Source organism: Neomonachus schauinslandi, chromosome 9 (genome assembly GCF_002201575.2).
Source record: "Neomonachus schauinslandi chromosome 9, ASM220157v2, whole genome shotgun sequence".
Classification (NCBI taxonomy): Eukaryota; Metazoa; Chordata; class Mammalia; order Carnivora; family Phocidae; genus Neomonachus; species Neomonachus schauinslandi.
The window spans coordinates 32,923,823-33,068,001 of NC_058411.1; the positions used below are offsets into that span (position 1 = coordinate 32,923,823).

At 39.4% G+C, this 144,179-nt stretch overlaps 4 protein-coding genes across 6 annotated transcripts; 2 read left to right on the forward strand and 2 right to left on the reverse strand.

Annotated features, from left to right (window-relative positions):
- Positions 1-1,988: 1,988 nt before the first annotated feature.
- On the forward strand, positions 1,989-21,043 carry PLEK2 (pleckstrin 2). Its single transcript, XM_021679514.1, has 9 exons — positions 1,989-2,103; positions 11,251-11,415; positions 15,278-15,459; positions 16,635-16,726; positions 17,004-17,191; positions 17,425-17,526; positions 18,671-18,754; positions 19,739-19,817; positions 20,511-21,043. The coding sequence occupies exons 1-9, from the start codon at positions 2,062-2,064 to the stop codon at positions 20,636-20,638; spliced, it is 1,062 nt and encodes a 353-aa protein (XP_021535189.1). The 5' UTR covers positions 1,989-2,061; the 3' UTR covers positions 20,639-21,043.
- A 2,836-nt stretch (positions 21,044-23,879) lies between these two features.
- On the reverse strand, positions 23,880-40,119 carry EIF2S1 (eukaryotic translation initiation factor 2 subunit alpha). Of its 2 annotated transcripts, XM_021679730.1 has the most exons (8): positions 39,918-40,119; positions 35,528-35,769; positions 33,351-33,430; positions 31,413-31,564; positions 27,701-27,807; positions 26,128-26,225; positions 25,307-25,450; positions 23,880-24,426 (listed from the first exon to the last, which is right to left on the reverse strand). In XM_021679730.1, exons 2-8 carry the CDS (start codon positions 35,766-35,768, stop codon positions 24,301-24,303), a joined length of 948 nt encoding a protein of 315 aa, XP_021535405.1. In that variant the 5' UTR covers position 35,769; positions 39,918-40,119; the 3' UTR covers positions 23,880-24,300. The 2 variants fall into 2 exon arrangements, with proteins under 2 accessions (XP_021535405.1, XP_044774162.1); XM_044918227.1 differs by lacking the exon at positions 39,918-40,119 and having other exon boundaries at positions 35,528-36,137.
- Positions 40,120-40,532: 413 nt separating this feature from the next.
- ATP6V1D (ATPase H+ transporting V1 subunit D) lies at positions 40,533-61,161 on the forward strand. The gene is made up of 9 exons (XM_021679729.2): positions 40,533-40,725; positions 45,329-45,446; positions 53,519-53,598; positions 55,105-55,172; positions 55,882-55,926; positions 57,045-57,148; positions 57,682-57,748; positions 59,319-59,397; positions 60,479-61,161. The coding sequence occupies exons 1-9, from the start codon at positions 40,685-40,687 to the stop codon at positions 60,618-60,620; spliced, it is 744 nt and encodes a 247-aa protein (XP_021535404.1). The 5' UTR covers positions 40,533-40,684; the 3' UTR covers positions 60,621-61,161.
- Positions 61,162-62,959: 1,798 nt separating this feature from the next.
- Positions 62,960-115,514, reverse strand: PALS1 (protein associated with LIN7 1, MAGUK p55 family member). Of its 2 annotated transcripts, none has more exons than XM_021679726.1 (14): positions 115,483-115,514; positions 108,953-109,483; positions 95,568-95,776; positions 87,033-87,110; positions 86,296-86,442; positions 84,881-85,042; positions 83,102-83,179; positions 78,996-79,179; positions 77,196-77,267; positions 76,548-76,619; positions 73,940-74,107; positions 73,047-73,249; positions 72,149-72,259; positions 62,960-65,811 (listed from the first exon to the last, which is right to left on the reverse strand). In XM_021679726.1, the coding sequence occupies exons 2-14, from the start codon at positions 109,317-109,319 to the stop codon at positions 65,635-65,637; spliced, it is 2,028 nt and encodes a 675-aa protein (XP_021535401.1). In that variant the 5' UTR covers positions 109,320-109,483; positions 115,483-115,514; the 3' UTR covers positions 62,960-65,634. The 2 variants fall into 2 exon arrangements, with proteins under 2 accessions (XP_021535401.1, XP_021535402.1); XM_021679727.1 differs by lacking the exon at positions 115,483-115,514 and adding an exon at positions 109,909-109,978.
- Positions 115,515-144,179: the final 28,665 nt, after the last annotated feature.

Genomic DNA, 144,179 nt, shown 5'->3' on the forward strand with positions numbered 1-144,179 from the left:
CTCTGGGCTTTGGGAGTCCTCATTTATAAAATGAAGTGTCTAGATTGGATGATTTAACGGTTAGATTCTGATTCTGTGATTCTGATACATTCATTAAGTCAATGTATTCATTGTGAGTAAGACTCCATGATTTACCTTTCTCCGCTGTATCTTAAACAGTGGATTGTTATTTATAGCTAAAGGAATGACTCTCTAATGGTGGAATTTCACATTGGGCCACCCAAACACTGACCATATAGCTTTCTACAACTCACACATTCTAGATATTATCTGACCTTCGAGAGAGTCAGGATCCTTCCACATTAGCCTAAGCCTTGAGAGGGAGGGGAGTGGTGTCTGCCTGGAAGAGCAAGATAAGCTCTTGTGTTCTGAGCTTCCTTCCCTTTCCTTCTCCCTTCCCCAAGTCTCAGCTGTTCACCAGTGTCTGCTTCCTCTGTCTTCCTCCTCTTCCCAATGGTTATATCGGGCTTATGTCAGTGTGGTTCCCTGGTGGGCTAGACAGCTAGCTGGGTGAGGAAGGAGTGTGACTCATGCTCTGAGTCTAGTGAGTCAGACTTGGGGTGGGCTGGACCAGGGGCTTCCCCAGGACAGGAAGCAGGTTATGTATGCAGGAGATGAACAGACCATACCTGGAGCCAAAGAGGATTGGAATTTCCTATTCTATCCTCACATGTCCTAGGTTTGAGCCCAGCAAGATTTCAGAGCTCATGGGATTCTTTCCTCTTCCCAGCTCAAGAACTGAGAAGCAAGTGCATCATAATTAAACTCCTACCTTGTGTGACCTTGGCCAAGTTATTTAACTGCTTTTAAGTTTCAGTTTCTTTTGCTGGGGGACAAAAAAAAAGGATAATAAACTCACTTAATGGAGTTGCTGTGCATTAAATAAAACCTAGCACCCGCTACAGACCTGGCTTCAGAAGGTGAGTCTGTGTTCATTCTGAAATGGAGTGGAAGCCCCATTCCTTTTGGACTCACTGGGAGATGTGAAGTCAGTCAGTGAGAAGGCTGAAGCGGGGCCATTTCCAGGGCAGGAGTGCCCTTTTGTGGTTTGGGAATTGGCCCCAGGCTGGTTCTGAAAGGCAGCCTGGGGTACTTTCTCCTGACAGAAACTTTTCTTCCGTTCTAGGTCTCTGGGGCCTTTCCCCATCCTGGTGAACAGTCCTAAGGGGGCCCTTCACACACAGTGCAAACAATGAACAAGCTGAATATGGATTACTAAACAGAATCAGTATTACTATGTTTCCTTTTGTTTCATGCTCCAATTGTTTGTCCTCATTTAAAATTTTGGTATTTTGTTCATCCCGGATTTTTTGCATTTTTTATTTTAAAAAATATTGAGTTAAAATATAATTTATCTAGATTACTGAGTTCCTTGCGTTCCCTTAAATTTTGCCTCTAATGATGGAATCTCTCCATCTCTAGCTTTTTTAGGGGGGCTGGAGGGTGGGAGGGTGTATTTTGGAGGCAATCTGTGCCTGCTTCTTTAAACCTGTGACCTTTTTTTGCGAATGGGAACTTTGCTCTGTATCCCCACCAGAGGCCAGGATAAAGTTCCTAGCCTGGTTCCACTGCATCCAGTCTCCCACCCGCATTTCCACTGAGCTCGGGGATGACTCCGAATTCTTGAAAATCCTCAGCTCCGTTTAATTCCGTAAATATTACTCAAGGGCCAGGCAGGCAGCTGGTTAAGGCTGGGGGCGGGCGAAGATGGGCGCCGAGCGCGCTGGGGGCACCTGGATGGGGCACCCCGCCCGGTCGGAGAGCGCGGGGCCGGGAAGGCTCCCGGAGGCTCCGCCAGGGCGGGACGCTGAGAGCTGGCACACTCTGTACCCGGAGGCCTAGCCGCGGACCCTAGCGCACCTTCGCGGGGGCAACCGCGTCAGAAACCCCGACCTGGCGTGACTTCCTGCCCGGGAGGCCCCGCGGCCTCGGGCTCTGGACGCGGGCCAGGGAGGCGCCGCTTCGGAGGCGCTTCCTGGGCGCAGCGGGCGCGGGAGGCGCGGGAGCAGCGCGGTCAGCGCACCTGGAGCGCCCGCAGGCCCGGCGGGCGCGCGCGGCGACATGGAGGACGGCGTGCTCAAGGAGGGCTTCCTCGTCAAGAGGGTGAGCGCGCCGGAGCCTCTCCGGACACTGGCCCGGCGGCCAGCGGCGGGCGGCGGCTCCCGGAGCCGGGTCCCCAGCCCGCGCCCGACAGCGGGCTCGGCGGGCCGGGGGCGGCCGGGGGCGGCCGGGGGCCGGGGGCGGCTTCGGGTGAACGGAGCGGCCGGGGCACAGGCAAGGAGGAGATCCCGCTTGGCCGGTGGTACGGGGTCGGGGGCGGCTCCTGAGGCGGACATCTTAGTTAAAACAACTTACTAGGATGTGGAGAGGACCATCTGTCAATTTGCTCACGTAGGTGTGCTCTGGGGCTCGCAGCGCCCATCTGTGCACCATCTCCCGCACTCTCCACGGTAACCCCCGGGCAAGGAGGCAGCCCAGGCTGCTAGGCACTTACGGTGTTCCGCAGTCCCCCAGCCGCCCCGCACGTGGAGCACCGCATTCTTCCCTCTCCCCAAAGGAGAAACAAAGTTCAAGGAGGTGAATTAAGCAGTTTGCTCAGGATCTGGGAGCTCGTGGGTGATGGAGCAGGTGCAGACCCACTAAGGTTGACTCCAAGCCTTGATCTGTCCACCGCAGGGTGGTGGTTGTTATCACTGAATGACAGATGAGATGGCTTGCCCCGAGCCCCAGGACTAGTAACAACTGGGACCCAACCTCCATCCTCAGTCCTTGCCCACGGCCCACGTGGCCTTTCCCTCAGCTAGCAAGAGTCCAGACAGACACAGAACACACAGATCAAGGTGGAAAATGAACCAAAGAGCAGCAGCAAGAGGAGGTTCGGTTTTTTATAGTTCTTTCAACATTGATGTTGACCCTAAGGGTTTGTACTAACATAACAGCAGAGCATAAAATCTGGGGATGAGCCTTTTGGCTCTTCTACTGAGATTATAGCTTTGGGAGGGAGACGGATGAACAGGGATGAAGGGGCTCCCCCTGGCATTACCTCCCGTGGAGGCCAGAGTAGCCCCGAAGTCTCCAATCGCTTTCGGGTGAGTAGGTAATGTAGCCATGTTGTGTTGCACATTATTTGATATAGGAGGGCGGGTGTGTTTGCTCAAAACTGTAAGCAGGAAGGCATAGTGGGAGGCTGATGCCGGATCAAGGGTCAGGGAGCAGGTACCAAATTCCAAGCCACGGTGGTTAGAGCGATAGCCTGTCCCTCCCGGTTTGTCTCAGAGAGACAACCTGTGGGAGGGCTTCTGTAGCCTCCCACTTTCCTGCAGCTCCTGAGGTGAGAGGGAGAGTGTGACCTGGGCAGGGGGGTTGGTGGGCATTGTTGATTGTCCAGACAGCTGGGGCTATCTGGTAGGGGCCTCCCCCTGTCGCTGGGGTTACCTCACAAGATTCCCGCCACCGCCTCCATGAGAGTCAGGGAAGGCCACAGGGAAGGAAGGACATGAGTTCTCTTCAGGATGGCTGCCCAGTCCTGGGTGGCTGGTTTAGGGAGTCCGGGGTACAGGGAAGTGAGGACAGTCAACAGGGCTAGCCCCCAAAGCCCACAGCACGGGCCTGGCTGACATGGGGAAAGCTCATTCCAAAGACGGGAGTATGGAGGCTGACCCCGAGGCCAGGGAAAGCTGTACCCTTTCCTTCCAGGTGAGGGACCTGGCTCTGGGGGGGGGCGGGGGGGACCCTGCTCACTGTTCCCGCCTACGGATCCATCTCAGCTTTCTCTCCCCCTTAACCCCTTTCCTCCTGGGTGGCAACAGCAGCTCTGTGTCCCCTGGAGAAGTTGCAGGGCTATGGCCGTAGGATTCCGTACATTTAGGAGGCTTTACAGCCCCGGGGGTGGGGCAGGACCTGAGCTGGAAGCCCAGAGTACAGTCATCACCGGTGAGGGTGAAGCAGGAGACGGGCAGGGGCATGATGGATTTGGCTCTCACTCCCGCCCAGACACGAAAGAAGCAAAGCTCCAGGCAAATGCAGGGCACTCACTTGGCCTGGCTTTAAAGGAGGGTGAGGGGGAAGGAAGTGGGATCAGCACAGGCAAGATTGCTCTTCCTTTAAGAAGACGCTGAGGCCCTTCAGGCATTGCTGCAGGCTCAAACCTCCGATGACACTCTTAGAAAATGACATGGCAATATTAACACGCTTTGGCCTAAAAATTTCCTTTGTCGGACTCAAACCCAAGGAAATACCGTTAAAGCTTTATGAACAAAGTGTTTTTTTTTTTTTTTTAAGATTATTTATTTATTTGACAGAGACACAGCGAGAGAGGGAACATAAGTGAGGGAGAGGGAGAAGCAGGCTTCCCGCCAAGCAGGGAGCCCCATGCAGGGCTCAATCCCAGGACCCCGGGATCATGACCTGAGCCGAAGGCAGACGCCTAACGACTGAGCCATCCAGCACCCTCAAAGTGTTATTTTTATAGTGAAAAAACTGGAAACTACCTATATGTCTCCACAAATAAATGACTAAGTATGCTTATGCAGATGTTTTAAATGCTTATAATATGATAACCCAAAGAGTAAAAATATACAAGGCATTAGGAAAAAATAGGCATAGAAGAAAAAAATCTAGAAGGAGTTCTGCAGGCTAGAAGTCTGAAATCAAGGTGTTGGCAGGGCCATCCTTCCTCTGAAGCCTATGGGGAGAGTCCTCCCTTGCCTCTTTTGCTTTGGTATTTACAGGCTGTAAAAGAAAAACCCAGATTTTTCCTCTCCCTATAGGGAAAAACTTTGTTCCTCCCTATTATTGTTTCTTTATCCTGTGAGTCTCCTTTACTTTTACCGAATGTGTGGAGGTTTTTCCCCACACCAAGCAGTTCTCTGTGGCACCAGCGGCATGTCTTTAACTCAGTTCTGACACTATCTACCTGGAGATGGCGTCACATCCCACAGGTCAAGGGATCAGTCCCCCAGGACTGCCCCCCACCACCCCCACCCCACTGTACCCATACTTCAGACACTAGTCACAAGCCTGGGTTATCACTTGTGCTTCTGACAAATGGACTAATTGTTTGGATAATTGTTTGGATATTCCAATGACCATTTCAATTAGTTTGCAGCAGTGGCTCACAGAACTCAGGGAAACACTTACTTACATTTGCCAGTTTACTAAAGGCTTCGATAAATGATACAGATGAACAGGCAGTTGGAAAAGCTGTGTAGGGCAAGGTATGCGGGAAGGAGCATGGAGCTTCTGTGTGCTCTCCGGGCATGCCAGTCTCAGTACCTCCATGTATGCACCAACCCAGAAGGTCTCTGAACCCCATACTTTTGGGATTTTATGGAGTCTTCATCACAGAGGTGTGATTGATCATTAACTCCATTTTCAGCCCTTCTCCCCTCTCAAGAGAATCAAGCTTCTAATTGTGGCGTGTTCTTTATGGTGACCAGCCTTCATCCAGGAGCCTACCCAGAGTCACCTCATGAGAACAAAAAATGCTCCTAGCACCCAGGAAATTGCAAGGGTTTCAGGAGCTCTGTGCCAGGAATGGGGGGCAGAGACCTATATATATATATATATATATAGCCATCATCTGACACAGGCAATCCACGGCATTCCCTGGCTTGTGGATGCACCACACCAATGTCTGCCTCCATGGTCACATGATGATCTTCTCCCTGTGTGTCTCAGTGTCCAAATTCTCCTCTTCATATAAGGACACCGTTAGTATTAGGGCCACCCTAATCCAGGATGACTTCATCTTATCCTGATCACATCTGCAAAGACCCCATTTCCAAATGAGATCACATTTGTAGGTACCAGGGGTTAAGAATTCAACATACCTTTTGGGGGCACATAATTCAATCCATAATAAGTACCATGTCTGCTTCTTTGGGGTTGTAGGGTCTTGGGCAAGAACTTTCTGGACCTTAGTTTCCTCATCATTAAAGTTAGGGAGTACTATGGACTTTTTCTTTTTTTAAAGATTTTTATTTATTTATTTATTTGAGACAACGAGAGAGAGAGAGCACATGAGAGGGGGGAGGGTCAGAGGCAGAAGCAGGCTCCCCACTGAGCAGGGAGCCCGATGCGGGACTCGATCCCGGGACTCCAGGATCATGACCTGAGCCGAAGGCAGTCGCTTAACCAACTGAGCCACCCAGGCGCCCACTATGGACTTTTTCAAAGGGTCCCTCCAGCTGTAACATTCCATGACTCTTAAGCCCAACTGTGGAGGTGCTGTCCTACCTTATGGACTCTCCTCCTTCCCCCTAAAGAGGTTCTGGGAACCCTAAGCCGCTTGTGGTCCAGCGGGCCTCTGGCCCCGGCCAGCTACTTGCAGACAAGGAGCCTGGAGAGGGAGGAAACTGCCCGGTTAGAGGAGGCCTGGCATATTTTTCAGCTGTACCACTGTGGTTTTGGCCTCTGACCCCCTTTACTTGCTGACTTTGAACCAGTTCCTTATTTCCTCTGAGCATGACGTGTTTATCTGTAGCCCAGGGGTAATCGTGCTCTCCTTCCCATTTGGTGGATGTTACTGCAGCCTCCAGCTGAGGTGCCTGCTGCAGTCTGGCCCGCTTCATTCAGCCCTTCTGCCACAGTGTGGTCAGGGTGATCTTCTAAACATGAGAACCCAAGCTTTTCGTCATCCTTCTAGTTAAAAGTCTTCAGGGACTCCCCTCTGGCCACAGTATAAAGATTGAACTTTGCAGCATGGAACCTGAAGCCCACTGGACCCGCGTCACTTCCCCTGTCCTTTGCCCACAGGCCTCTGAGCCAAAGCCAGATAGAACCACTTGGAGTTTCTCACAAGTGGAAGTGGCTCAAGCTCTCCCTTCCCTGCCTTCCTGACCTGGCCAACTCCACTCAGCCTTCCAGACTCAGCCCTAACATCAGCCCTTCCGGGAGCCTTCCTCAGCCCACTCAGCCTCCTTGGAGCTTCCTCCATCAGCAGAGCTGCTTCTTGGGGTTTGCATCGTGACCTGTTTTACTTCTCTGTTGTTCTGTAATAATCAACCCAAAGCTTAACATCTTAAGACAATAAACACTTATTATCTCACGTGGTTTCTGAGGGGCACGTATTCAGGAACATCTTAGCTGCAAGATTCAAGTCTCTCATGAGGTTCCAGCCAAAACGTTGCCCAGTGTGGCAGTCTCCTGGAGGCTTGGCTGACTGGAGGATCCAACTGCAAACTCACTCACACGGCTGCTGATTGGTGGCCTGGGTTCCTCTCCTCTCTGTAGGGGCTGGTCATGTGTGGCAGCTAGCTTTCCCCGGAATACATGGTCAGAGAGAGAGAGAGTCCCCAAAACTGAAGCTACAGGGTCTTTTATAACCTAATGTCAACTGACAAATCATCCCTCTGCCATATTCTCTTGGTCACACAGAGCGACCCTTGTACACTGTGGGAAGAAACTATACAAGGGTGTAGTATCAGGAGGTGGGGATCCTGGGGGACCCCACCAATCGTCTGTCCTAGAACTTACCACACTGGCTGGCATCACTGTCTGTCTCTTCCACTGTCTCAGGTCAGAATCTTGTTCATCTTTGTCTCCCTGCTGCTAGCACAGTGCTTGCTGAAGTAGTCATTAGCCATTGATTGTTGAATGAATTGATAATGATTTCCCTAGTCATCTCATCAGGATTTTTGTCTATTTGTTTTTTTTTTTTTTTTTTTTAAAGATTTTATTTATTTATTCATGAGAGATAGAGAGAGAGAGGCAGAGGCAGAGGGAGAAGCAGGCTCCCCGCGGAGCAGGGAGCCTGATGCGGGACTCGATCCCAGGACCCTGGGATCATGACCTGAGCTGAAGGCAGACGCTTAACCGACTGAGCCACCCAGGCGTCCCGATTTTTGTCTATTTGAATTTCAATTCATTTTCCATTACAAAAATAATACATGCTTATTATTTAAAAAAAACTGGAAAAGTACTCAAGGCTGTAAATTGAAAAATAAGTTTTCATTCTTGTTGCCCTGTATCCAGTCTTAGTCCTTAGAGATGATAACCATCAACTTTCCTGAGGTATCCCTTCAGAAATTTTCTAAAATAACTACTAGAATTATTTTTAGGTATCATATGAAAAAATGTAAGTAAAAGTGCTTTGCCTATGTCAAAGACCATGGGCGCTGTGATTCTTGGTAGGCTCAGGCTGCTGCGTTTGACCTTGAGGGTTCCACCAGTGACCTTTCCTGCCGTCTGTTAGGATTGGAATCCCTCCTCTACGGCCACAGTGGGCACAGTGTTGTTACACAGTTAGAATATTTTGCATTATTTTATCATAAGCAATGATTCAAAGTGTCTCAACACATAAAACCTCTTCCATATCCTAGACAATTTACTCAGCACACATCCTCGGAAGTGGAATTATTGGGTCAAAGAACTTGAACATTTTTATGAGGGTTGCCAGCTGCTTCAGGATTTCTACTTACACAGTCAGTCCTTTCTCATCAGCCTTTCTCTGCAGACCTTTCTCCCTTGCTGTCAGGATCCGCAGTTGCTCATAAACACATTCCACTCTAGTGAGTCTGAACAGAAGGGGATTTCATGGAGGAATATTAATTATTAAGTAACTCAGGAATATTTGGGAGGGCCAGTGAACCTGGCTGGGATGCTATATAGCTAGGGACGATGTACCCAGACAAAAATACCCAACAGCACCACCAGACATTTCTAGTGGAAACATCACTGCTGACATTATTTGCCATTTGTCCCTGATAGCTCTGGGGACTGGTGTCAGAAGAACCTGTTCTTCCAACACTGTTCTTGCCCAAAATTCCGGTTTCCCCCTGTTGCTGCCAGATATGTATCAGTTCCACGTGCCAGAGAGTGGCAACGACCTGGTCACCCACCTGTTGCCTTCGTGCCAGGGATTCTGGGAGATGTAGCATTTTGTCCAGGAAAGTACAGAATCTCCATATTGGTTTGTCCTGTTCAACATCTGTTGGTGACAGTTTTCTCTGTGATATCTCTAAGCCCCATTTCTCCTCTCCCTGTTGTTTTAGTTTGCTAGAGCTGCCGGAACAAAAATACCACAGACAAGACAGCTTCAACAGAGATTTGTTTTCTCACAGTTTTGGAGGCTAGGGTACGAGTCCAGCTGTCAGCAGGTTTGGCTTCTTCTGAGGCCTCTGTCCTCCCCTCACAGATGGGCGACTTCGTGCTGGGTGCTCGCACGGTCTTTCCTCTGTGCATAGGCCTCCCCGCTGTCTCTCTGTGTGTCTAAGGGTCCTTTTCTTATAAGGACCCCAGGCAGATTGGGTTAGGGCCCCCTTAATGGCCTCATTTCAACCTAATCACCTCTTTAAAGCCCTATCTCCACATACAGTCAATACTGGGAGTTAGGGCTTTAATATATGAATGTGTGTGCGTGAGGGCGGATGTAATTTAGCCCGTAACACCTATGTTTTAAGGTTTAAGATTATTTTGCCCTCGTGCCTTCTCCACCTCACACCTGCCCCCATTCCATCCACTAGGATTGCCTTCTCCCCATACACAAGCTTTTGAGCCAGCAATTTACTGCTAATGCTGCTCCAGGAGCCCCTCAGTAGGGGTCATCTAGAAAGAGGACCCGAGTCTGGGCCACGTGGAGAGCAGTAGAGAACCCCCGCCGCTGAGCAGCCAGAGCCAAATCTTTTTTTGTTTCTTTAAACATGTCTACCCACGTCAAGGACCTCTGTTAACCGTCATGTTACATGTCGATCCTAAGTACGGGACAGTGGGAAGAGCAAAACGTAAAATTCACAGCCCAGTGCTCGCTCTGTCAACTCCTTCTACACCTTTTGGTTCCCTAACAGCACTCAGTACACACTGAGCTATTCCAATACCACAGGTGTGAGAACTCAGGGAGACTCTGAAATAAGTAAATGCTAGGAAATGTAAGGAAAGGCATGAATGGGGGCAATGGTCTCTGATTCAGATAAAGTGCATCTCTCTTAGTTAGAATCCAGTCCTTATTGGGCTCTGCTCTGGGAAATATGCCAGGAAAGTGGCTTTAATGAGTATGTACTAAACCCATTCCTTTCTAATTCCTCAGTAGACATTCCCTCATCTGTTGCTCTGTTTTAGAAAAAGGCTCTTTAGGGGCACCTGGGTGTCTCAGTCGGCTAAGCATCTGCCTTTGGCTCAGGTCATGATCCCCGGGTCCTGGGATCGAGCCCCACATCGGGCTCCCTGCTCCGCGGGAAGCCTGCTTCTCCCTCTCCTGCTCCCCCTACTTGTGTTCCCTCTTTTGCTGTGTCTCTCTCTGTCAAATAAATAAAATCTTAAAAAATAAATAAATAAAATGTTTTAAAGAAACATATTGGTGTGAGAAGATGCTCAGCAAAGCTAAACAAAACAAAAACTAGATAATAAAACTATAGGTAACATGGTCCTGGTTTTTTTAAAAACCAGAAAGTAAAAACGAAGAGGAAAAAAAGACTATAAGAAAACACAAAGTGTTAGCAATGACTGTCTCCTAGTGGTAGGACTCTCTCTTCTGGGACTTCACAATTTCTTTCAAGGTTTATAATCACAAAAAAGGCCAACTGGGAACTAGAAGGTCAATGCCAAAGGTCTTTGTTACATACTCAAAAGAGATGACAAGGAGATCCAGACAGATAACACTTTTTTCATGAAAATGAAAATAAAAGGTATGATTTTTGAACTGGATCCTTTGGCTATTAAGGACATTATTGGGGCAATTGGTGAAACTTGGATGGGGGTTGTGGAATTGATGAAAATAACATATTAATGGAAATTTCCTGATGTTGATGGTTGCATCGTGGTTATGTTGGAAATATTTCCCCTCCCCTTTTTTGTAGGAGATACACAATAAAATATTCAGAAGTGATGGAACATCATGTTAAAAGTTTACTCTTAAATGATTCTGTAAAAAAGTTCTTTAATACTATTCTTCAGCTTTTCTCTGAATTGAAATTATTTTATTTTTTTAAAGATTTTATTTATTTATTAGAGAGAGAGAGAGAGAGAGAGAAATAGAGACAGAGCATGAGCAGGGTGGGGAGGAGGCAGAGGGAGAGGGAGAAGCAGACTCTCCACTGAGTAGGGAGCACGATGCAGGTCTCAATCCCAGGACCCTGAGATCATGACCTGAGCCGAAGGCAGACGCTTAACTGCCTGAGCCACCCAGGTGCCTCTGAATTGAAATTATTTTAAAATTAAAAAAATAAAATGAGGTTTTTTTAAAAACAGATAATGCTGTCCCCCTCTTTGGTCCCCTCAGCCACCTCACTGCTGGGCTCTCCTGTCCGTCCTCAGGGTCACATTGTCCACAACTGGAAGGCACGATGGTTCATCCTTCGGCAAAACACGTTGCTGTACTACAAGCTTGAGGGGGGTCGGAAGGTGACCCCTCCCAAGGGCCGGATCCTCCTGGATGGCTGCACTATCACCTGCCCCTGCCTGGAGTATGAAAACCGACCGGTAAGTGAAGGCCCCTGCTTCCCGGCTCCCCCTGCCTCAGACCCTCCCAGCTCTGGCCTCTTTGGTGAGAGTAATGTGGGTGAAGAGCTGAGTTATCATTGAAAAACTTAAATTCAAGTCCTGCTGCACTATGTACCAGGTGTGTGACCTTGGGCAAGTAGTTGAACCTCTCTGAGCCTTAGTTCCTCATCTATGAAATGGGGTGGAATAATGACACCTCGCTATCTCCTGTGATTATGTTGGGGATCATGAGAGATAGCTGTGTTGAGGATCATGACAGAAGGTGATGGTCTGTCAAAGCACTTTGTTGACTAGGAGGCGTGCTACATATATGGACGCAATTATTGCTACCTTGAAATTTAATATGGTGGCTTTTATCCCCTGAGGGGGTGCATGTTCCAAAAGTCAGGTGCAGTTTCAACCCCACCGTCAAAAAGGTATCTGAATCAATCGTTTTTGAGGGCCCATTATGTGCCAAGAAATTTGCTAGGCTTGGAGGAGTCAAGGAAGAAAATGGTTAGACTGTTTCTCCTTGAATTATTAATCTTATTATGAAAGCAAGTGGTTAAATGAAAAACATTCAGAATTCCAAATGTTGGCACAAACATGATTAGCTGTAGAGAACACTGTATTCCCGAAGAGGAGGAAGATGTAATTAGAGGCTGAGTCAGGTACAGCATTGGGAGGAATAGAGATTTGGCAAAGATCTGAAAGAGGAGAAAGGCAGACGTTATGGGCAGGTGGAAAAGTGTAAGTGAGGGGAGAGATTGATTTGGAGATAACAATGGCCCGTGTGGCCAGAGGGGAATGTTCACCCAGGGAGCAATGGGAGATTGGCTGGGGCCAGATGGAGGAAATGGGGAGCCATCGAAGGTTCTGAGTGAGAGAATGGATGGGTAAAAATGCTCTTAGGAGGACTAAAGTGAAGAACTGCGTTCTGTTCCTAATAAGTTACTAGATCCATAAAGAAGGGATCTTACATTTTCTTCTTTTTCTTTTTTATTTTTTTAAGTATTCTCTATGTGGGGCTCGAAATCACAACCCCGAGATCAAGAGTTACATGCTCCAGCAACTGAGCCAGCCAGGCGCCCCACCATTTTCTTCTTTATTACCATGTTTTTTTTTTTTTTAAGATTTTATTTTATTTATTTGTCGGAGAGAGAGCACGAGCAGGAGGGAGCAGAGGCAGAGGGAGAAGCAGACTCCCCGCTGAGCAGGGAGCCTGATGCGGGACTCAATCCCAGGACCCTGGGATCATGACCTGAGCCAAAGGCAGCCACTTAAACAACTGAGCCACCCAGGCGTCCCTACCATGTTTTTCTTCTTTGACTCTTTTAGACTGATTGACAAGCCTCCCAAGTATAAGAAAATATTCATGACCATCCTTTCTGGGTGGTGGGTTTCCTGGTATTTGTTATGTTAACCACTGTACTCTTTTGTAGTTTTGAATCTTTCTCAAGAAAAAAAAGGGAGCTATTAAAATAATGAGGCATGAAATAAGGCAAAAAGTAGGGGGAACACAAGAAAACATTATGAATGAAATGTCCATAAGACATGGTTGACTGGATGTTGAGGGCAAAGGAGAGGGAGGTGGTGAGGGTCATTCCAGCCTAGGAGGCTGCAAAAAGGAAATGCCCTTTTACAGTTACCCACTGCCAACCTGCACGGGCTGATGATGAAGAAGGACAAGTAGTGTTCTGCTGGGTGGAGGTAGGGCTGCCAGAGAATGCCCAGCCTGGGCAGACTGGGGCTGCACCTTCCTCCTTATTGCATCGGAAGACCAAACACGGTGTCTGGACACATAGCAGACGATTAGCAAATGTTTGCTGAATTAATGTTTGTTTGTTTGTTTCTTTTTAAGATTTTATTTATCTATCCGACAGAGACAGAGAGAGAGGGAACACAAGCAGGGGGAGTGGGAGAGGGAGAAGCAGGCTCCCCGCCGAGCAGGGAATCCGATGCGGGGCTCGATCCCAGGACCCCAGGATCACGACCCGAGCCAAAGGCAGATGCTCAACAACTGAGCCACTGAATTAATGTTTAAGAAAGAAAACAAATTTACAGATAAGTGAGATGATTTTAAGAGAAAACAACCCTAATTTTCTAAGTGAATTTAAGGCTCTAGTTCTCCATAAATTACACCCCAGAACTTGTAGGTTAACTTGTTGACCCAATGCCCCTTAATACTCTTTAAGGAACAGTAGACAGCAAAAGTGCTGGTTGAATTGGCTAGATATGGAAAAACTTCCAAAAAAGGACACAAGTTAAATTTGCTAACTGGAGTTGTGAGCTTCATGTTAATTCCCAGATTGTCATCTGCCTGGTTCATGAGTCCTTGAGCTGGAAGAGGTCAAGAGGAGCCCATAGGTTCACTAAGAACAAGTTATAAAGCATATATATGTGTATATGTGTGTGTGTGTATATATATATATTTTAAATTAGGGAAGCTATAGAAGAGTATGCCTGGATTTCACATGGAATTTTATAGTCTCTCCTGAAATTCTTTCATTAAAATGTTGACTGCCCACTGATAGTGCAGGTACGGGGAGCTGGTTGAATTTGTTCTCCCACAATGCTGATGAGCGAGTCAGTGTTAACTCAGAGGAACAGATTCATGGTATTCTTTGGGACTGTGAGCCAGCCTTGTCTTAGCACCGCTTTTGCTGTTAGTTGAGAGGAGGGATGTTAAGTTTGCAAGCAAAGCAAGTTGGGAGCTAATACATTGGAAACCAGAATGGGAATGAAAGAATGCCTCTGGGCTGCCCCAGTGGCTCAGTTGGTTAAGTGTCTGCCTTCAGCTCAGGTCATGATCCCGGGGTCCTGGGATCGAGCCCTGCATCGGGCTCCCTGCTCAGCGGGAAGTTTGCTTCTCCCTCTGCCTGCCGCTCTCCCTGCTTGTGTGCACGTGCTCTCTCTGTCAAATAAATAAATAAAATCTTTAAAAAAAAAAAAAAAAAAAGAATGCCTCTGTTTTACAACAGAAGTGGTAGGCCCAGTCCACTCAGATGACATTTAATAGGGTCAGCATCCAAATCCCACAATGGTCAAAAAAACCTCCTCAATGCACATTTAGGGAATGGAGGAGATGCGGCCTACCTCAGAAGGACTCGGCTGACTGCACGGAGCTAGTCTACCGGGCCGCCAGTGTGAGCTCGGGCTGCAGGCCCCGTGCACCCTGCATCCCTCAGAGCTTTCCCGGAGCAGCTGGTTCCGTTCCATGGGTCAGAGCTTCTGAGAATGTTGACCAACTGCAGAACGTGTAGCAGAGCATGAGCTGGTTAAGAGTTTAAACCGTACCCTATGAGAAGTGTGTGAAAGACTGGGGATGCTTAGACTAAAGACGAGCACGGAAGGGAGCGTAAGGAACAGTGCCTCCGAGGTAGGGGTTCATATCCCCATTTGACAGATGAAGAAAGGCCCCGTGGGGTCCCTTACTGTGCCCAAGCGTCCACAGCTAAGTGGCAGAGCTGGGATTTGCATTCAGATCGGTCTGACTTGAAAGCCAGTGCATTTCCCACTTCAGCCCAGGGGCTGTCGTGGGAGGTAAGGTTAGTCTGTGTGGTTCTCGAAGGCAGAGTCAGAAGCAGGGACGCAAAGTGCCCAGGAAGCAGTCCCTACGCTATATAGTCTGTGCAGGAGGGAAAGCTTACCTTAGGAGGCCAAGAGCTCCCTGTGGCTTGAGGTGTGCAAGGGGATCTTTGAAGACCACACACTGGGATGTGGCTGAGGGGCTGGGCATTCGGCAGCTGCTGGACCTGTGTGTCCCAGGTTGCTGTGGCCCTGTCATCTTTGCTGCCCCACCACCATTCTCTTGCCCGCTAGGCCTCTGAGTGCTGGTCTGACCGGCTGTCTCTTCCTGCAGCTCCTCATTAAGCTGAAGACTCAAACATCCACCGAGTACTTCCTGGAGGCCTGTTCCCGAGAAGAGAGGGACGCCTGGGCCTTTGAGATAACAGGGGCTATTCATGCCGGGCAGCCGGGGAAGGTCCAGCAGCTCCACATCCTGAAAAACTCCTTCAAGCTGCCCCCTCACATCAGCCTGCAGTGAGTGCCTAGCCCCCCCGCCCCTCGCCCTGCACGTCTGTGCGACACGGGGAGGGGGCCCCGGGGTCGCCGCACAGGCCTGTCCAGTACAGCACGGTGCTTCAGGGCCTTTAGGCCCTACCCACCTGCCCCGCTCCTCTCTGACATCTTGGGACCTCTGCTGCTTTTGCCCCCCTCAGTGTCTTGAGACCCTCCCTCAGTTTCAGCCAGGGTGCCCAGGGCTCCGTCACAGCCCCCCAGGGATCTCCACTCGCCACGTCCCCGGGCTTGTTTGCAGCCTGCTGGCAAGAGCGATGTGTTCAGGTAGCAGCTGTATTCTTGCTCTGTGAGGTTCCTCGTCCAGCCATTCCTTCAGGCAGCAGTTAGAGAGTGCCGACTGCATGTGCTTCGCTGCACAAGGTGCTCAGGAGATGCAACTGGGAATACCTCAGATCTCATCTCGGGGGCTTTCCAACTCAAGGACGAAGCTAGGAAATGAGAAGAGATCCTCCATGGGTGGCAGGAATCCTCTTCACAGAACAGAAAGCGGGTCATTGGTGGAGGCAGCCCTCTGAAGTAGGGAAGTATGAAAGGAATTCCATCCCGGAGAGGGTTACCTCTGCAGGCAAGGCCCCCGAAACTCCCAGGTAGCAGAACTGTTGTGCCCATCAAAGACACATGACCAGTCCTTTTCTGGGCTTGCAGAGAGCTCCATGCTGCGCTGAAATCTTGATTGTGCAGCAAGGGTGCTGTTAGACCATGGTGAGCCGCGGGGGGTGGGGGAGCAGCGCGGGGGGCAGGAGCAGTGGGGGGGGGGGCAGGAGCGGGGCGGGGGCAGGAGCAGGTGGGCAGGAGTGGGCTCAAGTGACAGGTGACTCTGAGAAGTAGCTGGAGGTCACATTTTATGTAGATCATAGGGAATCATTATTGTATGTTCTTTTGCTCTAAAATTAAAAGTCACAGCTGTTAAATTTTGCTACAAAAGTAATACCTGTCTCATATAGGACCATTAGAGCCTTTAGACAAGCAGAAGAAATGAAACATCTGAAAATCCTACCTCTCCAGTTCCAATGCATCACGGAATACCCCGCCACCTTTGTGACGTGTATCACACCGGTTGCCCTTGCTTTATACCCTTGACCCCTCCCTCATGGTGTTGCTGCGATGAGGGTCCCCTCTCCTTTGCCTTCCTGTAGTCGCATCGTGGACAAGATGCACGACAGCAGCAGTGGAATCCGGCCAAGCCCCAACATGGAGCAGGGAAGCACCTACAAAAAGACCTTCATAGGTGAGCCTCCCCTCTTGGGGGCTGGGGCAGGCGGTGGAAACTGGACCACAGTGACCCGTGACTCGGCCATGCTTGCCCTCCTGTGTTGAGGGTAGAGCAGCCTACGGCCATCGGGCTGGTCTGAGATGGCCACGTGTGGGTGTGGCCCTGGGTCTGCTCTTGGGTAGAGCCCAAGGCTGCCCAGAAGGTTAAGGTCAATGAGGTCACAGCCAAATACCCCCAGGGAGGCTAGTCTGTAGCTTGTCGTCTGACTGGTGCTGCCCTTGCCCCAATGCAGGCTCCTCCCTGGTGGACTGGCTCATCTCCAACAGCTTTTCTGCCAACCGTCTGGAGGCCGTGACCCTGGCCTCCATGCTCATGGAGGAGAACTTCCTGAGGCCGGTAGGTGTCCGAAGCATGGGAGCCATTCGCTCTGGAGACCTGGCCGAGCAGTTCCTGGATGACTCCACAGCCCTGTACACTTTTGTAAGTTAGGGAGGGAGTTCCTCTTGCCACTGGGGCAGAGGAAGGAGGAGGTAACAGAGTGAGGGCTGGGGGTGCACAGTCATGGGCGAGAGGCCTAGGGTTGGGGGACCTCTTTCCCCCCAGGTGGAGTGAGGTTTCTGTATCGAGGATTTTCCTTTCCCCTGTGGTAGCCCCCAGAGCCTGGAATGGGGACTTTTTTGGTAACAGAATCCTCGTTCTTTCCTTCCCACTAGGCTGAGAGCTACAAGAAGAAGATAAGCTCCAAGGAAGACATTAGTCTCAGCACTGTGGAGTTAAGTGGCACAGTGGTGAAACAAGGCTATCTGGCCAAGCAGGTACGCCTGCCTCGGAGGGGGGGAGATGGACAGAGGCCCCCAGAGCGGGGGAAGGGCCCAGAGTGCCAGAGGCGGGCGCTCGATACCAGCAGAACCTGCTAAAGCGGCAGCCGCAGAGAGCAGATCAAGAGGCACGGACATGCCCCCCCCCCCTCTCTCTCTCTCTCTCACACACACACACACACACAGCGTCCCACACACACAGTCCCAGGGCTCAGGGGAGACACGCACACGAGTCACCATCCCAGTCCCGAGAAACCGTGTCCGCGGCGCTAGCCGCCGCATGCACCCGTCCCCGAGAGCGTGGCTTGCCGGCTGGCGTTCTGCACGTGCCGGCCTTCGGCTCCCTGATGCTTCCTGGGCTCTCGGCCTTCTGTGGACGCTGCACGCCTCCCTCGTACACTTGCTGAACAAAATATAAGTCTTTTGTCCATTCACTTCAGTAGGTTGAAGGTGACGTTCTGTGGTGTCATGTCAGTGTTTAAAAACTGACTGTGGTCACTGCTGCTGACTCTCCCCCGGGGGCTCCGCCTCCCAGGCCCGGGAGTCTAGTGAGCAGGGGTAGCCGGTGCCTGGCAGACCGCGAGGATGGTGTGGGAGGGACTCCGGAGGCTCCAGGCTGGAGGGCCAAGGAAGCGTTGTGATCTTGGGGGTGAAGCCAAAGACAGTCATACACATTAATATCTCACACATTTAGATTTTAACATAGACGCGGTCATTCCCTCTTTCTGAGGCAGAACGTTAAAGTGGTTTTACTGCCGACGTGTGCGCATATATCCATATGCAGCTGCAGGGTTGCTTTTGATACTTAAAAGCTGGTGCCCTCGGGTTCCAGTTTGCCTGTGAGCTCTTGGTCCAGTGGACACCTGCTGCCTCCCTGTCCTCTTTACACCCTGACCAGGGTCTGGGTGATGCTCCCCTTTCCCTTCAGTGCTGACCCTCTTTGGTTCTGTCAACTCAACTAACTGTGACAAGTGTTTTTGCTCAAGTGTCTCTGAGCAGGGAGGTCGGCGTCACTGCAATCCTTGGGTCTCCAGCAGACTCCTTCCAGAAAGTAGTCCACTGTAGCAAGCTTTGATGCACGGAAGTGGGAGGAAGGGACAGAGCTGTCACAGATGAGCCTTGAACCCTTTCTTTGCCTTAGGGGCACAAGAGGAAAAACTGGAAGGTGCGGCGCTTTGTTCTGAGGAAGGATCCGGCTTTCCTGCATTACTATGACCCTTCCAAAGTGAGTGCCGCACGTCCACTTGGCACCCGGGTGTGAGGCTTCAGACACTTGGCTCCCAAGTCCAGCGGGCAGCTGGCACTTGCTTCCTTCCTCCCAGCGTCCCTGCCCTCACTTCCGCTGTGCTCTATGCCTTTCCTCCCACAATCCAAGCCACACTCAGCAGTCTGATCATTTCTTTCTCTCAGCACACTGTTGCCTGTGTGGAGGGTTACCATTATTCTGAGAGGAAAGCATCTTTTAGTTTCTCCAAAGCTCTTTGTGGGGCTGGGGAAGGTGGGGTGGGCTAAAGGAGACTCCTAACTGGTGCTCCCCAGGCCTCTTCACCCCTTTCTGTGCGGAGATCCCATGAATTCTGCCCCTCAACCCGTTGTCCCCACTGATGTTGTGGAAAGTTTCTTTTATCATGTACTGTTTAAGCCATAATTTACTAATTGTGATTAGTAATGATTTGATTCTATGATTGATTGATTTGATTCTAACTGATCAAAGAATTGCTACTCTGAGTTTCAGAAAATAAGTATTATTGCATGATGAGTTAATTGAATTCCAGTCAAAACCAAAGATAAATGGTCTTTGAGCTGGCCTGTCCAGCCTTGTCTTGGTAGATGTATGATTTTCATTCAGTTTTTGAAATATTGAAGAGTGGGCAGTTCCTCCCTCACCAAGCTTGTCAAGAATCCCCGCCCTAAGGGGAGCGCCTGAAGGAGTGAGAAGGAGCCCTCTGGGACCCTGGCAGACGACAGGGAGGGCCGTGGGGCCAGGGAGGAGTGTGGCCCTGCAGGCTGTTGGCAGTGAAACGAAGCGCAGACTTCCTTATGGTGCATGTAACGTGGCCATGTGATGTCCAAATTCGGCCTCATCTATTACAGATGACTCTCACCGACTTCGTCAGCTGGCCTCAGGGTGGTTTCAGGCAACAGGGCAACTCCTTTCTCCCTTTTGTGCATTAACACTATGCCTCATCAGGAATTCTTTCTGCTGCAGGAGGAGAACCGGCCAGTAGGTGGGTTTTCTCTTCGTGGCTCACTCGTGTCTGCTCTGGAGGATAACGGCGTTCCCACTGGTAAGGTGCAGCTCCGGGCCGGCCTGCAGGCCTCGGGGTGCTCCCCGCCGGTCGCTCTCTCAGTGGCACTCTGCCGATGGACTGAGCGACGGGGGCTCAGTGAGACGGTCTCAGTGAGACGATGAATAGCCCGAGTTTTAGAGCCAATTTCAGAATGAGGAAAAAGGGCGTGTGGGGTCTTCTCAGTGTTTTAACAATGCAACGAAATAATCCTTGTCTCTGGTATCCTTTCCCCTCAGTTTCTGTGCTTACTGGCAGATAAGCTTCCACCTAAGAATAGCAGCCTACACAGTGTTTAAGGGTTAGCAACACACGTTAGTATCTATTAGCACACTAATTTCACAATAGCCAGCTAAGACAGTATTCCCATTTTATGGATGTGGAAACTGAGGTTCAAAGAAGCTAAACAAGTTAAAGTCAAGTCCCAAATCTGTGCCTACTTTTAACATAAACATTCTGGGTTCTTGGACGTGAATGGAACTGTAGATCTGTGGTTAGTGTAGGCAGCAGGCCAAGAGGGCACAGCAGAGGGATGGGGAGTGGAAAGGAGGAAAAGAGGAAAGTGGGCATCTGGTGGGATTCCCTAACCACATACATTGGTATTTAAGAAATACTTTGTATTTTTGTTTGTAGCTCAGTTTGACTTCTAGCTGAAAGCAGACACAGATACTCACAAATTTTTCTTCTGTCTAGGGGTTAAAGGGAATGTCCAGGGGAATCTCTTCAAAGTGATTACCAAGGATGACACACACTATTATATCCAGGCCAGCAGCAAGGCTGAGCGAACGGAGTGGATTGAAGCTATCAAAAAGCTAACGTGACAAGGAAATGTGTTCCCAAAGGAACAAGATAGGATTCCTCCCTCCTACCAGATGGTACAGACAGGATTTCCTGCAGAATGAGAGTGTCTTAAGACTTTTAGCTTCTTTGGATATTTTGTACGGCTTTGCAGTGAGACTGGAGTTCCTTCGCTCACGATCGGCAGTGGTGCTATTTCCTTCCCCACCTTCCTGTTAACAGCCTGGAAATGCTAGGACCGCCGTTAGGCGTCAGCATCTTGACTTTCACCCATCCTCACAGCTAGCCATTCCTCCGGCACCAAAGTAGGTTTCCCTGTTGTAACACTAACTAGCCATATTGTAATACTAAATAAAACACTAGTCTCATGTTGGCTTTCTCTGAAATGCTGTCAAAAACTAACTCCTTCTCTGGAATTAATAAAAACTGACACATTTCTAGCTATTAGAATTCCTGTGTGAAGTTTTTATAGTTTTCAAAGGTTTTTCATGCTTGAGGCTATTCAAATTATTATGGAAGATTATGAAAACATCTCAAGTGATCTGTCACTAAGACATGCTTCATATTAAAATGGGGATAGTGGCAAAATTGTGAACATTGTTTTGCTTTGAAAAATAAGCCTGCATAAGTATACACTACCGAAATCATGGACTCAGTTGGAGATTAGTCACACATACAACAAAGAGTAAAACTACAGCATTTCTATGAAAAATGGCAATTCAGAAAGAGACGCACAGCAGGAGTGGCTAAAGGACAGAGAAAGATGTAAACGGTAAAATAATTAGGGAATGAGATTTTGGTTTTAAAGTGAACATTAACTGAGACATAGGTACCAAGAAGCTTCACCAGTTGGGAGGTTAATCTGAAGTAGTGAAAAGTCTGTATCATACAATATCTTTAAAAACATTTTTATTACTTTCAAGTTTATACAGTAATCTGGCACAAGCTACTGCCAGCATTCTTGCCAAGTACAAGTGCTTTGACTTCCTTTAATGAATAGATATGTAACTTACATTTATGGGGAGTAGATACTTCCAAAGTGCTTAAGGAAAAAATTTTCCTTTTAAATAGTGTGAACTGTCTCCTCTTAATCTTGTCTAGAATACCTGACCTGCACGATCAGGAATTCCAAGCTAATGAGGTTTTATTTTATTCCTTACATTGTAAGAGACTGCCTTTTAAAGCACCATTTTCCATTTGGCATTTCACCAAGGTCTAATGTCCCTGGAATTACTTCTTTATTGCTCTTTGAATATCAACAGGTGTTTATCTAAATTAAACTGCATTTGGTGTGATGGCTTGACTCCCAAATTGGCACAACTGCACCCTGTTCTGTATAGGGCTATCAGAATCTTTGTGTGTTGAAAAAGTAGATGGCCATCACCTTGAGGCAACTCTTGCCAAAGTACTAGTACTTGGATTTTTAAAAAATCCCAAACCATTTTAATTTAATGGTTCTTCACACAAAAGTACTAGGTCAAGAGTGTTTGAAAGGATGGCAGCTGAGTAATAACCGCAATGCCTAGCGTGTCTCTGTAGGTTCTCACTAAATGAGTATTACCCATGTACATACTGGTTGTCTTGTTTTGCTATAAAACACAGCAAATGAAAATGTTCCCATTTTTTTCTCAGCTACTTTTGACTTTCAGTTACGATTAAACGAGACCTGAACTATTGCTGATTTTCAACTGTATGAGTTGATAACCGCTTTAACGCACAGGCAGAATGGGGAGATGAAATTGTCAATTTTTAATGAAAAGTCTTTGTATGGTGATCCGAGATTTGGATAAACTGGTCAGTTGTCTTTGTCAATCTGTTCCTCAGGTTACTTGGAGCTGGGTGTGTAGCCTGTCCTCATATTTGAAAGTGATATTTTTAGGTCAGCAGGTATGTATGCTTTAAGTTTAATTAGGTCTCTCCTTCATAGTGTCAGTGAGGTATTAATCTTTTCTCTGGGAAGGGTCATAAATTTTGCAAAACTGTTGTGGAACTGAGCAAAAGGCTTGCATGGGATAAAAATCACTCACCATGGAGGTCACCAGTATTTCTCAACAGTTATGCCTTGAAGTGTAAAAAATTCAGGAAACAAAGTGGAAGTTCAATTCAATTCCCCTGCCTACAACAAACATTTAAGGAGCACCTGTTATATATTGAGGACATTCTTGATGCCACAAGCTTTATAGACTTGTTTTCTGACTCCTCAGAAAGACCAAAATGAAAATCATGTGCCAATTTTGAGTACACCTAAATCCTCGTCTAAATATTCCCAGTATGGCATGTACTAGCAATCATGGCTACCTCGTGGCAATAGTCACATGAGGTTATACTTGTGGATTTAAAAAGCTAGTAGAGGCTGCTTAAAGAGGGGCAAACCAAATATGGCATAAACTGTCTCACCCACACACTTCTATTTTCCAGTCCCTTTAATACTGAATTAAGTCTAGTACTCAATCAATTAAGGTGGGTTAGTTTTAATCTTTTAAGTATTTAAATAGCTATTCTTAGGAATAATTAATAAAATAAATCTAGTACCTCAAGTATCCTAAGAGATTAAATCTATGAAAAAGACCAAAGTAACTCAACACTTTCTACACCCTGGCTAATGTAGCTGTAACTTCAAACCATATGTTATCTATGAAATCTATTTACTTTTATTATTTATTTACCTTTAGATTCATATACCTTTTAAACAATTCTCTTAAACACAAAAATGATGGAAATGTCAAAAAATTATTTCAATTGTGTTTAATCAGATCCCTATTCGTTATAAAGAGCTGAAGCTCTAGGTGGCACCTAGTGAATATGTTAATGGGGGACAAAAAAAAATCAAAAGTTGGGCAACGATACTCTAAATAACTAAAGCAGCAGCATCTTTAAAAACGAAAGAAAATAAAAAACTTTACCACCCTGAATTACAAACTCAGGGAAAGCAGCTTAGTACAACAAGGACCAGTGTGATAAATTCTCCCTCATACCATATATTGTTCTCATACCATATACTGTTCAATATTTACCATATATTGGTAAAAGGCACACATCCTATGTAATTTTAAAATTCGCATTTTAAGGCTTTTTTCCCCTAAGAGTCAACTTTAACTATGGTTAAAATTATTTTCTCTACACCCTCCTTTTGAAAGGATCCGCTATATAGATCTTTTGGTCACCTGCCCCTATATTTCTACATCTAGACTAAAATGAAAGTAATAGAATTAGGGTCTTAGTAATCATAATGCTTTTAACTGGTGACAAGAAGGAAGAAGCCTATAGTTAAATATCCCAGAAATTTATTTAATGTTTGCTTGATACATTTTATATAGAAAGGTTGAGGCTATTTGCTTTGGGTGCCCCTGGTAAATCTCAGGGAGGCACTGAACTACAAAGGGGTGCCAATCTGGAGACATGAGAAATGGAAACCACAAGCCCAATTTTATGACTGTTCTTAAAGATTTGTCTCTAGTGAAGTTAGGCCCACTCCCTTAAAAACTGCTGAATGGTGGAGCTCTTGTGTGAAAACAGCTGACTTTTAGGAGGGCATGTCACGTTTTGGTCTGTTGGAACATTTAAATACTTGGAAATAAAAAATATTCAGCTTTGAAGTTTTCAATACTGGAAAACTTTCAAGTCTAGGGTTTACAGCCAGGAAGGGCTGCTTTGTGTTCCTTAAACTGGACTGTTTCCCACAAAGTTAATCTTCGGCTTTGGCTTCCATTTCTTCTGCATCATCATCTCCATCCACTTCTGCATTCTCTCTTTCAAGCCTCTCAAGCTGCCTTGCAAGTTCGGTCTCATCTGTATCTGTGACCACTTTAGGCTGCGGAAGCAGAGGCATCATTTCAAAGTGAGGTAGTTCAACAGTATGCAAATTCCACTTCAACACTATTACTGCCTAGTATTTTAACTCTTTTTAAAGAACCACCTGTCCTAACAACTCTGCTCTGTTCATTTTTGAGTGCTACATCATTAATAAATTCCATTAGATAAATATTGGGAGAAATGGATGAGAGTAACACAATCTAGGAAAAAGAAATGTGTGTGTAGTAAAACAGAATATTCCTGTTATCTCTATAAGCCAAAACTGAAAAAAATATGAAAATAATCTCAGTGGCTTTATCTTTAAAACCCAAAAAGATGTCTTGTAAAAATGCATCTTCTGGATTCCAAATAAACTAGTTTCTTTCTAAATAGGTTTCATTTTTGTTGAGATGAGGAAAATACACTAATGCTGTTTCTAATCCTCAGATCATATTTTAAGCCTTCCATATTAAATTCTGACAATAATCAATCACTCGTTTTTGTTGCCTAATTTTATCCTTTGGTGGGGGCATAAACCTAACACCATCAGTGACCTCAGTCATGAATAACCATCACACGACAGTTCTCATTTACTCATAAAAAGCCCTTTTAGAACCCTCTGAGTCAATGATTATTTTAGGCTTAGCAGTGTTATAATCCTACATGTATCTCATGTTTTGAAAAGCTGTGATTAAGGATTTTAGAATGCAAATCATTTAGATGACTTAAATATCTGTATCTATCTACTGATCGATCGATCGTAATCTCTAACCCCAACATGGGGTTTGAACTCACAACCCTGAGATCAAGAGTTGCATGCTCCTACCGACTAAGCCAGGCAGGCGCCCCTAAATTTCTTACATATTTTAAGAAAAAGGCAGAATCACTATAGATCTTACCTCCATTTGAACATTGAAGACACCCCTCTTTTCCTCAATCTTTTCTTTAATAACAGCCATAGCTTGATTGAGAACAGAGAGGCCTTCTGTTCTCTCCAGGGTTGTTGTAGTCATCACATACCGAGGAGGAGCTATTAGATTAATCTAAGGAACAAGACAGATATTCAATTATGAACATACCTATACAACACAAAACTATTAGGATGTTTAAGAACTCTTCCTTTCTGATGCCTTAACAAATCACCCAAAACTTAATTTCCAATCCTGTAAGTCAGCAATTTGGGGGTGGTCTGTTAGCAAAAGCGAATTGATACAAGTGATATAATCCAGTATAAACAGTCTACTGCAATACCAAATATGTTGAATTATGACTTTCAGGTGTCTTTGGTAGCTAAACTAACTGTAGCCATCATCAGAATGGATAATTTGTCTCGAAAACAAAAATTCTTACTTGGTTTTAAACTAAACTGATGGAAGAAAACCTGAGATTGTGAATAACAACCATCTGGTTAATTTTATGGCTTAAAAGATTCAGACCAAACTCCTAAAAGATGTGTGTGAATACGAGAGAATATGTTACCCTTTTCAAGGTCCTAGGAGCATTATGGACTCAGGAACTCCTTAAGTTTCGCACAGCTGGCCCTCTGGCACTAAATACGAATCAGAATCTTTATCCACTGTGACACTAGCAGTAGCATCCCTTAGACAACATCACCGAGAACCATTTTTCCTTAACACTTGTTATGAAATATGATCATAAAAAGAATCTCATTTGGTTTAGGTTGGTATTTTAGCAGGGAGAGAGAAAATGGACTACTCACCTTGATGGGCATGGTTTCTGTAGAACAATTCAAACCTGCTCTCAGGGCTTCTTTTACGGCATCAATGCCTTCATAACCGTAACAAGCCACTTCAATATCTAAAATTACAGAAATTCAAAAACTTATACCAAAAAATGCAAAAAAGTATTTAAAGGTGGGACACCTGGGTGGCTCAGTCGGTTAAGCGTCTGCCTTCGGCTCAGGTCTAGATCCTGGGGTCCTGGGATCGAGTCCCGCATCGGGCTCCCTGCTCCACGGGGAGCCTGCTTCTCCCTCTGCCTTTGTCTCTCTCTCTGTCTCTCATGAATAAATAAATAAAATCTTTAAAAAAAAAAAAAAGTATTTAAAGGTTTAAAAGAAATCAGAGATATGGCAGACACACTAGGATTCAAAAACTTATATTATCACCCTTTCACAATTAGAAATCTACCCCAACTATTAACTTTCTTAATTATAAATTATCTGAGTAGGCAGTGAAAATATATCTTCTCTTCCACATCGAGCCCCTGAATGACAAAATGATAAAAAACAGAAATTCAACAAACACCCTATGCTTGGATTAATATGGTGGTTCCAATCTCTCCATGCCTCAGTTCCTTATTTGTAAAGTGGAGAGGAGTGTGATAAAGACCGAGTGAAATAATGACTGCAAACTGTTTAGAACGGTTTAGAAATTGCACACCCTCTGCCCAGCGGTTCCACTTTTAGGAGCCTGCCTGACAGAACACTTATACAACTGGGTTAAGTGTCTATGTTATAAGGCTGCTAATCTGTAGTGTTTTTTGTAATAGTGAAAAACATGGTAAAACCGAAATGTTCACCAAGAGACAACTGGTTTATTATTCTATGAAATATTGTACCTTGCCATTAAAGAGATTGAGGAAAACGTCCCATGTTCTGAATGGAAGGGCTGCCATGACAAACCAAGTGGAAAAAGCTAGTTGAGGAAAATTTTGCATAGTATGATCCAATCTTTATAAAAGCAATTTATGTCTGAATGTAAACAGCATATATTCCTATACAGTATATGTGTGTAAGAAAAATGTTTGAAATATACTCCAAACTGTATTAACAGTGGTTAATCCAGGGAGGCATAAAAAGGACAATACTCTACTTTTAAAATATTTTAAAGTATTTACTAAAACAAAATACCACCCCCTTAAAAAAAAAAGGGCTGGAGCGCCTGGGTGGCTCAGTCAGTTAAGAGTCTGCCTTCGGCTCAGGTCATGATCTCAGGGTCCTGGGATCGAGCCCTGCGTTAGGCTCTCTGCTCCGTGGAGAGTCTGCTTCTCCCTCTCAAATAAATACAATCTTTAAAAAAAAAAGAAGAAGAAAAAAAAGGACTAACTTAAGGTTAGCTGAATGCATATATGACAGTTTTCACTTGTGTCAACATATACATTTTAGGATGGTTCAGTAGAAGCAAAAATAATTTCCTAAGCTTTTCTTGTTATAAGAAATAGAAAAACGTGCAGATGCTGATGTAGCAACATATTCTTTGGTAACGCTCATTATTTAACAGCTTTTTGGTTCATGCAAAATATTTTAAACATTATTTAAAAAAATCACTTACCTGCTCGAATTTTGACAGCTTGTGGTGTCAAACGCCTATTAATATTGTTAATAAGTACTCCCCGTTCATCTTCATTCAGATCTAAACTATCCAAAATAGATGGGTCTCTAATTAAAGCAAACAAAACACACACAGACACAGAAACAACAAAGGCCAGGTTACATTACAGGTAACTGTGATACCAAACACAACACCACAGAATGATGTTTAAGAGCACAGGCTTTAGTGTCAGAATTGAGTTCAAATCTTAGCTTTACACTTCATTAACTATGTGTTTTGGGACCTTTCCAGACCTTAGTTTCCAAATTGTAAAATGAGGATGAAAACTGTACATCTCACTGGGTGTGGTATTAAATGAGATCATGCAAGTAAAGCACTTAGCACTACTATGACAAAAAGAAAACCCCCAGCTGATTATTTGAAGAAAAATTTTAGAGATCTGGCTAAAGCAAGGAACTTAAAAATGTCTCCTAATATACTGGACATCCCACTATAATTAAACATTTCCACGTAATTAGCAGTCCCTGCCTCAAGGAGCTTGAAAAGGACAAAAACATACAAGCAATTTTAAAATGAAAGTACATCCTTGCAAGTCGGGACAGTAAGGTATTACTTTCAGTTATGGGCTCAGGAAGGGATGCATGGACTGAAGTGGCATTTCATCTGGCCCTTCTGAGTGCCAGGAGACAGGGAACAGGGTCACCACTTAGTCACCACCGTTTATGGAACATGAACAAATGAAAAAATTGAAATAATGACTAAAAGAATGGTAGGACTTTAAAAAGCAAAGGCAGAACTGTTTTAAGAAAGTTGTAAAGTATTAAAACAGAAATGGCACATCAGGCCTAAAAAAGCAGGGGTTAGAGAATGAAAGGCGAAAGAATCTGGGTGGAGGGAACTTTCATTCGGCTAATACTGCTTACAAAATATAACAAGACAAACCACCAGAAAATGAGCAAAAGAGATGAACAGATGTTTCACAGAAGAAACAGTAAACATATGAAAAGCTGTTAACTTCACCAACAACCAGTAAAATGCAAACAAAAAACAAGGTACTATTAGGTACCACGGTACAAACCCATCAGTTTGGCGAAAGGGAAAATAATCTGAGATATATACCAAATGTTGGTGAGGATGAAGAGAAACAGGAATGCTCATACAACTGCTATTGGAAATATAAATTGTAGAACCAATCTGGAGAGTATTTTGGCAAAACTGAGTAAATTTAAAGATGCATATAATCAATCCTATGACCCAACAACTCTATTGCTATGTATATACCTTAGAAACTCCCAAATGTACATGGAGACATGTACGTGGATAGTCATAATAGCATGGTTTAAAAAAATGGGAAAAAAGGGGGGAGGATGACCTAATATCTCTTAATAGAGAAACAAATAAAGCATATTCTTACAATGAAGTACTACACAGAAATTAGTATGAAGTAGGTACACATCTATCACTTTGGAGAATCCTATTAACAGCCTTATAAGTAAAACTGTAAGGTACAGAAAACTACAACAACAGAATAAATTCCTTTTTTTTAAAGTTTAAATAAACTGAGTAAGAAAATTTTTAAAATACAAAAATGTGCTATATGTACTTTATAGATACGTATATGTAATAAATCCACAGAAATGTAAATAATAATGGTGAATACTAATGACAGAATAGTAGTTCCTGCTGATGAGTGAGTGGAATGGGTTGGGAGGGATAAAACATTGTTTCCACCTATCTCAAAAACTTTTTCTTAAAGAACATGTGGCACAGAATTATCATTAATTAAACGTGGACAGTCACTACATGGCTGATGAAGCAAAGAACATTAAGGAAAAGGGAAAAGATGTATGCCACTGCTGAGCGGTCATGGAGGGGGAGCTGGAGGTGAAGTGAGGGACGGCTGGACGATGACAGCACGCTGAGGGATGAAAGGCATGCAGGACTGAAGTCAGGGAGGACGGAAATATAAAGCAGTGCTTAATGGTTAGCAGCATAAACTCCAGATGGGAGCCAGCGTCTAGGTCTGAATCGGGACTCTTCCATTTGCTAGCTCTGTGCACGTGGACAAATTATTTAATCTCTGCCTCAATTTTCTCATCTCTAAGACATGGATAATAACAGCACTTATGCCATGTGTTGCTGTGAGAAATCTATAAATGTTTGCTGTTGTAATTATTATTATTTTTACAACTTTCCCAAAATGTGGTATGAAAAAAAAGTCACATGGTGGGGGAGGGGGGAACTGGAAAGCATTTGGACCCCAGATGAGCCGGCCTGCTGGAGGCTCTATGGGTCCCAAGTCCACTCGGCCATTCTGAGAGCTGAGGTGACCAATACCCTTCGGCAGCACAAAGGTTGGAAAGTAACCTCAGTGTAATGGAGAGGCTGCTTGTGGAGCGTTAACACTTGGGCAAGAGTAGGATGTGCAGAAGGAGATAGACTTAAGTACAGAGAACCAAAGGGGTCCAGCTATTTTAAAAAGAGAGGATACAGTGCTTGCTGCAGGAGGAAGTAGAGGGGAGATAAAGTTTGCTTTTAGTATAAATGGGAGATTAGAGTGTATTTTTATGCCAATGGAGCAAAACCAACAAAGAGAAAGGCTGAAGACAAAAGAGGGAATAACAGATAAAACGATCCCTGAGCAGTAGCTGCGCACAGGTGGTAAGATTAGTTTGAGAGCAGGAAGGATACGAATTCAGCGTGACAGGAGCGCAGGAGGTAATGACGGATGGGAGAGAAGGTTGCTGAGACCATGGAAGGAGTAGAGGAGATCCTGGGCAATGGCTTCTATTCTCTTTATAAAACAGGTAGTAGGCACACCAGTTGAGAGTGAGGGAAGGGGGGAGTGGGTATCTGACAGAGAGTGTATAAAAGCTCTAAAATAGCCACTCTACGAATGGGAGGAAGAACTGACAAAGAGCAGAGAGAATGTGAGGAAGCAGTGAAGGTGCAGCTGAGGTTGGAGACCATGATGAAAATGCAGTGGCACCAACCTGCAAGACTGTGGTTTTTCCTAGCAGCACCCAGCATTCTACAAGTGCAGAGAAGGCAGGAACATCGATCCAAGGCTGGATGTAACAGATGGAAAAACAGGGCAAAAGCTCATGATATTGGCAAGAAGTTGTTGAAATGATGTACCATGGTATGTCTATGCTGAGTAAGAAAGAGAAGGCAGGAAAGGGTAAAAAGACATGGAGGAAGAAAAAGGTGTGGAATTATAGTCTGGCATAAGAATTAAGAAGACACAGAGTAGGACTAACTATGGGGGAGCTGGAAGGACAGGAGGCTGTCTGTGGTAAAAGAATAGAATGTATGAATTAAAGGTTTTGGAAGCACACCAAATTCTGGTGGTAAGACCCAGGGTGAGGCCATATGGAAACTGGCTAAAGTGGCATGGCCTGCAGGTGTAAGGAACTGAGGTAAAGAAAACAAGGTACAGTTGTAGATGAGACATCTACATTGACGAGGAGGGGAAAACGTGAGACGAAACCATACGGTTTACGAAAACTAAGGTGTACACAATTATATATGCTTGGCTACATAGGACTGGCCCGCATTATGGGCCTTTTACATGGAAATATTTTAATCTAAATTTGGCAAGGACTTATTATGTGGGTGTAGTGCTATTATTACATGTCAGGCTCTCAACTTGTGTGCTAGACCCATCAGCTGTGTTATCAAGGTAGAATCAGAGCCAAGAAGGTGTTCTTACGAGACTGCATGCTTAAATGCATCATAGGCACCGTATCCAGGTCTCTTGTATTTGTCATCAAAGACCCAGGCAGTCCTCTGGAACAGGCTCTCCAGTTGCTCATCCTTGGTGTACTCTAACACCTCAGCAACATGACGAAGAATGCTGTACACCTAGAAACAAAATGAAGAGTTCAACAATTCAAAGATAAGAGATCTTAAAAAAAAAGAAAAGGTATTTTTACATTTCAGTAGACAGCATATAAAACAAACCTTTGGTTACACTACAATAATTCCTCAACAACAAAGGGTTAACATACAGCAAGTTCTTTTTTCATAGAGAAATATTCTCTTTCCTATAATACTTAACTCAAGTGGGTCTATAACAAGTAGAAACAGTACAAAACTTAGTGTCCTAAAACCCAGATCAAGTTCACTTAGGAACCAATTAACCTCTCTAAATTTGTTTCCTCTTCTAGAAAAGGGAAATACCAGTATCTCTCCTTTTTACCGCAGAGAGATCAAATCTATCCAAATTATAACTGGAAAACATTATACAAATATATAGAATTTGTATATTACACAAAACTTGTTATACAAGTGTAAGCTATTACTATTACTCCATATGACAGCATGGAACAGGACTGAGATTTTAGTATTTCTTTTGCTCTTTTATCAGTTAGCAGTTATCCTTCAATGCACCTATCTCCTACTCACTGCTGTCAAACTCTTTTTCTAATTTCCTAAAAATAAAAGGGCTTAAAGAAGAGAAAGGATATAAGAAAAGAGGTTTTTCACATTACACGTGAAAGTTGAGTGAGGAAAGGTACTAACATTGGTTATTTCATTCTATCACCTTATTGTCCTGATAAGATCTACTAAAATACTCATTTTACAATATCCTAAAGGGACAAAACAAAGTTAAAGTTTCCTAGAGCAGAGCTTCTCAAACTTGGTGGAACTTGAGGATCCTGCATTAAGCAGTCAGTGATGTCAATGCTGTTCGTCCAGAGACTACATTCTGAGTGGCAAGGTCCCCGCCTGGTTTATGAAGATGGGATTTCACTGACAGTGTTTTCTAATGTGTAAGCTACACTGCAGTAATAGTAAACACATCAGTAAAACAAAGAGGAAGATTTGGGTAATGGCCTTTTGGCTTTTAGATTTTTATTCTCTTATTTACTGGGGTTAATTAAGCAAGATTTCAAAAATCTTCTCTTCATTTAAACACTGTTTTCTTGGCATTTTTATCCTGAGGACAGAAACACACATGAGAAAAGAACAAAAAATAAAGAAAAACACAATGGAAACAATGCCATTAGGAACTAAGGATCTAGAGAATGAAAGATAATCTAAATAGAACCAGAGAAGAAAAAACTATAGACAGAACATAAAGAATGAAAAAACAGTTGTTCTTGCTTCATTAATACTTATTGTACAGAAGTAGGAGATTACAGCCAAAATAAGAAAGTGAAACAGAATGGACTTAACAAACTAGGGGGGGAAAAAACTACTAACAGGCTCCTGCCTTGCTTTCCTGGATTCACATTTTACAAAACCTTGCTTATTCTTAACATACAACAGCTGGTTGTCTCTGTGACTCTTATCCCAGAATGCGGTTTAAAGTCAAGAACTACATGTTATGAGAAGTCAAACCAACTGATATCACCCATAGTTAATTTAACCTAAAATAACTTAGAAACACTAATGCAGTATACTCATTTTAGAATATTAGATGATAAGCAATGCCTTAAGGTAGTACCACCATAAGGTAAAAACACTATACAGTCGTAACTCTTTTGAAATTAAGTCTTCGAATTATCCTATGTAACTCCTAATTGTAAATGGAAATACAGGTACAGAAAATCCAGGTTTTCATTTTCTGCCAAGAATATTACATGCTGATTATTTATTAAATACATTAAATAGTGGACTAATTTCACTCAAAAATCAAACTTACAGTTTTGGATTTGGTGAATTTATCTTCACATTTGATTGCTTCCTCTGGAGAAACTCTTCTTTTTGACAAATCAATATATCCTGTATGAAAAAATTTGGGGGAAAAAAAAATCATCTCTGCCCAGGTGCTAGCTTATCACTCTGATAAATTTTTACACCAGATTGTTTAGTTGGCATACCTATACTTATTCCCTACTAAAATCCTATCAATAAAACACTGCATAAGATTAGAGATTTTTGTTTTCAGACATGCATTTGTATCATCATGTAATTGTATATTTTCTATCACTTCAGTGAAAGGAACTAATACTTTCAATTACCCAAATGAAAGCTAGTCAAAGGATTCGTACTTGTCTTTTTGGCATCCACTCATCAAAGGGTCAATTGTGTTCTATGTATTTTCTATATTCTTGATGCTCCTTCTGCCTCCTGACCAAAACTGGTGCTTCCTCCTCCTGGTGGCCCTGCATTGGCATGGTGTGGCCATGGCATTGGCCTAATCATGTTGTCCATCACCTCCATAAATTAAAATCCCATGGGTACAAAATGAGACAAGCACTTAAATGTATTTTAAAGAATTTAAGAGGGAAAAATGATCTTTTACATTTACTTACATATTTCCCATGTCAGGCATCACACCTCATGGGCCTGCATAATTTCCTTTACCATTTCTTATAATGCAGATTAAGTAATAAATCCTCTTAGTTTCTATTTACCTGAAAATGTCTTCATTTCTGATTTTCATTGTTGAATATTTTCTTTAAATATTCTAGAATTCTGGGCTGACAATTTTTCTTTCAGTGCTTTAAAGATGTCATTCAATGCTCAGCCATTATTTTCAGTAAGAATACCATACTAACAGTAATTTATATTACTGTTCCCCTGTAAATCATGAATCATTTTCCTCTATCTTCAAGATTTTCTCGATCTCTGTTTTTCAATAGTTTAATGTGCCTAGATGTGGTCTTATCAGTATCTATCCTGCTTGAGGTCTGTCAAGCTTCTCCAGTTTGTACATTTGTTTTTTCGGCAAATATGGGAAACTTTGGTCAGAATTTCCTCAAATATATGTTCTGCCCTTTCTCTCTCTTCTCTTGGAATAGAGCTTTTAATATTTGACAGGTTGCTTTTTCCTTGCTCTGTTCTTCACACTGGTTCTTTTAATGAACTACCTGCAAGTCTGACTTGAGACTTCTGCCATCTTTACCCTGCTGTTACATTTGGTGAGTTTTTTCGATATTATACTTTTAATTTTAGAATTTATATTTAGTTCTTTATGAAAGTTTCTAATGTCTTTACTGAGACTTCATTTTGTTCATTACAAGCTTATTTTCCTAATATCCTTCAGCAGTTGCAACGTCTGCTTTAAAATTCTTATCTGCTAACTCCAATATTAAGGTCACCTCTAGGTCAATCTCCACTGGTTCCTTTTTCTCTTCTGTATGGGTCATATTTTCCTGTTTCCTCAAGTGTTTAGCAATTCTGAACACTGTGAATGAACATTCAGAGAACACAAACATTCTAATAATCAAAGAGATACAGAATACTGGGTCTTGGGTATGTGTCTGCATATTCCTTTTTCAGAACCTACATAAAATATTCCTAAAGTCCATTTACCTTTGCCCCATTTCCATGTTCCTCCAATAATCTGATTACAAATTTAGCTTTAAATCAAGAAAAAAGTATCTTTTTTTTTTTTTAAAGTAGGGCTCCACGCCTAACATGGAGCCCAACGTGGGGCTTGAATTCACAACTGTGAGAACAAGACCTGAGCTGAGATCAAGAGTCAGACACTTAACCGACTGAGCCACCCAGGCGCCCCTGAATAAAAAAGCATCTTAACAAATATATGAACTAATACTCTAGTTTACTTATTTGTCTCTTCTGAGTTTAGCCACAATGAGTCAACTATCAATTTCTGGTAACCTCTGGGAATAAAAGTCAAGTTATTTGACACAAACTAGCCCTGGGATGTGCTAATTAAACCACTACTAACAAGAGGTCTTGCCTAGATGGGTAATTGGCATTCTTATCTAACAACTTTGTATGTAAAAAAAGTTTAAGTATAAAAGGAGATGTTTTTGTTTTCTTTTTAAACAGTCAGCAATTTACAAAAATAAAATTTTAAATAAACCATTTTAAATCTGAAATTTTATTTTAGATATTTTTATCACTTACCTTTTTCTTTGTCCACTCTAATGACAACCACACACTCATTCCTGCCAATTCTGATGAGTTTATTTATAGAACGGATACGCCTTCTGGACAACTCACTAAGAAGAATCATGCCTTCAATATTGTTGTATTCCAGCAAGCTGACATAAGCCCCCATTTCAGCAATGGACCTTACATTCACCATCACTACATCTTCCACCTCAGGAAATTTGTGTTGATAAAATCTACAACTTAGACCCGGCATTCTGCATTTTAAACAAAAGAATCAAATGAGTATTAAGGTCAAAATAAAGAAATGTCAATCAATTTTCCACATTTTGCCACTGGAAGAAATGATTAGTCTTATCTCTTTAAACTTCTTAAATGGTACCAGAAAACAGACGGATGTTTGCGAATCAAGCTTTGTTACTTTGCTCCACATTTTTATAAGGCTTGGGTGATTCTCTGACCTTGGTTTTAGAGGAATCATAAAAAATAATGACCATCTATAAAATACTTTGAGACCTAAGGATTAAAAGTACACCTCAAGAGTAAAATACTATTTTAATACAACCACTTTAAGAAATAACAAATGATGGTAAGCATCACTACTACTATAAACCTATCAGCAAAACTAAAGCTACTCAGTTCTCCAAGTCAGCTAAGACTATATGCTACCACCCACTATATAAAGGGAAGACTCTTCCATCTACTTAAACCATAGTCCTAATCATATATCAAGTAATATAGCCTATCCTTTTAGCCAAAATTACAGTATCATATGTTAAGACAAAACCTAAAAATTTACTCATCACAAAAATATTAAATATAATTAAATACAACTAAATAAATTCGTTTATTGAACAGATATACCCAATCTTGAGAATAGCTTTATAGAACTCCATTACTGTAAAGTTCAAGAGGCTCTTAAAAACTACTCTCTTTGATCTAACCAACCTACTTTCAGCACCACTCCTTTTATGATCCATAAGACTGAAATCATACCATGCACAGAAGTGTATTTTTAAAAGAAAGCTGTAAAACTAATCACAGCTGATGACTTTCATGTTTTTCTACTAACCTGAATTTACTATTGTCAAGGTTCAGAAAATAGGCAGTAACAGGACCTAAACACCTATGAAAAATGTGCGAAAATTCATTTATTTTTTTAGAGAGAGAAAGACAACGAGCAAGTAGGGCAGAGGGAGAGGGAACCTTAAGCAGGCTCCACGCCTAGCCAGAGTCTGGTGTGGGGTTCCATCTCCCAATGCTGAGATCATGACATAAGCCAAAAATCGAGAGCCGGATGCTTAACTGACTGAGCCACCCAGGCGCCCCAATTTTTTTCTTATTAATTGGGAATTAAGGCTGCCATTACTTGATCTTAAAGACAGGATATCCACATCCAGCTTACAGAACCCGAGAGTTCTGGGGCAGTACTGTTTGAGAACTGTTAACTGCACCCACAAATAACTTCACAGTGGCTTCCCACTGACTTTTACATCTTTCTACTACCTACAGGGTCCTACATGATCTGGCCACTGCCTCTCTCCCTAGTTCTCTCCATTTTATAGTCGAGGAAATAGAAACACAGGCCAAGTAACTTGTTCGGTCATATACTGCTAACAAGTGATAGTCAGAATCTGAACCTCTGAAGCTTGGATCCATAGTCTGTGCTCTTATTCACCATGCTGTATTTTCACTCAATATTACCAATAAATATATTAGTTAGAAACATCTTTTTAAAAAAAGTAACATTAATATACATACTCAGTGTTATAGCATATACCGTAGATTAATGCAAGCTTTTAGTACTAATCTATCCTGTTTAACAAAAAGAAATAAAGCAGCATATTAATAATAATGGCAGAAATGCATTTCTCTTGTACCTTGACAAAATAGGGATTTAGGAAATAAAGGGAAGTAGACATTCAATGGCCAGAATTACCCAAGAAACTGCTGAGCTGGTTGGTTCATTCTAAACAGAGCCCCCCCCCACCCTCCCTTTGGACAACTGTTGTCAAATATCTGTATGTAAAGCACTAAAGTTTGAGAGCTAGAAGTTTCAAACTGGGTATCAAAGTAAATGATGTCAGAGAAATGTGTGAAACAGTTTTAAAAGATTTAACAGGGGCTAACCACATTTACTTACCAGGTTTATTCAAACAGTAAAGCTGATTAATTCTGGGGAAGCAAGACTTATTTGATGATTAAAGAACACAGGCAATACTGTAAAAGAATCCTGATGAGAGCTATGAATACTACTGCTTTAAGAGGTACCAATCTCTTCACATTATACAGGGTACAAAAAGAACACAGCCGAAGGTATGTTATTCAACACAGAAAGTAACTATTAAGTACAAAATAGCTCCAGACATGGGTTCCAGCCCTTACTCTTGTATTTACTAGCTGTGGTTGCTTGGGAAATGCATTCCCATTAAACTGTAGTTTCTAGCCTGTGTCATGGACCTCGAAGGTTTGTGGAGTGTATCAAATGAGATTAAAATATATGTAAAAATTTGGAAAGTGTAATATGCTATACAAATATGACATTAAAAGGCAAAAGAGGTACTATTTCCATTTTGTAACTTAGTTTGTTAAACAATTATTTTTGCAGTATCTATGTACTAAACACTACCGGCACTTAAAAGATTCTTACCTAAGGAAGTTAAGTAGGGAGTGGGAAACAAACTAGTGAGTAAGTAACAATATAAAGTACTATGAAAGGAGTAGAGTGAAGTAATCAATTAAAAGGGAACCAAGAGGGGCGCCTGGGTGGCTCAGATGGTTAAGCATCTGCCTTCGGCTCAGGTCATGATCCCAGGGTCCTGGGATTGAGCCCCACATCAGGCTCCTGGCTCGGCAGGGAGTCTGCTTCTCCCTCTCCCCCTGCTCATGCTCTCTATCTCTGTGTCTCAAATGAATAAATAAAATTAAAAACAAACAAACAAAAAACCAGAACCAAAGAACAGAAATATTAAATGACTTTCTCAAGGATAAATGCTTAATAAGTACTAGAAAAGGAACTAAAACCAAGTCTTCTGATATCAAATCCAGAATACCTTTAACCCACAGAGCCTCAGTATGTCAGAGTACTACAATATGGTATGTGTTCTTCAGTAAAAAAAGATCTTTCAAAATATACTAACTGAACTCCAAGCTAATTTCAAATACCCTGCATTGTCAGTAATTTTGCATGGTCAAATGGTAGGTAGGACTTCTTTCTTAAACCAGTGCATGGTCAAGTAACCGTAACAGATCCAGGAAGTCCACATTCCTTTCCAAAGTTAAGTGTATTATGTGATAGAGACAACTTGTGAGAATTCTAATTTGGCTCTAATGCTTACCCATAAGGTTCTCTGAATGCTAGTTTTTAGTATAGGAGTGCTACGCAAATAAGCTTTTAAACTATTTCGCTGTAGTTGAAATAGCACCAATCTCTACAAATATTACTGTGTCTTTTCGAGATCTTAGGATAATCATTAACCGTCACTTGGCATCAGAATAGGCAATAAAGCTCTATATAATTCACGAACTATTGAAAGACACATAATCACAAGTTTTTTTCCTTGGTAACTTCAACTGGGAGACAAACCAAGACTTCTCTGCTACACCTTTTCTCCAAGAAACAATGTTTCTTGCTTAATGATAAAGTAGCCTAAGTTTGGGGGATAACAGGGGCCTCAGGCTGAATACGTATTTAACCCCCAAATTCCCTTATCTCTTTAGTTATGCTTAACTGTGAGGCCACAGCGTGTAAGTCTATTTTCTCGGTGCTGAAATACGGAAAACCGATACTAAGAGTAGTGAACTCTTCAACAGTATGTTTTAGTATCGATGCAAGAGATGGCTCGTTCTATAAAAATGCGCAACTCGATACGGTAATATGAACGCCAGTTAGAAAAAAATAAATTATCGGACAAATAAACCATTCTTGATCCTTTTAACTCAGCTCTTGGCAAAACTGCAGCCCACCCCAATGGTCCCTTCAAGTGTCTGGTCTGGTGTCCACTGAGAGGTAGTATATTTGGTGGGGCGGAAGGAACAAAAAAAAACCCTGGTGGCGGTGGGATTCTCAAGCCCAGAAAGAGCAAAGTGCTCAGCGTCCTGGGGCGGGGGTGTCACAGTGTTTTCCCGAGGCCGCCCCCATCTCAAAGTATCCTCACTTTCAGCATATCGAAGAGGCTGTATGGTCACTCGGCCCACTTTGCTTCACGAGAATCCTCCGCTCGTACCATGACACCGCTGTAACACGGAAGACCCACCCGGCGCCGGCGGGTGGTGTCGGACACTTCCCGCGCAGGAACGGGAAAGGGAGGGGTGTTAGCCCGGGGCCTACCCTCTCCCGACCACCCAAGTCACTGGACACAACTACAGAGAGTTCTTGAAGAAACCGATCTGGGGGACCAGTCACCTGAGGTATGTGTCTGAATCCCGCGCCGGATCCCGTGCCGAACTCTTTAATCGCAGAGACCCGACAGTCCACCCGCACCAGCGGCCGATCCTCCTCGGCGTGCGCTTGGTTCTACCCCACCGCGCATGCGGAACCACCTCGCATCACGCAAGCGCCAAGAGAATAGCGGTCCCTCTTCCTCACTGACCATAGAGTCTAGGTCCTCCGAAAAAAAGGAAGAATGTAGATCAAAGGAGAACCTGAAAAGTACGCTTTCTCGATACCTGTCGTTTTCGCTAAGTAACTTTCAAGGCGCAGGGAAGCGGTAATACTCTGAGTCCTTGTCCTTGAAGAATTAATCCTCTCTCGAAATTTCAGTCAACCATGAGGTGGCGCTGTGAACAAAGATGAAAAGTGGAAGAAGAGAAGGAGTGTACTCTTCTCTCCTGTTTTTTTTCCACCCCGCGCGTGCAGAGTCTTGCGCAGCCTCCTGGGAGCTGGAGGGGGAGGGGCTAGGAGGAGAACCGGAAGTGAGAGGCGGTTCAGTGCCGGGTTCGAGGCCTTAACATCCGGGCATCGCCTCATTCTTGTCCTCCCCCCACCCTCCCCCCGGGCCAACAGGAAGCGGAAGTGAAGAATGCGTATATACGTAGCCCAGCTGCCACTTAGCAACGCGAGGAGGTCAGGTGACACAACCAGCTGACTCCCTTAGAGGAAGACCCTGTGGTTGGGGCAGTTGCAGCCTCGATTGCCCGGCCGGGGATCCGAGCCAAACTGTCATCGTCAGAATGTCGGGCAAAGACCGAATTGAAATCTTTCCTTCGCGCATGTGAGTAAAAGAACGGGTCTAGCAGCATTTCTAGGTTCTTGAACGCCTGTCCCGAGCAGCAGTCCCTGCATACCCTGGACAAGCAGCGAGGTTCCTTGTTTGCTGGGATCTTGAGCTCTCCCCCGTCCCTTTTCGTGAGTCTGGGGCGATGCTCCCTGACGGCTCCCTCACACATTGCTCTGAGGGAACCATACTGGACAGAGTAATCCCAACCCGTAGGAACAGGCCACCCGGCCTGCTGGTTTTTACGGAGGACCGCTGACTTTATTCGTCAATCGAGTCATTCATCCTGTATTCCCTTATTGAGCTGGGTAGTGGTTTTATAGAACTGTGAATCATCGCCAGTTTTGCCTAAGAGCTCACAGTTTAACGGAGAGATGGACCAGCTAGCGAGGTCTGATAAATGCTTTGAGAGGGGAAGTTTACTATGGTGAGAAGCACACAGAGAGGCTTCTAGGCCAAATTGGGGGTTGAATCGAATTGCCCTAGCGTGGACGTCAGATTTGATCTTGGATCCCCTTTCTCCTTTTCCAAGATCCCATGAAATGTTACCTGCGGTGGGAAGATACCCCTGAGTTTTCGAGGCAGTCCATTTGCTCCATCACCATTGCGCCTCATTCAGACAGACCTCGGTTAATACCACCCAGCAGATTGTAAAGTGGATATTTGTTTACATATCTTTCCCACCGAAATGTGAGCTGTCTCCAGGAGGAGAGAGTGTCTTGAGAATTAATCCATAGAAGGTCTACAAAAAAAAGCATAGCGCCTTAAGCGTTGGGCCAGTTTTTATTGTTGTTGTTATTATTTTAAGATTTTATTAATCTGACAGAGAGAGAGGGAGAGAGCACAAGCAAGGGAGTGGCAGACAGAGGCAGAGGGAGAAGCAGGCTCCCTGCTGATCAGGGAGTCCGATGCGGGGCTCAATCCCAGGACTCTGGGATCATGACCTGAACTGAACTGAAGGCAGGTGCTTAACGGATTGAGCCACCCAGGTACCTCTGTTTGGCCAGTTTTTAAAGGTTTTGTAGTTTTCTCAAATTTGCCTAACAATGTGTGGAAAGTAAAGATTAGTTATTTGCCCTCTCCTCTTCTACTTCCTCTCTCTCTCTTTTTTTTTTCCCAGTGAGGAGTAGAAAATCAGGTTTGGCTTTGACATTTAGATATTTGATTGTGGTCCTATTTCTTTGGGGATGTTCTGGGTTTTTTTTCCTTCATCCTGACTTTTTTCTCAGAGAATCTGAGAATGCCTAAAATAAAAGAATTATTTTTCAAACCCCAGACTTACATTTCTGTCTCTTCCAGGTTGGCTGCAGCTCTTAATGAAATGAAAGGGTTTGGGGTTTTGTTTGCTTATTTTTTACCTTCACCTACTAATTGTTTAGCAGGTGGTTCTATTATATGGGAAGCAAGTCAGTTGTGGAGAAAGGCACTGTCTGTAAAATAGATAAGGATTAAGGCTACCAGAACTCCCAGCACTTGACCCAGACTCTAACCAATGTCTGCACTGAAAGACCACCAAACTAGGATGGCCTAAGGCTGTGTTCTTTGAATGACCCTGGCACCCATTAAAATGCCTGCCTGAGAAAGCCCAGTGCTTCCAGGAGAATTTATTGTTTGTTCTATCCAATACCTGATGATTAGGCCCCTTACCTCCCTTTCTTAGGGCATTCACTAAAAATGGCTTACAATTATGAATCCTTTCTTTTCCTTTTGAAATATATATATCTCTCCTACAACTTAGAATTGTCATTCTCAAGGATCAGAAAGCCATTTCTTTGAAATGTAGTTATTAGGAAGGATGGACGTCTCCCAGTCTCTGGGAGGATAGAATCCTAACTTCCATGATTGCCAGCTAGCAGACACAGCTGGCCAAGTGTCATTTTCAGTGACCAGCCCTTTGTAATTTTTTGCTTCTGTGACTCTTCTTGAGTCAGCTTTTGCTCCTCTCCCTATTCTTCCTTTAGAATGCCCAACCACTTCTGCACAAGTCAGAATGGAGCTCAGCTTTTTCTGCTACTGTCAGTGGTTACTGAACAAAATGTTTTCACCACTTTAATGTCTGGCTGTGTGTTTTTTTTTTAAAAGATTTTATTTATTTATTTGACAAAGACACAGCGAGAGAGGGAACACAAGCAGGGGGAGTGGGAGAGGGAGAAGCAGGCTTCCTGCTGAGCAGGGAGCTCGATGTGGGGCTCGATCCCAGGACCCTGGGATCATGACCTGAGCCGAAGGCAGACGCTTAACAACTGAGCCACCCAGGCGCCCCGTGGCTGTGTTTATTTTTGATAGTAGTCAGAATGTTAACATTTTTTTGTTTTTACTTTGAGACTAAGAAGTGAAAATGGACTTCTTTGGGCTTAGACAAGAAGACTAATAGGTTTGTAAATTGAAAATTGCTATTTGAGAGCACTCAGCTTGCTGATTGAGAGGAAAATAAGGTGCAGGAAGTTACTGCTTCTCTAAATATCTTCCCCAAGGCTTAGCAGCAGGTATTTTGTCATGTAGTCAGATGTCTTTGATTCAGCTGAAAACAAAGTCATCGTTCTAGCTGAAGGTCGAACTTTTTTCCTAGTGCTGAGCAGCACTAAAACTTATAAAGGAGTCGGTTTTTTAAGAGCTAGGATAGAAAATACTTTAGTGACTTCTGTGTCAGTTCCACCTTACAGTGTTATTCTGTGAAGTGGGGCTGTCTCCCACTTAGGCAGCAGAGAGAACAAAACAAGTTTAGAGTGAAAGCAAAAGAAGCATGAAGGATTTGCAAACAGGAGTCCGTCAAATCCAGGTTCTATGACATACTGGCTGTAAGCCCTTAGGCAAGTCACTCTTCACGTCTCAAGAATTAAAATGTGTTTATTTCACAGAGGTGCCATTAGCTAGGAGGAAATTAAAATTAGCATGGTAAATTCAATTTTATCAACCAGCTCACCTTTTTTACTATATTGAATCTGCAATACTGGGATTTGACTTAAATTTGATCCAAGTCTTTGAGCCCAGATTCTGGTCATTAGTGTCAACAAGATAATATGCTAAATGTACACATTGGAGTGGATAGCTCCAGCTAAGGCTGGAAACTGAACCAGCTTCACTTGGTTAGACCTCCAATGAGGCCAGTCAGTGCAAATTCAACTAGTAATAGTAGTTTTCAAAGAGAGGACTGTTCATCTGATGCTCTTTCTAGTAGGCAGTGTGGCATGTGGTTGGGATACAGTGGGCCTAGGTTTGAGTTTAGTTTGAGCCTTGGGCAAGGAACTGGAGTCAGAAATGTGTTTCAATCAGTTTTTTTTTTCCCCCTAGAGTGACTGGGAGAAAGTGTTTCATTTTTCTAAGTCTCATTTTCAAGATAATGTTCAAAGTTTATTCCAGCTATAGAATCGTCTCAGTAACCTTTCCCCTATGGTAAAAGATTTCAGTAAGATCTAAGAATTTACCCAAAGGTCCATTAATACATGCTATTTTGCAGTTGGTTATAACACCAGTCATATGAAATTATATCCCCTTATACAAATCACCTTAAGTATCTACATTATACAATCTATTGTTAAATCATATTTCCTACTTTTTTCTTATTAAATTTTATCTGGCATATGGTAGCAAGAACAGAAATGTCAGTTTCTGCTGTTATTTTCTTGACTTTGGTATTGGGGTTTCTGATGGGAAAAGATTGGAATAAGAGGTAAGAGTTCTGTAGTTTGTCACTTTTCAGAAATATGTGTCATTGGTTCCTTGAGTCATTTACAAGTTAATGAAAGTATTGGTAGGATTTTGTCTGATGAAATGAAAATACTTTAATGCCACACTTTTAGTAGAAAAGTAATTACTGGTTGTGGTATATATTAGAGAAGGTCCAAAAGAGTATTATAAATACAGTAAAAAGTAAATCCATTTTTTCCACTCAGTCCCATTTCCCAAAGGAAACTGTTAGCAGTTTCTGTGAATCTTTTCTCGAAGTATTCTCTGTATCAATATAAGCATATTTATCCCTTACTTTGCATGAGTAAGAGAATATAATATAGATTATTCTTCTTTTACCTTCCTCTTTTTTATGACTGCATATTGTTCCATTTTATGTGAACCATGATTTATGGAACATTTAGCTGGTTTCCACCCTTTTGCTATTACACACAAGGCTGGAGTACCCATCCTTAACCTTGTATATATTTTTGTGTACATGTGGGAGTAAATCTTTAGGATAAATTCCTCACAGTGGAATTGTTGGTCCTGAAGATTTTTTAAAAATGCTTAATACACCTATAATGGAAACACAGACATTATCTTAACTTGCAAATCAAATAAATATTTTAGCTATGGTGGCATCATAAAGTAGGACTCCTGATAAATTTTATTATGATTTAATAAATAACTTTTCCCAGATATTGGTCAAAGAATTATTTCTGTTTTAAATAAATGAACTTATTTATGGAACACTGAAAATGGAAATCTACAGTATTGAGAAACCAATTAATTATAACTGTCAGCACAGATGCTATATATTCTTATTCTCATGACATCAAAGAGTAAAGCATAATTTTAGTACTATATTGGAGGAAGTATTCTTATGTTTTTTAAACAGTGGGAATAAATATTTTTAATTTTGTTTATATAGGGCACAGACCATCATGAAGGCTCGATTAAAAGGAGCACAGACAGGTCGAAACCTCCTGAAGAAAAAATCTGATGCCTTAACTCTTCGATTTCGACAGATCCTAAAGAAGATAATAGAGGTAGAATGAACTGTGCTTAGAACAGTTATTTTAGAGATATTTAAGGAAAATCCACCATGGCTATTGGCATTTTAATTTTTAAGTTAATTAAATTTCTTTCGGAAGTAGAAATACCATTATGACTGTAACAAGTTTCAGATAATTTAATATAAAATATGGGGCTCATTACTCTTGCCTGCCAAGCCCCACTTGATCCGATCTGGCCCCTGCCTGCCACTCTGACCTCATTTGGAGCATTCTCCCTGCCATTTTCCTCCAGGACCTTTTCATTACCTTCATTAGCTGTTTCTTCTGCTTGAAATGTTCTTTCCCAGAACTTATGATTTACTCCTCTGATCATTCTGGTCTCTTCAGAGAAGCCATCCCTGATCACCCAATCTGAAGTGACCACTATATTTACCTCTGTCTTGTTTCCTTATTTTTTTTTTTTTTAAAGATTTATTTATTTGAGAGAGAGAGGGGAGAAAGAGAGCAGGAGCACGGGGAGGGGCAGAGGGAGAGGGTGGAGAGAGAGTCTTAAGCAGATTCCACACTTAGTGTAGAGCCATACGCGGGGTTCGATCTCACAACGGTGAGATCATGACCTGAGGTGAAACCAAGAGTCTGACGCTTAACTAGTTGCATCACTCAGGCACCCCACGTTTCCTTATTTTTGTCATAGCATGTACTACTGCATATTTTCTTGTTTGATTGGTTGCCCCCACTAGAGAGTGTTAGTTCTGTGAAAGCAGGGACTTAATCCTTTCAGCACTTATTTCCTGTGCCTAGAACAGTGCTGGCACATAGTATGTTTCAATTCAGTGCTTTTTAGGTAAATGGAATGTGAATATGGAAATATATTTTTAAAAATGAAGATTATTCCCCTCCCAACTACCTTTCTCATTTCCCAGAGTTCTCTGTGACACTTTGATTTATAGTCTTTCTGTCTGTCTTTCATCATGGATGTTTTTAGTAACATGCAGCTGTTATACATTATATAATTCAATTCCTGCCTATTCCCCCTGGCAGAGTATAGACCACTTTCTACATCGATACATAGATCTGCCTCTTTCTTTATTTTTATTTATTTATTTTTTTTAAAGATTTTATTTATTTATTTGAGAGAGAGAATGAGAGACAGAGAGCATGAGAGGGAAGAGGGCCAGAGGGAGAAGCAGACTCCCCGCTGAGCAGGGAGCCCGACGCGGGACTCGATCCCGGGACTCCGGGATCATGACCTGACCCGAAGGCAGTCGCTTAACCAACTGAGCCACCCAGGCACCCCTCTTTATAACAGCTGCATGGAATGCCATCGAATGGATAATGGAATTTAACCATTTTTCTGTTGATGAATGCATAGTTTTACTATTTAGTGAGGGAGAGTACTCTTCAGTCCTTATGTGTATGTGTAAGAGTACTGACAACACTGACTCCATCTTTGGCCCTCCCTCTTGTTCATGGCTGCACTGTCACCTTCCTCGGGGCTATGTGTTGTGGGCTCCATGGAGGTTAATGTTTGCCCTGACCAGAATGTGGGAAGGCTTTGTTCTGACCCTCCCTAGAGTGGCGCGCAGGAGGCATCGTTTGAGCTAACTATCCCGTGACCGCCCCCCCAAGCCCCTCGCTCTATGAAAGCAGGGCGTTAGAAGGCCTGCCTGAGAGGAGAAGGGAGAGCCGCCGCCCAGCGGTTGCAGCATGGCTGGGCCTCCGTGTGTGCTTGGTGAAGTGCCGGGGAGGGGAGTCGGGAATAGGGCGGGAATCGGAGCAGACTGCAGACCGGAGAAGTGTTGGCTTTGGAAGGGGATGTGTGAGCCACACGTTCCTCCTCTCGGGATGCTATGTCTGGAGGAACCCCAACAGCAGGAGGGACACTTGGGAATTACGGGCTTGGGAGGGTGGAGAGGGTGAGTGCCAGCCGCTGCACACTGAAGGGAGAACTGTGATGTCTCAGGAGAGTGGGGACCCAGAGGCCTGGGATCCCTGGGGTGATGACTCTGATGAGGAGGTTGTCCTAGAGGAGGAACATGATATATAGATGCGCCCTCTGATTCAAACAGAGCCCCAGGCTACCTGCTTGCCTGAGGATGAGGGAGAAAAAATTCCCGCTAGTCAGGGTATGACAGTGAGGGAATGAATATTCTGCCACTGACTCAGTGGAGCAGGTCAGCTGCTTTAGGCAGGGCGGCCGACAAGGGGTGGCAGTGTGGGCGTTGCCACGGTGGGATACCGGGAAGAGGGTATCCTCTTGGAGGTTTGGGATGTCAAAAATGGCCCCAGTCAGTGCTCATTCTGCCTTGCAACAAATATATGCCACAATCCTGGGACAGAATCTCAGGCACTTAGTTAACTTGATTGGATAAATGCTAGAATTAAGATAACTTGGCCTAAAAGGGGTATGTTCCTTGATCTCCAGGGAAGAACTACAAGAAATTCTGTGTGAACTGGGAATGAAACCTGCCATTTACACCTAGCATTTTAGAGATCTAGACAAAGAATTACTTTTCTCTTTTGAAGACCTTATATTACAGTCAGCCACGGGGGCATGGTGTGGGACTTAGTATGTCCTTGCCCCTATGGTTAATCGGTCCATTGCTACCATGGTGGCTGATGTAAGGGAAACCAAAAGAATCCGCCATAAGGGAAATAGGTTGAAAAACGGGAAAAACAAAGGATTCTCCCAGTGATAAAATTGCAGAAATGGGGCCCATCGAGGTCTCTCAAACAATTATGACAAGATCTAATTTTATACAGGATCCTGAAAGAAAATTCAGACAACCCAATTTGGTCTTGCTAAGCATTATGGAAGGTAAATACCGACAAGATCCAAGGGCTGGGTTAATCGGTAAAGTTCATGGGCATCATCTGGTCAAGTAAGACAAGTGATGCCAGAGACTGTCATTAGTAAAATGCAAGCCTTCCCAATCCCTAAAATGGTAGAGGAATTACAGGCTTTTGGTTTATTGGGTTACTGGAGACTTTTTGTTCCCTATCTAGCAATAGAGTAGATATTAAGACTTTTTAAATGCCTTGGTTAGGAGGGTAAGCCGATGGGATTGGGGTGCAAACTGATAAGAGGCTATATATATATATATATATTTTTTTTTAAAGATTTTATTTATTAGAGAGCATGAGAAGGGAGAAGAGGAGCAGAGGGAGAGGGAGAAGCAGACTCCCAGCTGAGCAGGAAGCCCGAGGTCATGGGGCTCCACCCCAGGACCCCAAGATCACAGCCTGAACCAAAGGCAGACGCTTAACTAACTGAGGTGCTCCGATAAGAGGCTATCTTAAGGGCAAAAATGGCAGTAAAACAAGTATGGACCTTGGGGGTATTAATGCCAGGTGTGAGTTGTGAATTAGATGTAAATTCATATCTAGAAGGGCTTGGCTGGGGCTTGTGGGATCCTGTTAGGATTCTGGTCTCATTTATGGAAGGGAATAGAAACCAGGTGTAGTCTCATGGAAGAACAACTATTAGCTGTGTATCTTGCACTGCAACAGACAGAAGGAATGAGTGCTGATTTGCCTATGATGGCATGAATTAAGGACTTGTTCAGCAAACCTAAGTGTGCCTGTGCCCAGGGAAGCACCTTCTAGAAATAACATGCTTACCTACAGCGGAGGAGCGCTTGTAAATAACCAACCCACTATCTCATGAGCTATACTCATTAATAGGGCCGGTCACCTAAGTCGACCCAACCCAACTTCCAGGAGTCGCTGACATTGTGCCTCCCTTCCCCTAAGTAAAGGAAGGGAAAGCCTCGCCTCTGGTGGATGCATAGTATACTGATGGCAGTTGCAGGGGAAACCTGCCTATTTGGCATTCCTCTGCCATTCGGCTGGATTCTGATGTACTTTGGTTTGAAGAAAAAACTAAACAAAGTAGTCAGTGGGCAGAATTGAGAGTGGTATGGATTATGTTGACCTACGAGCCAGTGCGCATTGATTTGGCTACTGCAGCTGGGCAGCGTTGTAAGGGTGACAGCATGGATGCTTTGATGGCACAGAGAAGGGTGGGGTATGTTATTTATTTATTTATTTATTTTTTAAAGATTTTATTTATTTATTTGACAGAGACACAGTGAGAGAGGGAACACAAGCAGGGGAAGTGGGAGAGGGAGAAGCAGGCCTCCCGCGGAGCAGGGAGCCCGATGTGGGGCTTGATCCCAGGACCCTGAGATCATGACCTGAGCCGAAGGCAGACGCTTAACGACTGAGCCATCCAGGCGCCCCAGTTGGGGTATACTAAATAGAGCTCTGTGGGGAGTAGAGCCGTGGGAAGGTATTTGGGAAGTATGCCCTGAGCCTGACGCAGCTGTGCAAGTATGACCTGTGTCCCTGCTCACTCCCCATCCACACTACCAGGCAGTTATGAGGCAAACGCTCTAGGCCACGCACAAGTTCTCCTGGAGGAACTGCTGACTCTGTCTGATGTAGCAGAGTGGGTTCATCGTAAATCGGGACACCGACTGAGGTCCCAGAACTACTCGGCAAATAGTAAAAAGATTATGTTTGCCTTTAAAATATTTCAATCTACAGGGGCGCCTGGGTGGCTCAGTCGGTTAAGCGTCTGCCTTCGGCTCAGGTCATGATCCCGGGGTCCTGGGATCGAGTTCTACGTCAGGCTCCCTGCATGGTGGGAGCCTGCTTCTCCCTCTCCTCCCCACTTGCGCTCTCTGTCACTATCTCTGTCACTGTCTCTCTCTCTCAAATAAACAAAATCTTTAAAAGAAAATAAAATATTTCAGTCTGCAAGCTGCTGACAAGGACTGCCTCCAGTACCGCCTCCGGTGATGGTCACCGTGCCATACCCTGGGGTGTATTCGGCGGACTACAAGCCTTGTTTCTCGCTGGCAGGTAGATAACATAGGCCCTTTGCCAGTGTTGGAAGGGCTCAAACGTGCATTGACCCACGTGTGGACACTTGCACAGGACTTGTATAAGCCTTTGCCTGTGAAAGCTAATCAGGCTGCAACCAGAACAGGTTAACAGAACTGGAGAGCATGTACAAACGGACTCAGATAGTGAGCCAGGGACGTTTTACTGGTCATGATGTCCAAGAATGGGCAGAGGCCTGGGCTATATTGTGGACTTCCCACCTGCCATACAGTCTCACTGCTGCAGGTCTAACTGGAAGGATGAATGGACTACTAGGAAACACATTAAAGACTTTGTCACCAGGTGGCTCCCTCAAAGGATGGTCTCCAGTACTAACTGGCAATTCAGCTTTTTAAGGCTGTGCCCATAGCAGGACAGACCTCTGCATATGAGCACCCAAGCAGCGACACTGCTCTTGGGTGCAGGTGTTGTCAGGAGCTCTGAGGCCTATGGGCGGGGGAGGGACTGCTTCTGTGATTGCTACAAGACTTCCCATCTGGGAAGGCTCTAGTTCCTTGGAAATTGACTTGGAATGCCTCCTCCAGGTGGCTTGGTGTCCTAATCCCTTGGGGCCAAGGCCTCACATCCGGTATCCTTAACCCTTCATTATATTGGTCAGGGCCCAGCACATGCAAAGAACTGCTTCTGAACCTCTGACTCTTGGTGTGGAGGTAGGGTTGTCAGTATGGTTGTGTATGTACAACGTAGATACATCCTCTGATGATCTTAAGGAGCAAAATAAATGGTTTCATCTCCCAGGGAAAAAACCAAAGCCAGGGATGGTATGTATTACCTCATGGGGACGAAACCACTACCCTGTTGTTGCTAACTGAAGATTTGCCATATCTATTGCTTGTAAGACCTTTCTTACAGCCCATAACCTTGCATTGTTAATGTTTCTGTTGTGTCTGGAAACATCTTGTTACAGGCCACGCTTACACCGAAGTTTACAGTCACTCCAACTGCTGCGTCTGTGGAAAGGACCTCTTTACTGGGTTGTTGGGGAACCACAGTTCTAAGTATTCTCTCTGGTCTTAGAAGTATAATCATATTGCTGCTGTGGTACAGGGATGTGGGTCACCTCCCAGTACCTGGCTGTATGGTCCTTGCAGAAGAATGGCGTGAGAAGATGATCCGGGCCGGAAGGATGTCGAGGGTAGCGTGTAGGAGTGCTGACAACACTGCCTCCCGTTTCAGCTCCTCCATCTTGTTCATGCCACACAGGAACTCCGTGGGGCTGTGTGTTCCGGGCCCCGTGGAGGTTAATGTTAGCCCTGATTGAAAGGTGGGAAGGGTTGTTCTCATCTTTTCTAAGTGGTGTACCAAGGGTGCCGCTGACGCAGCTAGTAGAGATGGCTGGCGCACAGAGGGTACCACCACGTTACGTGACTACCCTTTGACCTCCCCACCACGCCCCCTCGCTCTATAAAAGTGGTTATGATGCAGACTTGGCAGGGAACGGGGTGGGGAGAGCAGCTGTATAGCTGCCTGGGTTGTTTGTCTTCCCGATCCCTCCCTGTCGGTAGGTTACCTGGAGTAAAACTCTGTGTAAGTAGTGTGGAGTGGCTTGTACTGTTTTACCGTCTCAGAGTGCCTTCTCCCTCTGGAGGATACTATACTGTCCTTCCTCCACCTTCTAACAGTGTGTGTGCTAGCATTTCTCTGGAAAGTCTTAGAATCTTCAGGATCTGTCATTTGCATTTTTTTAAAGGTTTTTAAAAAATTTAGTTGAGAGTGAGAGAGCGCATGAGTGGGAGTGGGGGGTTTGGGGCAGAGAAGCAGACTCCCCGCTGAGCAGAGAGCCTGATGTGGGACTCGAGCCCAGGACCCTGAGATCGTGACCTGAACCAAAGGCAGATGCTTAACCAAGTGAGCCACCCAGGTGCCCCTATTCATTTAAATTTTGATGGATAATTGCCACATTGTTCTCCAACTTGTAATACTAATTTACATTCCCACCAAATGATTAGTGAGAGGATCTATTCTTTCAGATTCTTCCTAATTGGGTGTCAATCTTTTTTATTTGTTGCCAATCTATTGAGCTAAAATGGTGTCTTTTATTTTTATTCATTTTTTTTTAAAAAGATGTATTTATTTCAGAGAGAGAGTGAGCGAGTGAGCCAAGGGAGGGGTAAAGGGAGAGCGTGAATCTCAAGCAGACTCCATGATGAGCACGGAGCTTGACGCAGGGCTCGATCTCACGACCCTGAAATCATGCCCTGAGCCAAAATCAAGAGTTGGACGCTCAACTGACTGAGCCACCCAGATGCCCCTAAAATTAGTATCTTTAATTTGTATTACTTTTGATTGTGAGGTTGAGCATCTTTTCATGTTTATGGGTAATTTGATTTTCTTGGTGAATTTCTTTCTTTTTGTAGGAGTTCTACAAATATTCTAGTTAGTGTGTAAAATACTAAAAATATTTCCCTCTGGCCTTTAACTTTTTAAAAAAAATACTTGGTCAAATCTGTTAGTCTTTTTTTTTTTTTTTTTAATGTGGCTTTTGGGTTATATATAGTGCTTAGGAAGGCCTAAAAAGATTAAGAAAATATTCTGTGTTTTATAGTTTTTTGTTTTTTTTTAAGTTTTATCTTTAAGAATTTCTGGAGTGTGTGATGTAAGGAGATAGGGACAAGCTCATTTTGTAAGTGGGTGGCCATTTGAATGGTCTCTTTATGTTACTAAATTTCCATAGAGACCTGCGGCTCTTTCTGAACTCTATTACATTTCACTGACTTATTTGTCCCCATATTGGATATATTTCCTTATTTTTAATACTTGGCAATTCTGCCTACCTGCCCCAGCTTTTTTTCTTTCAAAAAGATTGTTGGATTTTTTCAAACATTAAATATTCCAGGTTTATATTAGAATCACTATGCCATTAAGATTTTCACTGCACTGCAGTGAATTTGAGAGATTAATTTGAGCACATTAGTATGGACCCATGCAGGAATAAGATAGGTCCTTTAGTAAAGATCATTTTCTATTTCTTAATGTCTTTATTCTGATGTTTTAATTATAAAACATATGGTGTTGCAACACTGTTAGTGACCATAACCAAAACTGTTCAAGCAAAATTGGATATCCATTTTTGTTATCAAGTCAATATTTTAGACACACACCTGGTATAAAATACTGGTTATTAAAGGAACATGATATTGATATTTTTTTCCTTGTACAAAACGAGTTGAATCAGCTGTTGGTTTATGCTTTTCCAGACTAAAATGTTGATGGGTGAAGTGATGAGAGAAGCTGCCTTTTCACTTGCTGAGGCCAAGTTCACAGCAGGGGATTTCAGGTAAGAAGAACTTAATGGGGTGTTTTAAAAAAATCAAAGTGCTTTCATGTTCATAATTTCCCTTAAAAGTTACTGTTAATGATAAAACATCTAAGCACTGAAGACAAATGATAGGGTTATTTGACCCTAACACCAGTGTCTTTATTATCATACACACGTGTCTGGTACAGAGTTGCGGGCACAGTATACTTAACATTCTGTAGTCTGTTTTCATTTAACATTGTGTCCTAAACATCTTATTTTCACATAGCTGTATAACCTTTCTCTAGATGTACATAATTTATTAACTGTTTCTCCTAATGGTGAACTTTTGGGTTGATTTTCAGAGTTTTAGAATATTAGAAAAGATGCCATGAACATTTTCATGCATATATATTTTTGTTTCTGTAGAATTATTTCCTTAGGATAAGTTTGAGAATGGAATTGGTTTAAAGGGCATGAATTCTAAGAGTTTTGTCATATCAAATATGTTTTATATACAAAGCATGTAAAATGGTTTAGTTTTTGCTTTACAGGGGGGGTTTTGCCAGTCATGTTGTGTAGTTCTCCCCAGATAAGCTTGTGTGGTAAACCAGGCAAACATTGTTATTTTCCCTTTTTTTTTTTTTTTTTTAATGATTTATTTATTTGAGAGAGAGAGAGAGCGCACATGAGAGGGGGGAGGGTCAGAGGGAGAAGCAGACTCCCTGCCGAGCAGGGAGCCCGATGCCGGACTTGATCCAGGGACTCCAGGATCATGACCTGAGATGAAGGCAGTCGCTTAACCATCTGAGCCACCCAGGCGCCCCTGTTATTTTCCCTTTAAATTCAGTGCCTTCCTGAGGTCAGATGGCTATTTGGGGACAGAGGTGGAAACTGTTTTCAGGATTTTTTATTTTAGTTGTCTTTACCCAGTGATACGATGTCTCCATTCCTAGTTTGTGTTATTCAGGAGCATTAGCTGACAGGTCTTACAACCACAGGGGCTTAAGGCCTCTTGAAGAGATGGACTTTAATTTTTGCCAGTGTTCTAGCAGCAGGAGGGAATCAACAGTATGTAAGTGGTATGTGAATGCGTTTACTTATTTGACAGCAAGAGACAGCGAGAGAGGGAGAAGCAGGCCTCCCGCAGAGCAGGGAGCCCGATGCGGGGCTTGATCCCAGGACCCTGGGACCATGACCTGAGCCGAAGGCAGACGCTTAACGACTGAGCCACCCAGGCGCCCCAGGAGTTTTCTCTAAATTACATTGGCTGAATAAAAATCCTTAAAGTCACATTTGTGGCACCACATGCCTGACTGAAAACTCAAGCAGTCTGTGTACTTTAAAATCATTCGTTTTCCTACGGTTCATTCTTTGCTCTCTGAGACCTTCCTCTGGCAGCAGTGATTTTCCTTTTTCTGGAAAGACAATTATCAAAACATACTTGAGCTATCTCACCCTTGTTGAAATTACCTGATGGGTCCCTGTAGTTTTATTTCTCACTCTAAAATCTCAACTAAATCAAGGCCTTTTCTTTTTCTGCAGCACCACAGTTATCCAAAATGTAAATAAAGCCCAAGTGAAGATCCGAGCTAAGAAAGATAACGTAGCAGGTAACTTTTCAACCCTTCAGAATCCTTAGGAAGATAAGATGACCTTTAAAAATTAACCTGTTTATACGGCAAGATCTTCATGTCCTAATTAATCTCTTCTACTTAGAACAAATTGATTTGCTTTACATGTTAAAATCTTTGTAACTGGTGGTTGCCAGAGGATGGGGGTGGGGGAAATGGGGATAAAGTTACAGTTATACATGAAGAATACTTTATAGAGATTGGCTGTACAATGTAGTGCCTATAGTTAACAATGCAGTGTTGTGTATTTAAAAACTTAGGGTAGATCTTGTGTTGAGTATTAACGTACACACAAGAAAAGGGACACAAATCTTTGGAGGTGATAATGTTTATTACCTTGATTGTGGTGATGGTATCATGGGTGTATGCATATATCTAAATTCATCAAAATGTATACATTAAGTATGTGCAATTTTTTTTTTTTTTTTTGCATTTTACATATACCTCAAAGCTGAATGGAAAATAATTGTAACAGCTTGATCTCTTATTACTCAGGATAATTTGATTATTAAATAGGAATGGACACTTAAGGTACCAGCTTCCTAAATTCATTCATTGAAACCAGTTAAATTCCAGACAGTCTCTTGACTTTTGAGTATTTGCTGAAAAAGAAACACAGGGAACAAGGGTGATCAAGAAACAGTACTTCATGGACATGCTTGTGAATCCACATGTTTGTGTTTAACAGGTGTTACTTTGCCAGTGTTTGAACATTACCATGAAGGAACTGACAGTAAGTGTGACACTTTGGTAGTGTATGTTTCTGCGTTCTCCAGATTCCTCTTTAAATGAACCTTTTCCTGGAAAATTGGTGCTGCATGGACTTTCTTAGAGTTTAGTGGTTCCAGTGTTAGCATCCTTCTTATACGGTACAGTTGGGACAAGAGTTAATCAGTTAATAAAAACATTATAATGTCTTAAAATATTTTATTTCAACCTAGAAATACATAAACAGTCATTTGCCATTAAAAAAATGTGCAAGCCCATGGCCTTTGAGTATGAATCCACTAATTAGACATCTGTGTTGTCTTTCTGCATAAACTACACCCATAATGCATTGTTTATAATTTCCAGTTTGAGCTTCTATAAAGTAAAATAAGGTCTTAGACTCTGTGATGCAATCTGAATGCTAAATCTTCCTAGATTTTATAGCTCATTCTCAATTTTTTACAATTGTCTTAGCGTTTCCTAATTTGATAGCATTTGGGTAGTAACACATCTTTATGGAGTCTTTCCAAAGTAATCAACTTTTTTTCATAGAAACAATAGTTTTTGGTGCTCGTCTTCCACTGGTTCACAGAGAGTGTTTACTGTAGCTCAGATGAAGAAGTGGAGCAAGCTAGGGAGCCCCCTCTAGGGAACAGTACTGTACTGTGGGCGTCAGGCTGTGTCATGCCCAAGGCAGTGGGGCCCAGTGGTTAAAAGCTTCTCCTATAGTTATATTTAGAATAGTTTCCTTGGGAAGAAAAACATGATCACTGTTACTCTTAACTGTAGAGAACAAACTGATGGTTACGGGAGGGGGTGGGGGGCAGGGGTGAACTAGGCGATAGGGAGTGAGGAGCGCGCTTGTGAGAGCACCAGGTATTGCGTGGAAGTGTTAAATCACTATTCCGAACACCTAAAACTAATATTACACTGTATTTTAGCTGGACTTTCAATAAAAACTAAAAAAACCCAAATGCTTAAAACCTCACATTGGAAAAACCAAACATACTGACTGTGCAGCCTAGCCTGGTGTCAGTGAATTTGTTTCTCCTTGTTTGGTATTAGTCTGACTTCTTTTGGGGAAATTTGTGGGGAAGATTATTTACCCGGTAATGACAGATGTTGCCTGACTGGTTCTTTCAGGTTATGAACTGACTGGGTTAGCCCGAGGTGGCGAGCAGTTGGCGAAATTAAAGAGGAACTACGCCAAAGCAGTGGAGTTACTGGTGGAACTAGCTTCGCTTCAGGTAAGCACAGCAGCCGGAGAGCCCCTGCCGCGCGTGGGTACCTGAGGGTCCTTTCTCTGAGAGGGTCCCGCGCTTAGGGCTTTAGGCTGTTCCCGGGATTTTATGGGACATGAACCAGAGACATTGTGATTTCTGAAATGGTGGTTTCCGCACCAGCGTCCCTACGGATGACTAACGAAATGTGTGTGCATCAGTAGACTTGCACTCTTTGGTAGGTGAGAACGGCAGCAGTCAATACCAGATTTAACTGCAAATATAACAGTTTATGCGTGAAAGCTATTTTTTCCCCTTTGTGGCCAGTTCATATATATAATATGTCATCGTGCCTGATTCTCTCCCCTTGCCATTTTTATAACTTTAGGCGAATCTGAAGTAAACTCATTATAATAGCCTGGAAATAGTGTTCTATGGAAATTGTTGAAATGTAGCCTTGGTTTCCAAATGTTCTCTATAAGTGCAGTCTGCTTAAAGCCAGAAAGGACACGATTAGGAAAACTTCATGCTTAAATTATTCATTTGTCCTCTTATTTTAGACTTCCTTTGTTACTTTGGATGAAGCCATTAAGATAACCAACAGGCGTGTCAATGCCATTGAACACGGTGAGTGTGTGCTGTTGTGAGGCTCTTTGTTTGTCCACTTGTCCATAGCTCCATGTTTGCATGGGATCCAGGCACCGACCGCAAGGGGAGTAAGACCTTGCCCCATCCCCAGTGGGCAGGGCAGCGTGGGTCAGCCGCACAGGAAGGGGTTAGTAGTAAGTGCTTTAAAAGAGTTGTGTAACCACCCCCCAAGTCCATATACATAAGGGAATGGTTAAGTTAAAAATTCTGAAGTGTTTAATTCATTTCTGGTCACGAATAAAGGACAAAACTATTTTTTAAAAGCCCTAGTGTTTTCTTTAGTTCTTTCCAGTGATTCAGTGATCTTTTTGAACACATTAAATATTTAACTTTAAATCCCTTTCCTGTAGGCTTTATGTCCTGCTCTTCTCCTTGATTCCTAAACATTTTCCCATTTGATGCATTTATTTTCCATCTCTTATTATTCTGTAACTGTGCTTAGTGTTGGCATGGTACTTTCCGTTAAAGAAACTCTATTTTCATTAAAGAAATACTCAATTTTGAGGTAAGAAAGGAACAGATTTTGAACAGCAAAGAAGGTATTTTGCACTCTCAGTGTTAAAGAGGAAATTATCTCATTTTTAAAAACTCAACACACACTTCCTGACCAGTAGCTAGTGCCAGACCTTGTAAGTGGAACTGCAAGCAAAACAGAGTGGATAAGGTGATATTTCCAGCACTCAACGAGTTCACATTTTATTTAATTTCTTTCTTTTTAAAGATTTTATTTATTTGATAGAGAGCGAGAGAGAGAGAGCACAAGCAGGGGGACTGGGAGAGGGAGAAGCAGGTTCCCTGCTGAGCAGGGAGCCCGATGCGGGGCTCAATCCCAGGACCCTGGGATCATGACCTAAGCCGAAGACAGACACTTAACGACTGAGCCACCCAGGCGCCCCCTACGAGTTCACATTTTAGAAGCAGACAGGCAAATTCTCTGTAAAGCAGCACCTTATGACTAACCTAAAATTCAACTTAGTGCATTCTCTCTGCTTGATCTGTTTTTTTTTTTTTTTTTTTTTAAAGATTTTATTTATTTATTCATGAGAGACAGAGAGCGAGACAGAGGCAGAGGGAGAAGCAGGCTCCCCACGGAGCAGGGAGCCCGATGTGGGACTCGATCCCAGGACTCCAGGATCATGACCTGAGCCGAAGGCAGTCGCTTAACCAACTGAGCCACCCAGGCGCCCCTGCTTGATCTGCTTTTTAAGAGGGATTGTGATTATATTTAAAATAACATCTGTGGTTCAGTGTTGTATATTCATATAAATTCAGTATGTTCAGTGTTATGTGTATTGTGGTCCATAGAATTGTGTTGTATATATTGTGTATATTATCTGTCCATAGAAAGGACACTAGAAGGGCATATACCGAAATATTTACAGTAGTTATTTTAGGGTAGTTGGATTATACTTAATTTTTTGTTTTTGTTTCCTAAGGTTTCTGCATTAAATGTAGATTAATTTTACAATTAGAAAATGTTACACAAATGAACACTGGCAATTTGAAAAAATGTCTGAAGTTCTCATATGTATATTTTTTTAAACCCTAGTCATCATTCCCCGGATTGAACGTACCCTTGCTTATATCATCACAGAGCTGGATGAGAGAGAGCGAGAAGAGTTCTATAGGTTTGTTGGAATTGGCAATTATTGATCCTTTTTTGTTTTTCCTATTCCAAAGGCTCAGTTTGCTGAGAGACTGTTGGCTTACGTTCTTTAGAATCAGCACAGCCTTCATTTTATTCTGATAAATGAGAAGCAAGACGTAATATGGGCGAAGGCTCTGGAGACCAATCTATGCCAAGTTTTGCATATATTTAAAATATGGCATCTCCAAAAAGTTAGGCCCTTAGGAGAAACTATTCATAGACTTGATGATTCTTTAAAATGAAATAATAATTTAGATCAGGTGTCTGCCTCATAAAAAGAAACTGGAATTAATCAACAACTATGTATTACATGGTGAACATGTTCCAGGAGAAAGTATAAAGTACTTGGGGGCATTATGTAATAATACAAATCATACCATTCGAGAATTAGCACAGTACTCAGAGAAGTGAGGCGTGTACATGAATTGGTTATGAACAACTGGAGCTGGTAGGGACAACAGATACTAAAAATGTAGTATACAGAGGTCAGTGTGTCAGGTTCAGAGATGGTGGGAGACAGGTGAAGGCCCGTGTTCAGGGAAGACGTGGCCATCTATGATTTATAATCTTAATTATAAAAGGTTATTGTGTTTCTGTCCTTCAGTGACATTCAGGATTGTGGTGATCCAAACTGATTCAAAATTTTAATAAATGTCTGATGCTTAGAAGGTATTCCATTATCAAGGGATGGATTTCAAGGTTTGAGTCTGGGATAGGAACTTTTTAAAAAAAAATTTACTGCTAAGAGTATCAGTCACATTCTTATGCTCAGATTGGCACATGGGATTGTCTTCTAAAAAGAGCTTTCTCTGCAGACATGTAGGACGTGGATAGTCTCCCTTCCCCCCACCCCTTCAAAGTCCATTATCAGCTTAAAATGTGTATATCCTACCTCAAATCTTTATTTTAAAAATGGATTACATAGATCACTGAAATTGAAATAAAAGTAAAATTTTGTTCTAGTTTGTAGGTGTTTATGATCCTTGTTACAAAACTAGCAGAGGTCAGATATACTTAGAACTGAAACAGTGTTCAGAAAATTCCCTCCTTTTGTTTTATAGATTAAAGAAAATACAGGAGAAGAAAAAGATTCTTAAGGAAAAATCTGAGAAGGACTTGGAGCAACGGAGGGCAGCTGGTGAGGTGATGGAGCCTGCTAATCTTTTGGCTGAAGAGAAGGATGAGGATCTTCTGTTTGAATAATCTTTCCTGCTCTGGTTCTTTCATAAGCTCTAACATGGCACCATTTTAATTCACGGTGTGTAGGTTTGGTATGTGTGGCTATTTATTTTTTGGCCTAAGAATTTCACTGGTGGTAAAATTTCCCTGGGTGTTGGTTATGGGACTACCTTTGCACAATCCTAATTCAACAACCATTTATCACATGAGATTTGTAGGCCCTACCCAGGAACCTGTAGAATTTATTCAGCAGAAGCAGTACCCTGCTCCTTGTACATTTGTTCAAGTGATCTGCTTACCAAGCATATTAGGAAATCCCCCTTAGGAAGCAGCAGTGGCCTCAGGCCAGCTATGGCTGTGGCCGCCTGTGTTCCCACCTACACCGACACTGTGGCACTGCTTTCTGAGATCGCTGCGGCCATCCTTGGGACCCTGGTACTTCTCTCCAGCTTTATGAAACCTTCACTGTTTGCCTTGCATGACAGGTCTCTGTCCTGTCTGTCATGAGAGTTCTGCCAATTTTAATGTGATTATGGTATAAACAGTAAAATGATTTAAAAGTGAATTGTTCCTTTTTTTTTTAATTTACTATCAGTCACGTTCTTATCCTCAGATTGGCACATGGTTTAGAGCTTCCTTCCCCCTGCCCCTTCATAGTACGTGTTTTCCTGATAAGCTTACTGGGATGATTGTTGAATTTTGGGGTGTTCATAAACATGCCAGTGAGTTAAGAGGGGTTATTAATACTTTCTTTCCTAATCTAAGAAAAAATAATTCTCATTTGAGATTAAGTAATAAGGTAACTTTTTATAAGCAGGAACACTTGCTGTCTTCCATTAAATAGGAAGGTGAGGCATTTGAGTGGCCATATCAGGAGCTGACTGAGGTTTTTTCGTGCTGTTTGATTTGGTGAGCCATCCATGTTTACTCAGGCTTTCTTGTACCCAGTCCTGGGCATTTCTGAGGTGACTGGCTATGGAACAGTTTTGGGTAAAATTGTTAACACTTGGCTTATGAGTATTGTATTTAAGTCAATTGATATCGTAAGCCTAGGCTTTTTAAAGTACCAAGTAATTTTGCGAACATTTAATACCTGCTGCAGAATAATCTTAGTTATGTGCCAGGCCCTGCTTCAAGTGTTTTATTTATATTATCACAACAACCATAAGATACACATGTTATTTTAATCCCACATTTCACAGAAGAAAACTTTAAGGCCCAAGGAGCTGGAGTAATTGGTCCTAGGTCAAAAAGCTAGAAAGTGGTGAATCTGGGATTTAAATCCAGACAGTCTACCTTCAGTGTTTTTATACCCTTCTAACCTTTCTTGCCTCCCCTATATTTAAAACTTTGGGTAAAGGTAAGATCTAAGGCCTGTCCTGGAGGAGCTGAGTTTTGGCAAACCCTGTTTTGAATCGGAGGTTTTATTCTGTAAGTAACTTCAGGAGTGATTGGAAAACCAACAGGTGAGTTCCTAAGCAGTTCAATGTTACCTATTCTCAAGGCTTAACATTTAATCCTCCCAACACCGGAGTGAGTGTAAGTACTATTCTCTCCATTTTACAGATGAGGAAACTGAGGCTTTGTCAGGTCAGACAGCAGAGCTAGGATGCAGGCCTTGGTTCTTAAGCAGTATGTTCTGCCTCTCTAGGAGGCAAAAAATAGCTCGAAGGGTATGAGAACCCAGATTACTTAATGGTTTTTCACTTAGGTAAATTCAGTGTTCACCTTCACCTGCCGAGGCCAGAGAAGCATCTAGATTTCTCCTGTGGCTGCTTAAAGCTCTTTTTTATTGGCCTTGGCTAAACTCCCTACAAAACTGTGATGAATTTATGGTTTTAGCATATCGTTAACTTAGAAATCAGAAGAAAATTGTGAACCAAATTTGTTGCGTGGGGTGATGTGATCCATAGGGGAAGGGAATGATCATGAATAGAAAGCCAGATGTGTGTGTACGTGTGACCCTTTCTGTTGGTATGATTGCCTCCTTTGGGAGATCTAGAGTGGTACAGTAGAAAAGTGAATGTTATGTATTTGTCAACTCACATCCCTAGCCTTTGTCCCCGCAAATCCTTGGCTGCATATAAGTGGAATTTGCCCGAGTATTACATACGTTTTTTCCTAGAAGATGTTTAAGTTCCCAGTGTTACGCTATCTTTAATAAAATGTTTTTAAAACAAGGAAACTGAACCTATGTCTGTGCCAATAGGGGGCACTCCCCCACCATGAAGAATAAATTAAAAGGTACTTTATGTTTCACGCAGAGGTTCCAGTGGACTTATTTCTGGCAAAAACTTGCAGACCGAGTGGTTAGGTGAGTTGAAACCTTGACTAGCAGAGGATGTAAACACAGAACGTACTCAATGGTTTTATTTGAAATATAATTTTACTTTGTTTTTACAATACAGTGTGCAGTATGACAACTCAAAATAGAGTGCAGATACAAGATAAGAGTACAAAGGAGGATTAACAATAGATGTCAGAAAGGTTACCTTTTATTAAGGCTAAATCCCTGGTTTATAGTTTCCATACACATTCACAAATCTACATTCAAATTATTCCTTATCAATACTTATTCCTTAGGCCATGAGAAAAGGAGAAAGAAAATCCAGATACTACATTTCTCACACAAAGCAAATCTGGATTAGTCTAAATACTATTCTTTTCCATTTGTTCTGACTTAGGAAAATTTAGCAAAGGAAGGTATTTCCTTATTTGAACTACCCGTGCATTTTATTAGCTATTGCTATCATTCCTGTAAGTGGTTAAGACCTCCCCCACACTGGGGTCTCCAGTCAGAGCCGCAAAGGACCGGAAATGCAACTGGCCAGAGCGGCTGGACAACTGGGTGTATAGCAAGGCTTTTTTTTTTTTTTTAAGGAGGTCAACAACTAAGTTTTCACTTTGTTTAGGGACTGTGTTGAATATCAACACATCCATGTCACTGAGACGGAGAAAAGTTTGGGACATAAACATTTCTGTCCCTCTCCCATTGCTGATAAGGAGAGAACTGTAGGATTTCACTGACCCCCCAAATCTCTTGTCAGCTAAGAGTATACTATGACATGGCATGTGCCTGTGAAAGCACATGGCCCTCGTTTGGCTCTACGGTCTGCAGGGTAACTCAGGAACCAGCACAACAGCTACTTCAACTGCCAACCTTTTAGATCTTAGGGCCAAAAACAGTTGTCCGTTATGAAAAGCAGCTCATAAAACTCCATTGTCTACCATAGACTACCTTTCATTCCTTAAGAGAAAGTAAACTGGAAAACTGAAAAGATTAAGTGCTAATATTCCTTGGTTTTCTGTCCTAAACTGGAGTGTTTCAGATCTGAAAAGATAGTATGGCATTCCTTCCCCTGACCCAGGAATGTTACTTTCTTCCTAAGGAACGGTTATCTTGAAAGTACTTCCATATAAGACACATTGCAGCCAACTTCAAGGCCATGCAGATTTGAACAGAAAAGGCAACGTAACTATCTACATTTGTTCAAGTAAAATTACATAGAAATCAAATATATACACAACAACGAGACAAACTACTCATTTACAACCATTGCTTATGTTAAATTAAGTGACAACTCCATGTTATTCCAGTGTTTAGCTTTGGGAACAGGTAATGCTGTAGCTAAAGTCATAAAAATAAAATCAAGACATTCACATTTGAGGTCGTTTGACACACATCACACCATCCCTAAAGACTTGAAAAGACTACAAATTAACTTTCCATGCCAATTGCAGAAGCTGAATTTTATAGCTACAGCTGTAGAGACAGTATGAAAATCCCATTAGCTTAGACATTTATGATTTAGCAAGCCATTGCATTCTGGTTGCTAAGAGGCAGAACTCGATAGGATAAAAACCTGCTTCTGTATGCTTAACTCCCCCCTCACCCCCATGTTCTTTTCCTATAATGTTCAAATGACTTTCAGGTCATCCTTTCCTTGTGATCTCAAAGTCAGTTGTTACAGTATTTCCCCTTGGATATAATTTTATTCCAATGCTGAATGAGTGTTACCGATGACCATTTGTCACCTATTAAATATCAGTATACAGTACAGCAGCTATATTTATCCCAGAATTCCAGTTTATTACTTATATATGGCACAGTCATCAAATTATACTGTGCTCACATATAAAAATGCAAAACTGTCAAATGTGCTATGTCCTCTCATGTATATGAAAAACGATTTGCATCATGAGGAAAAAAGTTTATATGACCATCTGCCATTCATGAAAGTGTGACTTATACATTCTATTGTACTATGCAGATCAGAGAAGGAAGCAAGGTTATAGAATCACTTGTGATAATTTAAGCAAAAACTTCAGAAAATCATTAAAAAAATCAGCATATGCCATATACATTTAACTAGATCAGAATCTGTTGTGTGTGCAGTAAAGCAGTAAAATCTGATCCACAAAGTCTGAGCTAAAAAAACTGGTGTTTCTGACGGAATGTTTTAGAATTAAAAGACACACAAATGAATTCAAGCCTAACAGAGGAGCTTGAGACCAAAGTGGTGCCATTTTTTTTTTACATTTTAGGAAAATATTTCTGATGACAAAACCAGCCTTCTAACCAAATACTGTCCTGCCCAGTACACAGAAGCACAGCTCCCCCCCACCCGGCCCCGCCATGAAGTCCTTTAACTGTTCAACAGCATCAATATTTATAACTATGTGAGACATGGACCATTGTGTATATATAGACAAGGTTTTTCATGGAAATAAGACCAGGCAGAAAAGATTTAGGTGAAAACAATGAAAAGGTTTTTACATGGATAAAATGGAACTGGTCTGTTGAAAGCTTCCATTTAGAATCCCCAGAGGAGGCAAGAACCTCTAAAGCCACGTACAGAGAATAAAGACTGCTATGCACAAATTGCCTAAGGGAATTTTCTCACTAGTTTGAGATCAAAGAACAGGTCTACAGCTTATTTGGCCTGCCACCTCAGGGTCTTGCTGAGGTATCAGGGCTCTCTTCCTAGTGGCAGTTTGCCAGATCAAGTCCAATCATATCATAGAATGGATGTTTCCCTCACCTCAGCCAAGTGGATGGCACCCACTGAGGTTCAGTATCAAGTTTGTTAATTAACCTAAGCAGTTCCTGATAGGCTTTATCAAGATCTGAATTCACAATTGCTGTGTCAAAGTAGTGGCCATTGTTCTGTTCCATCTCTCTAGTCTTCTCAATGATCTCTCTCAACTCTTCAGGCTGGAAAAAGACAAAAACTGAGGTAATTCCATTCCTTACCAAAATACACAATGAGTCAGAGATGACTGAAGAACAAAAAAATGGCCTATTGTTTGCTGTCTCTCAAAATATGCCACTTCAGGAGCTCCTCTTCAACCCGGTGATGGCCTCAGTGATTATCATCCTTTGCTCTGGTGTCTTCAGGACTCATACTGAATCATTTGGGACTCAATATAACCTGTTTATACTGCTACTCAGGTTTTCATGTATTTCTGTTTTACTCACTAGAGGCTTCAAGGCAAAGACTGTTACTTAGAATTCCCTACAAACATTTGTTTTCAAGCATTTTAGAACATCATAACCTTTCCCTAAAAAATAACATCTTTTGTAATACAGAGTGAAACTTTCAGGTTGAAGCAAGGTTGGTAGGACCCAAAATGCCACCTACTCTTGGCTTTATAAAGATCTGCTGTCCTTTAGATCTATTACAGAGTTAAGCAGGGTAAACATTATGGGAAAAGAAAAGGATCAATAGAATGGGTATCTTTATGAAAACACTGCCGGTCAACCCAAGATTTAATAATCTAATGTTCTGGGGGAATTAACTTGGCTTTAAACTGCTCTGTTTTCAGTACACCAAGTAGGTTTTAGAGATGCAAAAAAAGTATTCTAAGAAGAGTTTGGGAAATGATACAGAGCAGGCTACTTTAAAACACTGGGTAAAGGAAACAGCTGTTTCACATAGATGAACAAGTAGTAAGGTAGGGTGTGAAACTTACACAGAATCCTCTGATTACCAGGCACATGTGTTCAAGAAAGTAAAACTGCCCCCAAATCACCCATCAATGAAGAGGACTAACTCAAGTCCAAATGTCTCCGATATAAAAGTCACACACCAATACTATATTGGACCCACAATACAAAACAACTTATTCAGCTGGTTGAACTTCTTTAACAGTAGGAAAACATCAAAAATACGACAGCTCCGGCCTGTCCTGAGGCAGTTTCTTGTGTGGCTCTCTAATTTTCATTCTGGAATGTTGTGCATCTGGCTGTGGTACACAGAATCCTTTGTTTCCTAGGGGACTCTCCTACACCATTATAACTGAACACACTGTAACATTCTTGCTAAAACTTAGGTCTACTCATATCTCAAGACTATTGAAAGAACATTCCAGAAGTCAAAACAATCTAAACTTTGTGGTGCTAGAGTTGAAATGTAAAGCCCTACATCTCATATAGATTCACATAAAGAACCAATCCACCTAGTTTTTATCAAATTTAAGGCATTATTTTGTCTTTGGCCAAAACGGCTTATACCATTTATTTTAATTTAGGTTTTAATTTCATCCTATTTTTCAAATTACAATTCATGACTAAGATGAAACAAAATGTTTTTGCTCAAAAAGTTCTGGACTGAAAAAACTGGCCTGTAGGCAAAATTGACTGTAACAGTTCATACTACCAGTTTACCACTCTCAGGCCCCCATTCTAGCAGAGAGATTCAGAGTACAATTAAACTGATTATTTACATTCTGCATCCAGTGAGAACACCATCACTTTCCTAATTAGCACAGAGTTACAATTGAGGACTTGTTTTTATTCAACACTTCTAGGTATGATAAAAAGCACTACTGGAAATACCAAAGGAGAGGAAACATAAGTGGAATAAAAAGGCAGTAAGATACACCAGCCTCTACACATTCTCACCGGTGTGCATGGAACATGCACCCAGACAGAACTGACGTTGGGTCATAAAATAAGGCTGAAAACATTTCTGAAAGATTCACATCTTTATAGGCTATGTTGTCTGACCACAGTGGAATTATAAATCAGTAAAATATTTTTTAATCTCCCAATATGTGGAAATTACATACTTCTAAATAACCCATCTGTTCAAGAAGAAAATGACAAACATGAGAAGAGACATGAGAAAAATGAGAAAAAACAATGTCAAAATTTGTAGGATGCAACTAAGGAACTGCTTAGACGGAAATTTATAACTTCGTTTTAGAAAAGAAGAGGGGCGCCTGGGCGGCTCACAGTCGTTTAAGTGTCTGCCTTCGGCTCAGGTCATGATCCCAGAGTCCTGGGATCGAGCACCCCATTGGGCTCCCTGCTCAGTGGGGGGCCTGCTTCTCCCTCTCCCTGCTGCCCCTCTGCTCTGCTGTCAAATAAAATCTTAAAAAAAAAAAAGACTTAGGGCGCCTGGGTGGCTCAGTTGGTTAAGCGACTGCTTTCGGCTCAGGTCATGATCCTGGAGTCCCTGGATCGAGTCCCGCGTCGGGCTCTCTGCTCGGCAGGGAGCCTGCTTCTCCCTCTGACCCTCCCCCCTCTCATGTGCTCTCTCTCTCTCATTCTCTCTGTCTCCAATAAATAAATAAAATCTTTAAAAAAAAAAAAAAAGACTTAAAGATCTAAGTTTTCTTCATAAACTAGAGCAAGTGCAAATTAAAGCCAAAGTATAAGTCAATTAAATAGAAAGACAAATAATAAAATTAACAAAGACAAAAGGCCTCCAACTTTTTTTTTTTAAGACTTATTTATTTGAGGGCCCTTGGATGGCTCAGTCGGTTAAGCAGCTGCCTTCAGCTCGGGTCATGATCTCAAGGTCCTGGGATTGAGCCCCACATTGGGCTCCTTGCTCAGCAGGGAGCCTGCTTCTCCCCTGCCTGCCACTCCCCCTGCTTGTGCTTAGCTCTCTCCTTCTCTCTCTCTGTGTCAAATGAATAAATAAAATCTTAAAAAATTTAAAAAATTTATTTGAGAGAGGGAGAGAGCACATGTGAGAGTGGGGCAGGTGGGGGGGAGGGGCAGAGGGAGAAAGAGAATCTCAAGCAGATTCCTGCTGTGTGTGGAGCCTGACACGGGGCTCCACTCCATGACCTGAGATCATGACCTGAGCCAAACCAAGAGTTGGACACTTAACTGAGTCACCCAGGCGCCACTGACTTAATTCGTTTTCTAAAGTGTTTTAGTTATTCCTTTTAATTTCCATATAAATTTTAAAAATCATCTTTTAACTTTCTATAGAAACACCTGCTGGGATTTTTCTTTTTTAGTAATGGCTTTTTCTTGAGATAGAATTCATTTACAATTCACCTATTTTAAAGTGAATGATTTCAACTGTTTTTACTATAGTCACAGAGCTGTGCAATCAACACCACAATTTGAGTGTTTTCATCTCCCTCTCCCCAGCCAACACCCCCATATCTATAGAAAGCCACTCCCCATTCTCTCCCAACCCCAGCCCTAGGCAACCACTAATCTACTTTAGGTCCCTGTAGTTTTGCCTGTTCTGGACATCCCATAAAACGGAATGATACAATATATGGTATTTTGTGACTGGTTTCTTTCACTTACAGTGTTTGCAAGGTTCGTCCATGTGGTACCATGTATAAGTATTTCAAACAACTGTTTTTGAGACTTATAATAAAGCTGCAGTAATCAAGACTGTGATATTAGCATAAATACAGAATAGAGTCCAGAAATAATCCCCACTCTGCTTCCTGCTACATATTTGGCCAGGTCATTTTTAAAAAAGGTATCAATGTAATTCAGTGGGAAAAAGGATAGTCTTTTTCAAGAAATGATGCTAGAGCAATGGAATATCCTCCATATGTGTTAAAAAAACAAAAACACCAAACCAACCACCACCCTTACTTCACACTGGAAAAGATTAGTTTGAGAGATTATAGACCTAAAAGTAAAAGCTAACACAAGAAAGGTTTTACAAGAAAACATGGGATAAAATCTTTATAATCTTGGGGCAGGCAAGTTTTTTTAGACAGTACACAAAAATCATTAACCGTAAGAAAAATAAAAAAGTGTGCTTCTCTAAAACACTTCTGATCTTTCAAAACACAAAACATTATCATTAAAAAAGATAAAGATTTTGAGAAAATATTTATATCCAGAATATATGTAAGAATTTTTACAGTTCTGTAAGAAAACAACCCAATTAAAAAAAAAGACATTTCACAAAAGAATATGCCTAAATAACTACATGAAAAGATACTAGCATTAGTCATCAGGCAAATGCAAATGAAAACCTTAATGATAACACTTCACACTTACTAGAATGGCAAAAATTCTTAACAAACCAACAAAAGCAAAATCTGGTAAGGATGTGGAACAAATGGAACCAAACTGGGAACAAATGGAATCAAACGGATTTAAAACAGTTTGGCAGCTTTATATAGTTAAAATATACACTTACCCTTTGATCCAGCAATTCAAGAGAAACGAAAACATAGATGTCCACCAAAAGACTATGAATGTTTAGAGCTGCTTTAATCACCAGCTCAAAATTGGAAACCCAAATAATTTTTAACTGATGAATATATTTGTGATATACTTAGCTCACGGTATACCACTCAGCAATACGAAGGTATGAACTACTACTGTTAGACGCAACGTTGATGAATCTCAAAAACATTATGCTGATCAAAAGCCAGATGCAAACTTAAACTCTATGGTTCCATTTATATGAACTTCTAGAACAGACAAAATAAATCTATGGTGACAGAAAACAAATTAGTGGTTGCCTAGGGAAGAATGGAAGGGTATTAACTTCAAAGAAGCACGAGAGAATTTTCTAGAGTGATGAAAATGTTCTAAATCTCAACTGGCATGGCAGTGACACAGGTATACATTTTGCCAAAACTCACTGAATAAAACGCATGCATTTTATTGTATATAAAATAATTTCATGAAGTTAATTTTTAAAAATTAGAGAATTCTCATTAGAAAATCAAGCATACTGTAAAGTGTTAAAACATTTTGGTACTGATTAAGTTCTTCCTTTAAAAATATGTATAATTGGTATCTTTCTAGACCTTACTCAATTGGGGATAGCTAATTCAAAATAAATAATAGGATAAATAATCCCATAAGAACACTATCTGAGACTACCAACCCAAAGAAAGTTGCCTAACCTGTTTTGGAATGGTATATAGCCTTCCCATGATACTGAATCCTTGGAGAAGAAAAACATAACAAAATAAGTGTGCATATTAGAAAACAGAAAAATTAGGCTGAACAAATAGGAAGAAGTCCACTCTAGTCCATCCTTTTCCTTAAACAACCATGGTATTTGTGGTCTACCAAAGTAGTTACTGGGCACTTAGTTTCATAGTTTTGTTTTCTTTATTGTGATCCCCCTCAAGAACAGCCAGTGACCATGTCTCTCTTTTTTTTTTTTTTTTTGGTATCATCCCAAGTGCTAAGAACAGCAGATACTCTGACTCCACTAATTTATGAACTTATGATTGTGTTGCAAACATGGAAAGGGTGTTGTGAACACTACTTTAGCCAGCCGACCTATTTAGCCTAAACAAAGCAACCAGAATTATGCTCATCATGTAGGATGGGAAAATCCTTGACTGTCTATTGCCTAAGACATTGAAAAATACAACCTTCACATATAGACTGAATAAGAAATACTAAGTAGGTTGAGAATGGAAAAAGATCTATCTTGGGGAAGAAGAAAGATGGTTGGTGGCTATGGTGTACAGCCAAGAATCATGGGAAAGGAGTGATATGCTTTTACTGACTTTTAAGGATCTTATAAAGAAGTGTGTTATGATGTGTGCTTATGGCTTTTAAGGAGATTTAGAGAGAGCAGATGAAATGAGGAGAACTGAATGATTCCTCTGTAAAACAAAAATATTCAAGAAATCAGCAAAAAACAAGGAAAAGTATTTGTTACTTCAATATAGTAAGTCACTTGACAGTTTTCATTTCACATTTAAATAAAGTCAATGCTTTCGGATTAACACATTAATATAATTTTATTATTAATAATGTTTAGTAAAATGTGAACGACCCTCAACCATGTCCTGCATCTAAAATAATTTTTAAAAAATTTACCGTTTCAGATCATGTGAGAAGACCAAAGGGAGAAGACAAACAGAACATAAATTTCAATCAGAGAAAAGCAAGATTTGGCTCCCCACATATACAGAGTATCTGCAGAAAAAAGTGGGTAATTCCTAAGAATCTGCAGAGAACTTTCTTCTTGGGAGTAGAGGGCAGGGGGTTACGGTAATCCCTACTGGAAATAACATAGACCCATGTGAAGAAGATTAAGGATGTTTCAAGGAATATCAAAGGTAACCGTACATTTGGGGTAGCTATGGGGAATGTGTGGGCAACAACAAGAGAAGGCCCCTGCTTTGGAGAGCTGCCACAGTCCAGCCAGAGGCAACAACAGCAATTTTGGGAAAAGTGATAGGGCAGAAAGAATAATCAGTTTGAAAGCTAAAGCTGATATAGCTTTTAAGCACTGTGACATGTTACATCATGACTGTTTCATGTTTATTTTCAATGGAACAGTACAACACTATAATAACTTTACCTTTGGATTCTTGCCCTCCTTGGCCAATAATGCCCGAAGTCTTTCTTGTGAAGGGGGTGCAATGAAGATAATATATGGTTTCAAGTCTGAATTCCGGAGAGTCTTCAAGGACTATTTAAACAAAAGATATTTTGGATATTTACAATAATTTTCATTATTTAACTACTTCCCAATAATATACTTGGAATAATAATGTCATTAAAAAAAACCAAACATCGCCTATGAGTGTTTCCAAACATCTTTGTAACAAACAATTCACAGTATTTCCAGATCCTACCATTCACTGTAAGAATATATTGTGTACCTGGAACACACAAACACACACAAAATTAGCTTACCCTGTTTATATAATGAAATAAAAATGAATGACATTGAAGGTCTACAACTGTGATGCTAAAATATCCTCTAATAAGATCACATAAAGATTATAAATAACCATATTCAAAATCCATTTTGGAGGAAGGAGAAATAAGCAGTAATGTTACCATGTGCCAGGGTCTAAACGCAAGCAGAATAGAAAGAGAAACTCCACACACACACACAAAAGAAGTTCTGGAAAAGTACACCCAAAAGAAAGCAGACTGTTTGAATTACGAGAGACTGGTTTTGATCCTGCCTTTGCCATTGCATGACCATGTGTTCCTAAAGTGAAGCACTCTACCAAAACAGGGATTACAGGAACATGCCCTTTTCTATCTAAAAACATCATTAATTAAGACAACGTGCTTTGATAAATATGTTAGCCCAAGTAATATAAAGGAATTCTGAAGGCATTTAGTAATTTATATTTTTCTTAAATCAAATGTTTATAACTGAAATAGTAGAGACTAAGCTCTTTTGTCCATTAAAAAACATAGAGGATCAGTGGGGGAAAAAAATGTATGAGAACTTTAATTACCTGTGTACGAAGACTTAAGAGACATATTTTGCCAGAGTTGATCACTTGCCGTACTGAATCTATGCTGGTTCCATACAAATTTTTCTCAAATTCACCATGTTCGATGAACTTTCCAGCTGCTATGTCTGCCTCAAATGCTTGCCGTGATACGAAGTGGTAATCTCTACCAGCTACTTCGTGGTCTCGCCTACTCCGAGTTGTATCTAGGCAAACAAAATCAGGTAAAAATAATGGGCATGGATCAGAGGAAGGTTGGGGGATAATTCTGCTAGTCAGGGAAAATTTCAATTTTGTAATACAGATGAAATGTAAAAAGATGAACTGAGGAAATCTTAAGAGCCCATGTATTTAACACTGATTCATTTTATTTCTAGACTGAGAAATGAACAAAAATGTGGTTTTAGTATCTTAATAATAGTTATATTTAATTGCCTTAACACATTTTATGCTTACACTTTAAACTACTTCTGACATTTAAAACACTGCCACTCATCTTTTCCTAAAGTTTATTTCCACTAAGATTTTTTTTTTTTAACCCTCCCACCCCCCAGATATTATATAATCTAAACAGAACTTCTGTGTTCAGAGATTAGGTCTAAATTTTTGTCTTCTGCATCAGTTTAAAAAACCAGGAGCTGATTCCATATTGAACAGGGAATTGCAAGAAGCCCAAATTGAAATTCATTTAGAAAATAATTAGTACCATAGGAAAAACTGAAGTGTCTCAATAATGACTATCTTGAATTACAAATTCTCAAAAGATTTTATTAAAACAAAGTTCCTCTTTCCTGGGCAAAACTGTTTCAATGAATTGGATGAAAAATTTCCCTCCAGTTAGGTTCTAAGGTGGTCAACTGAAAAGCACAGGAAAATGAGAATGCATCCAAACTTACGAGGAACTGCAGATGCAAAACGGTCTTTTTCTTTGTTCATGAGCCTCTGACGCAATTCATTCTGGCCACAGTTCTGTGGACCAATCAAAATGATAGGTCTTTTCCTATTTGCTGGCTGATGATAAAGTGACATTTCCTCATAAGTTAAGATTTCTTCATTGTCATAATCTTTGAAAAAGAAAAAGTTAAGCCCTTCAGACAGAATGATTGCCATGTTATAAAGATATAGATCTTCCAAAACAATTGGAAAAAAGCACAATTTATTAATAAAAACGCTTAACTTTTTGAATCAAGATAAGTAATAACTGGGTAGGATTATATGAATGTTTTCCAGTATCAATATATACTTCCCAATACTATGAAAATAAATCAGACAATATATTAATCCTTCTAGAAGCGTTTATTGCTTCTCTTTCTTCGTAGTTTGAATGTTTTAATATAATAAAACTACTTGTACTGCTTGTACTGTAAAATAGCTAGTTGGCAGCCCATACTTTGACAGAGGGTGGGGCACCAGGGGATGAACTAATGAGAATATGGTCTGTCATTTTTGTAAAACGGGGATACTAATACTACACTTAGAGGGTTGGTTTAAGGATCAGACACAATATATATGCTAAGCACAATTCCTGGCATAGACAAATATTTAAAATAGTAGCTACAAACTAGTGTTATCAGAGAAAGTAGTTCTGATTACAGAACTTGCAATCAGTTTGTGCTATCCAAACTTGGAATAGTAACCTGAGGTCATGATTCAAGAAGAGGTATAAATTGTGACAGGTGGGATAACATTCCTAAAGCCCATAATCCAGATGAAATAAGAGCTGTCAAGTGGTAAGAAACAAAGGCAGACAACGAGCAGCCTGCCATCTTCCCACTCATATTACTTCCCCTGACCAGGAAAGAGCATCAGATGTATAGTCACACTCAGCTGTAAATTCCATGGGGGCAGGCAATCATCTTAGTCTTGCCAGCGCTTAGCACAGAGTGCAGAGTAGGAACTCAAACTGTATTTGTCTAAATTCTAGCTCTATATTAGCTTTAAGAATTTAAGCAGATCTTTAATATCTGAACTTCAATTTATTAATCTATAATCTCAAGGAATTTATTGTGAGACCTAAGATGAGGGTATCTAAAGCATATAGTTACTACCCCTGGAAGAGAATGGTTATTATAAATGATAGTTATTATTAATAAAAATATTCATTATGATGACACCATTATGAATAGCAATGTAATTCCTGCCCTTCCCAAAATGCTGTGCCCTCTGAAAACTCAGAGTTCTTTCTTGTAACATGTCCAATCAGATTGTGGCAGCATTTTTATTTATAAAGACTTAGTTATACATCTGTAAGCTTCAGATTTGCAGGTTTTCTGTAGCATAATAGCTATTAGAGCAGAACCAATTTAGTGTGTTTCAAAGAATGAAGAAACAGATTATTAATCACTTACCCAAATACAGAGGAAAGGATTAAAAATTCAGTAAATCTTAGCTATACAATGTTTCGATTAGTATTAAGGATGTTTATTTTGGAAAAAAAGTAGATTGAATCTCAGATTTAGTTTTAAATGGGATTTTTCAATAATCTGTAACATTTTATTTTCGTGTTTAATTTATGCTGCCTAAAAAAAAATATCTGAAGGTATTGAGAGAATAAGCCTTATAAATTGTTAGGAGTGCCCTTGCTTTATTTATCTGGCTTCTTTCTGACAAGAACCAAAGCAGGGGTAGCAAATTCTAATGCACAAAAGGACCAACCAAGAAGGTAATGAAAAGCAGTAAAATCAGGTTGAGTTTATAATAACTGGATGTGGTGGAAACTGTTGAACTAAGATAGAGAGACAACAGCCATCACTCAGGTCCAGCAGACTGCTGTCACTTGGGAATACAAGCCCTGTGTTATTAGAGTCTTTGATAAGAAGAGACGCTACACTTAAAATTTTTTTTAATTTTAGTAATAAAACAAAAAACTGTATGTGCCTGACTCAGCCAGCAGGTAGCAGGTTCTGTGGAATGGGTTGCCTCAGTGACATGAGTTATTGTAGACAAAATACTCATTTTTACTAAAATACAACCATATTGTTAGATTTTGTTAGAGGTATGTATTAATTTCACAAAGAATTTAAGTAGGAAAAACAAAACTATCAATATAACACTATATAATGCCACACTGTACTTTAATTTTTATGCCAGTTTTTCTCTAAGTTCAAAATGCTGCACTACTCATAGGATTCCAAAAGAAAATACTTTCTGCGAAATGAATTTCTTAAGCATATGTTACATTAAGAAGCAAAACAGGACTAGAAATATAACTCCCTGAAAACAGCAGTTTAATTTCTTTCAAGTGTTAGATATGGACCTCTTTCAGATATAAATCCAGCTATATCTAAGAGTAGAACTCACCATCATTTTTTTGGGCGGGGGAAGAGCAGGAGTGGGGGGGGGGAGAGGGGCAGAGGGAGAGGGAGAGAGAGAATCTTAAGCAGGCTCCACACCCAGTGCGGAGGCCAACTCAGGGCTCGATCTCACAACCCTGAGATCATGACTTGAGCGGAAATCAAGAGTTGGACACCCAACTGACTGAGCCATCCTGGTGCCCGAACTCACCATCATTTTTATTGGCATTATATAAAACCTTTTTCCTCTTCTTTTTATTCTTCTTTGCACACCACAGTTTTCCTGTTGAACAATTAAAAGCATAACTGTAAACGTGATACTTGTTTCCCTGAACAGAGCTACGTATTTCAAATTGAAGAACTCAGTTTTCCATTTAAATTTTTAACACATATTGTTGTATAGAACTATTTTTCAGTGAAACAGTTGTAATTTTCCATTAGTCTCACACTGTAGATGATCTTTAATTCTTATATCTTGTCCTTTCTTTAGAGTTCTAAGATAATTAGTATTGCCTCTCATATCACTCTTACCATGAATACATCTTTTTTGACAGTTCTGATATGTAAATTTTTAAAAAAGATTTATTTGAGAGAGAGAGAGAGAGAGAAGAAGTGAACTAGCACGACCAGGGGGAGGGGCAGAAGGAGAGAGGGAATCCTCAAGCAGACTCCCCAGTAAGTGAGGCGCCCAATGTGGGGCTCGATCCCAGGACCCTGAGATCATGACCTGAGTTGAAATCAAGAGTTGGCTGCCTAACCGACTGATCCACCCAGGCGCCTCCTGATATGTAAATTTAAACATAGTTCCAGATGGAGACCCAAGAAACCTTTCATTAATGTCAAATATTAAGTGTCCAACCTGATTTTTCTGGCTCCTTGTCTTCTTCTATGGTTTGCTTCATGGCTTCCCTTTGCTGCTGAAAGCTTTTCCCTTAATAGCAGGAAGAAAAGACAGTAAAATTTAAGACAAAAGAATGTAAGTTTGTTTTTTAATCAAGGGGAAAATACCAGAAGTAACTTTTCATTTATATTTCCTTTTAAATCTTTCTGCCACCATCTGAGAGTATGTCAGCTATGATTATAAGCCTCCAAATGTTTAAAGTATTAAGTTTCAACCTCACTATCAACCAATCCTAGGACATGTATTACTAGAATATAGACATATCATCTATTAGAAAAGATAAGTAATAAACCAGTGTTAGAAAAATTAATAGTTCAATTTTTACAAAGATTTCACTGTGCACTTACTAAGTGGAAAGTACTATGCTGGATCCTGGTTCTGGATCATTTAGAATTATCTCAAATCAAACAAATTAATTCCAGGAGTTAACTTTACAAAATATGTGAACATTCATCACTTTTTGATTTTAAGATACCACTCAATATATTCCCTTGCATTTATTATTCTCAATCCCTTTTTCTTCATATGTACGTGTATGTTTTAACGATTTTTTTTATTTCCACCTTTAAGGTACCAGTGATATAAATATATGAAAAACATACAATGTTTTTCCTGTCAGAATTAAGATCTTAATATAGGAGGCTCTCAAGGTTTTTGATTTTCATCTTCTTTTCAGATATCTACCTTAAAATCAAATGTATTTTTTCTGGAGGATAAAAGTGGTTTTACTTAGAAAATTTGGATTAGAGTTCTACTACTTTTAAAATTTTTATATCTTCTTTTTGTTTCAAGCCAAGGATTTCTTGAAATCAATAAGCAAATTCCATCTATGTTGGGATAATCTGTAGAATTTAGTGCATTTCATAAGAACACAAGCAAAAACATTAATACTGAGTTTGGTATACATAAGAAGTATTAAAGATAACCAGGTTATCTTTAGGAGCTATACAGATTGCATTCCTAGTAAAAACAAGTAACTATGATGACAGGGGAAATTTTAAGAGCATTAAAATTTAAAAATAAGTAAAAAAAATTTTTCTTTAAATAAGTATCTGATTTTGACAGATTCAGAAAAAAATAGGGAACAAAATAATTTTGATCAGTTACACTTTAAAATGTTTAAAAACATTAAGTCATGTACTTCTATGGCACATTTTTATAGTACATACGTATGTAGACTGTTGTAATGGCAGCAGACATTAATGGGAGGTGGACAATATGACCTCTTTAATCTTCTAATTCTAACACTTTATTTGTCCTATAAAAAGACTTACAAATGATATCACCCAAATCCCCTTGATGCATCTTTCAGAAACTCAATGTAATCAGTCAATATACTCTAGTTATAAATATTTATGGGCTAAGGCTGGCATGATGAGAAGATACCAGATTGATATCTGGCACAAGCACTAAGCAGAACATGATGGCTACTCAGTACTCCAGGGATTTTAGAGGAATGTCCCATGTCTGTTACTGTGAAGAATCAAGGGTATAGCATCATCCTCTAAAGTTAATAAAAGAAGCCCATTCCTCATTCTCTGAAATATGACTGAGTATAGACAAAACTTGTTTTTAGCTTTTGGATTTTAAAACAGAGGATGTGTAGCTTTCTGTGACCTTATTAATACACATAAAGACCCAACTGCATGAAAAAGTAATTACATCCTTTTTTAAAAGACATGAAAAAGTGAGTTTTTCTCTGTGAAGGCTTGTATTTTAAATGTTCTTTTAAATATGTTCTACTGTATTGTCTTTTACCTGGAATGAGCCCAGCTAGAGGTTGATTATCTTCATCCCCTTCCCTGTAGGCTTGCCACCAATTTGGATCTTCTTGACTGATGACATGAAGTATATCCCCTTTTTGGAAAGACAGACCTAATTCTCGACATGGAACATAAGGGTCATCTGAGGGGTCATAATCAAAATGAGCTTTCACATGGATCTAAAAGATAAAAAAGGTAAAAATCAAAATAAGAGTAATGATAAAATAACAAAATATTTAGCGTAAACATTAAAATGTTACAATTTTTCATTAGTGTAAAGCAATTATGAGTTGAAAGCAGGGAGGTTTAGTTAAGTAACAGCAGTATTTTCTCAGGCTTCTGTTTTCTTCAATTAAGTTCATCTCTCTGTTGACTGCAAACATGTACAAGAGTAAAAAACAAACAAAACCATATAAGAGTACGCAGAGCATTGCACTGTTAGCTACTAACAAACCTGACATGCTCAGGGGCCTCAAAGGCTTGAGAGAAGCAGGAGGGAATGTAACTGAGACCCCTTCACCCTCCATTCCTGACCGGTGAAAACAATGACTCTGCAATAAGGTATGTAATTTCTAAACTACAACCACCTGGAAAGGCAGACTAAACCTCACCACATCTGTCCCCTTCATAGAAGAGTGTCTGTTTCCCAGGTGCTGTCATCCCTTCCTGAATACACGGTCAATGTAACTGTGTCTTCGACTTCTCTCAGTGTTTCTTTCAAAGGGATGTGTTTAGATTCATAAACAATCACACCCCAAACTGCTAAACTTATCTAAATCAAATTAATTTTTTTTTAAAGATTTATTTATTTGACAGAGAGAGACACAGCAAGAGAGGGAACACAAGCAGGGGGAGTGGGAGAGGGAGAAGCAAGCTTCCCGCCAAGCAGGAGCCCAATGCGGGGCTCGATCCCAGGACCCGAGCTGAAGGCAGATGCCTAACAACTGAGCCACCCAGGCACCCCTAAATGAAATTGATAATAAATTCCTGTTGTGTTCTATTTGTAGGCTTTGAAATTTAACTAGCGGTACTAGTTATAATTTTTGCTAACAATGTATTTTTGCATATCAAAAAATGTGTTAGACTTACAGCATTAAAGGTAGGTAAGATTCACATGAATCTTCTTGAAAGCTAAGTTATTGCCTATATTCTTTCCTCCAGTATACCTCCATAAGATATAACAAAGTCATCTTAATTCTAAGAAGTTATAAAGGAATTAATATTAATATTCTTTTGAACTTCTCCATCTGTAATTTTCATACCATCTGGTTAAGTGGCATGTGGCCATTTCCAAAACCTCTTAAGTAGTCCATTTTTTGTCTAATGAAATCCAACACCTGTACGCAATGAGTATTTCTGCTCCATATAGGTTAAACTGCAGCTCAATGAGCCAAGCAACTGATTGACATCCTAAGAATCTTCTAATTCAGAGTCCTTTTCTATCCAATTGTTACTTGTCTTTCCTTAACTAAGAAGCCTTTTACCCTTGCCAAAACTGAGGCCACCTATCATAAAGATAATACTGGTCTACCTCAAAAACTGTTTTATGAGAAGACAGGATCTTTTTGCAGCTCCTAAAACACAAAATTGACTATTCTCAATCGATGATAGATGAAATTTGATAAAATACTTTCTAAGTGATAAAGATATATATATATATATATATATCTCTTCATAATAAGGCATAACCAAGAATTCTCATGAAAGAAGCAGCGTCTTTCAGAAATTATGCTTGAGGGTGTCATTAAATACTTTTATAATTTCAGAAAAGTATATTACTACTGTAAAGAGGAAATGAGGAAATCTAAGTCCCAATATATACAATAACAACAATGAGGTAAAGCAATCAAATGATCCAGTTAAAAATGTAGAATTTACATACTAGTCTTTTGGGGGGGTAGCTTCTCATGGATATACTCCATAAGTTCAATAATACACAAAATCATAAGTGTATGGCTCAATGAATTTTCACAAATGAAACATACCTGTATAACCAGCACCCAAATCAAGAACCAGACTATGACCAGCACCCCAGGAGCCCTGCCCCTCATGCCCCTTTCAGTCACCAACCACCCTACCTCCTCCAGGGTAAACATCATCCTGATTCCTGGAAGCACAGATTACCTTCCCTGGTATTTTACTTCATACAAATAGAATCACATAGTATTCACTCTTCGGTTAAATACGGTTAAGAGAACTCATTCATTTAGACCGTGTTCTGCTGCATTCCAACTATAGAGTGCCCTAACAAGCCTTTTTCTTGATGTGAAAACAGAGTTTTGATAAAAATCTTGAAAACTCTGCCAGGTAAAACCAAAAGTGAATTTTAGAAAGTTATACAAAGCTAGCAGAGAGTCAAAACACAGTTGAGAGACTGGTTAAAGAGAGATACATACAATTTTATTATCTTGGCATAAGATGTAGGATAATCTAGAAGTACCTAATATGTAGGATTATCAAAAAACTGCTTATCATCTCTGTCAATCAATGCTTCCAAAATCTGCTTAAATTGTTGCTTTTTAGCCAAAAAGTCTTGGAAATCTAAATATGGAATTACAGGGATTATTTAAGGTGGTGAAGAGATCATTTTTGTTAGCAGGCTTTTAGAGATCTGTGAAATCAGACTAACTTGGTCACCTGATTGATGATTTTATCAAATAACTTTCTGAAGGCAATACTCAGCACATTTTCAAAGTGTTCTCCTCAGATCACCTGCTTGGAATGTTTATCAAAATACTAAATTCTTTTTTTTTTTTCCAAGATTTTATTTATTTATTTGACAGAGAGAGACACAGCGAGAGAGGGAACAGAAGCAGGGGGAGTGGGAAAGGGAGAAGCAGACTCTCCGCTGAGCAGGGAGCCCGATGCGGGGCTCGATCCCAGGATCCTGGGATCATGACCCAAGCCGAAGGCAGCCACTTAACCAACTGAGCCACCCAGGCGCCCCAAAAATACTAAATTCTTTTGCCGTATCTCAGACTTCAGGATTCTTCATTTTAACTAGCTTCCTTGGATAACTGTTATATAAATGCCATTTAAAATGTACCCATCTTTATGTTAAACATTTTTTCAACTAGCTGTAGTAACAGACAGACTTAATTATTATACGACCTAACAGTTCCACTCCTAGGTATATATCCAAGAGAATTGAAAACATACATCCTCACAAAAAATCATACATGAATGTGCATAGCAGCATTATTTTATTAACCAGAAAGTAGAAACAGCCCAAATGTCTGCTAGATGATGAATGGAAAGTGAAATGTGGTATATCCATAGAAAGGAATATTATTTGGCAATCAAAAGGAATAAAGTACTGATTCATGCTACAACATGGATGAAACCTTGAAAAAATTAGGCTAAGTGAAAGAAGCCAGTCACAAATGGCCATATATTGGTCATTTATATGAAATGTCCAGAGTTGGTAAATCCGTAGAGATAGAAAGTAGAGATGAAAACATGTCCACACAAAAAAACCTGCACAGGGATGTTTATAGTAGCTTTATCGGTAACTACCAAAACTTGGAAGCAACTAAGATATTCTTCGGTAGGTAAGTGGATAAACTATTATATTACCAGATAATGGAATATTATTTGGTGCTAAAAAAAATGAGCTACCAAAAGCTAAGAAAAGACATGGAGGAAACTTAAATGCTTATCATTCATGTAAAAAGCCAATCTGAAAAGGCTACATACTGTATGATTCCAACTATATGACATTATGGAAAAGGCAAAATTATGGGGATCAGTGGTTGCCGTGGGTTGGGGAGGGGAGGAAGTGATGAATAGGCAGAGCACAGAGGATTTTTAGGGCAGTCAAACTATTCTGTATGATACAATGGTGGATACATATAAATTATACATTTGTCAAAACCCAAAGGATGTACAACAAAAGTGAATCCTAATGAGAAATAATGAAAGCACTGATTCATCAGTGTAACAAATGATACAAGATGCTGATAATGGAGGTATGCATATGTGGTAACTTTGTTCAATTTTGCTGTGAATCTAAAACTACTCTAAAAAAATAAAGTTTATTAATTAAATAAAATAAACAGTAGACATCAGACAATAAATAATGAACATAAAAAAATCACTTACTACTGTTTCCTTGGCAGGAGGAGGCTTGATCTGTTGACTAGGAATCAGAACAAATGTCAGAGTACCATGCATATCAGACTGCAATAGAAAGATCAGGTTATTTTAAAAATCTATCTTTATGAAAATTGTTCTATGATGTTATGATGTTATGATCAATATTCCCTAAACTGGACTATTCTGGATCCCCTAGAAGACCTTTTAAATAGTTGGTAAAGATGAATGCCATTTCATCAGGAAGCATAAATTAGACCTTTCATGGACTCCATTATAGTAGAGCTACCCAGGAATGTAGCATTCTGTATTCTGGTCCACTGGAAAAAGCCACTTATCCCAGAAGTCTTTGGTTTTTGTCTTCCATTTTGTGTAAGCTTAGGAAGATCCCACAGTGGGGGTGCCTGGGTGGCTCAGTCGTTAAGCGTCTGCCTTCTGCTCAGGTCATGATCCAGGGTCCCGGGATTGAGCCGCGCACTGGGCTCTCTGCTCCGCAGGAAGCCTGCTTCTCCCTCTCCCGCTCCCCCTTGCTTGTGTTCCCTCTCTCACTGTGTCTCTCTCTGTCAAATAAATAAATAAATAAAATATTTAAAAAAAAAAAAAAGGAAGATCCCACAGCGAAGGTTTGGAAAATACCACAGTGCTATAACAGTTCTGGGTTATCTACTCTGGCAAACATCAATTTTAACACAGTAGAATTTGAAATAGTAATTGTGACCAGGATTAGAAAAGTGATGCAAATATACAAATATATTCCCACTTCCCAGATACCCAGTCTCTGTCACCCATTCTGTTTTTTAACTGTATAGTGTTACTGTTAGCTATTATTTCCCAGTACACCACTGACTACCTTGTTCAGATACCTCCAACCTAAACAGTAATCACAACTTCTGGTCCTGACATAGCAGGGAGCAGTGCTCAACAGAGACAACAGCCAATAAAATAAGGCCTAAAAATGATGACTACTAACACTGCTTTACCAAAGCAATGAATGAGGGCAGGTGAAAATAAGGATGTTTTCTAGATTCTTCAACAAATGTCAGAAGATAGGAGAGATTCTACTATAACTACTGATGCTGTAAATAAGACTATGAATCTGGTTTGTGGATATATACAAAGTGATAATAAATTGCCCTCAAAGACTAACTATAAAATGGCTTCCTAATTATACTGGCACTGTCCAATAGAACGTTCTACAATGATGGAAATGTTCTATATCTACATCTTAATATGGAAGCCATTTGCTATATACTGCTCTTGAACACCTGAAATGCAGCCAGTATGAATGGGGAACGGAATTTTAAATCTAAATAACTAGCACATGTAGCTATTGGCTATTATGTTGGACAGTGTACATTAATACCATGCTATTACCTAATATTATTAAGGAAACAGCAATCAGTTGAAGAAAATTAAAAAAAAAAAATGAACTTAAAAAATGATTACAGCATGGACTTTGTTTTGTCACTATTTTCCTAGTGGCTAGCACATAATAGGCACTCAATATATATATATCGAAGAATTAATTAGTTATATTAGTGATTTCAGAGGCAAATAAAATATACCTAGTAGTAATAAAGCTCAAAATAAAAAAATAACAGTGGTAATCATACCAAAATAAAATAAAAATAAAATAATTACATTATGTGAAATTTAGTCTAGAAATTGCCTAGTGTTCTTAATAATTATTTTTAAAATACTGCATTTTTAAGTCTTTTAAAAAGTCTGTCTTTTAACAAAGAAAACAGCTTTTAAGAACCTATCAGTTACTCTTCTGTATCAACTTACCAACAAGTCAAAAACCTCATTGACATCTTTCCCTCGAATTTCAATGCCATTAATTTCCAGAACCTCATCTCCTTCATGTAATAGACCACTTTTCTCTGCAGCACCTCCTTTTACTATCCGACTAATGATGACAGAATCCATTTCATTACGAACCGTAGCACCCTAAAAAAAGGCAGTATCTAATTTAAAATAAAAATGTACTTTTTTATTAAACATTTCTTCATTTAAAACTTTTCTATTCAACAATATTAGCCTTCAGTTATCTTGAGAAAAAAACTAACTTACACAACTAGAGTAAGCATGGTAATTAGCTTTGAAAGTTGACCATTTTCCTTACAACATTTTCTGCTTCTGACATGCTGTATGCATCTGAATTCTAAAATCAAGCAGACTTTTGAAGTCTACAACAACAGAAAAATGCACTTACTTTTAAAAACAATGTGAAGACCTAAAATCAAATTTGTCCTCTATATGCTGGATGCTATTCAAATGGTTATACTATATTTAGATTTGTAATTAGTGTATACAACTTATAACTATAAAAGTCCTTTTTAAAATTCAAAATATGATTAAGGACTGAATAGTCTGGTTTATTATTCAAATATGAAATATAGCTGCACCAATTCAAATTAAAGTATATTTAAACATTAGTATTTATTACATAAATTGGAAGCACAACTGAAATATATGCATTCAAAAAATGGAAATATGTAGTACAGAATAAAGCTTAAAAGTAGACAGAGTATGTAGTAACATTTTTCTCCTAAATTTTTATTTTAAAATTTGTTTTTTCTGGTGGGGAAAAAACCTAGTTACATTAACTGCCCATAAAATACAGTACTTATTTTATGTACCACACTATTCAAGACATAATTTGAGACATGAAGATTCGAGACTATTTCTCTGAAAATAAAGAAAATTAAGGCAACTACAGCAGACTTAGAAAAGAGACTGAAAAAAGTTTTACATACAAAACATTAAAAATGCTGGCTAACTGAACATAATAAAAAAAAAATTAAACAAAAACAAAAAATTTAAAAAATATTAACATTAAGGAATACATACTTCTAAGTATATGTGAACCATATAAGTAATTATATTTCAACAGAATTAATGGAAGGCAAAGATCAGAATTTCTAATTACTGTTTTTTTTAAAAGCTGGGAGAATAATGAAGCAGATAACTTGTCCCTTCTTTGTTCCTCAATAATTATTTTACAAGCTATTATTTTCATCAAATTATAGGTAAGAAAAGATGAACAAATTTTTCTCAACTGAATAAGAACATAAAAGAACTCCAGCAAATGAACCTCAACAAAGAAAAACTACTAGAAATTCAAAGGGGTCTTCAACTACCTGCCAAACATAAGATCCCTGTGTAGAAAGGATCTCAGATCAGAGATGTGGAACACTTACCAGTGGAATATCTCGAGCCTTTTCTATACGAACTATTTTTACAGTTTCTCCTCCATACTGGCCAATGCTTTCATAAACTCTCTCATCTATAAAGGGTTCTAGCTGCATTTCCTGCTCAGCAACCTTATCATGGGCCAGTAACAGTGCCTGTTTCAAAGAAATCCACAGCATTTAAAGTAGCAGCATTATTTCTGTAGACAGATTTTAATCTAATCATGTTGACTAATATTCTAATCATTAAACCTTTAGAAGAAGTGCTATAATTATTTATATATTCAGATCTGTTCCCAAATTTTCTAATGAAGTACAGATGCAACCCTGTATCTTTTATAGCTAATAAAAAAGATGTGTTACATATAACAGGGTAACTCTGGGATGGGTTATGAAAGTCTAAAATGCTTATTAAACTTCATAATAACAAAATCAATTTAAAGGCCCAACACCACAGATAATTAAAATTTATGGAAAATATAACCAAAAAAGGGAAGAATTTTTGTGTAGAATACAAAGTTGTTTCAAAACTAATGTGGTTAATTTTAAATATAAAAATATATAATCAAAAAATAAAGTAACGTGTGTGTGTGTGTATTCCAACATAGTTAATTATTTTGCAGTGTGAGTTATAAACCAAACAGGCTACACAGATAATGTCTGAGGTCTCTTCTAGCCCTAAGAGACTTATCAGAGACTTTGAATGCTGGAAAAATCACTTATATATCATTTTGTTCATTTTCTACCTGAATATGTGGAGCACTCAGCAAAGCAGTTAATTCTTGTCCTTCCTTCTGGTGGACTGGCTTCAAAACAGTTTGTACCTAAGAAACATAAGATTATTTTTCCTAGGTTATAGGAAGTATCACCAACATCTATACAGGTATATTAAAAAAAGATACAATTTAAACTTGTAAGAAACTACCTGTAAGAACGAAAAGCACTACAAAGTAGAATTGTAAGAGAAAAAAGGAATATGTTTCTTCTCACACAGTTTTCAACCTTGTTATCATTGTTAAGAGCATTCTTTAAAAAAATACACTAGATAAGATTTTGGTATTTACAACTATGAATGACCTATTTGCTTCTTGAAAGTTTCTCCCAACATACCATAAAATAGACTAATAATGATTACATAAGGGAAGAAAAACTATTCTAACCGTTACTAGTTATTTTTTTCCCTTTGTACTGATTTTTTGTTATGTTATAATCACTATACATCATTAGTTTCTGATGCAGTGCTCCATGATTCATTGTTTGCGTATAACACCCAGTGCTCCATGCAGTATACGTGCCCTCCTTAATACCCATCACCAGGCTAACACATCCCCCCATCCCCCTCCCCTCTAGAACCCTCAGTTTGACTAGTTATAGTTTTAAAATGTTTATATAACTACATTTTAAATCAGAGATGACACTTTAAAGAGTCACAGACTAACAAGACACACTTACGTGAGAGTAATGGAACAACTACCAGGCCACAGGCACAGGTAATTACATTAAAAAATCTCCTGAGGTTGAGCAATTCTTGTATTCCTAGGATAAACTCCATTTGATAATGATGAATTTCTTTTAGCCTTTATTTCCTTATCTGTAGAATGGCACCTACCATTCAAGGTTCTTAAAAGATTGAGATAATCCATATAAACTGCTTAGCACAGTACCTAGGCACATAATAAATTACTACTTTAATATATTTCTAGATGTGAGTTATTCATATTTTAAGATTTCTACATCAATGTTCCTAAATTGGATTGGCCTCTACTCGTTGAATGCAAGTCAAGTACACTGGTTTGCAAAACTACTGTCTGGTTTTAGTATCTAGGTTATACTATTCTAGTACACTGAGGTGGGAAATAGTCTATATTTATGTATTAAAACAGCTTATTTAACACCAGAATTGTATGGTGACCAAATTCATTTGGGCATGGTAGAGTTTTTAAGGGTAGATTTCCTAATGTTACTGGAATTTTTTTCCTTTATGTAACTTGTCAAAGGTTTCTCTATTTTCTTGTACTTTTCAAAAACCCAGCTTCTAAGTTTAAATCTGTCGTTCTTTCCATTTAAATAATCCCAACTCCTTTCCTCTGCTTTAGTTTATTCCCCTTTTCAATTTCTAATCATTTAGGCTGTATGCTCTGTTCATTTTTTAAGAGTTTATTTACTTAGTAATTTAGAAAGAGTGCTAGTGGGGGGAGGGGCAGAGGGAGAGGGAGAGAGAAAATCTCAAGCAGATGCCCCACTGAGCTTGGAGCCCAACGTAAGGTCAGATCCAGGTCAGATCACGACCTGAGCCGAAATCAAGAGTTGGATGCTTAACCAACTGAGCCACCCAGGTGCCCCCAGTTCATTTATTTTCAATCTTCTTCTACCACAAGTATTTAAAGGTATAAATTTTGCTTTGTGGACTATTTTTCCCCAAAGATGATTCTATATATGTTCTCAGTGTCAATACCTCTGATTTTCTTCCCTTTTCTATTTCCAAACTCAATTACCCACCAAAAAGAGTGCTTTGCAATAATTCCGATAACAAAACCAAAATTATCACCATTTATGAAAACATATAAATTCTTATATACAATTTTTTATAAAAGTAACTCATGATTAAAACAGTAATTCTCTAATACTTCCGGCTATTTTAAATCATTTTATTTATTTATTTATTTTAAAGATTTTCTTTATTGACAGAGAGAGAGAGACAGCGAGAGCAGGAACTTATTCCAGGGGGAGCAGGAGAAGCAGGCTCAGGGGGCCCGATGCGGGGCTTGATCCCAGGACCCTGGGATCATGACCTGAGCCGAAGGTAGACGCTTAACGACTGAGCCACCCAGGCGCCCCGATTTTAAATCATTTTATTAGTAATTCCCCTGTCAAACCTAAGAGATGATTATTTGGGGATTAACTAATTTGACCACAAGTGTATCAAAGCAACGACAGTTCCCAAACCAGCCTGTTCTCTTGTTTTGGTTCCTAGACAAACATGTTTCTAATTGTAGAGTTCTGTATGTATGAACAGGATAGCTAACATAGCAATTATTATCTTCTTCAAGAATTCTATTAAAGCCTTACTAATGGGCAAGTGCAGTAACTCAAAGCTGGAGGCAATTAAATGTTGATTTTTTAAAATAACGTGCCTTTCTTTTTAAAATACATCAAATCTAGGCTAATTTAACATGAAATTTATGGTCCCTGATCCTGACCTTTTGATAGCTGGAAAAAGTAATTCTGAGGGGAAAAGAAAAATCTGGATTACAAATGCTAAGGGTATACAGTGTGTACCAAATCAACTCAATAATAATTTTGTATACATACATTTTTTTCCTTTTACTTTTATATCCTTTCCTAAACATCTCTGAGATCTTCCCTTCTATAGAAATGTAGAGCTCCTCTTAAGTGTTTATTTCCTTTCCCTATTAGTCCATATGTTACCTATTTTAGTGTCCTCACACATCATCAACTATTTCTACAAAGGACTAAGGAATTAAAAGGCTATTCTTACATTGTACTGCTTCCTTTCCACTGGCCTATAAAAATGCTCTAATCTCTTATCTTTAAAAAGAAAATACTCTCTCCTGATCTAATACTCTTTTCTAGCTACACTATTTTTCTCTATTTTCTTTCAGAGCCAAAATCCTTTTTCTTTTTTTAAATTTAATTTTATTTAAATTCAATTAATTAAAATATAGTATATTATTAGTTTCAGGGGTAGAATTCAGTGATTCATCAGTTGTATATAACACGAGTGCTCATTACATCACGTGCCCTCCTTAATGCCCACCACCCAGTTACCCCATCCCCCACCCTCCTTTTCGTTTTTAAACTAATTTTTTAAATTATAGAAATGGTATATGTTAAATGTAAATAATTGGAAAATAGTTAACCAAAAAGAAGGAAATAAAAGTCATAACCTTCAAACCCAGAGATATTAATCTGGTATATATCCTCCTGTATTATCCTTATCCTTGTTTTTACCAAAATTCACCATGAGATAGATATATGACAAAAGAACCTGTAACTAAAATATATTAAGAACTCTTAGAACTCATTAAGACCAACAATCTGACCTTTTAAATGGGAAAAAAATCTGACAAAAGAAGACAGGGAAACAGCCTATGAAAAATGCTCAATATATGTAAATACAAACCAAAATGATATACCATTACACACTGCTAGAATAATAAATAGGAAACAACTCAAATATCCATCAATAGGTGAGTGGTTAAACAAATTATGGGATACTTATACAATGGAATACTACTTACTCAGCAAGAAGTTACAAAATCTGATACATGCAACACATGGATGAATTTGAAAAATAAGTCAGACACAAAAGACTACATATTATCTTATTCCGTTTATATGAAATGCCCAGAAAAGGCAAATTTGTAAAAACAGAAAACATATCAGTGAAGGCCTAGGGCCTGGGGAGTGGGAGGGAGGTGGTTATTGTTTGTAAAGGGCCATGAGGAAGCTTAGTGGAATCATGAATGCTTCTATAACCTGACTGTGGTGGTAGATTACACAGGTGTATAATATGTCAAAACATACTGAACTATACAATAAATGTACCCATTTTAAGCATATGTAAATTATATCAATAAAGTTGGTTACCAAAAAAAATATGCCCATAACCCCAAAACTATGGGAAAATCTGTGTTTATCCATTACACTTACTTTTATCGAAATGAGGTCATGCTATTTATACAATTCTATAACTGCTTTGATTTGATATTAATTTTTAAAATATTTTATTTTTCAATGTCATTAAATATCCTTTTCAATTCTAGAACAGAAATATAAACATTTTAGTTCTGGTTGGCTGTCATTTACAGGATCAAGTCCAAGTTCCTTAGCATCATCTGACTTCTGCTTCTTTTCCAGCCCTATCACCTGGCATTCCTCATGCCTTAACCTTTTTGGTCCAGCCCTAAACTGCTTGTTGTTCTCTGCATGCATCATGATGATTATGAATGTTCCCTATGATGCTAGCTCTCCCAGCTACCTGAATTGTCAAAGTAATTCAGCCTATTCAAATTAGAAACAATTCCACAGTTTTGCTGTTCTCCCACAACTTTCTATTTCATTACTTCTTCCTGTTTCATTGCACTAGCTAATACCTCCAGAAAAGTGTTGAATATTAGAGGTGAGAGTCTGTAGACTGTCTTATTCCAGGCTTACAAAGCAATGTGCTGGGTATTTCAGCATTACACAGGATGCTCCCTATTGATACCTGATATTATTTTTTTATTAAGTTAACAAAATGTGCCTGGCTTTCTAAGAATTTTCATCATCAAGGGTAGGAACTAAATTTTTTTCAGGTATCTTTTCCGCATCATCAAGTTGATCATATGGTTTCCTCCTTTTATCTATTCATGTAAGTTAATTATTTTAAAATATTTACCACACAGATCCATCGTAAGTTAAATTTAAACTTATTAATATGGCTTATCTGGCTTTCGGGATCTGGACTCTTAACTTTTAAGATTGTATCCTACCCTTTACTCATTGTTGAAGAAATAGGCCAGACTTCCTCAGTCACTACAGTCTTTGTACCCTTTGCCAATGGAATGGCTTTTCCTCTTTCCTGGATTTCCTGGCAAATTCCCAATCATCCTTCAAGACTCAGCAAATTAAATTTTAATCTATATTTCTTCCTTTCTCCCATCCTCTCCCCTTGAATCAGACACATCTATCTCATGCTCTTGGTACCTTACAAATACTGCCATCACAGTACTTTTCATTAGACTGTAATTGTTTATTCATTGTTCTTCCTCAGTGATAGCCTAACAACTTTCACTGATCAATGGACACCTGGGTTAATCCCAGTTATTATCTGAATGCTATAAACAGTATTTGTACTTAAGTCTTTGTGCGGATATGTTTTCATTTCTCTCGGGTACATACCCAGAAATGGAACTGCTGGGTCATAACATATAGGTACATTAAGCTTTAGCTTGCCAAACACTTTCCAAAGTGGTAGTAGCAATTTATACTCCACCAGTAATGTGTGAGAGTTTCTTTTCTTTTCTTTTTCTTTTTTTTTTTTTTTTTTACAGATTATTTATTTGACAGAGAGACAGACAGCAAGAGAGGGAACACAAGCAGGCGGAGTGGTAGAGGGAGAAGCAGACTCCCCGCTGAGCAGGGAGCCCCACATGGGGCTGGAGCCCAGGACTTTGGGATCATGACCTGAGCTGAAGGCAGACACTTAACTACTGAGCCACCCAGGCGCCCCTAATGTGTGAGAGTTTCAATTGCTTCATAAGTTCACTAACATTTGATATTGCCAGTCTTTTTTTTTTTTTTTTAATTTTAGTCATTTTGGTGTCTATGTAGTGGTATCTTATTTTGTTTTAATTTGCATTTCTGTTAGCTAATGATCTGAACACCTTTTCATACTTATTGGCCATTTGGATTTTGTCTTCTTGTGAGTGTCTCTTCAAGTCCTTTGCCTATTAAAAAAAAAAAAAAAACTGAATAGTCTTTTTCTATTAATTTGTGAGAGTTCTTTTGGATTCAAGTTTTTGTTATATATATATTTATACATGTATGCACATGTATATATATATCTCAATATCTCAAAAATCAAATAATAAAATACTATTTCCTAGTCTGCTGGCTCACATTTTTACTGGATAAGCAGAAGTTCATTAAATGAAACCCAAGTTTTCAACCTTTTCTTGATAAAAGCACTTTAGTGACCAAAAAAACCTTGATTTGTGGTTATTAATAAATACTCTAGATTGTCAAAGATTTAATCTGGATCTCAATATATGAAGTTTTCATAGCCTTTATTATCTATTATATAATATCTAATGTTTAACATAAAAAACTATAAAAATACTATTTAAAAAAGCTATAAAAACAAAGAACACTTCCTAATGTTTTAAGACATTCTTTTGCTAAATTTCTTGTATTTTTTTACTTTAATTTTCATGTAAAAATGATACAACTGAAGCATGAGGTAATTTCTTCACTGCATATTAAAATGACTGGAATTATGAATGCTATAAAAGCAAAACAGTAGGCACTGAGCAGATGAGCAGCCTAGTTAGTCTTAAGCTAGTCACAAAATATCACCTGACCTCACTATCAATATTCAGAAGAATTGAATTAGGTGATTGGTAGCATTTTTCCAGCTGTAAAATAAAGGCAACGTGTCCATTTAAACTTTTAGCATTTTGTCATCAGATTTAACACTCTGCTATGATGAGCTAAGTATATACTTTTCTTAAGTGTAATGCACTGTAAGTTAGGGCTGCCGCAGAGTTGTGCAGACACAGCTCTGGGGGAAGTTATTCACACAGCAGTACAACCACTTAACACTGTGGCCCTGACTAGGTCCCTCAGTTTGTACTCATTTAAGACTAGTCTCAGCCCAAGGTGACTATCAGCCACGTATCCTACCATCATCAAAGCAACACAATTCTTGAGTATTACTGAAGATATTTTAAGGATGTGATAGCAAATATTCAGAAAGTCTCCTTGCTATGGTACTTTTAAAATTGTGAACCATGTAAATATGTTCACTATCCTAAAACTAATTTTCAAATTAATTTTTTAAAGTTCTTTTCAACACTTTCCTTCTCTCCCAAAGCATTTACTCTTTAAGCCTTCTGTAGGTTCTTTGCCTCACTCAATCCGGGTGCCTCTTGATACGCAGTCAACTCCTAAAACTTTTTAAGCTATGTTGCCTCTTTTATCCTTTTTCTTTTCACCCTTTCTGTTGTCTGTGCCACTTTCTTTAACTGGAGCAATTTTGGTCTCTGTTGCTTATCTCATTCTCTTTCCCACCCATTGTTCTATTCAACAAAACAAAGGCCCAGGAGGTAGTTAGACAAAGACAGGGAAGAGAATGATTATTATTATGCATTCCTCCCAACCCTACACAATAAAAGTTACCTGGATTTGTGAGTAAATAAAATCAAAGTATGTCGATTATTTTGATCTCTTTAAGGAAAGCAATTTTCAGAAAAATCATTTGGGGGTGCCTGGGTGGCTCAGTCGTTAAGCGTCTGCCTTCGGCTCAGGTCATGATCCCAGATTCCTGGGATCGAGCCCCGCATCCCCTGCTCAGCAGGAAGGCTGCTTCTCCCTCTCCCGCTCCCCCTGCTTGTGTTCCTGCTCTCACTCTCTCTCTGTGAAATAAATAAATAAAATCTTAAAAAAAAAAAAAAAAAAAGAAAAATCATTTAAGCTATGATAAGTAAAACTGCAGGAATTTTTTTATTTAAAATTTTTGCATATTTAATTTCAATAATGAAAGATGAGCACAAAGAATGGGTTTCAACTAGCTCTTTTAAATTCTAGTGGACAGAAAATCTCCTCTCTAGAATATGTCCTTAGGTCACACTCTCCTATTCTGGGTGATACAAGACTTCTCTCAGTCACTCTTGCACATAGGATTTTTATCCATTGTATGCACCTAAATAAAGAAAATATATTCTGTGCTCATCTGAAAAAATGCCTCCTAAGATATTTTAAAGGCCTGTAGATCTCAAAGTCCTACCCTTCCCCAGGGGCCATTTACTGTCTTGTGTCTGGGTTCAATGAAATAGATTTACTTAATGAGCTTCCAGAATTTTTAGTTTTTATAATATTAAAGTAACTTAAAATCCTATAATAATGACAGAATTCCATCCCAAAAAACAGGAGATGGCTTATTTATAACTTTTTAAAACCTTCAATTTAAAAGACGTTTGCAGAATACATTAGACACCGAATATCAACATCCACAAGCAGCAGAAACTAGAACTTCAAAGTCAGCATGTTAACGAGAGAAACTCTCACCATACATTAAAATTTAATTTTTTTGGACCTTCTATAGAGTTTTTATACAGGAAAAACTTCAAAATATCTACAAACAACACATTTTAGAAGTTGTATATTTACGACACCTGGTTATCAGATATGACTTTATCTCATCAGTACTCATCTCAGTTTATAATGTATAATGCTTAAAATAAAACTATACACTTATAAAAGCACTAAAAAAACTTCACTTTAGTTAGACAAATATTTATCTCACTATGCAAATATATAATTTTATATATAAAACTAACACTTCTTTTCATGAAACAGAGCTCTGATTTTGAAGTATATATTTTTTCAGGATAAAATGCATGTAGCAAATTTTTCCTAACACAATAAATTATTAACATGTGATCAATAGTAATTAATTCAAACAAGGCTTATAGTCACATCAGTATTTTCCAATAATACTGCCTTACTATCACCAACAATTAGCCTGTATATTTCAAGCAGATGTTCAGAATACATACCTCTTGGGCAAGATCTTGTGCACTGGAGATAAGAGGAAAAGGAGGACTGGCCTTGTTCATGTGTACTGTGACAGCGTTGTGTATCTTAAATGCATTCTGGAAATCTTTATTTTGTACAAGTTGTAAAAGCAGTGAGATATCCTCCTGGCTCTGAGAATCTACCAAAGTATGCTGGATATGTTTAAGTGAAGAAAACAAGTCTTCCACTTCTAGTAGGAGAAGGAAAAGGTATCCAAAAATTAATTGTTTGTCTTAATTCAACATGTGTTTTAAGATAAACTTTCTTGAACCAGTCGATTTAAGTTTTCCCAAAAAAAACCTTGCATATATTTTTGAGAGTTAAATCACTATAATTTTACCTATTTTTAAGTAAAACTCTAAAAACTATACAAAATAGAATAACATTTTTTCCAAGCATTTGAAATATAAAATACATACTCACTATAAAAATGAATGAGGAGGAATACAGAAATAAATTTAAAATCAACAATAGTCCCATCACCTAGAAACTTTTTTTTTAAATATCTCTGAGTATTTGCTTTTTTCATTTAACAGTACATTTTAATTATTTTCCCACATCGCCAAGTACTCTTTTAAAAACATTATATATAATGGCTCCATGATACTCGGTTGCATGGCTAAACCATAATTTAAATTACCATTACATTAAAGTTGAGCATTCAGGTTACTTCCCTCCCAATTTTTTGCTACTATAAATAATAAGCATTTCAATACATAATGATCATAGCTGAATAAAATTTGTCTGAGAGTCTGTTTTCTTAAAATAACTCCTCGAAATAGAATTTTTAAATAAGATTCTGACATTTTAAAAACCAAAAAGCTTTCCAGAGAAGTTTTGCTAATTTAATTTACATCCCATTAGCAATATTTTCACTAATATTCAACTTTACAGTTCTATAAAACCAATTTATTTAATGGGGAAGGTGAGATTTAGTCATATTTACCAGGCACTTCTTTGTGGTCCATAAAACTCTTGTGAACATGTTAGTCTCCTAAAATTATACTGAAAATTGTGGGCATGTGTATGTGTGTACATGCCTGTTAGTGTGCATATGCAGTGCACGCATTTTTCTGGGAGAGTGTTATCCCAAAATGGTTAAGAGCCACCAGTTGTTTCTTCCCTGCCCCGCGACAGGTAGATGTGTGCATGTGTGTGTTTTTGTTACATTTGTCAGAAACAATTTTTTCATTCATCTGTTAACTGTGTCTATGGTAGCTTTTATTATAGAAGTTTTCAACTCTTATATGTTAAGAATGATCCACCTTTTCCTGTGTGATTTCTTTCACTGTTTCTGTGCTTATAAACTCCTTCTGCTAGGTCATTAAATATTTGCCTACATTTCTTTTGGCTTCTTACAGCTTCTACTTCATAATTAACTTTAATCCATGTAGAATTTACTTTGGTATAGATTTGAGGGGAAATTTTAACTTCATTTCTTTTCTTCCAAGTGGTTAACAATTATTCTAACACCATTTATTGAATAATCTTTACTGTTCCACTGATTCATGATACCACCAAAATCTTACATATAATAGGGTCTGTTTCTAGTCCATTGGTCTATCAGAGCCACAATGTTTTATTATAGTAGCATTTCAGTCTTTCCTCATATTGATATGTCAAGTACTTGCTAATTACATTTTCAAAAATGTCTTGACCATTCAAAATGAGTTACAGAATAATTTTTTCAAGGTACTACCCACTCTCTCTCATTCCTCTAAAAAGAGAAGTCTATTGAGATTCTGACTGAAATTAAGCCTGTATGAGTCTGGGAAAAACTTACAGTGGACACTACTGTCTTATACACAGTCACATGGAAAAAACCCTCTCAGCTTAAGTCTTTTTATTAGTTTTCTTCATATACAGCCTGCAGAAAAGCTACTGATTCTTATACATGTATCTTATAATTACTACTATACAGCAGTTAAATTCTTTCATAGATTTGAATAGTTCTTCACAGTTGATTCTTGAGGTTCCTTATCCTTTCCCCCCAAATCAAAACAGATTTAGTCCCTATAAAATATACAGATACACTCTTCAGTAATTTAAAATGCAGCAAATAACTAGGGGAAAAAACTGGAAAGTCAAAACTTGTCAATCGTGTGCCCCAGAGCTAAATAAAACTTGAGAAATAGCTAGAATTTAACCATAAGCTAAGCTAATATCTAGAACACTAGAAAAAAAGAATATAGATAGGGGAAACTGGGAGATGTTCGTCAGAGTACAAACTGTTGCTTTTAAGGTGAATAAGTTCTGAGGAGCTACATGATGACTATAGTCAAGAACTACTCTCTCATACTATACACACATAGTAAGTGAAGTTATGGATGTGTTAATTAATTGTGCTAAATATCTCACAATGTATACATCAAATCATCATATTGTACACTTTAAATACATACAATTTTACTTGTCAAATACACTTTGGTAAACCTGGGAGGAAAAAAAGAATATGGAATGTCAGATTCCATCAAATTCAAAGAGGTTACCACAGAATTACCTAAGTATATAAAGAATTCCTAAGAGTATAAAGAATTCAACAGGCTTAAAGTATCTTTAGAGCAAAACAGGAAAACATTTAAATATCTTAAAAGGAAAAAGAATTATAAAACCAACAAAGTAGTTAAAGCAGTAATTGTCTACAATCCTAGGAGGACTATCTTAGACTTCACTGGGTGGATAATGAGATTCCTATTTAAAAGTTTAGTAATTATTTAAAAGAGCTCAGACTGGTTGTCAGGGCAATGAGAAAAATCAAGGGCTTCAGATATCACCACTGACTGTAATCAATAAGCAACTTTAGTCAGCACAAAAGATAACCATCTCTCTTTTGTCTGTTCAACACCAAGAATATTTAAACTTTTAAAGGCAAAGGAACTTCTGCATTAATGTCTCCTGGTACCAAAGCCACCCATAAGGACACTGCAATACTGACATTATTAAAAAAAATAAAATAAAAATTGTTGTTTTATATTCCAGCTATAATTACTGGTGTTAAGTTGTTATACTATACAGCCTTTCAGACTTTATTTTTTTAAAGGTTTTATTTATTTATTTGACAGAGAGAGACACAGCGAGAGAGGGAACACAAGCAGGGGGAGTGGGAGAGGGAGAAGTGGGCTTCCCGCTGAGCAGGGAGCCCAATGTGGGGCTCGATCCCAGGACCCTGGGATCATGACCTGAGCTGAAGGCAGCTGCTGAAGGCAGCTGCTTGAAGGTGACTGAGCCACCCAGGCGCCCCCCTTTCAGACTTAAAAAAAAAAAAAAAAATGCTGATTTAACCATATAGGTCACATAGTAACTGTTTTGCAATCTGTTATTTTCCAATTTCTTTAGAATAAACACCTAAAATTACTGATCAGATAATAAAAACATTTAAAACTTTGATACATATTGACAAATTGCCCACCAGATAGGTACTAACTACCTTTTCTTGCTTTATCAGAACAATGATTTTTTAATCGAGGGTATTTATGAGAATTACTAAGGGAACCTGCAAAGATAGGTCGTGAGAGTTCTACCTCAAACACAATCAGAATCTCCTTGTCTTCCTGAATGTCATTAAATATAAATACATATGTACTGATTTTAAGTTTATTATAATGTACCCTTCTGGTTAAGAACCACTGACTTAAAAGCTTTATTAACATTGGTTACTATAATATTTTAAGACATGATATACTTGAGATGAAGATAACTGACAGCTATATGGAGTTGTGTCTTTTTTTTATAGTTATTCTATTTCCTCATTGGCAAATAGTTTTTGTTGCCCTTTTTCTGCTCTGTGGTAAACACAGCATATAATTCTCATATTTAGAATATTTTAAGTATAAAATGAGATAGTATAGTCATGTCATAGAGAAAAACTAGGGAAAGGAAAGAAGAGTAACTCACACTAGGACGGCTTAATGAGAGATACAACTTGAGATCAATGACCTTATTTCAGATCAGCTCACAGTTAAGACACTGCTCAGATAGGAAATAGGAAATTTTGTTGTTAGTCCAAAATGGATAGTGTAAGGGAATGCAGGTTCCAGAGAAAGATGAAATCTGGCAATTTGTGCATATTGAGTTCTAAAGCCACAAAGACCATGGAGGAGTATAAGAAGAATCCACTTCTTCAAACTTGTAAGGCAATGCTTTTCTGCCACACCAAGGGAATAAAAAAGATACTTTTTTGTTTTTTTGTAGATTCTAGGGCGAAAAGCTGTCTTGAGATGTCTTTTTGCCCCATACGCAGCATGTAATGTACACAGGTCAGTATTTAGAGGAGCTTATACATTCTAGCTAAAGATAGCTAGAACCACGTATCTTTAGAAGGAATTTTCTCTAGCTGTTTTGTACATCTTCATACATATAATGCATATAATGCATGCGTTTTATTCACCCTCCAAATGCTACTTTTATAATACCATGCAGGAAAGCTGCTCAAAGTACTCTCGTCCTTCAGATCCAAATGTTTTCATTAAGAATGTTTAGTGAACAAGTAGAAAAGCAGACACTCAGTGAGTTTTTAAAACTTCATTAAATATATGTAGATTGACTAGAAGATATGGACTAAACTACATGTAGTTGAAACAAATGAATATTTAAGAAAAAATACAAAATACCCAGATCCTGATGAAATTAGTGTTTTTTTTAAAGCTTTTTAAAAGGCTTATCAATTTAAAAGACATTAAAAATGATGCTGCCTCTGTCCAATAAGTTTTAAAATCACATAGAAAGCAACAGACACCTACAGCATTAGTCTTAAAATACTAATCACGATATGAGTTCACAGTCTTTACTCAGTTCTTTACTAGAAAATTCTGAATGTAATTCTGACAAAGGATCTTTTCTTTGGTATTAAGGTTGATGTCTAATGAAAAATTATTGTGGGTAACATCAACTCAGGGATTCTCACTTTGACACACATTCTCATTCACATTTTAGTTTCATATAAAAATTCTTAATTTCAACGGTCAGAATATTTAGTTGTAGGTTAAAAAACCCTTAGGTCCTATATTGTACATCTTTTTTTAAATTATTTTTTTATTTATTTGAGAGAGAGAGTCAGAGAGAACGAGCACAAGTGGGGAGAGGGGCAGAGCAAGAGGAGCAAGCAGACTCTGTAGTGAGTGGGGAGTCTGACATGGGACTCGATCCCAGGACCCTGAGATCATGACCTGAGCCGAAGTCAGATGCTTAACTGACTGAGCCACCCAGGTGCTCCTATATCATTGTCTGATGCAGGTTATATTTGTTTACTTAAAACAAAACATTCTGTACAATTCCAGAAGGAATTTTTTTTTTAATTTTTTTTTTTAAAGATTTTATTTTATTTATTTGACAGAGAGACAGTGAGAGAGGGAATACAAGCAGGGGTAGTGGTAGAGGGAGAAGCAGGCTTCTGTAGAGCAGGGAGCCCGAAGCGGGGCTCGATCCCAGGACCCTGGGATCATGACCTGAGCCGAAGGCAGTCGCTTAATGATTGAACCACCCAGGCACCCCCCCAGAAGGAATTTTAAAAATCCAATCAGATACAACTAAATCAGTCCTGTCAAATATGTACCCTCTTCTGTAATTAACAATGAAGATACACAATAAAAAGACGACAGAATCCAGAGAATAGAGACTCCTTTCCCCACTCCCATAAACAGAGACACAACAGGGGAAACATAAGGATAAAGAGCCACATGGACAGAAAAATAGAAAGATACATGGAGAATCACAGGGCTAGCGAGAATGACAAAGTGCAGAGAGGGAAGTGGACAAAGAAGGGAGTATTGCAGCAGAGATATAACCACAGTAAGGCAGGACAGAGGGAGGGCAGAAAAGGGGACACTGCAGAGGAGAAGGCGGCAAAGGCAAGTATATCAAATCTGGCTTTGAGGATAAATTCTAGTCTGCCACAGCTTCCCTACAAGAAAGTTCTTTAGATCTAGTTTAAATTTTGTCCCACAGTTAGATCTATTTCTTCTTACCTGATGTTCAGTAGAAATTGTTTTAAGTTCCCATCATCTTTTCTAACATCTCTTATAACACTTAAATAATTTAATATTATCTAGATCTATTATATTATCTATTATTATTTTATCTATTATACATTATCTAAAAAAATTACTTCTATTTGGCATTGGAATACAATTAATCAGATAAATACAAACATACCCATAAATCCACAAATCTACCCCCCGAACCCTCTCCTTTCCCCTTGGCCCTCTCCTGGTAGCCTAAAATATAAAAGAATAAAGTTAAATTTAAATTAGGCAACAGAAAGCAAAAACCAAGAGTTGCTCTATCTGAAATTCTATCATAGGCAATCATATGGGAGAACTTTTTGGCTTTAAGGGTACAAAATAAAATTACACAAGGAAGCTAAGGAATCTCCATCTCTGGAGAACTTTCGAAGTAATGGTGATCACCACCTACCCTGGATTAGCTTTGCTTATTTTAACTCATGCTATCATTTACACCCAAATGAAAAGACAGTTTCTAGAGATCTATTCTAGCATAACAATCTTCCATCTCATTGTTTAAATAATACAGATTTCCTTAACCTATCCGCAGAAATTTCTGGATTTTAACCAACTTTTAACTTTTTTTCTGAAACTTTTAAAGATTTCTTCTTTTCTCCTACACTGGACGGTCAAGCTGAATATTCAGATGAGGACCTTAATATTTCTGAGTATGAGGAAATTATATCAGTTTCCAGTATATCTATCTGCTGAATCAAAATCAGAACATTCATTCTGGAAATCTTTGCTTAAACAGAGGTAGACTTTTTCTCTTTCCAAATTTAAGAACATAAAATTCAGATCTTTGATTTTTGGTTGGCAGTGGACCAAGTCAAAATGAATTAAAAAAAAAAATCAGAAGCTCATGAAAAATACTGAACAGTAATTACTCATTAACAAATTGGGTTACAAATTAAAAACAAATACCAGTTAAGTATACAGGCAAAGATAGTTAAGAGAGACAGCACAGGAAAAATCTTATCCCTAAACATGGTAAGACAATGAAAAACTGTCACTGAAGCCCCAAATCTGGGATGAGAATACCTGGGTCCTAATTATTGCTCCACCACTTGTTAGTTGCATTATATGTCACTGGACAACCCACTGCAAGTCTCTGGGCCTTTCTATAAAATGAGTGGGTTTGACTAGGATAGTATTTCTCAAACTTTTGTTGGCAATACACAAAGCTATTTGAAATATAAGATTTATAAATACCTATGTGCAATATATTTTAATGTTTTCTATTTAATCTAGTTCTTAAAAAAATTACTGACTGATGGGATGGCTAAAATTAAAAAACATATAATACAAGTAGAAGCAAGGATGTACAGAAACTGGAACCCTCTACACATTGCTGATGAGAACAGAAGCCTCAATAACTTAAACACAGAATTACCACATGACCAGCAATTCCATTCCTAGGTATGTACCCAAAAGAAATTAAAAACAGGTGTTCAAACAGAAACTTGTATGTGAATATGCTTAACACTATTACAGTAGCCAAAAGGTGGAAACAACCCAAATGTTTCATCAGCAGATGAATGGATAAACAAAATGTGGCATGTCCATACAACAGAGTATTCAGCTATGAAAAGGAATGAAGTACTAGTCCATGCTATAACACAATGAATCCTGAAAATAATATGCTATGTAAAAATAAGCCCGTCACAAAAGGTCACATATTGTATGAGTTATAGGAAATGTCCCAAATAAACAAATCTATAAACAGAAAGTAGACTAGGGTTGTTAGGGAGAGGAGAGAATAGGAGTGACTGCTAATGGGTACGGAGTTTCTTTTAATGAGAACACTCTGAAATTATAAAGTGGTGATGGTTGCACAATCTTGTGAATATACTAAAAACTCATGAATAACACACCTTTAAAAGAGTTAATTTTATGGTATATGAATGTCTTTTTTTTTAAGATTTATTTTAGAGAGAGAGAGTGTGTGTGTGTAGAATTGGGGGGAGGGGCAGCGGGCAAGGGAGGAAGGGAGAAAAGTAGACTCCCCGCTGAGCTCAGAGCCCAACACGGGGCTCAATCTCATGACCCTGAAATCATGACATGAGCCAAAACCAAGAGTCGGATGCTTAACGGCCACCCAGGTCACCATATGAATTATATCTTAAAAAACTTGTTATTTTAGAAAAACAAAATGAAAATTTGCTGGTTAAGATCCACAAATTAACTTCACGGACTAAGAGGTTAGATGATCTCTGGTGGCTTCTGGTTCTTACAAAAGTTAAATTTTAGGGTGCCTGGGTGGCTGAGTCGGTTAAGCGTCTGACTCTTGGTTTCGGCTCAGGTCATGAACTCAGGGTTGTGAAACTGAGCCCGCATTGGGCTCCACGCTCAGCATGGAATCTGCTTGAGATTCTTTTCTCCTCTGCTCCTCCCCCTGCTCCCCCCACCCCCAAATAAATAAATTTTTTTAAAAAAAGCTAAATTTTAGTCAAACTTCAGAAGCTTAAGCTTAGAAAAGTTAAGTAACCTGTCTAATGTCAATAGCAATTAAATGAAAATAAAAAATATTCAAACTCTACATCTGCATCCAGACATCCCTTTCCAATGATTCAGTGATGTCCTGCATTTCTGAACATATGACACAATGATGCAAGTCTTTGCAAGAGGCAAAAGCTAAAATCTATTATTACTTAATACGCAGAATGAAGTTTTGATGCAATGTATCAAAGACTGGTATAGCAGTTAATTATTTTTCAGTAGAATTATGCACATTTAACAACCAAACATTACATGACTATAAACATATTATAATGAATTTTCTAATCTTTACTCTAGATTAGCTCTAATTTTAGCAATCTGAACAAATCAGAAAATTTTCAAACAGACCCAACATTTTAAACATTAAATCTAGTACCCATAAGTCTAATCATGTTACTCCCAGAAAAAAAAGTTCCACAAGGAATGACTAAAAGAGCTTGGAAACATCTATAGCAGCTGAGGAAAAATTTAATAATAATTATTAGTTTTTCAGAAGTAGGCTGAACTCAAGGTTACTGGCACTGGAATTTTGTTTGTTGAATTTAAATAAACTTTCCTTAAAGCCAATCTTTAAAAACATTTATCACAGTCTAGCAAAATTCCAGTATATCCCATGGTCAGTCAGAAGTCAAAAAATAACAAAGAAATGTAGAAGATATATTTTACTTTGTAACATCAAATACGGGAATACTACTGACTTTATAGCTGAATACTCAGAGACATGTGGCAAAAATAGTAGACACTAATCAAGACTGAAACATGCTATTAATTAATATAATGAAGTATTTTATTCATTCTAATATTCTGCCCCTTGGCGTACCTTTTATCTTCACACTAATAGCATCTGGTATGAATTAAAAAGCCCCTAATCACGAATTTCAAGGGTCTCCTTACTAACCACAAAACATCATGGATGTGTGTGGGTGGGTGGGTATGCCTTTCCAAAGGTCTCTTCATATGTGATAGATGACAGTGTTTCCTCCTTTATTCCCTTTAAATATTCTATTATATTTACTTGTCTACAACCCTGGCCCCAAATTACTTCTATGTGAATATAAAAACAAACAAAAACAGTGGCACCTGAAATCTAGAGGTATCTGAAAAATGATTCTACTCTACTTCATCCTACTCTAACCTGCTTTGTTATTTTCTCAGAATTTCCCTCATGAAGTAGTTTGTTTTGCTTATGAAAGAGAACAAGACAATGAGATTTTATTTGAAGCAAAGCCAAGTTTTAATAACTCATGCCAATTTTAAGGAAAGCTTCCCTAATACATCAAAATTCTTATAATTTATAATACTATTTATTTGAAATTAAATTCCCACATCACCCTTTTCTTTTAATAAGGTTCTAAAAATTTTTTAAAAGATTGTATTATTTGTGAGAGCACATGCACACGAGAGAACACGAGTGGGATAAGGGGCAGAGGGACAAGCCGACTCCCCGCCTGGTGAGCAGGGAGCCCGATGCGGGGCTCAATCCCAGGACCCTAGGATCATGACCTAAGCCGAAGGCAGATGCTTAACAGACTGAGCCACCCAGGCACCCCTTTTAATAAGATTTTGACTGCTTTTAAACAAGCAAGTTCAGTTCATCCTTTCAGAATATTTTCTATCAATTCCATCCCTGCACTTTTATTAAACAGTACCTAATTTATAAATCCTTTCATTAAAAACCACTACCCTCAAATAAATAAAATCTTAAAAAAAAAACACGACCCAAAGTATCCCACCTTCCAATCATATTTTCAATTCTTAAAATAGTATTTTCTCTACTCACAGATAAATGATGATGTATCACTGGAAACTGATGGCTTCCTCTTAAAGAAGGAAATTAGTTGTCGCATCCTTCCCTCATTTAAAACAAGGTGGCTGTTTCTGGCTGTGAAAAGGCTGAGCAGTTGCCTCTGGCATGTGTTTATTAATTAAAATACTGGCAGGGAGACACAACTTTAAGGGAGTACTTCTGTTGTAGTTTGATGTGTTAGCAAATTATGTACAGGAAAAAAATGTTTGGTATAAAGCTATTACACTTCATTTTAAAATGAAAACTTAAAACTCAGTATATCCAAAAATGAAGCTTTGACTGGCAATAACAACTCTATAACTTCCACTAACTTATCATGTTTTCTATAATTAACACATTTGTGTTGAGTCTATCAGCAATAAACCTATTACTTATTTCTCGAAGTATTAAGTATTCTATTCAAAAATTGAATTACAGATACCTCTTACATTTTTTAAAAAAAGATTTATTTGTGAGAGGGAGAGAGCACATGAGTGGGAGGGGCAGAGGGAAAGGGAGAGAGAATCTCAAGCAGGCTCCATGCTGAGCGTGGAGCCCGATGGGGGACTTGATCTCACAACCCTGAGATCATGACCTAAACTGAAACTGAGAGTCAGACTCTTAACCAATTGTGCCACCAGGTGCCCCTGGTACTACATTTTGAACTACTTTAAAGCAAAATATGTGAAACAGCCTTAAATTCAAGGACTGCACAAAGGTATTTTTGAAAACCACAGTGGACTGCAAGCTGGAAGAAAATATAGCTGTCCTTTAATCTACACTTGCAGAAAAGTTAGGCAAGCAACATATAAACAGAAATAGGAAAAACCAAAAAATTTGAGAGAAATGGTCTCCAATCTTCTGTGCTTAGGGAAAAAAAAAAGTTTCACTAAAGTGAATCTGGCTTAAGCTGTATTTGTTTCTTTACTGAGAGTACATGAATATTATCTATTAGATAGATTTTTCTGCCTGATCTAAGTAGAGCAAATGGACAAATACATTAATCTTAATTTAAAAATTTAAAAATTTAAAAGAAAAAAGGAATAATCAATCCAGCCTTGGGCTGGGTATATTACAATGTAATCATTCTCCAAGTCAGAGAGAATATTTACAAGAATATTTTAATAAAAAACAATGGAGGGGTGTCTGGGTGGCTCAGTTGGTTCAGTGTCTGCCTTCCTCAGGTCATGATCCCAGGGTCCTGGGATCGAGCCCTGCATCGGGCTCCCTGCTCAGTGGAGAGCCTGCTTTACCTTCTCCCTCTGCCCCTCCCATCCTGCTCGTGTTCCCTCTCTCTCTATCTCAAGTAAATTAAAAAAAACAAAGGAGTGGTGGGAGATGAGGGCCAGTAAGAGGCAATCGGGAATTAAATATTTTTACTCTAACAAAACTCTTTGGAAAAAAGAGCATTAAAATTCTTTCAGGTAAATGTATTTTGAAAATATGTATTTTTTCTGTTTTCACTATAGTTTTTTGTTTTTTTTTTTTAAAGGAGACAAAGTTTATTGAATACACTGCGAGAGAGCGGTGGGCAGGACAGCAAGGGGGATGCTGTCTGCCTGTTTCACTATAATTAAAATACCTGAAGGCATTTACCAGACTTCACTATCACTGCACACATCTGATTTTTTGAAACACAGAGAAGCATGCATGTTGCTTTCTGTCAAGAAACGTGGTTCCTTAATAAATTTATAACAAAGAAGATGATGTGATATAGTAGAAACTGTTTCAGACTTAGAACATAGAGACTTTGTGAGGAACAAATCTAGTATATATGGTATCTTTGGGAAAATTACCTTGCTACTACTCCTGGTAGCAAGAGTTCTGATCCAGTGAGTGAAGAGCACACTGGACATCATTCTTTACTGAAACTCTTTGGAGTACACCAACTGCATACCTAGATCAAGCAAATTCAGACTTGGCTCTACCACTTATTAGCCTGGAATCTTAAACAGTGAGTTAACTCAATTTCAATTTCTTTATTTCCAAAATGGAGATTATAAAGTCCTGTTAAGAGAATTATTGTGGATATTACATAGGATGGTATGAGTACAGAGCTCAATAGACACTTAAATGAATGGAAGAACAACAACAATGCAAACTCTCTCCTTCCATAGAAAAGTGGAAGTAAAAAAAGAAAAAAAAAAGTGGAAGTAGCTCTATTTTCACATCTATAAATAATAAATGCCAATAAATAGAATACTTAATTTGAGTTAGCCTGGTTTTAAGGGAATGCAGATTAATGTATACCCATAACACCAGTTCACAGATTATTCGTGTGTGTGTGTGTGTGTGTGTGTGTGTGTGTGTGTGTAGGAAGGGAAGGAAGTACGTTCAATGATCAAATATTCTAAGTTTGGAAACATATATTTGACATCAATCTTCCTTGCAGATTCATAATGCATATTAGCACTCTAAAGGATCTAAAGTCCTGTAATAGAGGTTTAACTTATTTAACCCACTGTTCTCAAAATTTATTTGGTCACAGATTTCTTTTTTGTTTACATCTACTAATAACTCATGGCACTGTTTTGTTTTTGTTTTTGTTTTTTTCACAGAATGGAGTTTGGTAGTTTTGAGCCATGTTTTATGTGTATGATGCCATAGGAACAGCTCCACTTCTTATTGGCAGTCATTAATTAAAGAAAATCAAATAGATTATAAGTTACAGATAATAATTTCATTACAATTTTACAAACTTCAAGGAAATCAAATTCAAAACCTGAAAACTGCTTTTCAGTAATTTTGATATAAAAGTTTGAGTTTGAAGTAAAAGGTGAATTTCAAGGCTATAAATGTTAGCCCACATATAGAAATTTTTAATTCAAAGATTGTATCTAAAAACCATGTAGTGACTGAACATTTTAGCCCTATGCTTTAGCTCTATGTGACTAAAAGTAAACAATGATGGTTGGTTATATGGCCTTTGCATGAAAAGAACTTATCTTGGTCTGAATTCAAATTGCTATTACTGACATTCTATTATACTCCTCTTCCTTCCTGTACACATTTATGTTAAGGCAAGAGAAACAAAAGTATTTTCTATTTTTCTATTTTCTATTATACTGCTGTATTTACTTACCTAGTATTTTCACAGCATAATGAGGACTTTCTAAGACAATTCCTTCCTCTGTATCAAATATAGGGTTATCTATTCCAGTCTTTGGAGGAATTTGGGCTAGTTTCTTAAGTCTCATGGAAGAATTAAGGTCAAGTTCTTGTTTTTTCCCTTCTTCTTCTCGCCTACGCCTCATGTCTTCCTGTTGTTGCCGAATACGCTCCAACTGTGCACTTCGACGTACTGGCATCATCCTGGTGCCCAAATCTCCGGGGCAGTCAACAGCCATCTCTCGATGCTTCTGATGTTCCTCTGGTGATGCAAGATCAACATTTTTTACTTCGCTGTCTGATTCCTCAGTAACATGCCCATTCATATGGGATGTTGTCATGGTTATCTATAAAAACCTGTACCACTTTTTATAAATCAATTTCTCCTATAAAGCCAATCTCTTGATTCTGTAGTATAAAATCCATGTTACTTCAAAAAAAACAAAAAAACAAAAAACTTCTCACATCACATAATAATGCTATGAAATGTATCCATGAAGGAAATCTAAGGGGAAAGATGGGGAAAAAAAGTGTAAGAATTACAACATAAAAGTAGATTTTACACAGCCCACTTCCAATCTATACACAATATAGTATCTCGTAAGTGTACAACATTATTTGGCTATATAGGTTAAGTACTTTCCTTTCATTTTACAGATAATGCTGAGAAAATCAAGGTATTAAAAAAAAATCCCCTCCCAAGAATTTGAAGCATACTGTTTAATTCTATAGCTGAGAAAAATCAATGAATCAGAAAGTTTAGCAAAGTGGGAAAGTAATAAAGTTTTAGGTACTAGTCTGGTAGAGAATAGGTGCTTAAGGTTTAAAGATGTTTTGATCATCTTTGTATAGTCTCAACACAGTACTTTACACTCAATTTACAAGAGACTGAAATAACTTCTTAGTTAACTGCTAAAGAAATGGGCATACAGCAAGCCATGTCGGTGTCTCACTTGAGATTAAGGCAGTATTGTGGGGGACAATTCACTTCTGGGAGTTTATGAGATGCAGGAGATACCTAATGAAAAAGAAACTTTAATTAGCAGCTAAGGCATCTATAGGATAAAATCACATTAAGTGAGAAAAAGACTATGTGGGTTATCAGTCCTTATAACCAGTCACAATAAAAAAAGAATTAAGAGTTAATTCTTTATGAGGACTCATTCAGAGAATACGGTTGATCTGCTACTACCCAAAAATGTTAAAGTCACACTGCACAGCAAATAAGAATATATTGGACTTAGAGACCAGAAACTGAATTTTAATGCTGCCGCTGCCACTTCTTCTGGTTTTATGATTTAAGACTAGTCAGTTTCTCTCTCTGAACCTCGGCTTTTTTTTCTTAAACGATTTTCTTTTTTTTTTAGATTTTATTTATTTTTTGACAGAGAGAGACAGCAAAAGAGGGAACACAAGCAGGGGGAGTGGGAGAGGGACAAGCAGGCTTCCCGCTGAGCAGGGAGCCTGATGCGGGGCTCCATCCCAGGACCCTGAGATCATGACCTGAGCCGAAGGCAGATGCTTAACAACTGAGCCACCCAGGCACCTCTGAACCTTGGATTTCTTTGGAAAATTTATTCATAGGCTTGTTCTGAGTTTTAAGTGAGATATCATATGCAAGTTTTAAAACTAAAAAATACATATATGCATATTAATTCTTAGCATTAATTTGATTCTATTTTAAAAACCCATTATTAACTTCATTCTCCTATTTTAAAAATCCTTCAACATATTTTATTATTTCTTAAAAGATTTATTTATTTATTTTAGAGAGAAAGCATGCACAAACAGGGGGAGGGGCAGAGGGAAAGGGAGAGAAGCGGACTCCAGGCTGAGTGCACAGCCCCACTCGGGGCCAATCCCACAACCTCAAGACCACGACCCCAGCAGAAATCAAGAATCAGATGCCCAAATGACTGAGCCACCCAGGCTCCCTACTTCAACATATTTTAGACAAGAAAAATATTTTACTGGATGACACTGGCTTTTCATCTAGCCATTTCTTAGGTATAAGTAGGCAGATTGTTTATGTATGTGTAAACCCACACATTAAATCTAATTAGTCTTCTCTGTTCAGGACTTTAAAACTATTTACAATAATAAACCTACCACCTCCTTGAGTTGAGCATCACTTCAGTAAATAGGCTGGTTAGAGCATATGCCAACTCAGCAAAAGCTGAGTTTTCAAACAATACTCCTAAATGCCAGCCAACCTTCTCTCAAACATCTTGTCACAGACTTCTTAAACTCCACCTAGACTGAGAGGAAAATGACTAGACCAACAGGAAGGAAAACAGGTGCAAGCTACATAAGCCACTAGCATTACATTCTCACAAGAATTTTGGTAGACTTTTCTGTCTTATATCCAAATTTTAACTTCTCTCTTTATTTATAACTATGTGACCTACACATAAATAACTTATTTATAATTGGATTGCTTTCTTTTTCAGTAAAATGAGAACTATTAGAATTATATTAGGCTGTTCTTAAGTTTTATATATTGATTATATGTAATGCAAATTCAGCTTATTTAATGTTTTCATTATAAGTAAGCAGAAATGTATGTGGGAGTTACTGTAATCCTATGCTTAATTTTTATTTTAAAAACCTAGGAGTATAGGCGTGCCTGGGTGGCTCAGTTGGTTGAGCGTCTGCCTTCGGCTCAGGTCATGATCCCAGGGTCCTGGGACCGAGCTCTGCATTGGGCTCCTTGCTCGGCGGGGAGCCTGCTTCTCCCTCTCCATCTGCCTGCTGCTCCCCCTGCTTATGCTCTCTCTCTGTGTGTCAAATAAATAAAACCTTAAAAAAAAAAAAAAAAACTTGGAGTATACATATGTCCAGAAAATTAAAACTCTCAACTTTTTCCAATTATATTTACTGGGGATTAAAAATCATATTTAATAATGAATAATGTACTTTTTACCTTATATGCTGGTCTATAAAAATATGATCTGAAATTAAAACTCTCAGCTTAAAAACTGTAAGACTGTGTCCATAATTCATCACGATAGATCATGGGAGGGGAGAATTACAGCTCATGCAAAAGAGATGAGGCCAGGTGATCTGGGTCAAAGTTTTCATGCTTAGACTATTATCATGCTTGTCTTTCTGGATCTAGTCTTCTACTCTCAGAAGAATTTCTGCAACCTGATATTAATCTGCTTAAAATTCCATTTTGGTCATTTCCCTTGGAGTGTTCACAGTGTACTGGGAGAGACAGCAAAGAAAATGAATGATTATTCTTCCCAGTTGGTTCCTCCTCATTAGATTCTAAATTGAAGACAAGAGTCTGGTCTTATTTTTATACCCCCCAGTATTTAACACAATACATATCATATAGAGAATGCCCAGTGAGAATTTGTTCAACTAAGAATGTCAGAAATTCATACAGGATTGCACAGACCATAGACTCTGAAACTTACTATGTGGTAAGGAGTCACAGAAAACACTCAAAACATAAGGATACATTTCTTTGAGCAATATTTCAAAGAACAACTAAAAATTAGCCAGATAGAAGAGTCTGTTCCAGGCAGAGGGAATCACATGACCAATAAGAATGAAGAGTATGAAAATATAGCACTTTCAGAAAACAGAACAGAATGCAGTAAGGCTGGATGGGACAGTGGGAGCACACCATACATGAATAACGATAAAAAGGCAAGCAGGGGGCCAGACTGACACAGTTTAAGAGCTAAGGACTTAGACCTTTATCTTAAAAGTAGTAAGAATTATTACAGGATTTAAAGCAGAGCTGACATGGTCGCATTCACTTCTAGAGGAATATCACTCTGGCAGAAGTGTGTAAGATTGACTGGCAATGAGACCAGTTTGAAGGCAACTGTAAGAAATGAGGTCCTGAACTAAGACAGTGAGGACAAAGAAAAGTTATGTTGAAAAAAACATATAGGTTACAGAATTACTGGAACTTGGTGTCTGCCTTTCATATAGCAAAAAGAGGAGAGTTGAGAAAAAAGAAGAGAAGGAAGTAGTAGTAGCAGCACTTTAACATGTACTGAGCACTTAAGTGCTGGAGAATACTGCAAACACTTAACACAGTATTCACTCATTTAATCCTCATTACTACTCTAAAAGTAGTTCCAAATATGCCTGTTTTGTAGATGAGGAATGGGGGCTGAAGCAGGTCTTGAAGATAGAATGGAAAAATAAGCAAGAGGCCATATGAACAAAAGGCAGGAAGATAAAAGGTGTGGGAAAAGTACAAATAAGGCTAGTTGAACTAAGGCAGTCAGCTTGTACAAGAGAAGAGCAGCTAGAAAGTTTGATTGGGTCCAACTTACAAAAGGTCTTAAACATAAGTCCCTAATTCTCAAGACAATAAGAAAGTCATCAAAGATTTAGAAAAGAAGAGTGATTTGTACATAAATGTAACTGAGCATTTACTCTTGGCTAGGTACTAGGGTTATAGAGACAGGATCCCTGCCCATTAGCTTATCTACCAAAATGTCCTACAGGGATCTAGAAATTAACATGTCCAGAGTTAAACTCATTATTTCCCTTTAATCCCCTCATATTTCTCCTTAATCTTCTTCCTCCACTCTCAGTTCTAATTAATGCCATTATACTTACTCAGTTACCCAAGACAGCATAATATTTAAGAGAACAGGCTCCAGAATCAGACTGCCTAGGATCTAATCCTTGCCCACTCTCCTTTTAAAAGTCTCAGTTGAAATACATCCTCCTCCAGATTTCCATGACTCCCCAAACTGGTTATGTGCCTGCTCTGAAATCCCACAGCCCCTGTCACATCTCTGATCAAACCAGACTACAGCTATTTGTATCTCTGTCTGCCCGCCCCATCAGACTAGAAGCCTTTAAAGGTAAGGAACCATACTGACTCATCTCTGGATCCATGATATTGTCCAGCAGAGGGACCAAGCAAACAGGGAGGCTTCAGAATAAGAACCTAGGCAGTGTGACTCCAGGACCAGTATCTTTGGGTTACTAGATGGATGGCAAATATCCTTAAGATGGAAAATACAGGAGAAGAACAATTAGATAAAAGAAGACAGAAACTGAAGGATAATATGGGTTTAGTTTTAGATACATTAATTTGAAGGTGACTACAGGTCATATGGGTAAATGATCTACACCTATTAAGCAGGGATCTATCTTATTCATCTCTATAGCCCTGATATCTAGCAAGGGACAAATGCTTAATTAAGCATATGAGTAAAATCGCTCCTATGTTCAAATACCTCTAATGGCTTTCATATTGCTTAGAGAACAGAGTCCCAACTCACAAGGTAAATCCAAACTTTCTATTTCCAACACAAACTTTCTAAGTTTGCTTCCTCATTTGTGCCTATCGCATATCTTTTTTCTTCCTGCCCAAGTTCCTTATGAAATAAGAAATATAAACTGCTTCTCCTTTCATCTTCTGACTTCAAGATCTATCACAAGTCCCCATTTCCTTCAAGAAATCTTCCCAGACTGCCTCGGTTAAATAATGATCTCACCAAACAACACTCCAAAAGACTTTATAATGGTCACAAGTTAATTCATGAGGGCCATAAAAGATTCAAAAGTCCTTCCAGAATCAAAGAAACATTATGCTATGTCCTATAGTTCTAGCATCGAAATCATTATAATTCTTAAACAGGCAAACCATGAATACTCTAGCTCACATATGTAGTCAATACATATCAATAAAATGTGGCAATCTGAAGGAATTATACTCTCCCTCTCCAAAACACACACACACACACACACACACGCATGCAAGCAAAAGAAAGAGAAAAAGAAGAAAATCTTTTGACAATTCAGAAGCTGGTAAATAACTAGAGAATTACCTCCTTATGTGTAAATAAAAGACTGCCTTATGCAGATAATATAGTTACAGGTTCCTGGCCCTAAGAGTATTCTATTCCTCTCTTCTCAACCTTCTAATTATAAGTTGTTTTTAAAATGCCTCAAAAGCCCACATTTCACATCCTCATCAGAGTCCCAGCTCATACCCCCACCCAAGAAAAAAATAAAAATAAAAAAGAAGTCAAAACTCTTTACATAGGCCAAAAAACAAGAAAATGAATTTTCAGGTTGGCAGGCCAAAGCTGTTTCAGTGCTAGCTTCAAACCAGTTGGGGAGAAAGAGCTTTGCTTATGTGAGTTGGCTATAGGAGAAGGGGGTAAAGGGAAGCTAAATAAGCTTCAAATAATTAAAAAAGATTGAGATTGGGGGACCTGAAATAGCCTGAAGGATATAGGCCCACTGAAAACTCCACACCAAGAAACAGAACCATTTGTGTGACAGCTGGGGAACATGAAGATGGTCGTCTACACTAGTGTCCAGAACTCTGGATTTTTTTTTCAATTATCCTTCCTCCCCTTCTCCCACAAGCAATGCCTTTTGACTAGCAGCTGGGAAGTTTCATTTTAAGTGATCAGCATTCCTCTGACATTCTAAGAAGTTGGACTATTTGTTTCCATAGAAACAGCTTTGTCAGCTAACAGAAGATTCAGGCCAAGAATAGTGAAAAGAACTTACGTTATGCAAATTGTAAAGAACTTGTCTACTATCCTCTTAGTTTTTCTTCTCTGGTTTTTCACAGAACGCAGGTTTTCTTACTCTAAAAGAGAGGAGAGACAATCAAGTGTAAAGGTCTGCAGTATTTTTTAGGGGGAAAGAGTGAGAGAGAAAGGTTAATTTAATATGATATCTAATTGTTTGCAGATGGCTAGGATTTCCTGGTATGAAGTAGTAAAAATGTAAATCCTGCCCCCCCAATATTTAATGGACAGCAATTAAAATCAATGTGAATTACCTGAAATCAGTGAGGAGAAAGAAGTAAGCATAACTGGTAAGACCCTCTGCAGATTATTATTATTATTTTTTAAAGATTTTATTTATTCATTTGAGACACAGAGATACAGAGAGAGAGAGAGAGAGAGAGAGCATGAGCAAGGAGAGAGGCAGAGGGAGAGGGAGAAGCAGGCTCCCTGCTGAGCAAGGAGCCCGATGTGGGGCTCGATCCCAGGACCCTGGGATCATGACCTGAGCCGAAGGCAGACGCTTAACCATCTGAGCCACCCAGGCGCCCTTGCAGATTATTTTTAATGATACCTTTTGACCTCTAATTTAAGGTTCAAATAAAAATGCAGTTTATATATTTTCTTTGTTTTAACTACAACTTCTGGACCAATTTTAAATATTATGAATAGTTTACGATGCTGAGAAAATGAGAAGTTAGGGATCTAAAAAGATAAAAAAGAATTTGACAGACAGGAACCATAGTTAATTCAGAGGGGGAAATTTTGATGCTACACTGGACCAAGACAGGAGAGGATCCTGCTGTCCTAATGGAGCTTATATTCCGGCAGAGTAACAGATAATACAGAGCAAACATGATAAGATGACTTCAGATAAAGAGCTAGAGAGAAAGTGAAACTAATATAATAAACAGTGATGTTTGGAAGGGACAGCATTAGATAAGAAGGCCAGGGAAGGCCTATTTTAGGAGGTGATATTTGCACTGAGACCTAAATGACAAAAAAAAAAAAAAGAGTCAGCTGTGGGAAGGTCCAGAAATAAAGGGTGCCAGGTTGAGGGAACAGAAAGTACATTTCTATACAGATATCACCAGGAATCTCAATTTCAATATATCCCAAACTGACCTCAACTTCTTCCCTACTGTTAATTATACCATCTCCAAGATCTTAATCTTTTTCAAGCTCTATTATCTAGTCAGTTGCTAAGATCTGTGGATTATCCAAAGTTTTTAGAATCCACTGAAGGGTGGCAAAATAAGCCACCCCAAAATATCCCACTAGAAAATCATGTTCAGAAAATGAAAAGGCATGCTAAAAAAAAGGGAGAAATATTTGCAAATAATTATGTCCACTATAAACACTCTTACAACTCATTAAGTAAAAAAATCCAGTTTTTAAAAACAGAGCAAGAGATTTGACCACTTCACCAAAGAAGATATACAAGTAGCAGAAATGAACATTTGGAAAGATACTCAAAATAATTTTTTTAAAAAGATCTTATTTATTTATTTGACAGAGACACAGCGAGAAAGGGAACACAAGCAGGGGGAGTGGAAGAGGGAGAAGCAGGCTTCCTGCCAAACAGGGAGCCCGATGCAGGGCTCCATCCCAGCATCCTGGGATCATGACTTGATCCAAAGGCAGACTCTTTAACGACTGAGCCACCCAGGCGCCCCAATAATTCATTTTTTTAAAAAACTTTTACTTATTTGAGAGAGAGAGAGAATGAGAGAGCAAGAGCGGGGAGGAGGGACAGAGGGAGAGGGAGAAGCAGACTCCCCACTGAGCAGGGAGCCTGACATGGGGCTCCATCCCAGGACCCTGGGATCATGACCTGAGCTGAAGATAGATGCTTAACCGACTGAGCCACTCAGGCACCCCGCAAAATAATTAATTTTTTAAAGACTAATGTACATTCATATACACTGTGTATTCAAAACAATTCATATATTCACATCATATTAAAAAATCCCCACAAAATGAAAGAATGGCCCATATACCATCTTCTCAAAGAAAAAACTTTAGCTATATCCAAAACTAAGTAAATACAAGTTAAAACTCAAATATTTTTGGGCTAGTCATACAAAGTATTTAGCTCAGAAGTTATTACTGACAACTTTTTTTTTTTTTAATTCAGTGAGAAAATGCTCCATTTGCTTATATCAAACACAAAGTTGAAGGTCTTTGGAGATATTCAAGACCACAAATTCACAGGAGGAATTGGTTAAAAGCCAAACAGTATCAAAGATATCAAATGGTTGGTTACTTGAACTCCCCCTTATCACCTTCAACAACTTGGTAATAAAAGATTAAATGAGTCCAAAAGGTTAGTCAAGTTTTTGAAAAGGTACTAGGACAAAAGGTAATTTATAACATTTTCAAACTGACCAGAAATGGATTTTTAAACATGTGGGATAAAACTACTTGTAATATGGCTTTCCAGTATATTGCTACCAATCAAGAATATATATGGCCTAGTTAAGAGAACAAGAACAATCTTGATAAGGAACAGAGCCAGTGTAAGAGATAGAAGATAAAGCCAGAGTTGACTGAATGCTAAGCTAAATTGTTTGAATTTTCTCCTGTAAGCAATGGGAAACTCTGGATTTGAGTTTTAAAAAAAGAACCAAAAATTGTCTTTTTAGAAAGTTAAATCTACACTGTAATCAGAGTTGACCAGGGGAAATGTAAGTAGAGTAGCCAAGAGAGATAATGTTTTAATACTTTATGCATGGGAGGATAAAGGAAGCAGCAGAAAGAAGGAAAAAGGGATAATTTCAAACAATGGTTTATTACAAAGGATAACTTGACAGGATTTGGAGACCAGTAGCCAAATATAATTCTAAAACATTGAGCATGACAACTGAACCTGGAAGAAATTATGGGACCTTAAAATAGAAGAATTCAGAGAATAAGGTTTTCTCCTTGGGAGGGAGAGGGGGATGGGGAGAACTGGAAAGATGATAAATTCCATTTTAAAGGATAATTTTTGGCAGGCTAGGCAGGGAAACCAAAGAAATGAAAATTTGTAAGTAATTTACATATTCATAGCTTACATTTGTAAAGCTTTTCAGTTTCCATAATAAATTCAAGCACATTATCTCATCTGAACTCACTTCAGTTTCCCTGAAAGGTAAGCAGGTTGGAGATCCCCATTTTCCAGAAGATACGCAGACATTGCAAGTTAGGTCACAGAGCTACAAGTAATAGAAGAGAAACTAAAATCCAGATCAGTGAACCCTTAAGTGGATCCACAGTGCAATGTCAGTTATATCTCTGTAAGATGAAACCACCCTGTCTACATACTTCTTTCAAAAATCACATAATTACATCATTCTTTTACTTTTAAAATATGATTAGAGAGAATTCATCTTTTCTCTTCAACTGACTGCTTCATAAAATGACACAGTAATTAATTTCACTTATATATTAACAGACTACAAGTTTACTATAACACCAGACTCTGGTAGCATGGCATCTATTGCTCAAAGTTTCTAAATACTCAGCGAAGGAGAGGTAGTCAAGTGGAGAAATGATAGAAATGCATATAAATTTCTCCTCATTTGAAAACTGACACTAAGCTACAAACATTTCAGTTTCTAGTGACATTTTAAAAATGTTACTCTCTACTCTGTATTGCTGCAATTTCAGTATGTGCTGCCAAACTAAGCTACATGTCCTACCTTGACAAACTGTTTTTAATAATAAAATATTAATTTATACCTTGAAAAATGAATACCATAAAAATAAAACAGACTAGACAGACTAATCTTCTCAGATAAATTAGCTGTCCCTCGGGGTCAAATTTAAGTATTTCAAATTGTAACTGTAATATCCTTAAATATGTTAATAATTAATTACCCCAACTAGCATCAATTCTCCCTCTATAATATCTCACATATATCTCTAGCTTCTCATACTACTACCTTAAATCATATTCATATTATCTCTCTCATGAGTTTTTCTATGAACTTCAAGTCACCCCCATCTTGTTCTAGATCTAGTTGCCACTTACTTTGCACAGATGACCCTTGAATAACATGTGGGTTGAGAATTACTAACTACTAACAACCTACTGTTGACAGGAAACCTTATTGATGATATAAACAGTTAACACATATTTTGTATGTTACATTTATCATATACTCTATCCTTACAATAAAGATAGAGAAAAGGAAATGTTACTAAGGAAATCAGAAGGAGAAGTAAATACATCTATAGGACTGTACTGTATTTATGGGGGGGGGGGGAAGAACCTGCATACAGGTGGACCCAGGCGGTTCTAACCTGTGTTGTCCAAGGGTCAACTGTACTGCTGAGTAACTTTTCCTAAAGCACACCTATTATCATGGGTGTCCCTTTTCAAAAGTTTTTGTTGCCTTTCCCTTTTCTTAAGCTACTATTTACCCCAGGTTTACTATGTACCATTCTTCCACTGTGCTAAGTACCTAGTGTGCATTATCTCATTTAACCCTCACAACAATCTCCTTGCTGAATTTTCTAACTTAGCTTAGTAAAGACACTGACCTGTCCAATGTAAAAAGCTAAATGGCACAGCTGGGTCTCAAACTGAATTGTTTGACTCCAGGGTACTTTAACAACTTCTGGAGAACCAATTTCAAGTTCCTTAGCCTGTCATTCAAATGGCTCCCCTTGATTAGTCCTAGAATACTTTCACCATTTCTCCCTCCCTTATCTTCCGAATCAAACTACTTGCTATTTCCAGTACAAGCCCTGCAACTTCCCACCTCCACATCTTTGACATATTTGTTTCTTATACCCAGAAAAAAAAAAAAATCCTTCCTGTTCAATTCTTTACCTGTTAAAATTTCCCTCTACCATTAAGAGTGTTATGAAATCTTCCTTACTCCTGCCTGCTCCCATCCACAACCTACACTTCTACGGTACTTAATCTATGCCGCTGCTGTAGCATTTATTTATACATTTCCTTCTCTCCCTAAGTTATATTTCCCTTTTTAGTTAAATCACTAATATATCCCCATACATTCTGGTAGAAGACTCAATATACTCTTTAATGTATATATTCAAATAAATCAGGTAACCTATCAGTTTCTTCTTTTTTTTTTTTTTTTAAAGTTATATCCTTTCTGGAGTCCTCCATTCTCTAGCTCTAAGCTGGATATTTTCTTTGTGCCCAGATTCACTCATCCTTCTCCATTTGCTCCAGGTCTAAGAATGCTGACCTCCACAGACTGCATTACTTATATTTTCTTATCTTCTAGTTTCTGGTGGGCTTGGCTAGGGAGAAGTACCCACTGGGAGGGAGAAGAGAGGGTTGGGTTCTTTATCCCTCCAGCTTCCTCCTGTGATTTGGCAGAGGTTATGTTCCTCTAAGGCCACAGTTCCCACTAGGTGGCTCCTCTCCTAAGGTAGTAACTAGTCCCTTCCTTGCCCATTCAGGCCTAGGCTCAGGCATTCCGCTGTTGGTAACCCTGAGATGCTTCTTAGTTCCCTTATCTCAACCCACGCATATCCTTGTGAACAGTCCCTTCATTAAACTCTCTTCCATTGCTCAGGTTTATTTTGCCATTTGTTTTCTGCACGGGATCTGACAAAAGCATATTCCAATCTGAATTTATTCTCTAAATCATTTTCATTCATTCATCTTTATCCTAAGAAATTCTTCTCACCTCTTTCCTCTTCATCTACTCCCTTCTCCTTGAGAGATCTCTAAAAGCTTCCTAAGAAAGGGTACATGGGGGTAAATTTTTTAAGACCTTGATTTACTTGGTACCAGAGCAGATTACATCTTCTTTGAGTTATTCTTTTGCATCCTTGCCCCCAACCTTAATTCCTCACAGCTTCTCATGACTTCTAGGTCTGGCTTTTTGTTGGTCTCCCCAAGGAAGTATTTATAGTGAGTGACCCTTTTCTTCCAACTAGACTAGGAAGAAGAACAAGCAGCGTAAATGTGTAAAAATATTTACCCTGGTATAAGTGACCAATTGAGTGACCAATCATGTCCCGTGTTGGAAACAACAAAGGAAAAGACATTATGTACTGCTGACTCTATAAACCAGTACAATGCTATGAAGGACAATTCTGCAGTCTACCAAAAATTTAAAATAAACCTTTGATATATCAGTTCTTTGTCTAGAAACCTATCCTATAAAGTATCTTTGAAACAATGTAAGGATGTTAATCTGTGTTTTCAACTATAAATTTAATAAAATCTAAACACAGATCAAGTATTTCCAATGAAAATTTATCATTCTAATTGAGATGTGCTATCAGTGTAAAATACACACCGGATTTCAAAGACTCCATATGGGAAAAAAAATGGATGTAACACATCTCATTTTTAATGTCTGTTGAGATGGTAATATTTTATACATTATGTTAAATAAAATATACTATTAAAATAAATTTCAACTGTTTCTTTTAAAATTTTTTAATGTGGCTGCTAGAGTTGAAGCTCTGTATGAGCTGACAGGGAACAAAAGCGAGTGAATAAAGACAGCTTCAGAATGGTGTTTATATATCATATCACTTTTACAAATGCACATAAAGGATGTTTATAAAGTTATTAACAAAAAAATCTAGAAGAATATGCACAATATTGTTTTTGCCTAGTATCTCTGAAAAAGCAAAGATAACAGACCTCTCAGGTTTTTTTACTTGCACTTATGTACTATTTGAATATCTTACAAAATGCTGACCAAAATAAATGTGTTGCTTTTATAATTTGGAGGAAAAACACAAAGATATTACCTTTTTGAAAGGAAAAAACCCCAAAGAAACTTTAAATTACAACTACTGTCTTAAAGTCTATAAAAATTAGCAGCAGCAACAAAGGCCTTTCAAGAGTTCTGGAATCTTTTCACAAAAAGAAGTAATCAAAATGTTATCCCTACAGCCCTAAACAATTTCATAAACAATACAACAATAAAATAAGAATTCCTTAAAAAAAAATTCTTCTTTTTTTAAAGGTTTTATTTGAGAGAGAGAGCACAAGTAGGCAGAGCAGCAGGCAGAGGGAGAAGGAGAAGCAGGCTCTCGCTGAGCAGGGAGCCTGATGTGGGACTCGATCCCAGGACTCTGGGGTCATGACCTGAGCCAAAGGCAGACGCTTAACCGACTGAGGCACCCAGGCGCCCCCCCTCCAAAAGAATTCTTAAATAAAGCACTTAAGCAATCATTAGGAGCATGACACTTTCGTACCGAAGACTTCCTCTGCCACACAACAAATATATTACATCTTTAATTTAAAAATGAGAGGAAACCAGTTTACCAAAAGAAGAAGAGGAATAAGAAAAATTTCAAAAGGGACCACCTACACTTTAAAATATAAAAGTCACGTTCATAATTTTGATAGCATTGATTCTTTCATCATGTTAATAATGCACAATGACAAACTCAAAAAATCCCAATTAACCAGACTCACATGACTATTGCTTTGCTTTCTTGATACTCATTTCTATGCCTATTCTATATAGATTTTCTCCATCCCCTTTAATCTTGGGTGTCAATCCTTTAGTCAATTACTTTCCCTGAAACATATACCACGAGTTACAGGTCTGTAAAAACACATTGTAAGAATTCCAACTTTTGACCTCAAGTGATTTACAGCTTACTAGAGAAAAAAATATGCTCTAAAGGTCAGCAAATTAGTAGATGATTACCTCTACCTAGATGACTTATTGGTATGCAATTCAACAACTGGCCATAAAAAAAAATGAGAACAGTTTGCCTTGCCTACCTAATAACTATTTCTGAGTTACCAGAACAAGATTATTAAGCAAAATTGATAATAAATATTCATATCTATTGCTCCCTACAAATCAGACTAAAGAAGGGGCAATGGAGAGTATTTTCAGGACCAGAAGTAGGGTTGTATCATCAGAACAGGAAAGAAGAATCTAAGAAAGAAGACCGATGATACAAATGTCACCAAGTTTAGAATCCATTGAACTACCACTGATGGAGGGCATGAATAACGTTCTGACTCTGACCAGATAGTATCAGAAGGCAAGAAAACATAAAGGGAATATTATGCAACAAGAGAAATAAGAATACAAGGTCAATTTTAAAGATTACTGTAAATCCTGGAGATAAAAAGGGTTATTAAAGTAAACTTTCATTCAATAATATAAGTACCCACTTGGTACAAAATCTGGGATAGTCGCCAACAAGAAAAAGATTGCTAAGGCAGAGTCTTTATCCTTAAGAAACTTAAAAATATAGTGTGGAAATCAGATAAGCAAATAAACAAAACCCCTATGTACTGCAATGCTACTTGATAAGTGCTGTACTACAACTGCAGAAAATTCTACAAGAATTACCTGCAGAGTAAGAGCATCCTAAGAAAACTTGTATAAATGGGAAAGAATGTAAGAGACAGATATGAAAGGTGTCCATCACACAACAGGGGGAAAAAAGTAAACAAAATATTAAGACAAGCATATTGGTATTTGTAAAATTAGACAAATGCTTTATTTAAATATAAGACTTTAAATTATGGTAATGAAACTCAATTCTGTGAATGCCTATTTAAAAATGTGTAGTAAAAATGATCTAGTGAAAAACATTCTATAACAACTGAGTCAATAAGAGAAATTGAGAAAACCAGGTAAAACTTGGGACGCCTGGGTGGCTCAGGCAGTCAAGCGTCTGCCTTCAGCTCAGTTCATGATCCCAGGGTCCTTCATCGAGTCCCGCATTGGGCTCCTTGCTCAGCCAGGAGCCTGCTTCTCCTTCTGCCTGCCACTTCCCATCCCCCACCTCTGCGCTTGTGCTCTCACTGACAAATAAATAAAATCTTAAAAAAAAAAAAGTAAAACTTGATCTCACTACATATGTAAGCTGTTTTTAAATAAGGCAACATTATTTCCCACTGACTTTCACTGTTATTTCAGAGATGAACAGAACCTTATTTCAACAATTACAATTCTTCATCACTGACTCAGTCTATGACACCTGATTCACACAATTCCTATAAAATTGCTTAATCAGATTATTGATAATCACACAATCTACTCAAAATATATTAAAATATAATTTATTAAAATGCAGTTCACTGATATTCCATGTGAATGTCACAAAACAGGCTTGTATTCTACCTACCTCTTTTTTTTTTTTTTTAAAGATTTTATTTATTTTTTAGAGAGCGAGCGAGCGAGAAACAGTATGAGAGGGGAGAGGGTCAGAGGGAGAAGCAGGCTCCCCGCTGAGCCGGGAGCCCGATGTGGGACTCGATCCCAGGACCCTGGGATCATGACCTGAGCTGAAGGCAGACGCTTAACCATCTGAGCCACCCAGGCGCCCTTCTACCTACCTCTTATCTAATATTTATGGAGTGCTTAATACACACCAAGGCACTATGCTAACCTTTTTAAATTTTTTTTAAAGTAGGCTCTACACCCAGCATGGAGCCCAAGTCGGGGCGTGAACTCAAGACCCTGAGATCAAGACCTGAGCTGAGATCAAGTCAGATGCTTAATTAAGTCACCCAGGTGCCCCTATGCTAACCATTCTTGATACGGCATCTCAGTTAATCCTCAAAATAAGGCTCTGAAGGGGATCACAATATGCCACCCAAAATGTGACACTTTGACATAAGGATTTTTTTTGAGCTAAAGGCAATTAAGAAACAGCAGACACAGCGGCGGGGGGCGGGGGGGAGGACTCTGGGCTCTCCCCTCACCCAGCTAAAAAGCAGGGCATAAGTTTCCTTTTGTAAAGGTAACAGAGAGAGAACTCTTAATCCTGGGAGGTTACTCTCATCAATGGAGAAGGCACCAGCTTAAATCTGTATAACAAACCTTACTAAATTTTATCTTTCATTAGTTTCCCCACATATTTACATTCCCATAATTTACATCTCCTAAAGGCCTAAACGTCTTTTCCTTTGTCTTGTCACTTCTCCACAATTTATTGCTCAGTCTCACTGCTTCTTTGGGTCAATTCTTTTCTACGAAGGTCTCAATATGCACAGTTAGTAATAGGTTATTTTTCCTGTTAATCTGTCTTTTGTTTCAGTGAACCTACGAGGACAGAGAAAGTCTTTTCCTCCTCTACATCCCTCTGAATCAGGCACTAATACAATCCCCATTCTACAAATAAGGAGGCAGACTTTGATGAGTTAACATGCCCAGAGTCACACCCAAGACAAGAAGGTATTGCAGCCTAAGTCTGACTCTATAGCCTGAGTACTTACTCCATGCAAAGACGGTAACTGCACTGTAATGCCTATCAGTAAAGACCCTAGGAAAAGCAAGAAAAAGCCATTAGCAAATTTATCTGTTTGTATCTATATCTTTACAGAGAAAGTTAATCAAGAACACGTGAAAGTTAGACACCCCCAACCCCCATTAAACACACTTATGGCCGACATAGGATCAACGGAATTGTATTTTGAATCTCAAATTCTAACACATTACAGGGGGTGACTAGGTTAGAACAGTCTGGTATTAAGCTCACCAGCAAAGCTAAAGTTTAAACAAGTAAATGATGCTGAGCAAAATAAGTCAATCAGAGAAAGACATGTATCATATGATTTCACTGATATGAGGAATTCCTAATCTCAGGAAACAAACTGAGGGTTGCTGGAGTGGGGGGGGTGGGAGGGATGGGATGGCTGGGTGATGGATATTGGGGAGGGTATGTGCTATGGTGAGCCCTGTGAATTGTGTAAGACTGCTGAATCACAGACCTGTACCTCTGAAACAAATAATACATTATATGTTTAAAAAAAAAAAAAAAGAAGATAGTAGGAAGGGAGAAATGAAGGGGGGGAATCAGAGGGGGAGATGAACCACGAGAGACTATGGACTCTGAGAAACAAACAGGGTTCTAGAGGGGAGGGGGTGGGGGAATGGGTTAGCCTAGGGATGGGTATTAAAGAGGGCACGTACTGAATGGAGCACTGGGTGTTATACGCAAACAATGAATCATGGAACACTACATCAAAAACTAATGATGTAATGTATGGTGATTAACATAACATAATAAAAAAAAGTGCTAATTGGGAACAAGCATCTCCTCTGTGCCATATTAGGCAGTGAGATACTAACAGCTCGTACCCTTAAGGAGCTTGCAATTTACAGGTTCAAGATTCTTCACTTTAATTCAAGTACATTTTAAACACTAAATCAAAAACAGCTTTCCTCAAAAGGATTTTCATTTTACAAAAAAGACACTGTTAAAATAAGCCTTAAGACAGGCTAAAATACAGGCAAAGTAGAAAAATCCACGGGCTTTGGAGTCAAATAAACTGAATTCAAATCCTTGCTATCGCTTGCAATAAGACTTTGGATAAAACAGTTAATCTCTCCAAGCCTCTGTTTCCTCATTTGTAAAAGGGAGAATACTGATAAAAACCTTACAATGTAGCAGTTAATATTTAAAATATATACAAAGAATATACATACTGCATAACACATTAAGAGACAGGGAAGGGGTACTGTTCTAGTAAGAGTTAGGAGAAAGCAAAAAATACTGTGATTTAGCCAAATGAATTACTACTCTTACCATAAAGTTTAAGTGTAAAAGGAGAAGCTATAAAGTATAAATCGGTAAGGTATATAAAGAACACTGTCCCTTCAAGATGCCTACAAAGAATTATCAAATTTCCTTTCATAAACTCTTAAGTATCTATTGATTTCTTTTAAAGTGAATCATTTTGAAAATCATCTGCAGGTCACCTGTATAGTCCTTAGATGAATCACCGGGGTTAGAGGTTTAAAACTGGGGTTCACAACCTAATTTCCATGAATCCCCTGATACTATATACATAACATTGTGTGTTTCAGGGGAAGGGTCCAAAGAACCATCAGATTCACAAAACATTAACAGTAGTTAAATGTGCTAGTCCAGTATTAATAAAGTGGAATTTATACAATTTCCAGCAGAGTACACTCACAGGAGGCAATTATTTTATTTTTATTTTTTCTTAAAGATTTTTATTTATTTGACAGAAAGACAGTGAGAGAGGGAGCACAAGCAGGGGGACTGGGAGAGGGAGAAGCAGGCTTCCTGCAGAGCAGGAAGCCCTATGCGGGGCTTGACCCCCCGCCCCCCCCCCCCCCCCCCAATCATGACCTGAGCCAAAGGCAAACAACTAACGACTGAGCCACCCAGGCACCCTGAGGCAATTATTTTAAACTGCTTTTTAAGATTTTATTTACTTATTTGAGAGAGAGAGAGAGAGATAGTGAGAGAGAGCATGAGTGAGGAGGAGAGGAAGGAGCAGGCTCCCCATGAGCAGGGAGCCTGATGCAGGGCTGGGTCCCAGGAACCTGTGATCATGACCTAAGCAGAAGGCAGATGCTTAATGTACTGAGCCACCCAGGCACCTTAAATGAATGCAGTGTTAAATGAACTTCTGAAGCATACAAGCAAAATACAGAAAGGCTACTTCTTAGGTCAAATCAAAGTAATGCATTTTTTAAAAAAGATTTTTACTTGGGGCGCCTGGGTGGCTCAGATGGTTGGGCATCTGCCTTCGGCTCGGGTCATAATCCCAGGGTCCTGGGATCGAGCCCCACATCGGGCTCCTGGCTCAGCGAGGAGCCTGCTTTTCCCTCGGCCTCTGCCTCTCTCCCTGCTCATGCTTTCTCTCTCTCTCTCTGTATCTCTGTGTCTCAAATGAATAAATAAAAAATCTTAAAAAAAAAAAAAAAAGATTTTTACTTCTTTATTTGAGAGAGCACAAGAGAGTGCGCACGCGAGAACAGTGGGAGGGGCAAAGGGGAGGGAAAGGGACAGCAGACTCACTGCAGAGCATGGAGCCCCAAACGGATCCCACCACCCTGAGATCATGACCTGAGCGGAAATCAAGAGTTGGACGCTAACCCACTGAGCCACCCAGATGCCCCCAAATTAATGCATTTTAAGTGACATTATCAAACATTTTCTGTGACAATGTAAAACCTTCAAAATATGAAAGCATATTTCAACACAAATTCTCAGTTTTTTGATGTGAAGTTTCTGATACTATTGTGAAGCCAAGCAGTTATAACTTAAATAAAAAAACCCCCATAATTTAACACAATTTAGCTATAAATACAAACACAATTATTTATAATTCTTATTCTAATAATTTCTAATATTTGGAGTAAGTATTTAGATATACTACAAACTGTAAAAACGCTGAATCTCCTTAATTATTTCATATCTGTCGATTTGTCACAAAGCATTGTGCAGTAATGAAACTGAAGAGAAGCAAATATTAAGTATCTACTATGTGCCAGAAAATTTCGCTCTGTGCCTTCCATACCTTATTTTAATCTTTTCAATCATCTTCTGAGGTGGCTACATGTTATAAGATGAGGAAACAGAGCTTGGCTGGGAATTACAGAATGGACTAACTTCCCAATTCAGCTGATCCTAAGGTTCTTCCACTAGATTACTATAATTATTTTCATTTCTCCTGCTGACTTTTTGCCTAAAACAAAAGTAGGCAAACTAAGCCCATAGGTCAAATCAGGCACACACTGTTTTTATAAAGTTTTATTGGAATATTTACTCACTTCTTTGGTTGCCTTTGCACTGTCACAGCAGAGTTGAGTACTTGCAACAGAAATGATATGGCCCCCAAAGCATAAATATTTACTATCTGGCCTGTTACAGAAAGTTGTTAACCCCTGCCTAAAAGGATCAAAAATGCCAAGAACTTCAAAGGCCTCGGGGCGCCTGGGTGGCTCAGTCGTTGGGCGTCTGCCTTCGGCTCAGGTCATGATCCCAGGGTCTTGGGATCGAGCCCCGCATCGGGCTCCCTGCTCTGCAGGAAACCTGCTTCTCCCTCTCCCATCCTACCCCCGCTTGTGTTCCCTCTCTCGCTGTGTCTCTCTCTGTCAAATAAATAAATAAATAAAAATCTTTAAAAAAAAAAAACTTCGGAGGCCTCAAAACTTCAATGTTTAGGGTTTTTGGGAAAACTATTAATCTAATAAAGGAACTTTAAAATTATACGAGACAAAAGGCCAAATTGCTTGAATATTTTGATTAAATCATATAAGCCCAAACTTATAAAAATGATAAAATTAAACAGCTTAATTATGAGATTACTGAAACCTTATTTTCATAATTAAACCTGTCTTCTGTAGTTTGAATTGATGGAGGAAAATTTCACAATTCAAAGTGTTAAGAGCATGCATCTTTTTTACCATGCACCCAAATTTTTCATGGACATCTTCTGTAGAGCAAAAGGGAGCCTGGCTTTTTCTAATAAGTAATTTATATTTCACTTCACACTTTATGATTTAATACATTCACTGAATTCATTCTACTCTAAAACAAACACATATGTAATTTCTCAAAGGTCTACAGTTGATTTTCTGGCGTGAGAAAGGAGCCTGGGTTTTTGTTGCTGTGTTTTTTTCAAAATTCCCATTGCTTTTACTCCAAGTAAAAAAACCAATTAAATAATTTTATCTTCATTCAAAATATACTTCGGCATTTAAATATAAATGTATTGTTTAAATAAACAACTTTCCTGGGGCGCCTGGTTGGCTCAGTCGGTTGGTTAAGAGTCTGCCTTCAGCTCCGGTCATGATCCCAGGGTCCTGGGATAGAGCCCCGCACTGATTCACATTGCTTTGGACTCCTTGCTCAGCAGGGAGCCTGCTTCTCCTTCTTCCTCTCCCTCTGCTTGTGCACACTCTCTCTCTTTTGCTATCTCTCTGTCAAATAAATAAATAAAATCTTTAAATAAACAACTTTCCTAAATTAACTCAGAATGAAGAATGTTTGATTATAATGATACAAATAATATTTTCTTTCTTCATTTATTAATTTTAAACAGGAATCCTGCAGTGGTAAACTACAGTTTATAAGCTCCAGTACAGATCAAGAAAACTTAAGTTGTACCAACATGTAAAATTTACATAATTGTTAAGGAACATCTTGACTCCTCTGACTTTATAAACACTTTAGTTCACAAAATCTTATATTTGGTTTCCTTCTTCATTTTTAAAAATGTTAATGTATATAAATCAAAGAATAATCCAAAATTATTTTGTTTGAAACAACTACAGAGCTTTCCTAGAATCAAAAATTAATCAGTGTAAGTCACCATACTAACAGATTAAACATAAGAAATCCACATGATTATCTCAATAGATGCAGAAAATGCGGGGCGCCTGGGTGGCTCAGTCGTTAAGCGTCTGCCTTCGCCCCAGGTCATGATCCCAGGGTCCTGGGATCCAGCCCCGCATCGGGCTCCCTGCTCAGCGGGTCTCCCTGCTCAGCAGGAAGCCTGCTTCTCCCTCTCCCTCTCCCCCTGCTTGTGTTCCCTCTCTCACTGTGTCTCTCTCTGTCAAATAAATAAATAAAATCTTTAAAAAAAAAGAAAATGCATTTGACAAAATTCAACATCTACTCATGATAAAAATCCTAGGCAATACCTTGGAGGAAACTTCCTTAACCTGATTTAGAGAACCTACAAAATTACCTACAGGTAACATCATATTTATAATTTTTAAAAAAGACTTATTTATTTTAGAGAAGTGAGCAAGTGAGTGTGGGGGTGGGGGGGAGGAAGAGAGAATCTCAAGTAGACTCCCCACTCAGCGGGGATCCCCAAAGCGGGTCTCTTGAATGTTCTCCTTTTAAGACTGCAAACAAGGCAAAGATGTTCCCTTTCATTCCTCCTATTCAAACTTCTCACTAGACTGTGAGATGTGCAGTTAGTGCAATAAATCAAGAAAAAGAAAAGGTATACAGATTAGAAACAGTTCTTTAGTCACAGACAACAGGACTGTCAACTTAGAAAATCCTAAGAAATCTACCCCCCAAAAAACCCCTAGAATAAATGAGTTTCGTAAAAACTGAGGATACAAAGTCAATACAAAAGAAATCAACTGTAATTCAATATACTAGCAACGATCAATTGGAAACCCACGTTTGTTTTTTTAAGATTTTATTTCACAGAAAGAGAGCGTAGGCGCACAAGCAGGGGGAGCAGGAGAGGGAGAAGCAGGCTCCCTGCTCTGCGGGGATGCAAGGCTCCATCCCAGGACCTGACCTGAGCCAAAGGCAGATGCTTAACCGACTGAGCCACCCAGGCACCCCAAAACCCACGTTTTTTTTTTAAAGATCCTTTATAATAGGACCAAGAAAACTGAAATACTTAGGTATAGATTTAATAAAATATTTGCAGGATCTATATGCTGAAAACTACAAAACATTCATGAAAGGAAGCAAAGACCTAAATAAATGGAGGAAAATACTATGTTCATAGATTGGAAAACTCAATTTTGTTAAAATGTCAATTATCCTCAAGTCGACCTATAGATTAAGCACAATCCTAATCAAAACCCTAGCAGATTTTTTTTTTGTGGATATCAACAAGCTAATCCTAAAATTTATATGGAAAGGCAAAAGAACTAAAATAGCTAAAACAATTTTTTGAAAAGAATACAAGTTGGGGAACTCACATTACCTGATTTCAAGACTTATTTTAAAACTACAGTAATCAAGACACTGATAGTAGCAAAGGATAAATATATCAATGAAACAAAGAAGTCTAGAAAGAGACACACAAAAATGTAGTCAAAGGGTTTCTGACCAGGAGACAAAGGCAATTCCATGGAGAAAGGAAAGTCTTTTCAACAAATGGTCATGGGACAATTGGACAAATAAATGAAACTCAACCCCAAATTCTCTTTATAATAAAAATTAATGCAAAATGGAACACCGATCTAAATATAAAATATAAAACTATAATACTTGTAAAAGAAAACATAGGAGAAATCTTTGTGACCTTGGATTAGACAAAAAGTGCTTATATACAATGTCAGAAGATCCATTAAAAAATGCTAATACTCTGGACTTCATCAAAATATAAAACCTCTGTACTTCAAAAGCCACTGTTAAAGAGGATGGAAAAGGCAAGCAACAGACTGGAGAAAATCTTTGTAACAATCACCTGTCAGACAATGGACTATGAAAAACTCTCAAAAGTCAACATTTAGAAAATCCAATTTAAAAATGGACAAAAGAGGGGTGCCTGGGTGGCTCAGTCGTTAAGCGTCTGCCTTCAGCTCAGGTCATGATCCCAGGGTCCTGGGATCGAGCCCCGCATCGGGCTCCCTGCTCAGCGGGTCTCCCTGCTCAGCAGGAAGCCTGCTTCTCCCTCTCCCACTCCCCCTGCTTGTGTTCCCTCTCTTGCTGTGTTTCTGTCAAATAAATAAATAAAATCTTTTAAAAAAATAATAAAAAATAAAATGGACAAAAGATTTCACTTCACCAAAGAAGATCTACAGATGGCAGATAAGCATATGAAAAGATATTCAACATCATTAGTCATGAGAAAATGCAAATAAAAACCACAGTGAGAAACTGCTACAAACCTATCAGAATGTAAAACTAAAAAAACTGACCATACAAAGTGATGAGGATGTAAAATAACCGGAACATTCTTCATACATTGCTGGTAGGAATATAAAGCAGTTCAGCCTCTTCGGAAAAAAACAATTTGCTGTTGTAACAAATTACCACAAACTTGGTTGTTTAAAAATAACACAAATTTATTATTTTACTGTTCTGTACATTAAAAATCTGACCTAGGTCTCCCTGGGCTAAAATCAAGATGCTGGCAGAGCTGCGTTCTCTTTTGGAGGCTCCAAACATTAATCCATTTCCTAGCCTTTTCCAGCTTCTAGAGACTACCACATCCTTAGCTTAAGGCTCTTCTCTCCATCCTCAAAACCAAGAACTCTTCATCTATTTGGAGCGGCTTCTGTTTTTAGATCTTTTCTTTCTTACTCTACTACTTCTCTTTTTCCCTTTTAAGGACATTTGTGATACACTGGATCCACCTGGGTAAACCAGCATACTCTCTATTTTAAAGTCAGTTGATTAGCAACCTTAATTCCACTGCAACTTTAATTTGCCTTTGCTGTAATCTAGTTTATTCACAGGTTCCAGGGATTAGGATATCTTTATTCTACCTACCACAGACCGTTTTTTAAGTAAAGTTAAACATACACTTCCATATAACCCAGAAATGAAGACTTATGTTCACACAAAAACCTGTTCCCCGAGATTTATAGCAACTTTTTCAGAGTTAAAAAAATTTTTAAAAATTTTAAAACTAACTCAAATATCCTTCAACTGGTGAACAAACTGTGGTACATCCCTACAATGGAATACTACATTCAGCAGTAAAACAGAAGGAACTGCTGATACACTCACAACATGGATGAATACTCAACTGTATTATGCTAAATGAAAGAAACCAGACTCAAAAGGCTGAATGATTCCATTTATATGACAGTCTAGAAAAGACAGACTATAAGGAAAGACAGATCATTAATTGCCAAGGATTACAGGTGAGGGAAGGGTTGATTTAGAAGGGCAGCTTAAGGGAATTTTATAAGTGCTGGACCTATACCTGATTTTGGTAGGTACACAGATCTATGCATTTGTCAAAACAACTGTACAACAAGAATTGTACAAAAACAAAACAAAACAAAATTTCATTTCATGTAAATTAAAAATAAAGTTAAAATCTTTTTAAAACAAGGAAAATGAAACATCATTTATCAGATTGGCAAAAATTTAAAAATCTGACCATGCCAATCAGACAAATCCAAGCGTGAGCAAAGATGATTTCTATACTGTTATAAATTGTTAAACTTTAGAGGGTAATTTGGCTGCAGCTAGTAAAGCTTAAAATGCACATCAACCTATGGCCCAGCAATTCCAATTAGGGTAGGTATACATTATAGGCAACCCTCACACATGTGTCTGAGGAGACATGCACAAAGATATTCACTAAACACTGTTTGAAATACTGAAAAACTGAAAACAACCCTTTTGCAGGGGAATGAATTAATGGTGGTCGGTGGTTGTTAAAATAAGAGAGAAATGCATAAAGGAAAGAATCAACCCTGCTAAATACATACAGGAGTTTGAGAAGAATATTTTATTGGTTTATCTAATAATAGTATATAGTGAAAAGAGCACTGTACTTGGAATCTGGAGACAAGTATTCTAGTATTTAGTTCCAACTCTGCCACTAACAAGCAGTCAAACTGTGGACTACTTAACTCTACAAACCTCACTTCCTTTTCCTGGAAAATGAAGAGGTTAAGCTATACAACACTAAGATTATTTCTTAACTCAAGAACTCTATCATTCAATAAATATATAGTCAAAAATTATATTCTAAAGAACGTTATGTTGAGAAATTTTCCCCAGACACCCTGAAATCAGAAACTATCAGAGAAACAGAACATCTTAGTATATTGATACATATAATGGACCAAATTTCTTGTTGTTTGTGCTGAACTTTTTAATCAAGATCATAAATCAGAAAGAGCCTATAAAGAGCTAAACCCACCATACTGACTCAGGTCACCCTCAAGTAAAACTCTCCCATTTTAATATTCTTTATTTTTTTTATTTTTTATTTTTAAGGTTTTATTTATTTGCGAGAGAGAGAATGAGAGACAGAGAGCATGAGAGGGAGGAAGGTCAGAGGGAGAAGCAGACTCCCTGCTGAGCAGGGAGCCCGATGTGGGACTCGATCCCAGGACTCCAGGATCATGACCTGAGCCGAAGGCAGTCGCCTAACCAACTGAGCCACCCAGGCGCCCCCATTTTAATATTCTAAAACAAGTTAATATTATTAATGAGTCCATCTTTACTTGTCAAGTTCTGGTCTGTCTAGCCAAAAGTCATTTCAATACATGGTAAAATTTACTTGGTCCTTTTTAGCAAAGATAAAATAATGAATTGCTTTTCGTATTTTTGCCTGTTTCATCTATAAAGATCTTACATTATAATTTAATAGCTTTAGCCTACTACAATAGTTTAAAGAGCCTTTTAAAACTTCATATGCCATGTCCACAGGGAACTAGTAAAAAACCAGTAGTTCATAATCCAAAAAAGCTTACTTAACAATTTCATTACCACCAATACTTAAACTTCAAGACACCAATAACCACATGTCATTTGTTCCTATTGCAGAATTTAATAGGTTATTAACTTCTGGTATAATCCAAAGGCATAATTAGGATACTACCATTAAAGCACGAAATTACTTTTTTCTAAAAAATCGGAAATATTAACACCTTTTACCTTGTCAGGAAAATCAAAATTTCGAAAGTCCTGTTCTACAGGATTTCAAATCTAAATTCTCACAATTCTAAAGGAGTACGGAGACAAAACACACACTGTATGCTACTTCTAAAAACCTCTCAGCTATCAGATTTTAATTTTAGCGCCAATTGCCAAGAAAAACCTTCCGACCGTAACCTAAATTCCGTACACATTACTGTAAGCCAATCAACTAAACAGGTGAGTTACTATTATTAGGAAGTTACATAATTTACGCCAAAGATTGTTTAAAGCGTCTTTCATTAAATGAGGGTTGTAATAATTTACAGGCTTCAAAGTTCACCTTGCAAACTTCAAGTAAATTACCAGAAGCCATTAACGAGATGAGGCTTTTCTTTAAAAGTGGACACAAGGAAGTAGGAACTGTTTATTTGTTGAAAGAACGCAATAAGCACCGAATACCAGGAGCTGAGTCAGGCAGAGGAACGCTGACCACATTCCGTCTTCTAAAGGAAAGTGTTCGCCCCATCGATTTCCCCCGCCCGGCCTTAGAGGGAGTCCAGAGAGCCGCGAAGCCGGACACGGGGGACGCCGAGGGCAGGGGACTCCCTGCCGTGTCCCCTGCAACCCCGGCCGGGCTGGCTGGAGCCCCCGCCAAGGTGGTCCCATGCCAAGGCAGAGGGAGCGGGCAGGGCCGGGCAGCGTCCCCCCGAGGGACAAAGGTTGGGCTCACGCCGCCCGGGGCAGCCAGCCCAGCAGCCCCGAGTCCCTCCCGGGCCGAGAGAGCGGCGAGTGGGGGAGGGGACAAGCCCCGCCGCCCCTCCCCCCGACGCGCTCCCCGGGACCTGTTGATTAAGATCTCCACAAACAGCTGCCGCTGGTCCGCCTCTTACCTCTGCGCCACCGCGACCGCCGATCCTCCCGCCCCGGCCGCTCCCACACACTGCACAAACGACAGCTCCCCTGCGGCACTTAAAACACCGGATAAAGAATCCAGAAACTCCCGATTCCCCACCTCACAATCCTTAGACCCCGCCTCCGCCCCACCGCCAGTCGCCGCCGTCGCCGCCGCCGCCAGCGACTCACTCCACCTCGAGACCGCGCGAGACCGGCCCCCGCGGCCACCGCGAGACCGCGCACGCGCCCCCGGGACGCTGGCGCAGCGGGCGCGCCTATCCCAGTTCCTTCTCGGCGCGCCCCGCCCGCTGCTAGGCCGAGAGGCTGGCGCAGTTCGCCCAATCCCGCGCCGGCGTGGAGAGAGGGCCCACTCATTGGTCCGCTCCGCAGCTCCCAGCGGGTCGCGCGCACTCGCGCACCTCTAAGAAGGCTGGAACTGCTTCGTGCTCGCCAGCGCAAGGGCTGTGTGGGGACGTGAGGTTTCCCTGAGACGCAGTGGGACGCGGGCTGTTGTCGGGAGAGCCCCTGACCTTCCTCTCCCTGGGGGCCCGTCAGCTCCTGAAGAAAATCTGATTCCCCTGGAGGCGACTCCTGGGTCCTGTGAGGCACGTCACACAATCTAACATTTGTTTAAAAAAGAGCCACGACATACTTAAACACGTGGATATGTGTAACGTCCCCACAGAATTCTCTGCTACCGCAGAAGACGCCCAAAAGCTAGCAGCTAGGACCAAGTTCTGGAAACCAGAAAGGAAGGATGCCAAGGGCCAGAGCAGTTGCCCAAAACTTGAGTGAATGCACCTATTGACCTGGGCCAACCCATAAGCAGTGGGGTCTTCAAGGAAATCCAGATAAAGTCTTCAAGATTCCTTAGAAACTGTTAGCTACATCCTGGAGCCCCGGAATCGAGTCCCACATCAGGCTGTAGTGTGTATGTGACCTATTTTCTCTTAAATGCGTAAAATAAGTAATAATTCAAGAAGCTTCCTCTAGCTCCTCCACGAGTTTTTCTTTAGCACAGGGTTTCTCCGTCTTAGCGGTATTGACATTTGGGCCAGATAATTTGTTGTGGGGGCTGGTCTGTGCACTGTAGGATGTTCAGCAGCATCCATGGTCTCTACTTGCTGGATGCCGTAGTACCACTACCCCCATTGGTCACCATCAAAATGTGTCTAGACGACGGTAAAGGTTCCCTGTGGCAAAATCACCTCCAGTTAAGAACCACCGACCTGGGGCTCAGTGGGTGAAGCATCTGCCTTCAGCTCAGGTCTTGATCCCACAGTCCTGGGATAGAGCCCTGCATCCCTTCGGGGCTGCTCAGCAGGAAGCCTGCTTCTCCCTCTCCTCTGCTTGCTGCTCCCTCTGCTTGTGCTCTCTCAAATAAAATCCTGGCGGGGGGCGGGGGGGAAGAAAAAAAGAACCACTGACCTACCTGTTCAAAGAAATGGCCTCTTTAGAAAGATAGTCTCTCTTTACCCATACCTTCCAATTGCCTGGCCCAAAGCAGTTTTGCAAAACATTCCCACCCAAATAAACCCTCCAGCTACCTAGACTTGCTTCTCCAGCTGCTTGGACTCCTCTGTCACAGGACCCCACCCTAATAAAATGATTATCACTATCTGTAGGAGATAGCAGCTTTTGATCTCAAAATATGTGGAAATGCCTTTGTAAAATGCTACACAAATAGTATTTTTAATTCCTAAAGGTATTTTCTTTTTAAAAGAGGGTAGACTCAATGGCAGAAAATTTATTCTCTGCTAAATAGAGACATTCCCAGGATCCCCAAATCATTCAAATTACTGGCCTCGTGTGCAAAAAATGAAGGATACCTGGAAGAGTGGAAGGTATAGAAACTGGAGGCAAGGTGATTAGATTTGAGTTACAGTTTTGATGATTACTAGTTCTGTGATCTGATGATAACTACTGGGATGCATGACAGGTTTGGGGCCTAAATGTTCTCATCTGTAATATAATGAGTTAGCTACTGTTTATTTTTGTTTTTGTTTCTGTTGTTTATTTTCTAGTTTTAAGATTCTGATAGCCTCTGCATATGGACTCTGACATGGATAGCTTAGGGGGTTAAGAAAATATAATATTCATCCTCAAACAGAATGAAATCGTATTCTGTGGTTTAAAGCCTCCAAAGAGTTACTCATTCTTGGCACAAGGCAGTTCATCCACTGAGTCACTCTGGCAAATTTGTAGCTAAGTATTTTGGGTGAGTAGTAAAAGCCAAACTATAAAGTCAAGTGTATAGTGGAGAGTACCCATAGTTAAATACCCTTCTGCCTTCCTCATTTTGGCATCTGCTTAATCCATTGTTTGCCAACATTCTCTATTATATGTTTATATAATATAATGTTATAACATTTATTTCATTCAAGCCTTGGGGAAATATATTAACATTTCATTTCAGCCATTTTCAACAGGTCTGAAATCTCAGTTTTCAAGATTCTACCACTCACCATTATATGTGAAATCCTTAACTAAAGCTATTGATTATATCCCTTTGGTTTTATCACTTCTAGTGATGTACTAGTGAAAGCCAAGTTTCCATAACTGAATTAGCAGCCTACTCTCTTATAATTGTATGAACCAGATGATCAGAAATAATGTAAATTTAAAAAGGGGCGCCTGGGGCGCCTGGGTGGCTCAGTTGGTTAAGCGGCTGCCTTCGGCTCAGGTCATGGTCCTAGGGTCCTGGGATCGAGTCCTGCATCGGGCTCCCTGCTCAGCGAGAGCCTGCTTCTCCCTCTCCCTCTGCCTGCCACTCTGCCTACTTGTGCTCTCTATCTCTCTGTCAAATAAATAAAATCTTAAAAAAAAAAAAAAGGGGGGGGGAGCCTGGCTGGCTCAGTCAGAAGACCATAAGACTTTTGATCTTTGGATTGTGAGTTCGAGCCCCAAACTGAGTGTAGAGATTACTTAAAAATAAAAAAAATCTAGAGGCACCTAGGTGGCTCAGTTGTTTAAGTGGCTGCTTTCAGCTAGAGTTGTGATCCCAGGGTCTTGGAATGGAGCCCTGCGTCAGGCTCCCTGCTCAGCGGGGAGCCTGTTTCTCCCTCTCCCTCTGCCTGACGTTCTGCGTACTTGTGCTCTCTCTCTCTCTGTCAAATAAATAAATAAAATCTTTTAAAAAAATAAATCTAAAAAAAGAATAAATTAGAATACTCACTAATTCATATATAAGAGAAGTTATGAAACAAGCACTTAGTAGGTTTATTAGTTATTAACTACATATCTTAAAAAGTGTTAAATATATAAAAAAGGCAAACCAACAAACCGTGAACTTTTCGAATTTCACTGGGTTTAGTTATTATTTTGATGTGTTATAGTATTTCTTAACCTTTCCTAAATCTAGCTTAAAAAATTGTCTCTAAGCTAAGGACATTATGCAGTTATTACTATATGGAATGGGAGGTCCCACTGTCTAAGGTTAGAAGCAGTATCATTTAGTACAGGTCAGTATCATTCAACTCAAATAACTTTTCATCCATTAATTAAAAAAATATATACTGAGTATTTTCTATGTGCTAAGCACTGTGCTGTAAGGAATTAAAACATGTGATAGTTACTGTCCTGGAGGAATTTATAGTAAGCTGGGGAAAGGGACAAGACAAGTCCATATAGGTAAAATACAAGGGAAATTATGGTAAATGAAAATAAAGTTCTCTGTGGACTCAAAGGTAAAGTCTTATACCAGGAGAAGCTTTACTATTTAATGATGGGGGACAGAGAAAGGGACAGAGAATAAGCTATTATGAAAATACACACAATAATAGGAAAACCAAGATCTTGTACATGGCTTTAAAAAATGGGCATAAAATTTTTTATCAATTTGAATGACTGCGTGAAAGTACACACAGAAAAGCATGGGCTTATTATGGGAACATTAAGTAGTTGACAATAACTTCAGGGTAGGATATTCAACATTTAGGATGTTAGTCATTTATCACACTTTCATTGGTACCTTTCTTGGCTGGTCCTGGGCTAGGCTGGGGATGAGCAGACAAATAAAACATGGTCCTGGAGAAATTTTATTTTGAAGAGAGGAGATAGGCAAATTTGGAGCTTGGAAATTTTTAATGAAGGAAAGACCAAGATTGAATGCTAAGAGAAAGGAAATCAAGTTTGTTCTCCCTGAAAATGGCTATAAAATTACCCATATCTTTTCCTCCCCAAGCTCCCAATCAAATCTCTGTTTTGTTTGTAGAACAAATCTCAGCTGCTGCTTTAATTCACATAGATATGTGAATACCTATGACTGGGTAGGGGTGGTATCTGTGCTGAACTCCAGAGTTGAACTTAAATGCCTCTTTTATCCTCTCTTGGACCGACTCTGAGCTTTAACTCCACCACTGCTTCAAAACAGTCTTTGTCAAGGTCACTGATTAGAGCTGCTTTGTTAAATGCAAAGGTCAGTGTTGAGTTCTCATCTTCCTTATCTGTCAACAGCATTTGATGGCAGGGAGCATTTTCTCCATTTTGTCCTCTGGGCTCTGGAAACATCATTCTAGCTTCTCTTCCTACCCACTGGAACCTCCTTTTCATTTCCTTGCTGGTTCTTTATCTCCCCGAATGCTAACAATTGGAGTGTCCCAGGACTCTAACAGTCAATATTTACTTCTCTGCCTGGCTTTGAATCCCTGCTCTACCATTTGGGGCCATTTGATCAAAAGGAGATCACTTAATTTCTCTGAGATTCAGTTTCCTCATTTATAAATTGAGGATAATGAAAGTTGCTACCTCCCACAGTGGTTGTGAAGATGAAATGAATTATATATGTAAAGTGCTTAAAACAGTGCCCTGCACTGTATACATTAACAACTTGTCCTTATTTTCTAAAAAGATTTTATTTATTTGAAAGAGAGAGAGAGAGCAAGCACAAGCAGGGGGGAGGGGCAGAGGGAGAGAGAGAGAAGCAGACTCCCCGCTGAGCAGGGAGCCTGATGTGGGACTCGATCCCAGGACCCTGGGATCATGACCTGAGCCGAAGGCAGATGCTTCACCGACTGAGCCACCCAGGCACCTGACTTGTCCTTATTTTTTTTTTCTTATTTTTATCGTGTTCTTTATCATTCGCTCCCTACATGATTTCATCTGAATTCCATCTATACACTGTCAACTTTAAACTGATCTCTAGCCTGAACTTCTGCCTCAAACTCCAGAATCATATAGTTAACTGCTGACTCAACATTTCCATTAGGATTTCTAATGAGCATTACAAATTTAACACATCAGAACTTTTTTTGTCCAGTTTTCTTCATTTCAGTGTATGGTGATGCTGCGTGTTTCAGTTGTTCAGGTTTTCTCTCACACGGCACATCCAATCCATCAGGAAATCCTTTTATTTCTACCTTTAAAACATACCCAGAATCTAACCACTTCTCACCAACCCCACTGCTACCACCCGACTCAAAGACATTATCATCTTTTGCATGGATTACTGCAATAGGTTCTTTCCCACCCATATTTTCTCTTAATACTACAGCCAGAGTGATTCTGCTAAAATAAAGGTGAAATCAAATGACTGTTGTGCTCAATAGTGTATAGTCCAACACGACCTTCCTGACCTTAACTCTTACTGCTCTTTCCCTTTCTCATTTCATACCAGCCACACTGGTGCTTTTGCTGCTCTTTATATATTCCAACAGCTTCTGCCTCGAAGCCTCTGCATTCACTGTTTCTTATACCTGAAATATCCAATCTCCACATGCCTACTTTCCCTCACTTCCCTTAGGTCTCATTTCAAATGTTATTTTATCAGTGAGCCCCATTATCTCTCATGCCCTACGTCCTGGCACTCCTTACCTCCCTTCCCCAACTTTATTTTTCATTGTAATTATTCACCATCTGACATATTGCATATTTATTATCTATCTCCCCAAAGTAGAATGTAAACTCCATGAGGGCAAAGACTTTGTCTATTTTATTCATCACTACTTATTTTTATGATTTCCTAGCATCTAAACAGTATCTGACATATAGATGGTACTCAGTAAATATTTGTTGAAAAAATGACTTAATGAAAGAAATAGACATAAGTGGAATAGGGATGATGAAAAGGTCAAAGAAAAACTTAAGCTTTGTCAAATGTTTGGCCTGCAACTAGCCTGTCTTAGGAATAACTTCTGCCTAAAGATGACTGTTTTTGTTCCTAAGTGGTGGTCTGGGTAGGGAAGGAGGAAGAGAGCATGGCAAATGCAAAGAGAAAAGGGAAAAGAAAACTTCTTGCTCATTACCACCTCCTTCCCATGCTTCATGGTTCATTCCAGCTACTATAATAATCCCTCATTTAATTAATACAGCTGAGAATTAGAAAGCAGAAAGTTCCTTCAGAAGTCAAAATCAGTTGCTCTTACATTTTATTCCTGAATTTCCATGAGTCTCTGACAAGCTTAGATATCTTGTTTCTAACTTCTAACAGATTACTATTATATGTGTGACCCTTTGATGGATGTGTCAGTTCAAAGCATACATACCCTGGCCATGAGACAGGGTCAGGGAAGTCAGTCAGGAAAGGAGTTTCCAGTGGAAATTACAGATCAGGTAAAGGAGGTAGTTCTAACTAGGAATTTGCAAAAGCTCAGTAGAAACAGACATCTGGGACTTACAAACTTTTTTCTCGTGGAAAAGTCCTAAACTTTAGAAGGCAAAAATCAATTTATAAAGGCAAATCAGAGCAGTGGTCGTATGGGGTGAGGCTGGGCTGGAGGGAATTAATTGCAAAGTGGTACATGGAAAGTGATTCATTTAAATGAAATCATGTAGGATGTATTTACATCCAGTATGGGGCTTGAACTCATGACCTGGAGATCAAGAGTCCCATGCTCTACTGAGTGAGCTGGCCAGGCACCCTGCATGTTTTCTTTTTATATCTGATTTCTTTCCCTCAACGGGATGTTTCTGATTCACTCGTGTTTTTGTTGCACTATTTGTTTTTTGTTGTTGGTAGGAAGTATGAATAGACTACATGTATACTGTATGAATATACCACAGCTTGTTGAAACATTCACCTGTTGCTGGGCATTCAGGGTGTTTCCAGATTTTGGCTATTATGAAAAAAACTCCTATAACCATTTGTGTACAAATCTTGTTTTGAACATATGTCTTATGAACATGTTTTAATTTTTCCTGAGTAAATCCCTAGAGTAGAATTGTTTGGTCATATGATATGATGTCTTAACTTTATAAGAAACTTCCTGTTTTCCAAATGAGTTGTACAGGGACCATCATGTCTGAAAGATCAAGTTGTTCCCCATAGTCACCTACACTTGTGGTGGTCTGGTACTGCCTCTTGAAGGACTCTGTTACTAGGTAATAATAGTCTTAGTTGTGACTTTCTTCATCACAGAATCAATTTGTTCCAGATAATCTCTCTCAAGGAAATATTTTCTGTTGTGAGACAGCCACCTCCAAATTAGAAACTGTTAGCTTATATATAATCATAACTTAAAAATGGCCCTAATGGTGATCCCATAGTGGTTGCATGGAAAACTACTTCACTCTTGATTGTGGAAATGGGAAAGAACTCCTTTTCATCTTTGGAGCAACGAAAGGAGGAGGATGAATTCCTTGGGACTGTGGGCCAAGGGGAATGGGTAGAGGATTTTCCTGTCTAACAGAAATATAATGTGAGTCACATATGTAATTTTGTGAGATCTTATTTCGCAGCTAGTTAAGAAAGTAAAAGGAAACAGATGAAATAAATTTATAAATTTTAACTTGATACATCCAAAATATTGTAATTTAAACACATAATCAATATAATTA

Coding starts and splice junctions, on each gene's coding strand:
- ATP6V1D (XM_021679729.2), top strand. CDS start 40,685: ATGTCGGGCAAAGACCGAATTGAAATCTTTCCTTCGCGCAT. Junction 45,447..53,518: donor TCCTAAAGAAGATAATAGAG/GTAGAATGAACT, acceptor ATGCTTTTCCAG/ACTAAAATGTTGATGGGTGA. Junction 53,599..55,104: donor TTCACAGCAGGGGATTTCAG/GTAAGAAGAACT, acceptor CTTTTTCTGCAG/CACCACAGTTATCCAAAATG.
- EIF2S1 (XM_021679730.1), bottom strand. CDS start 35,768: ATGCCGGGTCTAAGTTGTAGATTTTATCAACACAAATTTCCTGAGGTG. Junction 33,431..35,527: donor TAGAGTGGACAAAGAAAAAG/GTAAGTGATAAA, acceptor TTTTTCATACAG/GATATATTGATTTGTCAAAA. Junction 27,808..31,412: donor GCATTTAAGCATGCAGTCTC/GTAAGAACACCT, acceptor TGCTTTAATTAG/AGACCCATCTATTTTGGATA.
- PLEK2 (XM_021679514.1), top strand. CDS start 2,062: ATGGAGGACGGCGTGCTCAAGGAGGGCTTCCTCGTCAAGAGG. Junction 15,460..16,634: donor CCCCCTCACATCAGCCTGCA/GTGAGTGCCTAG, acceptor GCCTTCCTGTAG/TCGCATCGTGGACAAGATGC. Junction 17,527..18,670: donor AAGGCTATCTGGCCAAGCAG/GTACGCCTGCCT, acceptor TCTTTGCCTTAG/GGGCACAAGAGGAAAAACTG.
- PALS1 (XM_021679726.1), bottom strand. CDS start 109,319: ATGACAACATCCCATATGAATGGGCATGTTACTGAGGAATCAGACAGC. Junction 87,111..95,567: donor CACAAGATCTTGCCCAAGAG/GTATGTATTCTG, acceptor TATGTTTCTTAG/GTACAAACTGTTTTGAAGCC. Junction 73,250..73,939: donor TTTTGCATCTGCAGTTCCTC/GTAAGTTTGGAT, acceptor TTGTTTGCCTAG/ATACAACTCGGAGTAGGCGA.